Here is a 144,179-nt window from a genome sequence, read left to right on the forward strand (position 1 = left end):
CAGGAGTCCATTCAGTGATTCACTATCTGGATGACTTCTTTTGCGTGGGTCCGGCGGGCTCTTCGGTCTGCTCCTTGTTGTTGTTCACGTTAGAGCGGATCGCGCGGAGCCTAGGTATCCCGTTGGCAAAGGAAAAAACAGAAGGGCCGGCGACGGCCCTATGTTTCTTAGGGATCGAAATTGATACACTGGCAATGGAATGCCGATTGCCGGAGGGGAAGCTTCTGGATTTGAAGGCGTCGGTGCGGGTTTTGTATCAGGCCAAGAAGGTGCGGTTGCGGGATTTGCAGTCAGTGCTTGGAAAATTGAATTTCGCTTGTCGCATTATGCCAATGGGGCGGATCTTTAATAGGAGGCTGGCAAGTGCAACCGCGGGGGTGAAAGCTCCAAATCACTTTGTCAGAGTGACCAAAGTGATGAAAGGGGATTTGTTGGTTTGGGAGAGGTTCTTGGACCGGTACAACGGTCGGACCCTTTGGATGAGCGAGGCTTTGTCCAATAGCCAGTTGGAGTTGTACACGGATGCGGCTGGAGCGACCGGTTTTGGGGCAATTTTTCAGACGCACTGGTGTGTTGGAAAGTGGCCACGGCTTTGGGTGGAAGCAGGTCTGGTGAGGAATTTGGCTCTGCTGGAATTGTTTCCCATCATTGTAGCAGTGGAGTTATGGGGCCCTGTTTTTTCCGGAAGAAGGGTTTGCATGCATTGTGACAACATGGCGGTGGTGCATTCCATCAATGCGCTGTCAGCAAAATCCCCGCCGGTTGTGGGGTATTTGAGGCACTTGGTGTTGAGGTGTTTGGAGTTGAACATTTGTGTGGTGGCCCGGCACGTGCCAGGGATTCGAAATGAGGTGGCTGACGCGCTATCACGATTTCAGTTTTGCAGGTTCAGGAAGCTGGTGCCGGGAGCGGACGCGGATGGAGAACCTTGTCCGGAATGGCTGTGGGACCTGGCATCGGTGTAGCATTTGAGGGGATTAGGAGATCGGTGTCTGAGGCTACTTGGTGCCGATATCAGGCGGTGTGGAAGGAATGGGCGGAGTTGGAAAGAGGGGATTTTATGGAGTCGGGTTACAAGGGCCGAGTGTTGGGGGTCCTGGTGTTCATTAGTGGGGATTTTTCGGCAGGTCGGTCCGTTTCGGTGATTGGTTGCAAGTTGGCGGCATTGGCCTTCTTGTTTCAGATGCAAGGGGTTCGGGACGCGACTAAGGATTTTCTGGTGCGGCAGGCAATGAAGGGTTTTCGAAAAGGGGCCCAGTCGCGTGACATGAGGCGGCCGGTGTCATTGCCATTGTTGGGTCGGTTAGTGGGGTGTTTGGGGGAATTGTGTTCGTCTCCTTATGAGCGGGTGTTGTTTTCGGTAGCTTTTGTATTGGCGTTTTTTGGGGCCTTTCGCATTGGTGAATTGGTCAGCCCGACCAAGCAAGCGATGGGTGGGTTGCTGTTGGAGGATGTTATGCTGGGGGAGGATAGAGTGGAATGTCGCCTTCGCTTTTCGAAGACGGATCAGAGGGGCCGGGGGCGCTTAGTAGTGTTGTTTGCTTTACCGGGGCACCAGTTGTGCCCAGTGGTACAAGTGTCAGAGTTTTTAAAGGTGCGCGGCGCTTTCCCTGGCGTTTTTCTTAGACATGCGGATGGATTGGCTTTGTCGCGGTACCAATTCAATGCGGTGCTGAAGATGGCTTTAGTAAGGGTGGGGGAGGAGCCACGTGAGTACGGGTCTCACTCCTTCCGGATTGGGGCGGCGACGGAGGCCGCCAGGTGGGGTTTGAGTGAGGATTGTATCCGGCGGATTGGGAGGTGGGAGTCTTCCAGGTTTCGCTTGTACATTAGGCCTCACTTAGTCAGGTGATGGTCAGGGGTGGGGGATTCCTGGTTTGTGTTGATGCTGGTTTGTTGTGATTTTCTTGTTCTGTTGCTGTTTTTATTCGTGTTTTTTTGTATTTGTAGGTCCATGCCTTGTGTGGATCCTCGGGCACTCCTATGTGTATTGGGGAGCGTTGCGAGCGGATGTGCGTCGTGACGGTCGGCAGCTTGGAGTGTCGGTGTCGGAAGCCCGAGTAAAGTGGCTTGGAATTCGGGGCATGACCTGGGGTAGAGTGCGCCCAGAGGTGGCTTATTATAGCCGTATGGATCGTGACCCTGATGTGTTAATTTTGCACGTGGGTGGGAACGATCTGGGAGTAAGGTCGGCAAGGGAATTAAAAAGGGACATAAAGCTGGACCTGTTACATTTGTGGAGGGCGTTCCCGGGCATAGTTATCGTTTGGTCAGACATTATAGCTCGGACGCAGTGGCGTTTTGGTAGGTCGGTGGACCGGATTAATAGGGCTCGGAGCAAGCTGAACCGGGCGATTGGTAGGTTTGTGGCGAGGAATGGTGGGTTGGTGGTGCGGCATAGAGAATTGGAGGAGTCCACGGAGCAGTATCTAAGGAGAGATGGGGTTCACTTGACCGATGTGGGTCTGGATTTATGGATGTTGGGTTTGAGGGATGGCCTGGAGCAAGCACTAGGGGTGTGGGGGGCCCGGGCCAAGTAAGGGGTCACTTGGCCGGTCTGTGGCGGGGTGATAGGTCCGTCTGAGAGGTTGGGAGTACCGACAGTTGGTTGGTTGGTACGAAGTCGCTCAAGGGGAGTGGCTTCGGATTGGATGGGAACTTGTGGGCGGAGGTCCCGCAGGTTCTGGGAAGGGGTAATTAACGATGGAACGTTGTTACCCCTCACCTTTGGGCCGGGTGGTTACGGCCGAGGTGGTCCTCTGGGCCGGTTTGGAGGTTACGGCCGGGGGGTTATGAAGGATGGTTGGCCTCTTGGACGGATCTATCGGTGTGTATGGTTATACGGGTATATATGTATAAGGTTTAAGTAACAATTGAGTGGCATGTTGAGCCACGAGTTTTGGTATACATATATACGGTTTAAATAAAACTGTGGCCATTCCTGCAATAAAGTCGTGGTTCTAGTCTTTATTTTAGGTAGATATGGTTGGGTGCTTTGTATGGTAACCTGCTTATCCCTGATAGATGCGTCAAGGGTTTTAACTTGAACAAAGTTGATTTTAATCAATAGAACTTGGAATAATAATAAGTTCCACAATTAGATGTGATTAAAATGTTCCTGTGCTGAGATAATCTTATATATGTGTCCCTGCTGTGTACTGTGTAATGGCCGTGTCTGACCGTTCAGGGACATGGCCTGATCATACCACAGCACCTGGGCAGAGGAGGATGCAAGAGTATACAGACATTACAGCACGGGATCGAATTATTCTTTCTTGGAGGTAAAACATTTTCTCAAACAGGCAGGGAAATGTTCTACCTCACAAAGAATCATCTGTAAACCGGTGTTGTAATGGCTTTATACTCTTTTACATCCTCCCCGACCCAGGAGATGTGGTATGATCGGACCATGTACCTGCAAGGACAGACACAGCCATTACACAGTACATAGCAGGGGCACATATATAAAAGTATTTCAGCACAGGAAAATTTGTTTTAAACACATCCAATTGTCGAAATTTTTATTGTCACGGTTCCGATTTGCGCTGCATCTTTTGTGCCGTAACACGTGGTTATTCTTCTCCACGCAGAGACTTTTGCCTTGAGATGCTCGACTGTTTAACACTCCTGTGGGCGGGTTGCTTCTCTACACCAGGTCTGTCGCTCGTGCTGGGAAGAGCTTGCTCAAATGCTCCTCGTTCCAGGTAATTGATCTGCTTTATCAGTGAGCATGCTCGCCCGGAACGACGCCAGTCGTATTGCCTGGTTCTGCAGTAAGTGCTTTCAGATCCTGTGGTGTCTTGTTCTGATCTTGGCTACTCGACCCTGAACTGTTTCTGACTCTGATTTGCCCACCTCCTTGACCTTGTCGTTACCTCTTGGCTTCTGAACGCGGACCTCCTCTTGACATGGTCTTTGCCTGCTCCCTGTATCCCGTACCTACTCTCCTGGTATCCTGACCCTCGGTCTGAATCTTGATCTTGTCTCTGCCTGCTCCCTGTATCCCATGCACACTCTCCTGATATCCTAACCCTTGGCCTGTATCTTGACCTTGTCTCTGCCTGCTCCTTGTATCCCTTATGTACTCTCTTGGTATCCTGACCCTTGGCCTGTATCTTGATCTTGTCTCTGTCTGCTCCCTGTATCCCATACGCACTCTCCTGTATCCTAACCCTTGGCATGTATCTTGACCTTGTCTCTGCCTGCTCCCTGTATCCCGTACCTACTCTCCTGATATCATTACCCTCTGTCTGAATCTTGGTCTTGTCTCTGCCTGCTTCCAGTATCCTATGCGCACTCTCCTGATATCCTAACCCTTGGCCTGTATTTTGACCTTTTCTCTGCCTGCTCCTTGTATCCCTTACGTACTCTCCTGGTATCCTGACCCTTCGCCTGTATCTTGACCTTTTCTCTGCCTGCTCCTTGTATCCCTTACGTACTCTCCTGGTATCCTGACCCTTGGCCTGTATCTTGATCTTGTCTCTGTCTGCTCCCTGTATCCGATACGCACTCTCCTGGTATCCTGACCCTCGGTCTGAATCTTGATCTTGTCTCTGTCTACTCCCTTTATCCCATACGCACTCTCCTGGTATCCTGACCCTCGGTCTGAATCTGGATCTTGTCTCTGTCTGCTCCCTTTATCCCATACGCACTCTCCTGTATCCTAACCCTTGGCATGTATCTTGACCTTGTCTCTGCCTGCTCCTTATATCCCATACGTACTCCTCTGGTATCCGGAACCTCGGCCTGTATCTTGATCTTGTTTCTGCCTGCTCTCTGTGTATTGTCATGTGCTCTTGGTTTCTGATCCCGGCTTGTCTGACTTTCTCTCTGCTCACTCTGTACGCTAGTGATTCCAGCGCCATCTAGTGACAAACCTCATACTACACCACATAGTGTCCAGTATTCCATTCAGCACCACCTAGTGACTAGTATCACTACTCTGTGGTATAAAGCATCACATTTATTATTCCAAGATTAATTGATTAAAAGGAATATTAAAATTAACTTTGCACTTGGAAAAATCCCTTTAAATAGCACTTAAACTATGAGGCACTGGTTGGGATGCGATCTAACAGACCTAAGACCTGAATATGAAGCAGTACAAGCCTAAGGCCTCATTCGCACGTTGGTAATTTATCTTGCACACAAAAACAATGGTCCGAGTTTCATCAGTATATTGGATCAGATTTCCATCAGTGTTTGGTCCATTGTTACCGTCAGAGTTTCATCAGTTCTTATTGTAAGCAAAAAATAATATGGCGGTCTCTCCAGCTTCTCCAAGCAAAGAGACATTGAAAAATGGACAGCACACGGATGACATCTAAGGCCCCTTTCACACATCAGTTTTTTGCTATCAGTCATAATCCGTTTTGTGACGGATGCAACGGATCCATTGCAGATTGTGTAAAAATTGATGCGACAGATCCCTGTAAAAAACGGATCCATCTTATTTTTTTTCTTCAGGCCAAAGGTTTATTTGCTATGGAAAACCTATATCACGCTGTTTTGGACGAGGAGAGAGAGAGAAAGAGAGAGGAGAGTGGAGAGAGAGGGAGAGAGTGGAGAGGGAGAGAGTGGAGAGGAGAGAGAGTAGAGAGAGAAGAGAGAGAAAGAGTGAGGGAGAGAGTGGAGAGAGTGGAGAGGGAGAGAGTGGAGAGGGAGAGAGAGGAGAGAGAGAGAGGGGAGGGAGTAGAGAGAAGAGAGAGGGAGGGAGAGAGAGTAGAGAGAGAGGAGAGAGAGAGTGGAGAGAGAGGAGAGAGAGGAGAGAGAGACTGGAGAGAGAGGAGAGAGAGACTGGAGAGAGAGGAGAGAGAGACTGGAGAGAGGGAGAGAGTGAGAGAGACTGGAGAGAGTGAGAGGGAGGGAGAGAGAAGAGAGAGAGAGAGAGGGGAGAGAAAGAGGAGGGAGAGGAGAGAGAGGGAAAGAGAGAGAGAGGGGAGAAAGAGAGTGGAGAGAGAGAGTGGAGAGGGAGGGAGAGAGAGGGGAGAGAGAGAGGAGAGAGAGGAGGAGAGGAGAGAGAGGGAAAGAGAGAGAGAGAGGGGAGAGAGGGGAGAGAGAGAAAGAGATGGAGGGAGAGAAAGAGAGATGGAGGGAGAGAGTGGAGAGCGGGGAGAGAGAGAGGAGAGGGAGAGAGAGGAGAGAGAGGGGAGAGAGGAGAGAGGGGGAAGGAGGGAGAGGAGAGAGGAGAGGGGGGGGGAGAGAGAGACTTTTTCCTGACCAGCAGTGAATTTACAACACTTCTGGGCATGCTCGGTTACAAAAAAACGGAAGGAATCAGTCGACGGATCGGTCATTTGACGAATGACGATGGATCCTGTGCCCATAGGCCTCCATTACAAAAACGACGGACGTCGACGGATCTGTCGTACGACTGATGTAACGAGAGGTCATCCGTCGCAATCCGTCGCTAATAGAAGTCAATGAGAAACAAACTGATTCAGTGCTAGATCCATTTTTTTCACAATTTGACGGATTGTGACTGATGGCAAAAAACGGATGTGTGAAAGGGGCCTAAGTGCTGTCTGATTTTTTTTTCACAGGCTCAGACTTGTATAGGATGTAAATCAGACAAGTCTCCATGTTTTGGTGTGGACCACATGTGAATTACTTCATAGATCACAGTGCTCTCTGTGAAAAACAAGGAAATCTGACAAGGAAATCTGACCCCTGCACAAGGCTTGTGAAATCTACTGTACACAGCACTTCCTGATAAACCCATGTATTCATTTAGTGGTGTGAAGACATTTGTTGTCATTCCCCAAAAGCATACTTCTGTGACAAGACCCTCACCTAAAATGAACTTCAAAGAACGAAAAGTTCAGTCCCTCCCCCGGTCACCAATGAAAAAAATTGGAAATTACTTGTAACCTCCCCTCCTATACACAGCACAAGCCCTGCCTGGGTCATCTGGAGGCTCACAACACAACACATAACAATGGTGCTGCCGCAGTGAGAGTCAGGACTACAGCGACACCGGGGAGTCACCACAAAGGTTTGGGGAAAATGTTTTTGATATATTTCTATACCTACTCATTGCTGTGATGTGTAAAGCTAGATCCTAAAACAGTCCCCAACTTGTCCAGATAAATATACAAGTGCATCTCAATAAATTAGAATATCCTCAAAAAGTTAACTTATTTCAGTAATTCAATACAAAAAGGGAAAATGCATATATTATATAGCGTCAATACACACAGGGATCTATTCCTATATATATATATATATATATATATATATATATATATATATATAGAGTCAATACACACAGGGATCTATTCCTATATATTATATAGAGTCATTACACACAGAGGGATCTATTCCTATATATTATATAGAGTCATTACACAAAGAGGGATCTATTTCTATATATTATATAGAGGCACTACACAAAGAGGGAGGGATCTATTCCTATATATTATAATAGAGTCATTACACACAGAGGGATCTATTTCTATATATTATATAGAGTCATTACACAAAGAGGGGCGGATCTATTCCTATATATTATAATATAGTCATTACACACATTCCTATATATTATACAAAGTCATTGCACATAGAGGGATCTATTCCTATATATTATATAGAATCATTAAACACAGAGGGATCTATTCCTATATATTATATAGAGTTATTACACAAAGAGGGAAGGATCTATTCCTCTATATTATAATAGAGTCATTACACACAGAGGGATCTATTCCCATATATTATATAGAGTCATTACACACAGAGGGATCTATTTCTATATATTTTATAGTGATTACACACAGAGGAATATATTTCACGTAGTTATTATATATTATATAAAGAACAAAATATAGTACATATAAGGCACCAGGCTTTGTAATCTAATATATAAAGCTCAGTGTATGTGTGTATGTATGTGTGTGTGTGCGCGTGTGTGTGTGTGTGTGTGTGTGTGTGTGTGTGTGTGTGTGTGTGTGTGTGTGTGTGTGTGTGTGTGTGTGTATGTCTGCTAAAGGAATCTGCACCGTCACATTTACAATCACGAAATTTTGCACAGACACTCCATGTGACTCAGGGAACGTCATAGACTATGTTTGGGCCGGAAAATTTAGCCCCGTGCTTTCCAGTTACTCTACAAAAATCCTGCCTCCATTAAACTGAATGGAGCTGGGAGCTGCAGGCTATAAATAGCAACTGTCAGTGGTTGCTATAGGAACAAAATAAACTGTTAGTATACGAAGCTTATGTGTGAGGTAAAAAGATGGTTGTGTGACGGATAGAGAGAGACAGAGACACAGAGAGACAGACGGGGAAAGAGACAGACGGACAAAGAGACAGACCGGTCAAAGAGACAGCCCTGCAAAGAGACAGCCATGGAAAGAGACAGCCATGGAAAGAGACAGCCATGGAAAGAGACAGCCCGGGAAAGAGACAGCCCGGGAAAGAGACAAACCGGGAAAGAGGCACACCTAGAAACAGATAGCCGGGCAAAAAGACAGCCGGGCAAGACAGAGCGAGAGAGAGACAGACAGATACAGAGATTGAGACAGATAGACTGATGCAAATACAGACAGAGAGATGGAAACAGACAGACAAGGAAAGAGACAGACAGCGAGACAGACAGACAGCGACACACAGACAGAGACTGGGAGAGAGACAGAGAGACAGTTACTATCCCGGGCAACGCCTGGGTACTACAGCTAGTTAATTAATAAAGTACACGGCGAGCCTTGATTGTGCAAAATCAATTCTTAATTTTATTTATAGCAAAGTGGCAAAATAAACACATACATAGTTAAAATCACTTAAAATCACACATATACACAAAACACTTCCATCACAATAGATCAATCTGTGGAACACAATGGAATACTACATGGGGATAACAGTATAAACCGATATATGTATGTCACGACATAAGGTAAAATACGTATTTATAGATCCCCATGGGACACTTGACGGTATTCTCCTAATGAAGCCAGCTTGACTGGTGCAACGCGATGGGCTCTCACACTTCCATTCATGATCCTGTCCTAGGGCTCTGGTAACTATTTTTTGAGGCTTTGGCTATAGACATCCACTTTGGCTACTTAGCCTTTTCCAACCACTTTTTTTTTTTTCCTCAGGCCTCCAACACACATTCGTTAAAAACACGCACGTGCCGCGAGACACGTATTTTCCCTGCGTGTTGCGTCCGCGATAGCACACGGAGAACCGGTAATTGCATACTCACGTGGTCCGCGCTGCTGTCCAGGGTTCTGATCTTCGGCTCCAGCCCTGCCCACTCTCCGCTGACGCTGCTACCGGCCGAGCGGAGGGGCGGAGATTAGCGCCCGTGACATCACGCCCACCTCCTTTACAGGCTCATAACGAGCGGCGGCCGACAAACATTTTGCAGCGGAAGAATCTGGGGGGTCCATGGAGGTGAGTATGTGTTTTTTTATTTTTAAATTAATGACAAGTGTTCTCCGGCGCATGTCACACGAAACCGCATCCACACTACATCCGTGTGGTACGGGTGCGGGCCGTGTGACACCCGTGCTGCCGGAGAATACATGGACATGTAAGCGTGAGAAAATCACGAACGCACGTAAGTACGGAACGGACACACGTTCCATTCCAAAATACTTACGTATGTCCAAACAATAATGAAAACATAGGTCCACGTGTCTCCGTGCCGCTGGTACGTGAAAAAACTGCCAAACACGTACCGGCGGCACGGATGTGTGTCTTAGGCCTCATATAGACACCTTGACTTGCTACAGATTAGCCTTAAGTGGGGTTTACACGCAACAACATCGCTAACAAGATGCCGTTGGGGTCACGGAATTCGTGATGCACATCCGGCCTCGTTAGCGACGTTGTTGCGTGTGACACTGCAGGAACGACCGGTAACGATGAAAAATACTCACCATATCGTTGATCGCTGTCCAGTCGTTCCTATCCCGATTATCGTTGCTGTTGCAGGTCCGATGTTGTTTGTTGTTCCTGCGGCAGCACACATCGCTACGTGTGACACCGCAGGAACGAGGAGCAACCTCGTACCTGTGGCCGGCGGCAATGAGGAAGGAAGGAGGTGGGCGGGATGTTTGCCCGCTCATCTCCGCCCCTCCGCTTCTATTGGGCGGTCGCTTAGTGACGTCGCTGTGACGCCGAACGAACCGCCCCCTTAGAAAGGAGGCGGTTCGCCGGCCACAGCGACGTTGCTAGGCAGGTATGTGTGACGGGTGTTAGCGATGTTGTGCGCCATGGGCAGCGATTTGCCCGTGATGCACAACCGACGGGGGCGGGTGCTTTCACCAGCGACATCGCTAGAGATGTCGCTGTGTGTAAAGTGGCCTTTAGTTACAGGGCCACATGGCAATATAATTACATTTTATATGGGATACGTGATATAGGTTTATATTACCTTATGTGGTGACATACATATATCGGTTTATACTGTTATCCCCATGTAGTATTCCATTGTGTTCCACAGATTGATCTATTGTGATGGAAGTGTTTTGTGTATATGTGTGATTTTAAGTGATTTTAACTATGTATGTGTTTATTTTGCCACTTTGCTATAAATAAAATTAAGAATTGATTTTGCACAATCAAGGCTCGCCGTGTACTTTATTGATTAATTACAAAGCCTGGTGCCTTATATGTACTATATTTTGTTCTTGAAGTCCACTGATTGTTGGTACATGGCACATGACTTTGCTTATTTAAGGTGGTGCCTAGCCCTTTCTCTCTTGTTGTACGGTATATATCTAATATATAAAGCTGTGTGTGTCTGTGTGTGTGTGTGTCTGTGTGTGTGTGTCTGTGTGTGTGTGTCTGTGTGTGTGTGTGTATGTCTGGGAGCTACGTCGCAGCTACAGCCACAAAATTTTGCACACTCACACATCTGGACCCCGAGAGTGTCATAGGCTGTGTTGTGAGGCGAAATTTTAACCCCGCGCGTTCCAATTTACCAATCAATTTTGCCCCTATCTACATAATGGGGAAAAAGGGAAACGAAAAGTGTATCCGCACCGTCGCATTTACAATCACGAAATTTTGCTCAGACACCTCATGTGACCCAGGGAACGTCATAGACTATGTTTTGACAGGAGAATTTAACCCCGCGCTTTACAGTTACTCTTCAAAAGACATGGCTCCATAAAAGTAAATGGAGCCTGGAACTACAGGTTTATTAGTAGGAGCTGTGATTGGTTGCTATAGGAACAAAAGACATTCATAGTATAAGAAGCTTATATGTGAGGTAATAAGATGTCAGTGGGGAGAAGGATAGAGAGAGACAGACAGAGAGACAGAGAGACAGACAGAGAGATAGACAGAGAGACAGAAAGGGAAAGAGATAGAGAGATAGAGACAGACAGGGAAAGAGACAGACAGAGACAGATGGGGAAAGAGACAGAGAGACAGACCTGGAAAGAGACAGACCTGGAAAGAGACAGACCTGGAAAGAGACAGATGGGGAAAGAGACAGACGGGGAAAGAGACAGACGGGGAAAGAGACAGATGGGGAAAGAGACAGATGGAGAAAGACAGATGGGGAAAGAGACAGATGGGGAAAGAGACAGACAGACATGCAGACAGGGACAAAGACAGGCAGACAGGGAAGGCGGAGACAGCCAGAGAGACAGAGACAGATAGATGCGGAAAGACACAGACCTTGATAGAGACAGACGGGGAAAGAGACAGAGAAATAGAGACAGACAAGGAAAGAGACAGACAGAGACAGGCAGACAGGGAAAGAGACAGACAGGGAAAGAGACAGATGGGGAAAGAAACAGAGAGATAGAGATAGACAAAAAAAGAGACAGACAGAGACAGACACAAAGAGACAGACGGGGAAAGAGACAGACGGGGAAAGAGACAGACGGAGCATATTACTTGACCAATTTAGTTAAATCTGTGTGGAATATCTGGGGTATTGAAATATATGTTGTGAAATGCTTCTATTAGCTTAGTTTTTTGCCTTTTAATAATTACATTTCTATCTATTTGTTTTGTGGTTTTTGTGTGCAGAATACATTTTTGTTAATACATTCTATTTTGTTAACAACAGTTATTAACCTGGGCAAAGCCGGGTAGTACAGCTAGTATTTTATAAAGTCATTACACACAGAGTGATTTATTTCCAGTATTTATTTCTGTTAATGTCGATGATTATGGCTTACAGCCAATAAAAACCCAAAAGTCATTATCTCAGAAAATTAGAATAATTACCACAAAAAAGCTTCTTAATCGTGTAAAATGGTCCCTTAGTCTGGTTCAGTAGGCTACACAATCATGGGGAAGACTGCTGACTTGACAGATGTCCAGAAGGCAGTCAATGACACAATCCACAAGGAGGGTAAGCCACAAAAGGTCATTGCTAAAGAAGCTGGCTGTTCACAGAATGCTGTATCCAAGCATATTAATGGAAAGTTGAGTGGAAGGAAAAAGTGTGGTAGGAAAAGGTGCACAAGCAACTGGGATAACCACAGCCTTTATAGGATTGTAAAGAAAAGGCCATTCAGGAATTTGGGGTAGATTCTCAAGGAGTGGACTGCTGCTGGAGTCAGTGCTTCAAGAGCCACCACACACAGACGTATCCAGGATATGGGTTCCAACTGTTGCATTCCTTGTGTCAAGCCACTCATTACCAATAGTCAGGGTCAGAAAAGTCTTACCTGGGCCAAGGAGAAAAAGAACCAGACTGTTCTCAGTGTCCAAGGTGTTTTTTTCAGATGAAAGTAAATTTAATTTGGAAATCAAGGTCCCAGAGTCTGGCGGCCCCATCTGACGAAGGCTCTCTAGCCGAAACGGATGTTGGGGCAGATGCCATTCATGTCAGTATACCCTGTTTTGTCTTGCATAGGTGAGCTTTCAGTATATTTTGCTTCATTTTATGTAATTATTTCTAATTATTTTGCTGGTTTGTTCTCATCTCTTCCTATGTGAGTGTACTGCTGGTTTACACTTTGGGGTTGATCACACCATGTACGTTTCAAGCAAGCATTGTTGCTATTAACATATTGGGTTTGCCTTCTGGAATTGCGCCCCCTTCTTATTTGTCTGTGCTACTTGACATCATTGTCCACCTGTTTAATAAAGTTTATTACTTGGTAAAGTATATGAGTGTTCGATCGCATTTTTTTATCCTGGTTCATGTTTGTGCAGTGATTTTCCCATGTCGAAATGGTCTATATTTATATTGGATGATCACAATGCAATGGTTTTGGCTGCTCAGCGTTATTGACAAAGTACCAATACCAAAGTACCAATACCTGGTTTAATAACCACAGTATCACTGTGCTTGATTGGCCAGCAAAGTCGCCTGACCTAAACCCCATAGAGAATCTATAAGAAACACCAGAGCTAACAATGCAGATGAGCTGAAGGCGGCTATCAAAGCAACCTGGGCTTTAATAACACCTCAGCAGTGCCCCAGGCTGATCACCTCCATGCCACGCTGCATTAATGCAGTAATTCATGCAAAAGAGCCCCGACCAAGTATTGAGGCATTTACTGTACAGAATTTTCAGTAAGCGCCAACATTTCTGAGTTTAAAACCATTTTTTCAGTTGGTCTTATATAATATTCTAATTTTCTGAGATAATGACTTTTGGGTTTTCATTGGCTGTAAGCCATAATCATCAACATTAACAGAAATAAACACGTGAAATAGATCACTCTGTGTGTAATGACTCCATATAATATATAGGAATAGATCCCTCTGTGTGTAATGACTCTATATAATATGTAGGAATAGATCACTGTGTGTGTAATGACTATATAATATATAGGAATATATCCCTCTGTGTGTAATGACTCTATATAATATATAGGAATAGATCTCTCTGTGTGTAATGAGTCTATATTATATATAGGAATAGATCACTGTGTGTAATGACTCTATATAATGTATAGAAATAGGCCTTTTTCACACATCAGTCAAAAATACACAAGCTTTTCACTGATGTGTTAAAGATGCATTTGGCCCTCCATGTGCCGTAATTTTGGCACACGTGTTCTCCGTGTGCTATCCGTGATAGCACACGGAGATCAGGCACTCCTCTACTCACCTGTCCCCGGCGCTGCTCTCCGTGGTGCTGATGTCTCCGGCTCTCCTGTCTCCGGCCACTGCTGTCTTCCCTGTGCTGATATTTTCGGGTTGATTTGCAGTGAATATTCATGAGCATAATTTTCTGGCCTGGAAGTTGAAGATAACAGCGTCCGGAGACAGCATCGCTTGAGACAGGTAAGTATAAAAATAATTTTATTTCAAAGATACTTGTTTTCTCTTGTATGCATCACACGGATCACACCACTGTGTGGTCCATGCATCAGTGATGCCAGGGAAAAATGGACTTGTCTCCATGCGGAACACATGGACAAACGTGTGCGCTGCATGGAGACATGGTCAGTGAGAAATCACTGATGTGTGCGCAGACCCATTGCTTTTATAGGGTCTGCGTATGTCCATGGTTCTGGTACGTGTAAAAACAGCAAAATATGTCCAAGGATCACTGCTGTGTGAAGGAGGCCTTATATATGCATTTCCATTATTGTATTTACTTACTGAAATAAATTTTTTAAAGACATTCTTATTTATTGAGATGCACTTGTACTAGTGAATGGCAGCGTCCAAGCCATGAGGAGAATGTTCGGGTCACTTTTTAGTTGCTTAAAGGTTTTATAACTTGTAGCATATAAAAGAAGCCCAAAAACAATGAACATATGCAAAAGACATTTTTATATTCATTCTTTTTGGTATTTTTGGACACGTTTTCCGGCAGAATCTGCCAGAAAAAGACATTGGCCTCGATTCATCATTACCTTTGTGCCTGTTTTTTGTTTAGTTTTGCATCTTTTTTTCCAAGTCTGTTTTATATTGGCTCACCTGTTTGATTCCAGATGCTTTTCACTAATTCCTTATGTGCAAATTTTTAAAAAGTCACAAAATTTGTACAACTCCACTCCAGGGCATCACCCACCCAATGTGTTTTTGAGTGCTCTAGTTTTTTGGCAGAATTTTTGTGACTTTTTTTTTTTTTTTTTCAAACACGACGTTTTGCTACAAAGAGATGCAAAAAACCTGTCCTGAGAAAAAAAGATAATTAATGACTTTGCGAAAAATTCATATACCATGAGCGCCATTTTGAAGAATTTAGAGCAAAAACTGGCAATGAATACCACAAGACAAAAAAGTAAAGTGACCTAAAAAAAACCACGCAAATGAAGAAATTAGGGCCATTTTGTAAACAGGGCTGTGGGGTCGGTAAGCCAAACCTGTGACTCCGACTCAGACTCCTCAATTTCCCTTGCACCGACTCCGACTCAACGACTCCGACTCCCACATATATTGCTTATATTTAAGTGAAAAATGTATTGTAGTACAATGTGAACATCAGACATTTAATCATTTTTATGATAAAATAATCAAGATATTTAGATATATTTTATGTTCTATTTATTGGAATACAACTTTAGAATACAAAAAACTGTAATAAATTGTAAATATGTAATACAATATGTACTATAGATCTATAGATTACATACTGTATATATAACACTACACTATGTAATACACTATGTAAGTGGCAAAAAACAGTTTTCAACAAAAATATACTAAATAACCTTTGTGCAGCCTATGAATTTGTTATAAGAAATAGAATTGCTTCCATCAGATCCTCCTCGCAGATGACCTCAAATCTGACCTAATAATTTTAAGGCTAGAGAACAACCTCTCTACACTAACTTGGGTTGGAAGCAAAGCCATATTCACATGGGAACATCTCTAACAATTTCCGGGTATAAAAGGAATTGCCTCATGCACAGTCAGTTTTGATGAACGGTTGAATTTTTCTATTTCTTTGAAAGCAAGTGAACATTTTTTCTGAAATCTGATCTGCTGCTACATGGGACGGAGTGAAATAATTTTCCTTGTAGCAACGCTTTGCCTGCTCCATGTCATCCAAATACTTATCAAAGTTAAACTCCTCATCTAATGAGGATGAAGATATGGCAGCAGTAGCACTGTCAGGACTCAAGTCCTCTTCCACCTGGCAGTCCTGTATGCCGCTCATCCTAACTGCTACCTCAGTCAGAGCTTCTTTTCCTTTAGTAAGCTGTTGATCATCAAGCAGTATACGATGACTTGGCTCCACATAAACAGCTGCCAGAAGAATTTTATTTTCCAATAGCTGTGTCTCTCTCTGTTTCATTGAAGCAGAAATGCCATCTGCGATTAAACCTCCTCTTTGGGACAGGCAAAATAGCAAGTTCTTCCACTCCCTTATGAAAATGCCAGGAGTTAAATCCTCAGCTTGTAATTTTTTAGTCATGGTAAATGGGTGATTAGGCAATTCCTTCAATTCAGCCACCTGTGTCCATTGTTTATTCACAAGGAGATAATCTTATCATCAAACTAAGATTATAACGTGGTCTCTGATTGTATTCAATCAAGAACCCATATAAATCACTTCAAAGACAATTTCAAAATATATATATACAAAATCTTTATTAACATGATTAAAAAATCATAAATACAATGGACACAATAGACATGATTAAAAATTGAAGGGGTGTAAAAAAAAGGGGGAGGATCTGTCTCAATAATTAGTAAACATGATTATAAAATGGAAATATATAGTTACATGAAACTCAATCCATGGCTGTGAAAAGGTTACAAAAACACAGGCAAGGAAATGAGTATATATATATTCCTGAGATTGAAGAACTGCTATAACAGCCCCACTATATGGATGCATTCACATGATTACGCATTAAGGATGCCATTCCTATACCCAAAGACAAGGTCCATATGAAGAGTAATATGCAAACAGATTAAGGGTATACTGCATTCAAGAGATTGCACATAGGGGGCATCATTCATGTAGTAAAGGACAAAGTCCCAATAAAGAGCAGTATACAAACAGTTCAAGGATATATTACCTAAGGTAGACAGACCCTGACACCACTCCAACGATCGTTTCACGTAGCTTCGTCAGGGAGTGATGTGAGGGAATGTTAGGACACCTTATATAGCTCCCACACAGCTGTGACTAACAAAATATCAAGCGCTTTCTTACCGGACGCTGCTGTCATGAACGCGAAGCATCCCTCGCCCCACCACGAGGCACAGCCACATCAGCAGGGGCGACAACGTCACCCGTGATGATGCAGCCACATCATGAGGCAGGGAGGACGGAAGCTACGCATGTGCACAGCAGCGTCAGTGCTTGGTATGCTGTGCATACAGGGAGTCGGCGCCATCTTACTGTAGACCAGGGGTGGGCAAATAAATTTCTCATGGGGCCGCATGAGAATTTGGGATCCTTTTAGAGGGCCGGACTAATATAATTAACTCAATTCTACCCAATACTGTATATATATATATATATATATATATATATAGACACACTACATCACTATATGCTGAACCTGTAATAAATGACATCACTATATACTGCACCTGTAATAAATGACATCACTATATACTGCACCCGTAATACTAATACATTACATCACTATATACTGCACCTGTAATACATTACATCACTTTATACTGCACCTGTAAAACTACATCATTACATTCCCATATACTACATCACTACACCCAAATATTACACCAGTTACCCCCGCAATTGTCCCCCCCTCAGGTTATTAGTGACCACTCACCTCTCCCTCCTCATCCACTTCCGTACGGGTCCCCCGCTGAGCTGCTTCTTCCCTTGTATGGCCCCTGCCCCCGCCGCTGTGTCTCTCTGTACAGGCATCGGCTGGTGCTGCGTCTCTTGCCGGGTAGGAACTTTTCAAATGTTCAAATGACAGACACGCGCTGTACTGCCGACATCAGGGCGCGCGTGTGTCACAGAGAAAGGTGCCGGGCAGGGAACAGAGGACTGATCCTGAAGCTCCGCACAGTGTAGCAGTGGAACGCAGGAATCTGTCCTCTGTTCCCAGCCCGGCACCTTTCTCTGTGACACGCGCGCCCTGATGACGTCAGTACGGTGCGCGTGTGTCATTTGAAAAGTTCCTGCCCGGCAGGAGAAGCTGCACCACGTCTCCAACTCTGATCTAATGGGTGGGCCGGTCACAGAGAGTAGGCGGGCCGGATGTGGCCCGCGGGCCGCCCCTTGCCCAGGTCGGCTGTAGACCAAGGATTAATGATATCCTCTAAATGGCGATCATCATTATACTATCACAGAAAAAAATATATGTATTGGAAGAATTCACTACGATTGGCAAGAATCCTGATGATTATCACAAATATAATATATATATATATATATATATATATATACATATGTCAGAGAAGATATTCATAAGAAGGCAAATATTTAACCCATTAACCAATGCATGAAAATACATATATATCAGTAATTAGTAATCATATTACCACAAAAATGTATACTCATATAAATGCATCCCAGGATCAGTGTATCCAGCCAACACATAATTGTGAAATAGATTTTTTTTTATTATTATTATTAATTATTTATTTTTTATAAAAAATAAGGTATCCTGAATTCCCTCAATTAAAAGTAAAGATAAGGGGTAGCAACACGAGAGCACTTTAAATAGAGAAAATATATTTAGTATCACAGACATGTAGACCATTACATCATATATAAATATGGAATCTTATCCCAAAAACCACCATTGGCTATAAGATGGCATGATTGTAATGACATCAATTCTATTTTTTTTGAGAACAAAAGGACATTAATTATCAAAATTGCTCAAAAAGTCATATAGGGACTCTCCTATGAACGATGCAGCAGAGAGGGGCGGCACAGTACAGTGCCGCCCCCCTCAGTGCGTAGCATAGGTAATATAGATTGTAATGAAACTTATTACACAATTATCAAGGGAGATGATATAATCAACCGGAGGATCATTGGTACCAGAACCACTCTAAAAGGTCATGCAAAGACCCACCCATGACGATGCTACTGAGAGGGGCGGCACAACACAGTGTCATCCCCCTCTGTGCATAGCATGGGTAATTTAGAAAAAGATTTTTCCAATATTATAAGGAAAATTGGCGCGAAGGGCAAGGAAACATCATTATTAAGACTATCCAAAAGGTCATACGAAGAGCCACCAATGTAAACGCTACAGAGAGTGGCGGCACAAAGGTACCGCCACTCTTTGTGCATAATACAGATGAACAGAATTCCATAACACTTTTTCCACTAAAGGCCGCTTTACACGCTGCGATATCATGACCGATATCGCCAGCGTGCGTACCCGCCCCCATTGGTTGTGCGACACAGGCAAATCGCTGCCCGTGTCACACAACATCACCCGGACCCGTCACACTACTTACCTGCCCTGCGACGTCGCTGTGACCGGCGAACCGCCTCCTTTCTAAGGGGGTGGTTCGTTCAGCGTCACAGCGACGTCACAGCAGCATCACTGAACCGCCGCCCAATAGAAGCGGAGGGGCGGAGATGAGCGGGACGAACATCCCGCCCACCTCCTTCCTTCCGCATTATAGCCGGGAGGCAGGTAGGGGAGCTTCCTCGTTCCTGCGGTCTCACACGGAGCGATGTGTGCTGCCGCAGGAACGAGGAACAACTTTGTTACTGCTGCAGCAACGATATTTGAGAATGGATCCCCATGTCACCGATGAGCGATTTTGCACGTTTTTGCGACGATGCAAAATCGCTCATAGGTGTCACACGCAACGGCATTGCTAAAGCGACCGGATGTGCGTCACAAATTCTGTGACCCCAACGAGATCGCTTGAGCGATGTCGTAGCGTGTAAAGCCCGCTTAATTCTTAAGAAAGATTAAGAGGATTATCAGGGAAGGTTGAAATAGCATGATAGAGGATCATAAGTGTCAAAAATACCAAAAAGGTCATATGAAGAGTAGACCCCCCTATAAAAATGCAACAGAGAGGGGCGGCGCAAGAAGTGCCACCCATCTTTGTGCATGAAAAACAATAACCTTCATCAAAACTTTCAATCTCTACCACAGGAGGGAGAAACTTCAGAAGTATCAGTGTATAGTCTGGAATCTTAAAGGTAATTCAAAAATCCCCATTGGTCATTAAGGCCAATTGGTTTCATACTCTTCAATAAAGTGATCCACTTACTCTTCATATGGACCTTGTCTTTGGGTATAAGAATGGCATCCTTAATGCATAATCATGTGAATGCATCCATATAGTGGGGCTGTTATAGCAGTTCTTCAATCTCAGGAATATATATATACTCATTTCCTTGCCTGTGTTTTTGTAACCTTTTCACAGCCATGGATTGAGTTTCATGTAACTATATATTTCCATGTTATAATCATGTTTACTAATTATTGAGACAGACCCTCCCCCCCTTTTCATACACTCCCCCTTTTTTTTTTACACAACATCAATTTTTAATCATGTCTATTGTGTCCATTGTGTTTTATGTTTTTTTTAATCATGTTAATAAAGATTTTGTATATATATATTTTGAAATGGTCTTTGAAGTGATTTATATGGGTTCCTGTGTCCATTGACCTTCATTTAGAGTTACTTGAGGGTTCGCCATATCTATAAGGCCCCTTTCACACGTCAGTGATTCTGGGACGTTTGTGCTTTTTTTTAAACGTACCAGAATCACTGACATACGCAGACCCATTATAATGAATGGGTCTGCTCACACATCAGTGATTTGTCACTGCACGTGTCTCCGTGCGGCGTACCCGCGTGTGCGTGATTGCTGCACGGAGACATGTCAATTTTTTTCTGGCATCACTGATGTCCCACGGATCACGCAGTGGTGTGGTCCGTGAAACACGTGCCGGAAAAAAACGTGCTATTAAAATAAAAAACATTTTAACTCACCCGGCGTCCAGCGATGTCCTCTGCAGCCCGTGCAGCTTGCTGCTTCTGAGCCGGCTCATTATTGTCGCGCATATTCATTATGCGCGACACAGCCGACCCGGAAGCAGCTGCTGCGGGGGTCACCGCCGGCCGGATGCTGCACCGCGGGAGGATTCAGCACCAAGGACAGCGGGAGCGGGCGCAGGTGAGTTGATTTCTAAGTGCAATCACGGGCCACGGAGAACGGAGCCCGGATTGCACTTAGACAACCCACGTGTGCCGTGAATCACGGCACACGCAGGGACATGTGCGTGTTTTACACACCAGTGAAAAACGTCAGTGTTTTACACTGACGTGTGAAACGGGCCTAAGAAACGGTTTTAGTTCAAACAATCGCTCAATCATTGAATAAGTGCTGCCTCACCGAGTGACTTGATCGACAATTGCCCCTTTCTCTTCTAAATGGAATCAATTTTAGGGGTTCTGGCAGCAATAACCAATATCCTGACGTTTCCAATCAGATTTCCAGCATGTCCCTCTTGCAGACTATCTCTTATTGCCAGCTGCAGCGTGTGCACGACACAGAGCATGTGATGAATATGAAAGTGTTTTGAAGCAGCTTCAACAAGATCATATAATCCTAAAGTATAATTTTGCTGTTCTTCTGTTGTAATATCTGATTGTTCCTCAGTTACATGAACAGCACTGCAGCTCCATCTCACACATACTAAATCCTAAATGTTCTTCTAGCTGTTGTTCATTACTCTCATTCATCAGTTTAATTGTACTTATCATGTTTGAAGCATTGTTTTGTGAGGATCCGTTTTTGGGCTCAAAAACGGATCCTCACAAAGAATAAGCATGTCAGTTTGTGTGGCGTTTTTCTAATCTGCTTTTGCTATTGAAAACATTATCTATGGTTTGAAAATCATTCCCTAATATTCTAAATATGTTTGACAATTATTTTTTGGAGACTCCTGGTTATACGTTCTATGTTTTCACTATGACAGGACATCTCTTCCTATAGCTCTATTGTTTGAAAGAAGAACAGTTTTGTCCAGTTGCTTAGACTTATCTAGAGCGAGCCTTCTTGGGGTTAATCCCCTTGAGATCCCCTATTCAGAAATAACCATGTAATCAAATTTTAGTTGCCTATATTGACCAAAAGGTATATAGGGGTCATGCTCACAGGCTAATTTTACAGATCAGCCTTAAGACACGCCCGCGAGGATCCAGTGAACAATACCTTCTTGGTAAAGACTATAAAAATGTTCACAAAATAAAAAGGTGCATATCTCTGGAATGATATGGCGGATTTAACATAACACAAAAGTGGTAAATGCAGCTGGAATAAAAGAAGCGTGAAAACTAGACACTTTTAATGTGGTGTTCTTTAGGAATTCAGAGTATAGAAAATGATCCTATTCATGGCTTGATCTGGTAAAGCTGAAGCTAAAAGAATCAACATTTACTGAAACAGAATCAATCTGTTGGGGTCACTCTGTCACAATCAGTCATATTGCATCTTGCTACAATTGCTTCTGTCACCACATTGTATTCATTCTGTTAGCAGAGCGAGGGGAGACTTCAAGACCAGAAGCTTAAGCAACGCAGGCTCAATTCGGGACTAGGGTATCTGGGTCGTATAGTGCTGTCCACTCTGGCAGCATGGGTATGTGTGCTGTCCAGATGGAGTAATCAGCTTCTTTCCATGGCCAACTAGACAACACCACACCCTACTAATACTACCAGTTTACTGCTGCTAGTCTAGTTCAACTCTCCTGGTTTACATCTCTACTTTACATTTTTACTCTTGTGCTCTTTCCTGTTAAAGACCTTGGCCTGTTCCTTGATTATTCTTGAATTTACTGAGTTTGTACCTTGACAACACTCCTGGTTGTGTGCCGCCCCCGTGCCAACAGCCGGGCCGCTGCTCGGATCCAGATCCACGGTGGCTCGAGGGGTCTCCGGACCCGGGGGTCGCGCGACCACTCGAATGAAAGGGGGGCTATATACAGGGGGTTTGGAAAGTTCGTGACGCCAACCACGGTGCGTGGTAATGTGAGGGACCACCGCTGCGGTTGGGGGGTAGCCCGGTGACGATGTTGTGGCAGCCTGATGTTTAACCCCTCCGTGGGTAGGGAGTTTGTATCCCAGGGCCCGTTGACGGTGCTGGGATGGTAGTTGGGTGCTGTTGGGTGTAGGAACAGGGGTTTTCAATGTACTCAGCCAGTCCTGGAATAGATACAGCGACATCTTAGAAACCAGAATTCTGAGTGTCACTGTAGCTTGTAGGGAGCATGCTTGGGTCCGTGCCCTTGGTGTTGCTGTTAGCCTGTGGCCCTGTCCAGAAAGCCATGGAACCCATAGGGTGGAGGGGCGACATGACTAGAGGGAAGGGAAGGAGTGATGGGGTTAATGGAAACAGGAATGGTTTGTTTATAAGGCGGAATAAAGGGATTGGTGGGGTAGGTGGAGTTCTCTGGAGGAAGAGGTGGGACAGTTGAGGGGTGAAAGTAAAGGATCTTGACTTACCCCCTCTCTCTTGACTTCCGGATATGGAACGATCCGGACATGCGACGGGGCTGCTGTCCGGGACCGGCGGATTCACCATGGCAGTGCACGGGCCCCTGGCAGCGCGGTCCCACGTCTTGGCTGCCGGGGGTTAACCCGTCGGCACTTTCCCCTCGCTCCCCTGTCAGCAGCGGGCGGCGTCCCCCCCCCTCCTTCATTTCAGGTACTTGCCGTGTGCGGGGGGAGCGAGGAGGAGACGTGAGAGCCCCTTCGGGGACCCTCCGCGGCAGTGGCGTGGACGGCGGCGATGCTCTGCTGCTGCCCCGGCCGCGGGAGGAATCTCCGTCCGTCCGCGGCAGCCGGGAGGGGGGCGTGGCTAGTCTGCGGCCTACTTCCGGTTTCGAGCCGCGGCCTGGATTGCGGGATGCGGCGGCTCCCGGACGGGGAGAGCGCCCGGCTGTGGACGGAGGCCGGCTTTACCCCCCGCGGACGGTGGGGGGGGCCGCGGAGCTACAGTTAGTGGTGGGTCCGACACCAGAGCAGGCGAGCCTGGTGCGACGGGTGCCCAGGAGGCGGCGGTGAGTGGGGGTGACGGCAGGGGCCCTGCAGTTCCTGCCCGGTCACCCAGAGCAGGGTGCAGCTCCCGGCCACGGCGGTCTCCCCCAGAAGGGGGAGGACCCAGCAGACAGAGGCTTTCATGGGCCCAGGAGGGCTGGATGCAGCGGCTCCTGGCCAGGAGAGCGCCCGGTGAGGATGGAGGCCAGCGTCACCCCCCCCCCGCGGGTGGAGCCGGGGGGCTGCAGCCAGTAAGGGGTCCGGCACCAGGGCAGACGAGCCTGGTGCGACGGATGCCCGGGAGGCGTCGGTACGTGGGGGTGACGGCGGGGGCCCTGCGGTCCCTGCCTGGTCACCCAGAGCAGGCGTGCAGCTCCCGGCAGCGGCGGTCTCCCCCAGGGGGGGGAGGGCCCGGCGGACGGATGCCTTCTGGGCCCAGGAGGGCAGGAGGCTGGCAGCTCTGGATGGGAGTCTGCTGACAGCGGGTCGGGCCACAGGTACCCCCCGTCCTTGCAGGCAGCGGGGGGGGCGGTCGGGCCAGAAGATGAGGCCCGCGGTGGCAGCCCGTGGGACGGGACGGTTTCCGGGGTTGTCGCCGCGGGACAGAAGATGGAGCTTGGAGGATGGTGCCCACGCGGCGTACCAGGAGGACGGCCGTGGTGGTGGCAGCGCTTCGGCGGCGTCTGCGTTACATGAGCCAGAGGCGGTCGGCTCCAGCGAGGAGGAGGAGGAAGCAGCGACGGAAGAATCAGATGTCCGGATGGCGTGACTTTTATTCCAGGATACGCCGGGTCGCGGTCGTGTGAGACGGCCGTGGATTCGGCAGGGTTGGGGCGCAGTTGGTGGGGGGGGCGGCTGCGGACACGGCAGCGCCGAGTGGGTTTGTGTTTTGACCAGGTATGGGGTTTTACTGCAGTGGTGTATACGGTTGTGGAGAGTGCGCATGCACCGCCGGCGGCATGGACGGGATCGGTGGTTAGTAGGCGCAGGTGCAGCAGGCAGAGTGAGGGCGCAGGAGGCGGCAGGGGAGCATTTTCGGGCAGAGGCGGCAAGGGCTGTGACAGAGTGAGTGGTGAGGAAAGAAGAGGGGGATGAGGTGGTGCGTCTGGATGACAGTGGCCAAGTGTGAGAGATATGGGTGGTTCGAAGGCCCGCTGGGGGGGGCTCACCTGCTGGAGGATGTGAGGGATAAGATTTGAATGGGGAAAGTGTGAAATACTTTCGCTGCTCCTCCTGGAACAGTTTCACCTGGATTAGGTTAAGCCACGTGATTCCAGGAAGGATAAGTAGAGGGAGGGGAGCGCCGGTGGAGGCTCACCCCTCGTACATTTGCAACGTGGCTGCGGGCATTTGCGTTTTTTGGCAAGGGTATCGGGGGAAGGAATTGGGTAATTGGTTCGGCATGGTTTGGTTATATGGATCCATTTGGGGTGGCTTGTTAGGTCATATGGCGGTTTTAGTCTGGCTTCAGTACGCCGAGTAATTTCAGCAAGGGACGGTGTTGCGTGCCAGTATGCGGTAGGATCATACGGGCACATCCTTATGGCTGCAGTGGATGGCGGCTCCTAGTCAGCCCCTTTTGGGGGGCAGTTGGCTGTTCGGGGCTTAGAACCCCGGCGACACGGACGATGAGGGTTTTTTGGGGGGAATAGAATGATGGGTGGTGCAGATTTGGCGCGGACGGTTGTCTTAAGCATAAGTGTTGGGTTGTGGTAAGGAACATAGTAATTCTGCGTCTTTCTATTTGTATTGGTGGATCTTCGCCTCCTTATTAGAAGTTTGCGCTGGGCTAAGGGACACCTGGAGGTTGTCAGTGGAAAGAGGGGTCAGGAAGTGGCTTTGGGCAGGATGGGTGGGCCATTCGGGGCCCTCCTTGTCATGATTGGGTTTCTCTGTTGGGGGTAGTGCCGGAGGGAGCCATATATATATATATATATATTTCGGCTTGTTCAAAACGTATCTTATCTGGAGGAGTCATCGGGGTATGCCTGCTTGGCTCCAGAATTGTCGGCGGTTTATTATGTGTCGTTTGACAGAGGGTGGGACTTGGTAAAGGCGGTGAGCCGTGGAGCATTGATGGCAAAGGCGGATTTGGAGACGGCATTTAGTTTGTTACTGGTCCACCCTGCTAGCTAGCAGTTCTGGTGCTGCGGTGGGGAGGGGAGTTATTATTATGTTGATCGGTGGGTGCTAATGGGTTTTGTCCCATTTTATGTTCCTTTGGAGGCGGTTATTTCTTTGTGGAGTGGTTTGTGCGTGGTGTGTCCAAGCTTACACCTCTCATTCATTATGGGTTGATTCTCTTTACATCGGGTTGGCGGGTTGATGATTCGTTTGGGTTGATTGTTTCATTGCAGATGGTGGTGGATACTCTTTTGGGCCTGTTGGCGCAGGCGAAGACTGAGGGTCCAACGCCAGTGATACGGTTTGTGGGGGATAAAGTTTGATGTTATGGTCAAAGAGGTAGGCTTCGTGGGTAATGGTGTGGTCCTATGGGCTGCGATAGAGGCAGTTAGGTCAGCTAAGACGGTGCGGTTTCAGGCGGTGCAGTCTTTGCTGGGGCGGTCGAACCACGGGTGCAGAGTTACGCCGCTGGGGCGCGTGTCTGCTGGACGGCTGGCGATGGCTGCGCCAAGGGCGCAGCCATCGGATCATTTGTGTGGGGTCACGAGGGAGATCAATGATCTGATGGTGTAGGAGGTTTTTCTTACGGCGATTTAGTGGCCGCGGATTGTGGCTGGGTAAGGTGGTACCTGATGGAACGTAGCTGCGGTACTCGGATGCAGCGGGTCCAGTTGTTTTCTGGTTGGGCATTGTGGGTAGCGCTTCCAATCGGTGGTAGTGGTCGAGTTGTGGAGGTAGGCAGTTTTTTCCGAGAGGAAGGTGTGCGGTCATTCTGACTATCAGTTGGTGGAGAATTCGATTCATAGTTGGTTTACTAATCCTGGGGCCAAGGGTGGCGTACTTGCGGCAGTTGGTTTCTCAATTGTATGCGTTTAAAAAAAAAAAAAAAAAAATGTTATGCGTGGCGCAACCAGTACTGGGGGTTCGCCAAGGGAATAGCAGCAGCTTTGTTTCCTTCCAGTTCTACAGGTCTCGGGAGTTGAGGCCGGGTAGCAGGCGAGGTGAGCACGGTGTGTCCGGAGGGCTTGTGGAGTCTGGTGTGGCTGTGTTGGGGAGCGGCTCGGAGCTCAGTGACTGAGGTTATTTGGTGCTGATATCCAGAAGTGTGGGTGGCGCGGATAACGTTGTTTGGGGCCGTGTGTGAGGAGGGCCCGGTGGAGTATTTGGTGGTTGCGTTGGCAGTGGGGAGTAACGGTTTTCAGGTTGCTAGGTCGGCGTCAGCAGTGGAGCAGAGGGTGGCGGCTGTGGCTGTCTTGTTGAGGATTAGATGTGGAGAGATGTTTTTGCAGGATCTTAGTGCGCGGCAGGCCTTGAAGGGTTTTGTCGTAAGGGTGTGAGGGAGCGGGACACAAGGGTCCGTCTCCGTTGTTTTGTGGCAGCGTTTGGTGAGTGGTTTGTGGTTGCTATGTTCATCTGAGCACGAGCGGGTTTGGTTTCCTCTTGTCCAAAACGGTTTGTGTTAGCCTTTTGGGGGGCTTGGAGATTGTGGGGTTGGTCAGCCCATCTACGGTTAAGAGCGGAGGTTGGATGTTGGAGGATGTGTCCGCGGTGGGGCAGTGGGTTGAGCGCCGGCTTCGTCGCTCACCGAATCAGATTAGTCAGGTGGTGAAGGTTGGTGTTGTTATGCGCGGTCCCGGGTGCGGAATTATGTTGTGAGGACGCCCAGGCTCGTTATTGTCACGTTTGTTAAGGTACCATTTTGTGGCAGTGCTGCAGACTTGATTGCAAGTGGCGGGGGTGGGCGCCCGGAATACTACGGGTCGTATTCCTTCTGGATTGGGCTGCCACGGAGGCCCCTCGGTGGTCTCAGAAAAGGGGTTGTGAGAAGTATTGGGAGGTGGGAGTCCTCTTGTTTTTCGGCGTTACGTTTGGCCTCAGTTGTTATCGGGTTAAGGCCAATGGGGCGTTTGAGTCTTTTGGGAGTGGAATGGGTTGGCGTAACAGGTTGGTGTTATCTGGGGGTTTATAACCTCTGGGTTTTGTGGTGAGGGTGTGCCTCATTTGGATATTTGGGCATTCGTTGGTTCTCGGGGCCTCGACGGTCTGAGGCTCGCCCGAATTTTTGCCAGTTGGGTCTGGACGGGTCGATGGTACTGGTCCAGTAAGTGGGAGGCAGCGATTTGGTATCTGGAGAAGTTATTTATGAATGTTTAAAAAAAAAATAAAAAATTGTTGGTTTGTTGCATTGTGGAAGACAATGCTTAATCGTGGGGTAGTTTTTGATAGTGTGACCAGGTTGGAATGGCGTGGGGCTCGTGCGGTAGGCAGTATCAATCGAGCCTTATTGGGGGGCGGCGTCAAATGTTGGTGGCGCTGAACTGGCTCTGCTTCACCCAGACACACACTCGGCTTTGCTTCACCCAGACACACACTCGGCTCTGCTTCACCCAGACACACACTCGGCTCTGCTTCACCCAGACACACACTTACTGTTGTAGTTATCTCCTTTTAATGCAAGGGGTTTTAGATTATGATGGGACATGATCTGAGACATGTGCAAACGCGGCTCTGGGGGGCCCCACACACTCGGCTCTGGTGGGCCCCACACACTTGGCTCTGGGGGGCCCCACACACTCGGCTCTGGAGGACAGCACATAGTTGGGGGCCAGGACATACATCTCAGGGGGAAAAAAGCCCATGCAGCTCACTGGGGCCCATAAATCGGGGGGCGGGGAGGGTTGTAAAACATACCACTCAAATCACTGTGGAGAGGGGGTCCACACAGCGCTGGAGGGCAGCGTTGTGCTGGGGGTCGCTGGCTGGCACTGTTCCTTGTCTTCATCTCTGGGACAGTGACTGCAGCAGGACGCTGTGTGATAGCTCCGCCCACAGATGAAGTTCAGAAAAGGAGTTTACAGGGAACGCTGTGGACAGCGTGCCTTAAAGGGACAGCACCCGCAGTTTCCTGCAGAGGACTGTGGTTCCCAGAACTCGCGAATGGGCCCCCCCGGCTGTCCAGGGCCCCGGCATTTGCCCGGGTATGCCGGGTGGTGACGCCGGCCCTGCCCATCGGTGCGCTAGTACCCCGATTTTGGAGCAGGTTGGGGATGACACCTGAAGTCTTCACCCCCGTCGGGTAAATTACTGGAACGCGTGAAGCTACTTTCTGGCCTAGGGTCCACGTACCCAGTCGTGCCCTGGCCCCTTCCGGGGTGATAGCTCAAGGCCGCCGGCCGCCCTCCTCGGCAGTCCGTGCCCCTTGACGCTGTCCCCTGCGACCGGGGTTCCAGCTCCTATCAGGCCCAGACCAACGTCTGCCACCTAGTACACAGGAGCTCTCCTCCGTGACCTCTCCTCACGAGAGCCACCACTACCTCTTCTCCTTTCAACTTCTTAAGCTCAACTGTCACTTTCTTCACTTTTCCTCACAAATCCCCCCATGTGGGCGGCCCTATTCCCTTCAGGCCCCCCAATGGTGTGTCTGGTAGGTTAAAGTGGAAAGTGTTCCTAGGATTTTGATTGGCTAAGCTGTTAGCAACACCAAAGGACCAGGATCCCTAACCAAGGAGGGTGGATACTGTGCAGAAGGCCAGATTGCACAATACCCTGTGACGACCTGATAAGCCAGGGCGTCACATTCCCCCTTGGTTAAACATAGCTCGTCCGCGAGCTACAGGACGCCAGAGGTTTATTTTTGTTTTGCTTGAACTGGGAAAAAGAAAACATAAATGAACACACTTTTATTCAACGAGTCCATCCCGCACAGGGGAAGTAATGCACTTAACGTTACTAAAATTATTGAGAGTTCGTCGCCCAACTGTGGGACGCTACCAGTTTTTATGGTAACGGAGGCGCAACCTTTCCCATTGCAGCCCCTTCCTACAACAGTCCAGTACCAACGTCCTGGATCCCAGTAACCCACCACCCAAACAACCTGTTCCCCCTGGAAACCTAAGGTGGGTCCTTGACCGGGTTAAGGTCCCGGGTGTTGTATTTTAGACGACTCTGGTTGGCACAGGAGGTGCAACTATTTTACAAGACACAAGTTTGTGTTGGTCACGCCAGTCCTGTGACCGTGGTCCATTGTTAATATGCATATAAAAACTCTTAACGGAGTCCATGTACCGGTTTACACTTGTTGACAATCTGCTGGCAAATCTGGTAATTTTTACTCTTTATTAAAACTGGTTGATTAGGCACTAAAGGGGGCTTTACACGCTGCGACATCGCTAATGCGGAGTTGTTGGGGTCACGGAATTTGTGACGCACATCCGGCCGCATTAGCGATGTTGCTGCGTGTGACACCGATGAGCGATTTTGCATTGTTGCAAAAACGTGCAAAATCGCTCATCGGTGACGTGGGGGTCCATTCTCAATTATCGTTACTGCAGCAGTAACGATGTAGTTCGTCGCTCCTGCGGCAGCACACATTGCTATGTGTGACACCGCAGGAACGAGGAACCTCTCCTTACCTGCCTCCCGGCCGCTATGAGGAAGGAAGGAGGTGGGCGGGATGTTCCGGCCACTCATCTCCGCCCCTCCGCTTCTATTGGGCGGCCGCTCAGTGACGTCGCTGTGACGCCGCACGGACCGCCCCCTTAGAAAGGAGGCGGTTCGCTGGTCACAGCGACGTCGCCGGGTAGGTAAGTATGTGTGACGCGTCTGCGCGATGTTGTGCGGCACGGGCAGCGATTTGCCCGTGTTGCACAACAGATGGGGGCGGGTACCCACACTTGCGATATCGGGACCGATATCGCAGCGTGTAAAGTAGCCTTTATTCACTAACATTTTCTATATGAAAAATAATAAACTCTGAAAAATAATAAACGAAAACACCGATACCTAACATTCTATGGCATCGCAACTTCTGGTACTGTATCATTTTTCAACACTACTGTAATAATAGATTGTTGGGTCCCGTAGCCATGCTTCTTTGCGACTACGTTCTACCGATGCCGACATATACCCTTCCTCAAACATTACATGCTTGGTTACCTCCAGGGCATACCAGCCCCGCTTTCCGCAATGCCAGGTATAGGTAACCATCTCCTCAAGCTGAAGGTTACGCTCCGGGTGGCCCCACGGAAGGTGCTGCGCCACATCCCGTCGAGACACATGCACCCCCGCTACGAGGCCTGCTTCGCGGATGAACCCCCATCCCTGCTCGGGATCAAACCGCTTCACAAGGCCACTGCACCATGGCCCTTTAACTCAGGAAGCAGCGCTCTTTATCTGCTCCTTATCTTCTCGATCACGGACGGCAAGCTCTCGTCGTCGCCGGTCTCAGGTTGCAATTTCGGATTGTAGCTGGTACTGCTGTCATTCCCAGTAGAGGGCATCACCGTCCGGCCTCAGCTCCCTATCTGGCTTTCTGGTTTCACGTGAACTCTGGCGGCCCCAACACCCGTCGGGATGCCGCGCGGTAACGGAACAGGCAGACATCTTGGTTCCGCTCCCGCTGGTGTAGACTGATGAACCGACTGCTCTGCAGCCGGGGTTGCAGGACCCGGGTGCTCCGCCTCTGAGGACGGGTCCAGTGATGCAGCCGGGTCTGGTCTGGCCGGTGTCTGGGTGACCGCTGCCGTGGCTGGAATGAGGGCCTTGCTCTGGATCTCTGCAGCCAGAGATTCTGATAGACATACTGAAGGTTCCGCTGCCGGGGTTGGTGGGGGCAGCTCGACGTCTGCCAAGGACGGGGTAGTTGGTAGTGGAGCGCTCACCGCGAGCGGGGACGGTCCGGATCCCTCAGCCTCTTTGGCTGGATTTGTGCAATCAGCAGGGACTGGGTAACCGCTTACCCTCTCTTCACGTGGGATTTCAATTTCACGAGCTCGCACCGCCACCACCAGGCTCCTCATCTCTTCCCTCCAGTGGTTCAGAATAAAGAGGAATTGCGTCCGCATCCTCCGGCACAGCTGCTCTGTTTCTTCCTATATCCATGCCGCGGTCCCAGGGACAGCACGTCTGGGGACCAGTCTCGCTCCGCCATCTTGCCACTGCGTCTTCCAGGAACGTTGCGTCCCTGCTCCACTTCCGCTGGTAACACATTCTGGCCCACCCCCTCGGTCTTTTCGCAGCACTCTCTCGCTGACCGTGGTCCTCTGGGAACTTCCGGTTCCGGCCTCTTCAGGAAAGACGAGGGGCGGGGCTTAATCTTTGCGCGCTTTCTCAGAGAAGACTGAGTTTTGGCGAGAAAAAATGGCGGAAAGTGGCGGAATTGGCTGGAAACAGTATCTTGACTCGCGGTCTTCGGCATTCAAGGCATACGTCACCCAGATAAGTAGGTCCTGCTCGTATCCTGTTCGTGACGCCAGGTAATTCGAGGTGTGCCGCCCCCGTGCCAGCAGCCGGGCCGCTGCTCGGATCCAGATCCGCGGTGGCTCGAGGGGTCTCCGGACCCGGGGGTCGCACAGCCACTCGAATGAAAGGGGGGCTATATACAGGGCATTTGGAAAGTTCGTGACACTACCCACGGTGCGTGGTAATGTGAGGGACCACCGCTGCGGTTGGGGGTAGCCCAGTGACGATGTTGTGGTATCCTGATGTTTAACCCCTCCGTGGGTAGGGGATGTGTGTCCCGGGGTCCGTTGACGGTGCTTGGATGGTAGTTGGGTGCCGTTGGGGGTAGGATCAGGGGTTTTCAATGTACTCACTCAGTCCTGGAATAACTACACCGACAGCTTGTAAACCAGAATTCTGAGCGTCACTGTAGCTTGTAGGGAGCACGCTTGGGTCCGTGCCCTTGGTGTTGCTGTTAGCCTGTGGCCCTGTCCTTGGCACCTTTGCCTCTGTTTGACCCGTTAGTATAAAACTCTTCGGGTCCCGCTCACCCGTATGGCTAACGGAGTGAGCTTGCTCTCAGGGTTCACACGTAGGATTTCTTTGGACTGTAGTGGAAAAGTCCTATCCCATCAGTGCGCTAGTACCCCAATTTTGGAGCGTGTTGGGGATGACACTTGAAGTCTTCAGCCCCGTCGAATAAATTACCGGAACGCGTGAAGCTACTTTCCGGCCAAGGGTCCACGTACCCCGTCGTGCCCTGGCCCCTTCCCGGTGATAGCTCAAGGCTGCCGGCCGCCCTCCTCAGCAGTCCGTGGTCCTTGACACTGTCCCCTGCGACTGTAGTGGAAAAGTCCTATCCCATCAGTGCGCTAGTGTCGCGGGCGGAGGGGGTTGGGAACGCCGCTCGCCTGGGAATCGCTGGCGCTCGGGTCCGGTGCATCTGCTCCTCGGTGGCTCGAGCACGGGGCCGGACCCGGGGCTCGAGCAGCGCCTCCTCACCCAAAAGTGAATGGGGAGGGAAGGTTGGTTGGTGATGGGATGTCGGTTGTGACGCCACCCACGGGTTGTGTTGATGGTGGGCACCACCGCTACTGGTGACGGGGGATCCCGGGAGCAATGGCGGAGAGCAGCGAAGGTGTTGACCCCTCCGTGGGTAGGAGCTGTTGGTTCCGGGGCCCCGGTTGGGGAATACCGAGGAGGGATAGGTGCAGGTGCCGATGCGGGGAGGCAGTGTTACGGTGCAGCGCGGTGCCGGATGGCACTGGTGTACTCACTCAGGTAGACAAGAACAGAGTCACTGGTAAACCAAATGGCTGGATGGACGGGACCTGCAGTCGGCTGCGGTGTCTTCACTCCCCCCGGACGGGTTGATGGTGGCTGTCGTTCCCTGCACCTATGTGTAAGTGTTTGACCCCTATGGATTCCCACAGGTAGTCCGCTCCCCGGCTTGTATGTGTCAGGAGAGCCCGTTTTGCCCGCAGGCGCTGGCCCTTGGATCTCTGGCCATTGGCGGTGGCTCTTATCTGGACGGGTTGGGCTGTTGCCTTCAGACGGGACTTGGTTGAGAATGAACCCCTGAGGTCCAGACCGCAATCAGAGAATTTGACCGTTACGGCGGCTTTCTGAGCATTGTCGGGGTCTGAGTACCCCTGCCTTGGTGCTTGGCTTCAATCCACTCCCCGGTTCTGTAGCGGCGGGCCACCGCCAGACCCTGGTCCTACGGTTCCGCAGACCTCCATCAACTCCTGCAGATGGCCACCACAGTCTGCCGACCTTGCTGATAGTGCCTGGGCTCCAATCCAGACACTCACAGTTTCTGCTCCTCTCACTACCACCTCTCCACTTCAACTCCCAACTCTAACTAACTAGCTTTTCCCACCTCCAGGCCTGTGAACTCCTCGTTGGGTGGGGCCAACCGCCTAGTTCCGCCCCACCTGGTGTGGACATCAGACCCGGGAGGGATGCAACAAGGGTTTTGTTTGACTGGTGTTCCTGACCTGGGGGGGGGTTGTGTGTATGTGATGTTATTCTGTGACCCCTGGGGTCCAGGGCGTCACACTCTCCCTTGGTAAAACGCAGACCGTCCGCGGGCTGCCCGTCCACCACCGGTTTTATTTTTCTTCTGAAAAAGATAAATAACAGGAAAAACAATGAAATGCATTTTCAAATCTTCCCTGACGGGACGCATATTACTTAAACGTTGCAAACATTAATAAAAACACTTAATAACACGGACGGGTCCCATTTCTTCCGCTTCCCCACCCAAACAACCTAAACCTTGATGCTGCCCCTAAGAAGCGGGCAGCACCCCTTTTCCCCAGTCCGGAAAACAGAACCTGGTTCAGGTTGCCCAAGCGAGAATGGGTACGGTATCTCGCACCCGACTGTCATTCAGGGGGCCTCACGTCCAGGGGGACCCCTGACCCCGGAGGCGGTTAACGGAACTCCAGCCCAGAATTATTTACAAGCCCACAAGTTCGTGGGTGGCCTGCTAGTTCTCGGCCGTATTCATGAGCAGTTTCTCATGTGGGCATGGGCTTTTAAGAAAAACAACTTAGGGTCCCAATGGGGACAGGCTCTTCAGAGCCAACGGGCTACCACAAACAAAACTGTAGGGTCCCAACGGAGACTTGCTGTAGGGTCCCGACGGGGACTGTCAGCTAGGTCCCAGGGGCTATCCACAACACTTGACTCCGGTACAGCTTCCTCCTGCAGCTTTCCCACAGTCCACCACTGGACAGCACGAGCCCCCAATGCCACCCTCACTCAGGGGTGACACTATCCCACAGAACTCCATTTTCAGCTGCTGGCGGTGCGGGTACGACTGCTCCTCCGACCGGACTCTTTAGTCTTTAGGGCCAACTGGAACATCAACAGGGTCCCCACAGGGACTGACAGCAAGGTAGCCGGGAACCGCTACCCTTTTAACTTTTCTTTCCTAAGCAGCAATCTCGTGGCGCAGCTGCCGTTGCTGTTGCTCCCAGTGTAGAGCACCTTCTGCTTGCTCCGGGTCGGCTTGTGTGGGGACGGGCCCAGCCGGAGTCCCTCCATGCTGGCTACGACCGACGCCTTCAGTACTGAGGGACCCCGCTGTGACGTGGCCTTATCTGCCGCTTGGCAGCTACATCCCCTCCATGCCTCAGCCAGGTATCTGGGAGCGGTCAACGGGACTTGCGGTGCTGGCTTCTGGGCGATGATCGCCCCCGTTGCGGCCGGGCGTACTGCCGGGGCCGTCATCTCCGTCGCAGCCAGGATGGAAGCCAGGACGGGTGCCAGGGCGGTGACAAAGGTAAGGCCCGGGGGCCCCAGGTCTGGGCCCTCTCCCACAGACGCTGCTGGCTCCGCTACCGGTGACAGGGGTAACGGGTCGGTCGGGGCGGTGGCCGCGGGCATGGGCAGTGAGGAAGGTGGCGTGGTGGATGGCAGCAGCCGGGACCCCTCAGCCGCAGCGGCCGTTCCCTCGGGGACATAGGGGCGTGGGTCGCTTACCCTCTCCTCGGAGACCACCTCCACTTCATATGCTCACACGGTTGCAACCAGGCCCTTCATCTCCGACATCCACTCCGCCATCATGGAGTGGACTGTGGCCTGGAGCTCCTGGCACATCTTGCTGCTGGGTCCAGGAACGGGTTTCGGCAGAGTCCTGGCGTCCCTGCACTCTGCAGCGCTAGTTACATGCCGCCATTCTTCACCCGTCCCCCCTTGGTTCTCTCCGACACCTCCTTCTCTTGGGGGCGGGGCTTCACTTTCGCGCCTTCCCTATTCGGGGAAGACAACTTGAGCGGGAACTTTCGCACCCAAGATGGCGGACTTTCAAATTTTTCGGCCAGACACCGCCAGCGGGGACTGCAAGGCGCACTTCTACTGGTAAGTAGATGGGTAGGAAACTGTTCGTGACGCCAAGTTTTCGCGGGCGGAGGGGGTTGGGAACGCCGCTCGCCTGGGAATCACTGGCGTTCGGGTCCGGTGCTTCTGCTCCTCGGTGGCTCGAGCACGGGGCCGGACCCGGGGTTCGAGCAGCGCCTCCTCGCCCACGAATGAAAGGGGAGGGAAGGTTGGTTGGTGATGGGATGTCGGTTGTGACACCACCCACGGGTTGTGGTGATGGTGGGCACCACCGCTGCTGGTGACGGGGGATCCCAGGAGCGATGGCGGAGAGCAGCGAAGGTGTTAACCCATCCGTGGGTAGGGGCTGTTGGTCCCGGGGCCCCGGTTGGGGAGCAGCGAGGAGGGATAGGTGCAGGTGCCTATGCGGGGAGGCAGCGTGGACGCGGGGGCAGCGTTACGGTGCAGCGCGGTGCCGGATGGCACTGGTGTACTCACTCAGGTAGACAAGAACAGAGTCACTAGTAAACCAAACGGCTGGATGGACGGGGCCCGCAGTCGGCTGCGGTGTCTTCACTCCCCCCGGACAGGTTGATGGTGGCTGTCGTTCCCTGCACCTATGTGTAAGTGTTTGACTCCTATGGATTCCCACAGGTAGTCCGCTCCCCGGCTTGTATGTGTCGGGAGAGCCCGTTTTGCCCGCAGGCGCTGGCCCTTGGATCTCTGGCCGTTGGCGGTGGCTCTTATCTGGACGAGTTGGGCTGTTGCCTTCAGACGGGACTTGGTTGGGAATGAACCCCTGAGGTCCAGACCGCAATCAGAGAATTTGACCGTTACGGCGGCTTTCGAGCCTAGTCGGGGTCTGAGTACCCTGCCTTGGTGCTTGGCTTCAATCCGCTCCCCGGTTCGGTACCGGCGGGCCACCGCCCGACCTCGGTCCTACGGTTCCGCAGACCTCCACCAACTCCTGCAGATGGCCACCCCTGTCTGCCGACCTTGCTGATGGTGCCTGGGCTCCAACCCAGACACTCACAGTTTCTGCTACTCTCACTACCACCTCTCCACGTCAACTCCCAACTCTAACTAACTGGCTTTTCCCGCCTCCAGGCCTGTGAACTCCTCGATGGGTGGGGCCAACCGCCTGGCTCCGCCCCACCTGGTGTGGACATCAGACCCTGGAGGGAGGCAACAAGGGTTTTGTTTGACTGGTGTTCCTGACCGGGGGGGGGGGGTTTGTGTGTATGTGATGTTATTCTGTGACCCCTGGGGTCCAGGGCGTCACACTAGTACCCCAATTTTGGAGCGTGTTGGGGATGACACTTGAAGTCTTTACCCCCATCAAATAAATTACCGGAACGCGTGAAGCTACTTTCCGGCCTAGGGTCCACGTACCCCGTCGTGCCATGGCCCCTGCCCGGTGATAGCCCAAGGCCGCCGGCCGCCCTCCTCGGCAGTCCGTGTCCTTGACACTGTCCCCTGCGATCGGGGTTCCAGCTCCTACCAGGCCCAGACCATCGTCTGCCGCCTAGTACACAGGAGCTCTCCTCCGTGGCCTCTCCTCACGAGAGCCACCACTACCTCCTCTCCTTTTAACTTCTCAAGCTGAACTGTCACTTTCTTCACTTTTCCTCACCAACCCCCCATGTGGGCGGCCCTATTTCTTTCAGGCCCCCCAATGGTGTGTCTGGTAGGTTAAAGTGGGAAGTGTTCCTAGGATTTTGATTGGCTAAGCTGTTAGCAACACCAAAGGACCAGGATCCGTAACCAAGGAGGGTGGATTCTGTGCAGAAGGGCAAATTGCACAATACCCTGTGACGACCTGATAGGCCAGGGCGTCACAGTTGTGACCCGGGTACCTGCGTATACTTGATAACCTGCTCAAACCGGCCAGCAGCATGGCCCCAACTCAAGGACCTCTTTGTAAATCCAGATTCCTGTACAGAGGTTAAAGGGTGAAGGTTAGGTATTGTGCTGGCTTTTCTATTGCGCCGACGCTACGTGGCGTCCTACCACCATGTCCCTTCTTCCTCCTCTTTCCTGCATGACCATCCTCATGCTGCGCTATCCTCTGCTTACCTGCATGGTCATCCATGTGTCAAGTGCTGCTCCAGGTCCCTTCATTGTAGTGCGGTCCCCAGCTCCATCCTGCGGCTCCCCACGTGTGTCGGTCCTCAGCTCCTGCCTAGATCCCAGATTCTGCACAGGGTTTCCTGGTCTACAGCCTAGGGGGTGCACACATGTTTACTGTCCCTTTAAAAGGAAGCAAGCGCACCTAAGATGTCCCCAGCCCATCACTGGGAGGCACCAGGTATTTAGGTCTCCCTCCCCTGTGGAAGGCGCCAGAACAATGCATTAGGACAGTCATGGCGAACCTTTTACAGGCCGAGTGCCCAAACTGTAGCCCTAAACCCAATTTTTTTCTGAAGTGCCAACCAATCCTATTATATAAAGAATTGATTGTAATCTTACCTTTGCCGTCTTCTCCTCAGCAGGGGGTATCACGCTCATGCTTACCACACATGGAAGCTGAGCCCCTGCCCTTTCCAGACACAGCAGTTGGATTGATCTTTCTGGAAAAAAATTGCAGCATATTAGACAGAGATTTTAGCTGGAATGGATTCAGAGGTCACCCTTTAATCCACATCTACATTTCAAAGTCTGAACATCTCAAAATCCCATAAAGACGTACGAGTTGCTCCCCTCCCCATCATTGTGTAGTTCTGTCCCCCTTCCTGGCCACTTACTGGTAAACATGTCTCCCATCCTGATATAGATTTCCTATATTCTGGTATATTTGTCCCCATCATGGCCCCATCCTGGTAAATGTCCTCCATCCTGGTAAATGTTACCCATTCTTGCATGTTCCCCCATGCTTGTAAATGTACCCCATCCTGACATCTTGCCCATCCTTGTAAATGTTCCCCCATCCCCGGCATGTACCCCATTCCTGGTAAATGTTCCCAATCCTGGTTAATTTACCCCATCCAGGTAAATGTACCCCTTCCTGATACATGTACCCTATCGTGGCATGTTTCCTGCATCCTGGCAGGCATGTTTCCTCCATCCTGACATGCATGTTTCCTCCATCCTGGCAGGCATGTTTCCTCCATCCTGGCATGCATGTTTCCTCCATCCTGGCATGCATGTTTCCTCCATCCTCGCATGCATGTTTCCTCCATCCTCGCATGCATGTTTCCTCCATCCTGGCGTGCATGTTTCCTCCATCCTGGCAGGCATGTTTCCTCCATCCTGGCATGCATGTTTCCTCCATCCTGGCATGCATGTTTCCTCCATCCTGGCAGGCATGTTTCCTCCATCCTGGCATGCATGTTTCCTCCATCCTGGCGTGCATGTTTCCTCCATCCTGGCGTGCATGTTTCCTCCATCCTGGCGTGCATGTTTCCTCCATCCTGGCGTGCATGTTTCCTCCATCCTGGCGTGCATGTTTCCCCATCCTGGCATGCATGTTTCCTCCATCCTGACATGCATGTTTCCTCCATCCTGGCAGGCATGTTTCCTCCATCCTGGCATGCATGTTTCCTCCATCCTGGCATGCATGTTTCCTCCATCCTCGCATGCATGTTTCCTCCATCCTGGCGTGCATGTTTCCTCCATCCTGGCAGGCATGTTTCCTCCATCCTCGCATGCATGTTTCCTCCATCCTGGCATGCATGTTTCCTCCATCCTGGCATGCATGTTTCCTCCATCCTGGCAGGCATGTTTCCTCCATCCTGGCGTGCATGTTTCCTCCATCCTGGCGTGCATGTTTCCTCCATCCTGACGTGCATGTTTCCTCCATCCTGGCATGCATGTTTGCTCCATCCTGGCATGCATGTTTCCTCCATCCTGGCATGCATGTTTTCTCCATCCTGGCACGCATGTTCCCCTCCCATGCTGGCATGTGCGTTCCCCCTCTCCGACCCCACGCTGCCATGTGCGTTCCCCCTCTCCCACCCCCCCCCGCTGCCATGTGCGTTCCCCCTCTCCGACCCCCCCGCTGCCATGTGCGTTCCCCCTCTCCCACCCCCCCCGCTGCCATGTGCGTTCCCCCTCTCCCACCCCCCCCGCTGCCATGTGCGTTCCCCCTCTCCCACCCCCCCCGCTGCCATGTGCGTTCCCCCTCTCCCACCCCATGCTGCCATGTGCGTTCCCCCTCTCCCACCCCCCCGCTGCCATGTGCGTTCCCCCTCTCCCACCCCCCCCGCTGCCATGTGCGTTCCCCCTCTCCCACCCCCCCCCGCTGCCATGTGCGTTCCCCCTCTCCCACCCCCCCCCGCTGCCATGTGCGTTCCCCCTCTCCCACCCCCACCCCCCCCGCTGCCATGTGCGTTCCCCCTCTCCCATCCCCCACGCTGCCATGTGCGTCCCCCCTCTCCCACCCCCCACGCTGCCATGTGCGTTCCCCCCTCTCCCACCCCCCACGCTGCCATGTGCGTTCCCCCTCTCCCACCCCCCACGCTGCCATGTGCGTTCCCCCTCTCCCACCCCCCGCTGCCATGTGCGTTCCCCCTCTCCCACCCCCCCGCTGCCATGTGCGTTCCCCCTCTCCCACCCCCCCCGCTGCCATGTGCGTTCCCCCTCTCCCACCCACCCCCGCTGCCATGTGCGTTCCCCCTCTCCCACCCCCCCCCCCGCTGCCATGTGCGTTCCCCCTCTCCCACCCCCCCCCCCCGCTGCCATGTGCGTTCCCCCTCTCCCACCCCCCCCCCGCTGCCATGTGCGTTCCCCCTCTCCCACCCCATGCTGCCACGTGCGTTCCCCCTCTCCCACCCCCCCCCGCTGCCACGTCCGTTCCCCCTCTCCCCCCCCCCGCCACGTGCGTTCCCCCTCTCCCACCCCCCCCCCGCTGCCACGTGCGTACCCCCTCTCCCACCCCCCCCGCTGCCACGTGCGTTCCCCCTCTCCCACCCTCCCACCCCCCCCCCCCCCCCCGCTGCCATGTGCGTTCCCCCTCTCCCACCCCCCCCGCTGCCATGTGCGTTCCCCCTCTCCCACCCCCCCCGCTGCCATGTGCGTTCCCCCTCTCCCCCCCCCCCCGCTGCCATGTGCGTTCCCCCTCTCCCCCCCCCCCCGCTGCCATGTGCGTTCCCCCTCTCCCCCCCCCGCTGCCATGTGCGTTCCCCCTCTCCCCCCCCCCCGCTGCCATGTGCGTTCCCCCTCTCCCCCCCCCCCGCTGCCACGTGCGTTCCCCCTCTCCCACCCTCCCACCCCCCCCCCCCCGCTGCCATGTGCGTTCCCCCTCTCCCACCCCCCCCGCTGCCATGTGCGTTCCCCCTCTCCCACCCCCCCCGCTGCCATGTGCGTTCCCCCTCTCCCCCCCCCCGCTGCCATGTGCGTTCCCCCTCTCCCCCCCCCCGCTGCCATGTGCGTTCCCCCTCTCCCCCCCCCCCGCTGCCATGTGCGTTCCCCCTCTCCCCCCCCCCCCCCGCTGCCATGTGCGTTCCCCCCGCTCCCGCACCCGCTCCCGCACACGAGTTATAAAAAAAAAAAAAAAAAAAAGCAACACACAACTTACCTGCACACGCTCCCCCGCTGCGCGCTGCTGGGTCCTCAGTTCCCACGCGGCCAGCAGACGGCGCCGGCGCTGCTCTCTGACGCTCCTCCGTCTCCTAGGCAACACACTGCAGCCTAGGGCAGGAGGAGTGTCAGAGCGGAGGAGAAATGTCTCCTCCGCTCCAACACAGGTTTGATCTGCCGGCGCGACTGCACTAGCAGATCAAAACTGCAGGGTCGGGCGACAGCACACGTGCCACCAGAATGGGCTCAGCGTGCCCCTGGTGGCACGCGTGCCATAGGTTCGCCATCACTGCATTAGGATATGATCTTAGCTGTGTGTTGGTCTTGTCTGTCTGCTCTGGTCTCCAGCACCAGTCCTGCATGCAACCAGTTCTGCTCTGCTGTGCCTGTCCTGTCTGTTCCCTGGTACTTGCCTGTATCCTACATCTGTGTCCGTACCCACCAGCACCTGTTGTCCTTTCTGCCTCGGCTGCACTTGCGTCTGATGTCCTGCTCCTGATGTCCCATGCCTGGTGACCTGTGCATGATAATCTGGACTCTGACAACCAGCATTCCGTTTCTTCATAACCTGGACCCTGATGACCGGAGTTCCTCCTGAGGTACTGTCCTGGCTGCACCTGTGTCCGATGTGTTGCTCCTGATGTCCCATGCTTGGATGCTTGGTGGTCCGTGCCTGATAATCTGGACCATGTCAACCAGTATTCCGTGTCTGATGACCTAGACCCGGAGTTGCTCCTGAGGTACTGTCCTGGCTGCACCTGTGTCCGATGTCCTGTGCCTGATGTCCCTCGCCTGGTGACCTGAGCCTGATGACCCATGTTGGAAGTTCTGTACCTGGCTGTACCCATCCTTCCTGTTCCACACTCATATTGTACTACCTGTTTCTGCCCTGTTTGTCCTGTCAGTGTCTGTCCTGTTTCTGCCCTGCCAGCCCCATTTGTCCTGCCTGTCCTGTCCGTTACCGTACCCCAGTCCTGCTATCACCCTGCTATGCTCAGCTGCCATAGGTCCAGTTACTGCCCTGAGAGTGGCACCTGGTGTTCTGCCTCGCGTCAGGGGCTTATTTTAACCCTTCCCACAAAAAGGTAAGCCGGGGCCCCCTTTGGTCCACTGTGTCCACTCCCGGTCGCAGCCTTCACCAGCGATGAGGGTTGCACTAGGGCAGTGATGGCGAACCTATGGCACGCGTGCCAGACTGGGCACGCAGAGCCCTTTGTGCTGGCACGCACGCTATCGCCACACTGCGCCACTTTGATCTGCCGGTGTGATCGCTCCAGCAGCTCAAAGTGGTGTTTAGCAGAGGAGACATTTCTCCTCACTCTGACACGCCTCCTCTCCTGGGCCGCAGGCCTGTTGCCTAGGAGACGGAGGAGCATCAGTAGGCGGCGCCGGCATCTTGTTTCCGCGAGGAAACAGAAGTGACTGAGGACCCAGCGGCGCGCAGAGGAGGAGTGGGGGCTGCAAGGTGAGGTTTTTTTTTTTTTTTTATTATTTTTAAGCTCTGTGCGGCTGTGCTAAGGTGTGGGGAACAGAGCCAGCATGGGGCAAACACGGAAGCACGGGGGACAGAGCCAGTACGGGGCAAACATGGAGCGCACGGCGCAAACATGGAAGCACGGGGGACAGAGCCAGCACGGGGGAAACATGGAGCGCATGGGGCAAACATGGAAGCACGGGGGACAGAGCCAGCATGGGGCAAACTGGGGAAATATGGAAGCACGGGGGACAGAGCCAGCACGGGGCAAACATGGAGCAAACCGGGGAAACATGGAAGCACGGGGGACAGAGCCAGCACAAGGCACACATAGAAGCACGGGGGACAGAGCCAGCACAAGGCACACATAGAAGCACGGGGGACAGAGCCAGCACGGGGCAAACATGGAAGCACGGGGGACAGAGCCAGCACGGGGCAAACATGGAGCGCACGGGGGACAGAGCCAGCACGGGGCAAACATGGAGCGCACGGGGGAAACATGGAAGCACGGGGGACAGAGCCAGCACGGGGCAAACATGGAAGCACGGGGGACAGAGCCAGCACGGGGCAAACATGGAGCGCACGGGGGAAACATGGAAGCACGGGGGACACATGGAAGCACGGGGGACAGAGCTAGCACGGGGCAAACATGGAGCAAACTGGGGAAACATGGAAGCTCGGGGGACAGAGCCAACACGGGGCAAACATGGAGCGCACTGGGGAAACATGGAAGCACGGGGGACAGAGCCAGCACAGGGCAAACATGGAGCGCACGGGGCAAACATAGAAGCACGGGGGACAGAGCCTGCACGGGGCAAACATGGAGAGCACGGGGCAAACATGGAAGCACGGGGGACAGAGCCAGCACGAGGCAAACATGGGAGCACGGGGGACAGAGCCAGCACGGGGCAAACATGGGAGCACGGGGCAAACATGGAGAGCACGGGGCAAACATGGAGAGCACGGGGCAAACATGGAGAGCACGGGGCAAACATGGAGAGCACGGGGCAAACATGGAGAGCACGGGGCAAACATGGAGAGCACGGGGCAAACATGGAGAGCACGGGGCAAACATGGAGAGCACGGGGCAAACATGGAGAGCACGGGGCAAACATGGAGAGCACGGGGCAAACATGGAGAGCACGGGGCAAACATGGAGAGCACGGGGCAAACATGGAGAGCACGGGGCAAACATGAAGAGCACGGGGCAAACATGGAGAGCACAGGGCAAACATGGAGAGCACAGGGCAAACATGGAGAGCACAGGGCAAACAGAGCACGGGGAAAACATGGCTACAAGGATGGGGGAAACGTGCAAAGATGGAGAGAAACGTGCAAAGATGGGGAAACGTGCAAAGAGGGAGAGAAACTTGCAAAGATGGGGGAAACATGGCTGCAAAGAGGGAGGGAAACATGCAAAGATGGGGGAAACATGGCTGCAAAGAGGGAGAGAAACATGCAAAGATGGGGGAAACATGGCTGGACCGATGGGGGAAACATGCAAGGATGGGGTAAACATGGCTGCAAGGATGGGGGAAACGCAAGGATGGGGGTAAACATGACTGTAAGGATAGGGGAAACATGCCAGGATGGGGTACATTTACCAGTATGGGGGATACATTTACCAGGATGGGGGATACATTTACCAGGATGGGGGGATACAGTTACCAGAATGGGGGGGTAACATGACAGGAAGGGGGAAAACATGCCAGGATGGGGGTACATGAACATGAACATGCCAGGATGAGGAAAAATGCCAGGAAGGATGACATTTACCAGGAAAGGGGACATTTACCAGGATAAAGGAACATGCCTGGATGAGGTACATTTACCAGGATGGGGTCATTTAACAGCATGGGGGAACATGCCAGGATGGGATACATTTACAATGATGGGGTACATTTACCAGGATGGGGTACACTTACCAGGAAAGGGGTACATTTACCAGGATAGGGCCATGATGTGGACAAATATACCAGAATGTAGGAAATATATATCAGGATGGGGCATGTTTACCAGAAAGTGGCCCAGGAAGGGGGATATAACTACATAATGAAGGGGGAGGGGAGCAACTCGTACGTCTTTATGGGATTTCAAGATGTTCTGACTTTGAAATGTAGATGTGGATTACAGGGTGAAATCTCTGTCTAATATGCTGCAATTTTTTCCAGAAAGATCAATCCAACTGCTGTGTCTGGAAAGGGCAGGGGCTCAGCTTCAATGTGTGGTAAGTATGCATGAGCGTGATGCCCCCTGCTGAAGAGAAGAGAAGACGGCAAAGGTAAGGTTACAATCAATTATTTACATAATAGGATTGGCTGGCACTTCGGAAAAAAAAATGGGTTTAGGGCTACAGTTTGGGCACTCGGGCTGTAAAAGGTTCGCCATGACTGCACTAGGGCAATCCCTGAGATCTGGTAAACGCAGTGACTTGTGCTAAGCTTGTCCATGGTTGCCACTGTTAGAGCTGCCTGGTGAGCACTGACAGACCAATTTTCAGAAGCATTACCCAGCATGGCTCATCTACCGAGGTTCGGTTCTTTAGTGGTGTTTTATATTATTTTGATTTTCTTAATATTTTTCTTGCTGCATAATTATGGGTCCTCACATGCGAACTATATAGCGCCGGACGTTACTTCTATTGTTCAGGCCTCCTACACTGAAGTCTAGGCGGAGATACTATAGCAGAATCGTACACTATAATGAAGTGAGACTGTATGTACGTGACCTCCTATGTGTTGCAAATAGGACACTAAGGGATGGTAAAAATCATAATATTTCTTTTCCAGGCTCGGAATAAGTCTCCAGCCTCCGGCACTGACATACAAGCCACCACAGGTGATGGGAAGTTACAGTAGCGTCCCGTTCTGTGGGATACCCCCAGGGAAAGGACCCCATACTGTAGGCTGCACTGATCTGATGACCGACCACACCATTCAGGTACAACATATAACCTTTTTCATTAATGGTAAGGAAATATATATAATCAACTATTACAACCAACCTGCTAAGTATCATCCACATGGAAGATATCTATATAATGTTATCAACAGTGTTTTAGGAGGTCACGAATGTTGTTTGGAGGGTGAAAATGTGACAAATCAGAAAGAGTGAAGGCATATTTTAACTGAAAAGAGCACGCACGTGACTAGCAGGGTTACCTGGTACCTGGTAAACCCCCAGAAGATGTTACAATGGAGGCCTCTGCTGCTAGGGAGAATGGTGAGGGTTCATGTCCTGAACTCACCTCAAGCGGACTCCTGAGCTCCCTAGCGTCCCCATGCAGGTTCTTGCAACCTGTCACCGAGCTGGATACCTTAGGACCTCAGCAGGCCCTCCACTCACCCTGTATAATGCGTAGGCCAACGAGATCATTGGACTCACCACTACAATACAGAATCACAAGGGAAGGAATACAAACAGGGGAAATAGATTCGCAATGGAAAAGACACTCCAGGCAGCTTCAGTGCAGCGAACACCACTGCTGCACACAGCATGATAGACTTTTTCCACAGCTCGCTCCTTCCAAAGTAGTGATGTGTCGGTCGCGAACGATCCGACACAAAGATCCGGCTCCATGCTGTGAACGACAGGAGCCGGATCACTAGTGTTAGCCACTAAAATAGCTAAACGGCTCTTTTCGCCATCGGGGCCCCGCCCACCCGCGTCTAGGCTCTGCCTACTCGGCAATCTAATTTTGTGAGTGGGCGGGTCTTGTTCGCGGGTGGGCGTGGCTTTGTCGGCGTTACTATAATCTTAAATATGTGTTCACCCCAGGTGAACATATATTTAATAAGGAGCCGAGAACGAGCTGAAAGATCCGGCTCTTTTTGGTGAACGGAGCCATGGGAGCCGGATCACCAAAAAGAGCCGGACTGCCCATCACTATTCCAAAGTGCACCACATAGAAATAGGATTCAGTTTCTATCTCAGGCATCATGTGATCAGATCTCATGACTTAAATAGGGAAGGGGAGTGATCCCAAAGAGCCACATCTGAGATTGACAGCTACAGCCAGCAGACAGGCAGGAAAAGGTGCTTTACCCACACAGCTCCACAACCAAGGAGATGCTATTAAACAACAGTAGTGGACCTGGCAAAGCGATGCGACCTTCTGACACCAGACTCACTCGGGGTTTCCCCTGAGAGAGATATACTCATGACAGAGGCTCTTTTCACATCTGCATCCTTATTTCTGGATCAGAAATATGAAAATAACTGATGTTCTGGAATCCAGGAAAAGCAGAAGATCCCCAGAACCCCATTACCTATGGTGGGCTTTGTTTAGTTTTCTTTTTTATGCCGTGATATCCAGCATTTTACTAGATAGAATAGCATGCATGCTATTTTATCTGATACTATTTACTAGTTATGCAATAGAGGCTACAAACTAAACCCCGAAGGCAGATCTGAACGGAGCCATAAAAGAACCTTTGTACCTTCACTTCAAACATTGGGAATTTCTTTTCAGATTTCAGAAACATAGCCCACAGACTCTCCCCCATTCGTAAATATCCCCATAAGTCTTCAAAAATAAGATTGTTATGGATGTGAAAGCACTACCACGCTGGGGTGTTCTATACTCATAATGAGCAATTGGTGCTCGCATGGGTGCGAGTACCCAAGTATAATAGAAATCAATGGGGCACATGAAAATTTCCCCATTGATTGACCCCAGAGTGTGAGTCATGTGCACTATGAAGCCGGGTGTACGCGTCCTGGCTTCAAACTGAAGTAGTGCACATGACCGGAACTCCAGGGTCATGCGCACTGAGCCGAAATCCAGTGTTGGGTGGAGATGGCGGCGGAGAGTTGAGTGAGATCATCCTCTGACGCTGCGCATTCATAAGCATGTTAGCACGCCCTCAGGTGCATACTAATATGCTAATGAGGCCGACTATACAAGGGCAGTAACGCCCTTGAGACTAGACCCAAGCTCATTAGCATATAATATACGATCATTAGAAATACTTTTTCTAAAGTTCTCTTTATCTATGCTAGTGTATACAGGGACGGTTAGGCAGGAATTTACTGCTCGTGGTTCTGGGTGCAAATTGTACCTGACAGGTTCCCTTTAACCCCTTCAGCCCCCAGCCTGTTTTCACCTTAAAGACCTGGCCATTTTTTGCAATTTTGACCAGTGTCACTTTGACAGGTTATAACTCTGGAACACTTCAACGGATCCTGGCGATTCTGAGATTGTTTTTTCGTGACATATTGTACTTCATGTCAGTGGTAAATTTAGGCCAATATGTTTTGCGTTTATTTGTGAACATTTCGGAAATTTGGCAAAAATTTTGAAAATTTCGCAATTTTCAAAATTTGAAATGTTATGCCCATAAATCTGAGAGATATGTCACACAAAATAGTTACTAAATAACATTTCCCACTTGTCTACTTTACACCAGCGCAATTTTTGAAAAAAAAAAAAAAATTTCCGTTAGGAAGTTAGAAGGGTTCAAAGTTCATCAGCAATTTCTCATTTTTCCAACAAAATTTACATAAAAAAATTTTTTTAGGTACCACATCACATTTGGAGTGATTTGAGAAACGTAGGCGACAGAAAATACCCAAAAGTGACCCCATTCTAAAATCTGCACCCCTCACTCTGCTCAAAACCATATCCAAGAAGTGTATTAACCCTTTAGGAGCTTCACAGCAACCAAAGCAATGTAGATGAAAAAATGAAAATTTTACTTTTTTAACACAAAAATGTTACTTTAGCCATAAAAATTAGTATTTTCACAAGGATATCAGGAAAAATGCATCATAAAATGTATTGTGCATTTTCTCCTGAGTACGCAGATACCTCATATGTGGTGGAAATCAAATGTTTGGGCACACGGCAGGACTCGGAAGGCAAGGAGCGCCATTTGAATTTTTGAGTGCAAAATTAGCTGCACTCATTAGCGGACGCCATGTCGGGTTTGAAGACTCCCTGAGGTGCCTAAACAATGGAGCTCCCCCATAAGTGACCCCATTTTGGAAACTAGAGCCCTCAAATGTTTTTTCTAGATGTTTGATGTGCACTTTGTACCCCTGGGGGCTTCACAGAAGTTTATAACGTTGAGCCGTGAAAAGAAAATTTTTTTTTTTTACCACAAAACTGTTGCTTCAACCAGGTAGCTTTTTTTATCACAAGGGTATCAGGAAAAAATGCACCATAAAATGTATTGTGCATTTTCTCCTGAGTACGCAGATACCTCATATGTGGTGGAAATCAAATGTTTGGGCACACAGCAGGACTCGGAAGGCAAGGAGTGCCATTTCACAGCAAAATTGGTTGGAATTATTAGCGGACGCTATGTTGCGTTTGGAGACCCCCCTGAAGTGCCTAAACAATGGAGCTCCCCCACATGTGATCCCATTTTGGAAACTAGACCCCTCATGGAATTTATCTAGCTGTTTAGTGAGCACTTTGAACCCCTGGAGGCTTCACAAACGTTTGTAATGTTCAGCCGTGAAAATATTTTATTTTTTTTTACCACAAAATTGTTTTTTCAAACAGGTAGCTTTTTTTTCACAAGGGTATCAGGAAAAAATGCACCATAAAATGTATTGTGCAATTTCTCCTGAGTACACAGGTACCTCATATGTGGTGGAAATCAATTGTTTGGGCGTACGGCGGGGTTCAGAAGAGAAGGAGCGCCATTTCACAGTAAAATTGATTGGAATTATTAGCAGACGCCATGTTGCATTTGGAGACCCCCTGAGGTGCCTAAACAATGGAGCTCCCCCACATGTGATCCCATTTTGGAATCTAGACCCCCCCGCCCATACAAAAAAATTAGTTTGGCGAAATAAAAAATACAGACATCAGTAAAAAAAAAAAAATGAATAAAAAAAAAAAAATATGAGCGCCTGCCACTAAGACCAGTGCCAAACGTGAGAGCGATGCACGAGTCTCGCATCGCATCATCCACTGCAGTCTGGAAGCGAGCAACTGCGCTGGATAATGCGATGCGAGAGGGCGGGGCGGCAGATGAGAAAGGGCGCAGCGGATGGAAGATGGGAAATGGCGCAGCGGATGGAGGAGCGGCAGAGGATTGGAAAGGGCGCAGCGGATGGATGATGGGAAATGGCGCAGCAGATGGAGGAGCGGCAGAGGATGGGAAAGGGCGCAGCGGATGAATGATGGGAAATGGCGCAGCGGATGGAGGAGCGGCAGAGGATGGGAAAGGGCGCAGCGGATGGATGATGGGAAATGGCGCAGCGGGTGGAGGAGCGGCAGAGGATGGGGGGGGGGAGGTGAGATGGGGATACCTACCTTACAGGATGGATCTAGGCAGCAGGATCACAGCAGACAGAAGAGGCAGCAGATGAAGGAGGCAACAGATTGAGGAGGGTGAGAGGGGGCAGTAGATGAAGAGGATGGGAGAGAGCAGGCAGCAGATCGGGGAGGGGGGCAGAGTCTGATGGGAGAGACAGATGGCACATGGAGGAGGGGGGGCCCCCGGGGGGAGGGTGGCCCCCAGAACATGGAGGGGGGAGGGTGGCTTGCAGCACATGTGGGGGGAGGGTGGCTTGCAGCACATGGAGGGATAGGAGGTGTAGTGGCGATGGAGAAGGGGCAGCCGATGAAGGAGGCGGCGGCCGCCGATCGGGAACAGTGGGGGCCGATTCGGGGGCAGCAGTGGCTGAAAAAGGTGGGTGCGATGGCGGCGGGGACAGTGGCGAGCGTGGCAGCGGGGACAGCGGTGGATCGGGAGCAGCGGCGGGTACAGTGGCGAGCGTGGCGGCGGGGACAGCGGTGGATCAGGAGCGGCGGCGGGGACAGTGGCGAGCGTGGCGGCAGGGACAGCGGTGGATCGAGCGTGGCGGCGGGGACAGCGGTGGATCAGGAGCGGCGGCGGGGACAGTGGCGAGCGTGGCGGCGGGGACAGCGGTGGATCGAGCGTGGCGGTGGGGACAGCGGTGGATCAGGAGCGGCGGCGGGGACAGTGGCGAGCGTGGCGGCGGGGACAGCGGTGGATCGAGCGTGGCGGCGGGGACAGCGGTGGATCAGGAGTGGCGGCGGGGACAGCGGTGGATCAGGAGCGGCGGCGGGGACAGCAGTGGATCAGGAGCGGCGGGGACAGCGGTGGATCGAGCGTGGCGGCGGGGACAGCGGTGGATCGGGAGCAGCGGCGGGGCGATCGGAGACAGCGGCGGGGCTGGCGGTGGCGATCGGACCCGCGGCGGGGCTGGCGGTGGCGGGCGGGGCGATCGGAGACAGCGGCGGTGGCGGGCGGGGCGATCGGAGACAGCGGCGGGGCTGACAGGGCGATCGGGGACAGGGGCGAGCGGCGGGGCTGGCAGGGCGATCGGGGACAGGGGCGAGCGGCGGGGCTGGCAGGGCGATCGGGGACAGGGGCGAGCAGCGGGGGCAGCAACTTACCGATGGGCACCCGCAGAACTTCGGCTTCGGCTTCCAGGGACGGTCACAGGCCCCAGATCCACATGGATTGGAGAGACCGGTCACAAGACCGGTCTCTCCTATCAGAGCTGGGGGCGGGTGAAGCACCGATCACCCAGCTCCAGCCAATAGCCAGTGCTACAGCAGCACTGATCAGGGCTGGATTTCAATGTTCCAGCCATTTTCAATGGCTGGAACATTACAGTGACTGTAATTGGCTGAGCGGCGTTTGTCAGCCAATCACAGCCTCTGTAGGTTCGGGGAGGAGGCACCACCCCTCCTGAGGTCAGGCAGAGGTCCCCTCCTTCCCGAATCTACCGTTTAATCAAAGAAAATGGACTCCCCGGGGCTCCGGGACCGCGATTTCGCCATGACGTACTGGGTACGTCATGGGTCGTTTAGCACCATGTCACCGTGACGTACCCAGTACGTCAAAGGTCGTTAAGGGGTTAACCCCTTCACGACCTTGGACGGATCTATCCGTCCAGGATCGTGTCCCGTTAAGCCCCGCCCCCTGCGTGGATCGGCACACATATCAGCTGTTTTCGCCAGCTGACATGTGTGCCTGCTAGCCGCGGGTGGAATCGCTTCCACCCGCGGCCATTAACCCCTTAAATCTTGCTGCCAAAGTCTGGCAGCAAGATTTAAATGCGCGCGGCCATGTTTTTTACTTACCGCCGCCCCCACCGGAAGTCATGTGTGTTATCACGTGACTATCGGTGGTTGCCATCGTAGCACAGGGTCATGTGATGATGCCTGCTGCTATGATGTTTCACTTTCGTTTTCCCTCGGCCGAGAGCAGAGGGAAAACCAAAGTGACTGAATCTGCTGTTTACAGCTGTATAGCTGTGATCAGCAGATAGCGATCAGCAATCGGATTGCTGATCGCTATAGCCCCCTAGGGGGACTAGTAAAATAAAAAAAAGTACAAAAAAAGTTTTAAAAAAATAAAAAAAAAACAAAAAACCTAAACGTTCAAATCAACCCCCTTTCCCCCCATTGAAAATTAAAGGGTTAATAAATAAATAAATATACACATATTTGGTATCGCCGCGTTCAGAAATGCCCGATCTATCAAAATATAAAATCAATTAATCTGATTGGTAAACGGTGTAGTGGCAAAAAAATTCCAAACGCCAAAATTACGTTTTTTGATTGCCGCAAGTTTTACGCAAAATGCAATAACAGGCGATCAAAACGTAGTATCTGCGCAAAAATTGTACCATTATAAACGTCAGCTCGAGACGCAAAAAATAAGCCATCACTGAGCCATAGATCCCAAAAAATAAGAACGCTACGTGTTTCGGAAAATGGCGCAAAACGTGCGCCACTTTTATTGGACAAACTTGTGAATTTTTTTAACCCCTTAGATACAAGTAAACCTATACATGTTTGGTGTCTACAAACTCGCACCGACCTGAGGCATCACATAGACACATCAGTTTTATCATATAGTGAACACGGTGAATAAAACATCCCAAAAACTATTGTGCGATCACACTTTTTTTGCAGTTTTTCCACACTTGGAATTTTTTTGCTGTTTTCCAGTACAATATATGGTAAAACCTATGGTTTCATTTAAAAGTACAACTCGTCCCGCAAAAAACAAGCCCTCATATGGCAAGATTGACGGAATAGTAAAAAAGTTACGGCTCTCGGAAGGAGGGGAGCAAAAAACAAAAACGCAAAAACGGAAAGTGCCTGGGGGCTGAAGGGGTTAAGTGGTGTGCACTGTGCCTTCTGTTTCCTGACACGACACATGGCGGCTGCGCACTGAGGAGTTTAGTAAACCACCAAGACACGATTACATTAAGAAAGAGAAGGAAATCACTGATGCAACATAGTAACTTGTCATGTACGATGGTAACATTCTTAGTTTTGCATCTACTTCTTTATTTGCATTTTTCTGTTTCATTATCGGAGCATAAAAAAAAAAAAAATAATGGCAGAGCTGCACACAACAAGGTCTTTTTGCTGAATGAAATTGCCTCTGCTTTAAGGGACTGTCAGCACAGAATGACTGTTCAAACCAAGCACAGGCGCTTGGTGCATCATTGTGGATGTGGAGCTGAACATTTAAGTGCACCTTCCCACCTGCTTATTTTCCCTCTATATCTACCCTCTTCTTTGATTCACAGCTCTGGCTTGAGAGCCAAAGAAGTGCGGAACTAGAGGGAAAACAAGCAGGTGGGAAGGTGCAATTAAAGGGAACCTGTCACCAGATTTTGGCTTTCTAAACTAAAACTAGCACCTTAAGTAGCGCCTGTGCTACATTCTATAAAGGTGAACGTTACCCCTGCCCCCCCTTAGGCTATGTGTCCATGCTGCGGAAAATGCGCGGATTTTGCCGCGGATTTTCCGAAAATCTGCAGCAGCGGCACTTCCCAGCCATTTCTATGGCATTTTGGAAATGCTGTGCCCATGCTGCGGATTTTTCCGCGGCGGATTTGCCGCGGATTTTGATCCGGAAAAATCTGCAACATGTCAATTATTGTTGCGGATTTTGATCACGATTTTGGCTATAGAATTGGGAAAAAAAAAAATCCGCACCAAAATCCGCGGCAATTCCGCGGTAAATCTGAGGTAAATTCGCGGCAAATCCGCACCTTTAAAAAGGTGCGGATTTTGCGGGAAAGCCGCGGATTTTGGTGCAGAAAAATCCGCAGCAACATTCTACCGTAGACACATAGCCTTATAGACCGCACAAGTACCTTTATAAAATCTCCTGCCCTGTATGTAAATTGTCCGGTCCAATGGGCGTCCTAATCTGGCGCCTCCTGTCCCTCCTTTCGCCCTTCTCCTGTGCTGATTTATGTGGATGACGCCTCGGACGTCATCCGCGTAGGCGGGCAAAATATCCATATTCCCGTCTTCCATAATCCCTGCTGCCCTGTTGAGGGTAGAGCCGAAAACATAGGTGCGCCTGCGCGAACAGGCAAGTTCTCAGCACAGGCGCGAGAGTTAGCCTGGCAATGTGTATGACGTCACCCGTCATACCAACGACTGCCATGTTAATCCATTGGCCTGCTGGAAATCTAGTTGCCAGTCTACAGGTTGTGTTGTAGCTTATGACAAATCACCTAAATGGAGCTACAAGAACAGACACATTCTGTGGACAGGCACTTTTTTTTCTGCAAGAAAGTATCTTGTCTGATTGTGCTATGACCATTTATGTCAACCATTAAATTATTGTTATCCGCAGAACATTGCCTTGTAGTAAAGAGGTTATGTGCTGCTGGCTGACGGCATGCAAGCTGTATGAGTGGAGAGTCATAGTAAAGCAAATCTGACATGAGAATTCACATTACAAACTACATGTATTAATAAACAGATCTCCTAGACCTGATGAAGCTGGTGTACTAGCCTTGATAATCCATTTCTGAATGGCTGTATAATTATTTTTTTACGTTTTCCTGCCCGATATAAAAATGTAATTTTCTTGACTCCAGCGCTAGCTGTGTATGGTACTTGCTCAAGTCATGAATTTTGCATTTTAGTATCAGGCAGGAAAATAAAATAAAAAACGATAATACAGCCATTCAGACAAGGATTTTAACAGTAAGTACAACAACATCATCAATTATAAGAAATCTATTTAATAATACATAACGTTGGAATTATAATACACTGAAGAGCAAAAGTATAACACTGATTTGATCTCTTGAATTTCAGGTTCCATATCTCACCATCCACTATATCTTTGACCTTCAGACTACCTTCATATTATAGACAATCATCTTGGCTATCTCATAGATAAATGTGACTTGCAACTATTCAGCATATCATTAGTTATGCAGATTCTTGTTATGTAACTGCATTGTTACTGTTTAGCTCCTAAAAATCTCAATTAATTTTTGTTTTCTTAGTATTTTGTAAATCCACTTTTAGCTGTCAACACTATCTGAATCCTTCTGGGAATGCACTCAGATTCAAGCATGTGTGTCACGATGTGACTGCAGGATAGTGAGGGACAGGGGGCTCCTATGCTGTCCCTCTTTCTAGGTGATCTTTGAATTACCCCTGAAGATGGAGACGCCAGAGTCTCATGCCTTACTATTCTTCTGACCAGATCTAGTCTGTTACCCCCCCACCACCACCAGGAAAGGAAGGGGAAAACAAAAACTTAGACACTGAAAACTCATAGGAACAAACAGTAAGAGACTAAGAAAAAAAGCAAGAGCAGGAAGGCAGCAACGATTAACACCACATCCACTCACAGCAATAATGCACAACAACCACCAGTAAGTCTGAATTACAACACCTCACCAGACCAGCATAGGGAAACTATAGCTGGTATTAATGGAAAAGTACAGCCAGCTTATACAAGAGGGGAGCGAATGTGACTGACTCCCCCATAGTATAAGTTTGAAGAGACTAACAAGCAGCCCAGCAAAAATTAACACTTACTAGCTGGCCTAAGGGGTACTTTGCGCACTACGACATCTCAAGCCGATGGTAGCGATGCCGAGCGCGATAGTCCCTGCCCCCGTCGCAGCTGCGATATATTGTGATAGCTGCCGTAGCGAAAATTATCGCTATGGCAGCTTCACATGCACTTACCTGCCCTGCGACGTCGCTCTGCCCGGCGAACCACCTCCTTCCTAAGGGGGCGGGTCGTGCGGCGTCACAGCGGCAGGCGGCCAATAGAAGCAGGGGGGCGGAGATGAGCGGGACGTAAACATCCCGCCCACCTCCTTCCTTCCTCATTGCAGCTGGGACGCAGGTAAGGAGATGTTCCTCGCTCCTGCGGTTTCACACACAGCGATGTGTGCTGCCGCAGGAATGAGGAACAACATCGTAACATCGGTCCTTCCGAAATTATGGAAATGACCGACGCTACACCGATCATACGATTTCGACGCTTTTGCGCTCGTTAATTGTAGTAAAAAGGATTCACATACTCCGATGTCGACAGCAATGCCGGATGTGCGTCACTTTCGATTTGACCCCACCGACATCGCACTTGCGATGACGTAGTGTGCAAAATACCCCTAAGTCTGTGGACTCCCTGCGCTAAGTAAAGACACCAGAAGTTAGCAGGCAGAGAACCAGAATATGTAAATGTGACGCCCTGGACTATGCGTGTCGTCACATGATTCTGCACAATCTGCCCTTCCCGTGCAGGACTCAAACCCCCATGGTTCTGGCAACCTAACCTGCAGTACTGCCTCCACCAGCATTCACAAATCCTAGATACATCTTGCACCATACCTGTCAGGCACACCAGTGGCTTCTTAAGCAGGAATAGGGCCCCCATCTAGGGGTCAGACAGGGAGGTGGGAGGTGTCAAGTGGAGTTGAGTAGGAACCCTCGAGCTGTGAGGAGCTCTGAGGAAGCTGGGAGTTGTAGCTCCCAGGGGAGAAGCAGACTAGGTCGCAGATGGTGGTCTGGACTTAGAGGAGTCGGACCCCCGGTCACAGGGGATTGAGGCTAGGTGCCTGGAACCCATCAAGGAGGATGGTCAGCAGCCTGGTCCTATCACCGGTCTGGGACCGAAGGGTCGGACGTCGGAAATCCTAAAGTATGGAAACCATGAATGTGTGAACATGGACCTGCACCACTGCAGGTACCCAGTTACGAGATATGCCGTAAAGGGGCAACTGGGCAGATATAAAAATGGCCATTTATATATGCTAAATATCTAATTTTTCTTAGATTTTCCTTGGCAGTGGTTCACCTGCATTACTGCTACACACATTCATAGTTTCCATACTTTAGCATTATCAGAGTGCAAACTGTCTTTTCTTGTATTTTATGTCATGTTCAGTTATGCACCTGTTCACACCTCAGGTTGGTGAGTGCCGTCAGTCTTTTTGTCTATATTAAGAGGGTCATACCTTCTGACCGTGCACCCCTCCCCCAGTTACCACAGGTAATCTTATCCTATATAGCAGGTTCCTACTTGCCCATACACAGGAGGTTTTTATCTCAGAGAGAGGCTTCAGCATACAGTAGTGTAGGTACCCAGTTACGAGATATGCCGTGAAGGGGCAACTGGGCAGATATACAAATGGTCATTTATATATGCTAAATATTTATTTTTTCTTAGATTTTACTTGGCAGTGGTTCACACATTCATGGTTTCCATACTTTAGCATTATCAGAATGGTGAGGATTATGGCATACAGCCAATGAAAACTCAAAGTCGTTATCTCAAAAAATTAGAATGTTATATAAGACCAACTGAAAAAATGATTTTAAACTCATAAATGTTGGCATCTACTGAAAAGTCTGTACAGTAAATGCCTCAATACTTAGTCAGGGCTCCTTTTTCATTAATTACTGCATCAATGTGGTGTGGCATGGAGGCGATCAGCCTGTAGCACTGCTGAGGTGTTATGGAAGTCCAGGTGGCTTTGATAGCCGCCTTCAGCTCGTCTGCATTGTTGGGTCTAGTGTCTCTCATCTTCTTCTTGACAATACCCCATAGATTCTTTATGGGGTTTAGTTCAGGCGAGTTTGCTGGCCAATCAAGGACAGTGATACTGTGTGTGATGGTGGGATATGGGGGAGGTGTATCATGCTGTGCAGATTCATATTTTATGCTTGGTTCACTGTCCATTATTTGTTCTGCTTGTGTGTACATTGTATTGTTTGTAAGTAATCATCCCCTATAGTGCAAGATTATAGCCTCTTGAGGGGCTTCCGTCCCTGGGTGTGGGGGGAGGTGAGCCCAGAGTCCACCTACTTTAAACTCTTTGCTTACCTGGGAGATCCAGGCAGTCTGTTTGAGAACTTCAAGAGTGAAGCAGGAAGATTGAGCCTCTGGGAGAAACTGGCTTCTCAGAGAGACCTGGATATTTATCGCTTACCGGACTATATTTGTGTTACTGGACTAATTGTACCCTCTGTTTTGTGGATTATGTTATGGACCATTTGATTTGCTTGGAATAAATGCTCTTTGGATTGTACAGCAATCTCTCGCTCTGTTGATTGTGTGATATGGGAGAAAGACCCCATCACAACTGGTGGCAGTGGTCAGATGAACAGAGCGCAGCAGCTTAATGGAGATCAATCCACAGAGTACAGAAACTGGACTGCATCCAGTCTACTGGAGAGAGCCAGAGATCTGGGCCTGAGCTACCAGGGACTGAGTAAAGAAGCCCTAATTGATCTACTGGTGGGTGCCAGCCAGCCCATCTCCCAGATGTCTGACGGAGAAGCACTGGGGACGGGGATCCCTGCCCCAAAAAGCCAGTGGTTGGTGTGGTTTGAAGAAGAGATGGCAGCTCTTGGCCTTGGTGTATCTAAGCAGTATAAGGAGCAGGCTGCTCGCCAAGAACAGAGGAGATAAGAAGCAATGGAGTCCGACAGAGGGAATAATGTGAGTGTAAACCCAGCAATCCAGGAGCCTGTATGGATTACCCGGGCGAACTTCAAGCCATTTGATGAGGCTTCCGGAGATGTGGATGGGTTCTTCAAGGACTTTGAGCAGCAGTATGTCATGATAGAGGTTCCCCAATCTGGCTGAGTGCGTTTGTTAGTGGGACTCCTGAAAGGAAGCCTGGCAGTGGCTTATTGCACCATTGACTCACAGCAGAACCAGGATTACACCTTTGTAAAGCGGACTATCCTGGATTACCATGCCATCACCCCAGACTCACATACACCATTCACTGGCACCACGGGGGGATCATTTAGGATGTATGCCCATAAGATGTCCCAGGCATGTCGGAGATGGCTGGAAGCGGAAGACGCCTTCACTGTGGAAGACGTTATGCAGGTTTTTCTCATAGAACAATTTCTTTATAAGTGTCCTTCAGAAATACGGGAGTGGGTCAGAGAGCACACACCGTGCACCTTGGATAGAGCTGCTGCCCTGTCTGATGAGGCCCTTACTATCCGACCGCAATGGAAGGGGCTTCTGGACAATAAGACACAGCCTGCTCGTGCTCCCCGGCCCTCTCCAGTTATATCTGCCCCTCCAACCAGCCACAGGCCGATGACAACCACGGCTCACGATCCTGGGCCCCAACAGTTCCGACCATGCCTTGGGGGAATCACAAAGAGGAGATATTATGGGTGTGGGCAACCTGGGCACCTGCAATCCAGTTGTCCCGCAAGGACTCGGAGGGACCCCCCACGCACCTCCATGTCGTCCGGTGCATTTTTTGCATTCCATTCCGCCTGAGGAAGAGTTACCACCACCTCCACCAGAGTGTACCGCTGACCCCTGCACCATAGATGCCCCTGTTGGAGTGTATGGACTTCGGCCTTTGTCACCAGGTTCTCCTACTGCCTTCTCCAGAATGCACATTAGATGGAGTCCGACGCAGAGGAGATGTTATCAATGTCGGCAGCCTGGGCAATTGCAAAACACTTGCCCTGCTGGTCGATTGAGGAATGACTTTGCACCAAATCGACCTGTTGGTTCTCTACTGCTGAATACAAAGTGGGAAGAGTTCTCACCCCTTCAAGTTGACTTGCCTAATGACTCAGACACTCGTGGTCGGCCACTAGGGGTTATGGGGTGCGAGCCGCAGCCCCAAGTTCCTCTCACCATCAAAGTAAGCACTTACAGGAGGTTATGCTGGATGGACAGAGAGTTGTTGGATTTTTTGACTCCGGGGCATTTCTCACAATAGTTGATCCTCAGGTGGTTCGGCGAGAGGCGATACATCATGGACCAGGGATTGTTATTGAATTGGCTGGAGAACAAAGGAGGAATATCCCAAAGGCGACTGTAGATCTGGACTTTGGCTTTGGGATCAAGCAATGTGTGGTTGCGGTGATGAGCAGCCTGCCTGCAGATATTTTCCTAGGAAATGATGTGGTAGATCTACAATGCCGATTTGTAGGTGCAGGAAACATTGTTTGAGTGAAGGAGGACACAAAGGGAAGCTTGTTCTTCCAACCCTACCGCTGTACAAGGGACTGCCTACAGCTTCTCCATCCAATACAAGCGTGGAAGCCAACACCAGAATGCTGATGGACTGTCCCGGCAAGAAGAACCATAGACTATCCACAGCTGAGCAACATGGACTTAAATGAGATGGCCAGAGGTCTGTGTAGCCCTTATGGCATACTCACTTATTCAGAAGGAGGGAGAGGTTGTGATGGTGGGATATGGGGGAGGTGTATCATGCTGTGCAGATTCGTATTTTATGCTTGGTTCACTGTCCATTATTTGTACTGCTTGTGTGTACATTGTATTGTGTGTAAGTAATCACCCCCTATAGTGCAAGGTTATAGCCTCTTGAGGTGCTTCTGTCCCTGGGTGTGGGGGGAGGTGGGCCTAGAGTCCACCTACTGTAAACTCTTTGCTTACCTGGGAGATTCAGGCAGTCTGTTTGAGAACTTAAAGAGTGAAGCAGGAAGATTGAACCTGTGGGAGAAACTGGCGTCTCAGACAGACCTGGATATTTATCGCTTACTGGACTATATTTGTGTTACTGGACTAAATGTACCCTCTGTTTTGTGGATTATGTTATGGACCATTTGATTTTCTTGGAATAAATGCTCTTTGGATTGTACAGCCATCTCTCGCTCTGATGATTGTGTGATATGGGAGAAGGACCCTGTCACACCGTGGTTATTAAACCAGATATTGGTACTTTTGGCAGTGTGGACAGGTGCCAAGTCCTGCTGGAAAATGAAATTTCCTTCTCCAAAAAGCTTGTTTGCAGAGGGAAGCATGAAGTGCTCTACAATTACCTCGTAGATGGCTGTGCTGACTTTGGTCTTGGTAAAACACAGTGAACCTACACCAGCAGATGACGTGGCTCCCCAAACCATCACTGATTGTAGAAACTTCACACTTTTTCTCCTTGGCCCAGGAGTAAAGACAAAATCCCTTTCGGCGCTTCCGGAGGATAAATGGAATATCAGTGCAAGTTTGCAAAAACTTCAAGAACAAGGGTTTATTAAGGGTTCAATATAAAACGGACAATTACGGACAACGCGTTTCAGCTAACAAAAGCCTTCATCAGGTGTAGTCTACACACATCTACACTTAGATTTGGCGCCCCGTTGTCCTCTTCTTTTTTTCTTTCCTTTATTCTGTGTCTCCTTGGCCCAGGTAAGACACTTCTGGCGTTGTCTAGTGGTCATCAGTGGCTTGACACAAGGAATGCGACAGTTGTAGCCCATGTCCTGGATATGTCTGTGTGTGGTGGCCCTTGAAGCACTGACTCCAGCAGCAGTCTGCTCCTTGTGAATCTCCCCCAAGTTTATGAATGTTTTTTTCTTAACCCTCCTATCAAGGTTGTGGTTATCCCAGTTGCTCGTGCACCTTTTCCTACCACACTTTTTCCTTCCACTAAACTTTCCATTAATATGCTTGAAAACAGCACTCTGTGAACATCCAGTTTCTTTAGCAATAACCTTTTGTGTTTTACCCTCCTTGTGGAATGTGTTACTGACAGCCTTCTGGACATCTGTAAAGTCAGCAGTCTTCCCCATAATTGTGTAGCCTATTGAACCGGACTAAGGGAACACTTTTTAACGTTTAGGAAGCCTTTGCAGGTGTTTTGTGGTATTCTAATTTTCTTAGATAATGACTTTTGGGTTTCCATTGACTGTAAGCCATAATCATCAATATTAAAAGAAATAAACACTTGAAATAGATCCCTCTGTGTGTAATGATATAATATGTGTTTCCCTTTTTGTATTAAATTACTAAAATAAATCAACTTTTTGATGATATTCTAATTTATTGAGATGCACCTGTATAGCTATAAGATGAAGGCAGTCTCACAATCTGAGCTGTAGTGGATGATAAGATATGGAGACAGAAAGCCAAAGGTTCAAAACATTGTTACCCTTTTGCTCGTTAATGAATCTGGTGACCGACGGACTATAACCATCGTTCTGTCTGCATACTCTTTTCTTGACCAATTTGAGTAAGGCCATAAATGAGCGCCAATACATTAGATTTGTATGTACCGTAATCAATCAGAGCTCATTTATGAGCTGAAATTGGCCCATCTAAAAATTGTGACTTAAAGAGGGCCTGTTAACAGGTACAAAGTGGCCAGATGTTGCTCTTATTTTATTTTCATTGCTCCTCCAAGCTTTCCTTTTTTTTTCTCTCTAAATCCACCTTACAGGTCAAAAGATGTTCTTATATTCATTTTCATATTTTTATTAAGTTCTTATTTCTATGGTGTTTACTGAGGAGGCGTTGCTCACAGGGTAATTATGTAAAGTAGCCTTAAGACATGCCCCTAGAGAATCTTGTGAGTAGCCCCCTTGTAAAGACCATAAAAATTTTCACTAAATACAAATTACCAGATCTCTGGAACTGCATTGATTAAAATAAAACAAAAAAAAAATTTAATACTTGGGAGAAGCTGGAAAAAAAAGAGCAATAGATTTCATCTTCTAACCTAGTGACAGGTTCTCTTTACAAAAAGTTGGGATAGGTTTATTAATAAGATAAACTGTAGCTGTGGTGGTGGCACTGATTGTTGGTGCATCTGCCTCTTCATCCGTAGGGAAGCTTTCTCCGGTTATTTTACCCGTGTGTGGACAATGACGAGTATGAAGAGGCTGTGTGGATCCCGAGAAGAGAGTATTACCTGGGACTGGCGGACACGCTGAACCTCAACCGCATGATGGTGGACATTCTCTTCAGTTTCTACTTTGGTAGGTTTTACTAGACAGCATTTATATGAGCTGTCACTTCTTGTCTGAAGACAGGACATTCTTCAGTTTCAAGACAAAGAAGTAAAAGGTTTTTGTAAAGGCATAGTAGATGGAACTGGGACTACCAGACTGACCCTAAGTCTAAGAGCCCTGCGCTGTCCCTTATTCCGACGGTAGACTTAGAGGCAGTCAGGGTCGAGCCATCAGCGTAGCCCTGTCTTCTGTCCAGGACCTAACATCTAAGTCCCTGCTACCCAGGGCATTGCCGTGGACGGAGCCCAACAACCCTCCAACACAGAAACAAACGAGGGTAACAGAAACCTATACCAACCAATAACGTGCACCTGGGAATGACCTGGGAGTAATGCCGGCGTCACACGGTACGATATGTCGGATGATATGTCGTCGAGGTGACGTCGTTAGTGACGCACATCCGGCATCGTCAGAGATATCGTACCGTGTGACACCTCCGAACAACTGTGAACAAGCAAAAATACTCACCTTATCGTTGCTCGCTAACACGTCCTTCATTTTCAAAATGTCGGGCCTCCTTCTGTGCTCCGGTTGTTCATCGTTCCCGTGGCAGCACACGTCGCTTTGTGTGACACCTCGGGAACGACAAACACAGCTTACATGCGTCCCGCTGGCAATGCGGAAGGAAGGAGGTGGGCGGGATGTTACGTCCCGCTCATCTCCGCCCCTCCACTTCTATTGGCCGGCTGCCGTGTGACGTCACTGTGACGCCGAACGTCCCTCCCCCTTCAGGAAGAGGATGTTCGCCGCCCACAGCGAGGTCGTCCGGCAGGTAAGTACGTGTGACAGGGGTTAACGACTTTGTGCGCCACAGGCAACAAATTGCCCGTGACACACAAACGACGGGGGCGGGTGCGATCGCTTATGCGATCGCACGATTTATCGTCCCGTGTGACGCCGGCATAAGGGTAAGGGTAGGGTATAACAAAAGGCGGTAGAAGAAACACTTAACTTACACTAATAGCAGCAGTCAGCACAGCAGCAACCACCACATACTCTCTGCTCCAGGTTAGCTCCCAAAATGAATTGAATAACTGGCAAGATCTCCAGGAAGCAGAGGGATTAAATACAGCCCTTAAGTGCTCAACTGAAGGCAACTAAGCAAGTCTGCTGCTGAACCAGGGAAGGGATTAACCCTTAATTGCCCAAAGGAAAAAAGAAGGTAATGTTAAATTGTGCATGGTCTCTTATGGTAATTGAGAACTCAGATACTGAGACCGTTCTAATACACGTGACAGTTTTACAGTGCGATTTTGAGGTTCTGTTCATCACCTAACACATTGTATAGCAGTTCCTAATAAAGAACCTCCTACAACTGATTATTCCAGATTTCATTCCTGAGACCCCAACATATGGCATTAATCCAGATGACATTGGTCCTAATACTTCTCTCCATATATTGTAATCCTAATACTTTTCTCCATATACAGTATTGTAACTGCTGATACACTATATAAGTTTTCAAGCAATCACTCAAAGGCAGAAATGCTAATTTGTGCATTTTAGAGTTTAGTACAACCATTGTCTAGAGGGGCGTTTGGTAATCAAGGACGGATTATTTCTGTATCGTCACAGAACACCATTGGGCTGTCAGTCCTGCAGCTCGATCCTGCAGATAACACTGCCTGCAAAGACAGAGCGACCATGTCATTAGCGTGCAGGAATGTGTAAAAATCCACTCATAATATTAGTTGACTGATTTTTGTAGACCCGCACATTAGCGGGGTTGTCTTATGAGAAGAATCAACCACATCAAAAATCAACTGATTTCTGCCGGTCCAGATTCTGTTCCTGGTAGCTGCTTCTTGCCCAACTTTGGCAGCCACTGGACCTGAAAACACTACACATAATGTGTGGACTGACCGGGAACAACAAGGTGGTAAGAGCATCCTTTCTGGCTTATAGAGGTGTTCCTGACCACCAGTAATTATGTTCGTATCCCCTAACAGAGCATATGAGCAGGGGTCGCCCTCATTAACGCTCTTGGGTTCTGCACTCACCGTTCTACACATGGAGATCATTACAATAAAGGCTAGCACACACGGCGAGAAATACGGAGCGAGTGGAATGCGATAAAAAAAAATCGCATTCCACTCGGACCAATATGACTCTATGGGGCAGCTCCCATGAGACATTTTTTTTCAGCCCTAATCAGACCGAGAAAATAATTGCAGTATACTGCGAGTGTAATGCAGTCCTGTTTCACTCGCACCCATTCAAGTCTAAGGGGGTGAGAGAAACATCGCACTGCAATCGCGTTACAGTGAAGTGCAATGCGATTCTCGCATCAGCCGGCAACGGAGGAGATAGGGAGATAAATCCCTCCCCTCCGCAGCTATGGTCCGATCGTAGGACCAGACCCCAGTCGCATGACACTCTGCTCCCGCTGTGCTGCGAGCGTGAGCCGACAGTCATGCGAGCACTCGCACTTAATCCCCCTATGGCCCCAGCCTAACATCCTACATATAATCTGTCCTTCTCTCTTACATAGGATCCGTAAAGTGTCCTGCAAAGATGAACGCACCTTTCAAGCCCGGAGAGAAATATCCTTTGGTTATATTCTCCCATGGCCTTGGAGCTTTCAGGTAATACATCACTTTTCTACTGGTGTATCGTGTAGGACATACTCAGATTTTGATGTGATGGCATGTGTACTGTCCTCACACACATTAGTGCAGTGTATAGTGAGGAATGTAGCTAACCCCTCTGTTTTCTACTTTAGGCTCTGTGCGCACTGGGAAGTGGAATTTTCTTGAGAAAATTCCGCATGCCCTCAAAGATTACCGCACCCGCAGTAAAAAACCGCGGGAAACCGCACCCGAAAACCGCATGCGGTTTGCCGCGGTTTGCTGCGGTTTTACCGCGGTATTATTCGCGGTATTGCCGCGGTTTTGCCGCGTGCGGGTTGGGATGTGCTTTATTGCATTCAATGCAATAAAGCACATTGAAGAAAAAAAGAAAAAAAAAAAAAAAAAAGTCATTTAATTCTGAGAGTAGATAGACAGAAGAATAGATAGAGGGATAGATAGACAGACAGAGGGATAGATAGATAGAGGGATAGATAGACAGACAGAGGGATAGATAGATAGAGAGATAGATGACAGATCGCTGCATTTCCCACGGTCGGCAGTGAGTTCACATTACCGGCCGTGGGAAATGACCGGTAATTACCTCTGCTGCATTCAGCCTGTGTCTGTGACAGTCGCGGCTGGATGGAAGCAGCGCTGGACGTCGGACCTGGATTACGCCGGAGCTTTGGTGCGGGAGGGGTTAATAAAATGGTGAACGAGGCTTGTTTGTTTTATTTAAAATAAAGGATTTTTCGGTGTGTGTGTTTTTTTTCACTTTACTTACGGGTTGATCATGTCAGCTGTCACATAGACGCTGCCATGGTCAAGCCTGGGGTTAATGGCGGTGGTCCCCCACCATCATTAACCCCTTGTATTACCTTGCCACCACTGCTACACGGTGGCAAGAAGAGCCGAGGACACGCCGGTATTGTCGCATATTGCATGCGACAGTGCCGGGGCAGCTGCGGCTGATATTCTCGGCTGCGGGAGGGGGAGTGAGGCGGGGGACATTACCCCTGCCCCTCTCCCTACCCAGCCTGAGAATACCGGGCCGCCGCTGTGTGCTTACCTCGGCTGGAAGGTAAATATGCAGCGGAGCCCACGTTCTTTTTTTCCTATATTTCCGTTTTCTTTCTATGTGTGTTCTATGTGTTCTGTGTCTATGTGATCTATGTGTCTGTGATGTCTGTGTGTGTGTGATCTGTGTGTGTGTTTACTCTGCACGGCTTCCTCTTCCTGTAATGACATCACTTCCCTGCAAAACCGCAAGCAAGTGATGCACATTACCGGAGGTAAACCGCAAAATACCGCAGGGAATAACGCAGGAAAACGCAGTGAACCGCACAGAATTTGCTGCCTGCGTTATTCCCTGCGGGATTTCTTGATTAACATTGAGTCAATGGAGAGAAATCCCGCAGCGCTGTGCGGAAAAGAAGTGACATGCACTTGTTTTTGCTGCGGGAATCCCGCAGCAAAACATGCAGCTGTCAAATTCCGCCCAGTGCGCACAGGATTTTTTTTCTCCATAGGATTTGCTGGTGATTCACTGCAGAGATGTTATGAACATTTTCTGCAGCGAAACATGCAGCAAATCCGCGGCAAAATCCGCGAAAAATCCGGTAAGTGCGCACATAGCCTAAGAATAAGGCTGTTGAACTGTAAATGTTTTCTTTATTCATGGTCGATGAACGAATATCGCAATTGTGATGCCCTGGCTTATCAGGTTGTCACAGGGTATTGTGCAATCTGCCCTTTTGCACAGTATCCACATCCTCCTTGGTTATGGGTCCCTCACCTTTGGTGTTGCCAAGAACAAGCTAATCAAAATCCTAGGAACACTCTGCACCACACCCACCAGACACACCAGTGGACGGCCTGAGTGGAATAGGGTCGCCCACTTGGGGGGTTGGTTAAGGGGGGGTCAGGAGTGTCAGGAGCAGTGCAGTGCAGTGTTGGAGGTGAAAGTGAGAGGAGGTTAGGAGCTGGGCTCCTTGTAACTACTAGGTGGCAGACATTGGTCTGGACCTGATAGGAGCTGGACCCCGGTCGCAGGGGATCGTGACAAGAGGCAAGGACTGTCGAGGAGGACAGCCGGCGGCCTTGTGCCATCACCGGGCAGGGGCCAGGCACGACGGGGTACATGGACCCTAGGTCAGGAAGAAGCTTCAGGCGTCCTGACAATTTACCCGACGAGGACGGAGTCTCAAAGATCCGTTCTCCACCAGCTCCAAAATCGGGGTACTAGCGCAATGAGGGGGATAGGACTATCCCACTACACGGTCCAGAAAATCCCAAACGTGAACCCTGACAGCAACCTCACCCAGTTAGCCATACTGATGAGCGGGACCCGACCAGTTTTATACTCAAGGGACCAACCAGAGAAACTAGGTGCCAAGGTAAAGGTCACAGACTACCAGGCAACACCAACGGGCATGGGATCCAGACGTGCTCCCTCCCAGCGGCAGCGGTGTCAAGAACTTTGGTTTACCACAGTTGTCGGTGTGAGCGATATTGGACTGAGTGAGTACACATGCGACCCTTACTGTCCCAACGGCACCTCCCCGTCACCTTCATCGAGTCTCGGGGCATCCCCCTTACCCGTGGAGGGGTTAAATACCTGGCTGCCCACACCATCGCCACCGGGTACTCCCAACTGCAGCGGTGGTACTCCACCTTACCACACACCACGGGTGGCGTCACGAACTTCAAACATAACACCCCGTGTAAATATCCCCCCTTTATTCCGAGTGGCCGCGCGACCCCGACCCCCGGGTCCGGAGATCCCTCGAGCCACCACGGATCCGGATCCGAGCAGCCCGACTGCTGACGTGGGGGCGGCACACAACTACCTTAATATTTGTGTGAGTAACGAATAGTGCTTGGCATATTTGCTCATCACTACTTGTCTCCATCGGCTTCTATAATGATCTTGTGACGCCCTGGGCAAGCCAGGGGTCACAGGTCACAACACCACATGCACCCCACATTCCCTGCAGGTACACGAAGCTAACCAGAAATCCTTGTTGCCTTCCTCCAGGGGCTGATGTCCACACCAGGGGGTGGAGCCAGGCGGTTAGTGTCCGCCCACCAAGGAGTTCACAGTCCTGGAGGCGGGAGGAACCAGGCAGATAGAGCTTGGAAGTGAAAGTGAGAGGAAGCAAGATGAGTTAGAGTGAAGAGTTTAGGAAGTGAAGTAAAGTGGTAAAGGAGGAAAGTAAGCTGAAGTAACAGAAAAGGAACAGTTAAGAAAGCCTGAAGTTGGTCCGGGTGTGTGCCCCGGACTGTGACAGCAAGGACAGCAGACGGCGGTGATAGTCTGCAGGGGGACTGCTTGGAGGTTGCTGGAAGGACCGCGGACGGGTGGTGACCCGGCGGTACCGGAGCAGTATACGAAGAACAGTCAGCACCAGGGCAGGGGGCCTTTCGGATCCCGGCAAGGCTAGGAGTCGCCATAATTTGCCAAATCCGTCAGTGAAGGGGACCTCTGTCTCCTAACAACCAAGTCCCGATTGAAGGCAACAGTCCGACCGTGAAGGGGAGACACCGCCACCGCCAAGGCACCAGTTTCCCAGGGCCAGCGCCTGCTGGCAAGAGAGAGGCTCCTCCGGCCCAGATTGAAGCCGGGGAGCGGGTAACCGGTGGGAACCCATCGCTACCAACACAGGAACATAGGTGCAGGGAAGAGACAGTCACCGCTAACTGCAGGGAACCGCAGCACCGCAACCGCCCGAGGGACCCGTCCAACCAGCCGTTTGTTTACCGAGAACTGTGTCGTGTTTACTGGCTGAGTGAGTACCTCCGTGCCGTGCGGCACAGCGCTGCCCCTGCGCCCCTGCACCTCCACAGGCCCCATACCCGCCTGTTCACCATCCCAACCCCATCACTGGGCCCCGGGAGCACCAACCCCTACCCACGGAGGGACACATTAACAACTGGCTGCTCCATACCATCCCTCCCGGGCACCCCATACAAAGCAGCGGTGGTGTTCACAAATCACCACAACCGTGGGTGGCGTCACGGACAATAAACCATCCCAAAAACCAACCCCCTTTTCACTCACGGGCGAGGAGCGCCGCTCGAGTCCCCGGGATCCGGCCCATCGCTCGAGCCACCGAGCAGCAGAGGCCGCAGCGGCAGCCGGACCCGAGCAGTAGGGAGAGCGCGGCGTCCCCTCCTCCGCCCGCGACAACTTGGCGTCACGAACAGGATCTTACCGCTCTGCCGTTGGGTAGAGGTGCGCCTTGTGACCGCCGGAGGTATCCGGCCGGAAAATTTTAGAAGCCGCCATCTTTGGCGCGAAAAGTCCCCGCTCGAGCGTCTTCTCGAATAGCAGAGGCGCGAAGGCCAAAACCCCGCCCCGATAGAGGAGGGGCCGGAAAGAAGCTAAGGGGGACGAAATGGCGACTGGTCGCATGTAGCCGCGGCTATAGAAGCAGGGACGCCAGGACTCTGCGGCCATTTATTGGTTCCTGGAAGAAAGCCGCTGCTAAAGATGCTGAGTCCGACCAACAACACCGTGGTCCCCGCGCCTGGCATCGCGGCGCGGGTGGAAGTCCGGACCGTCCAGCTAAGCAGCCGTCTGCAGGTCCGCATGCAGCTCCTCCTGGAGGAGTGGGAGGCCGACATGGTGGAAGTGGTGGCGGCCATACGGAAACGCGAGGTGGAGGGAGTCTTGGAAGGGAGGTTAAGTGACCCACGCCCCTGTACCCCTAGTGGGTCGGTCATCGCGGCTGAGGGACCCGGTCCATACCCGCTCGCCCTGCTACCTCCACTGCTACCCGTGTTAGCTGCTGCTGCCCCGCCACTAGGCCCGCTACCACCACCACCGGTAGCGGTACCCTGCCAATCCGCCCCGGCGGACCGACCTGCAGCAGAAGCTCGTGACCACTCTGATACGCTCCCCTGGGAGAAGCCGAAGGCTGAGCCTGTCAGCAAAGATGCACCGGAGGCACGGCGGGGATGCAGCTGCCAGGAGGCAGAGCAGGCCATGTCACAGCGGGGTCCCTCATTGCTGAAGGTGCCGGTTGTAGCTGACACGGGGGGACTCCAGCTGGGCCCGTCCCCCACACAGGCTGACCCAGAGCAGGCCACTGATTGGTGGGGCCCACGGCAGTATGAGAGGCCGGTCGTAGCCGGCGCCGAGGGCACCCAGGTGGGCCTGGCTCCTGAGCGGGAGTTGCGGACGTGCCTGCCCGCATTTATGTGAGAAAGAGTGGCAGCGGAGCACCATTGCACCGTCCCCGTTGGGACCACCAGACTGTGTGTGTTTAAAAGGTGTTTGAAAGTTTGAAAATGATGATAAGAAAAATGATTACCGAACAGTAACCAGATTGTCTGCAGCGTGATTAAACCGGTCGTTACCGACACCGTTGTCCCCGTGGGGACTGCTTGAAAAGTGTTGCATGAGGAACTGCTCATGGACAAGCCCGTGAACTTGCAGGGCAACCACAAACGTTAAGTGGCTTGTAAATAAGTTGAGTTACCATTACCGTTTCTGCATTTACCGCCTCCGGAGAGGCAGGTTGGAGGGAGGGCCCGCAGCAGAGCAGGCTGGGGCCCAGCCACCACAGGAACCAGTGGCCACCCTCTGGAAGGGAAGGACAGATCCCGCTCGGGTAACTTGTGCTGGACTGGGGGTCAAGGGGTGCTGCCTGGGTCTTAGGGGCAGCATCAGGGCCAGGCTACTTGGGTGGGAGAGAGCGGAGACCGTAACCGTTAACCGTTTTAAAGTTTGCAACGTTTAAGCAATGAGCCTCCCGCTGTGGGATGATGCCATAAATTGTATATATGTTACCGTTTTTCTATATATCTTTTCAGAAAACAAAAGGAAAATAAAACCGGTGTTGGATGGGCAGCCCGAGGACGGTCTGCGTTTTGCTAAGGGGGAATGTGACGCCCTGGGCAAGCCAGGGGTCACAGGTCACAACACCACATGCACCCCACATTCCCTGCAGGTACACTAAGCTAACCAGAAATCCTTGTTGCCTTCCTCCAGGGGCTGATGTCCACACCAGGGGGTGGAGCCAGGCGGTTGGTGTCCGCCCACCAAGGAGTTCACAGCCCTGGAGGCGGGAGGAACCAGGCAGATAGAGCTTGGAAGTGAAAGTGAGAGGAAGCAAGATGAGTTAGAGTGAAGAGTTTAGGAAGTGAAGTAAAGTGGTAAAGGAGGAAAGTAAGCTGAAGTAACAGAAAAGGAACAGTTAAGAAAGCCTGAAGTTGGTCCGGGTGTGTGCACCGGACTGTGACAGCAAGGTCAGCAGACGGCGGTGATAGTCTGCAGGGGGACTGCTTGGAGGTTGCTGGAAGGACCGCGGACGGGTGGTGACCCGGCGGTACCGGAGCAGTATACGAAGAACAGTCAGCACCAGGCCAGGGGGCCTTTCGGATCCCGGCAAGGCTAGGAATTGCCATAATTTGCCAAATCCGTCAGTGAAGGGGACCTCTGTCTCCTAACAACCAAGTCCCGATTGAAGGCAACAGTCCGACCGTGAAGGGGAGACACCGCCACCGCCAAGGCACCAGTTTCCCAGGGCCAGCGCCTGCGGGCAAGAGAGAGGCTCCTCCGGCCCAGATTGAAGCCGGGGAGTGGGTAACCGGTGGGAACCCATCGTTACCAACACAGGAACATAGGTGCAGGGAAGAGACCGTCACCGCTAATTGCAGGGAACCGCAGCACCGCAACCGCCCGAGGGACCTGTCCAACCAGCCATTTGTTTACCGAGAACTGTGTCGTGTTTACTGGCTGAGTGAGTACCTCCGTGCCGTGCGGCACAGCGCTGCCCCTGCGCCCCTGCACCTCCACAGGCCCCATACCCGCCTGTTCACCATCCCAACCCCATCACCGGGCCCCGGGAGCACCAACCCCTACCCACAGAGGGACACATTAACAACTGGCTGCTCCATACCATCCCTCCCGGGCTCCCCATACAAAGCAGCGGTGGTGTTCACAAATCACCACAACCGTGGGTGGCGTCACGGACAATAAACCATCCCAAAAACCAACCCCCTTTTCACTCACGGGCGAGGAGCGCCGCTCGAGTCCCCGGGATCCGGCCCATCGCTCGAGCCACCGAGCAGCAGAGGCCGCAGCAGCAGCGGCAGCCGGACCCGAGCAGTAGGGAGAGTGCGGCGTCCCCTCCTCCGCCCGCTTCCCGGGTGTAGAACGAATAGTATTGGTCTTTTGTGTAAGCAGCATTACTGGAAATTAGAGCTCATGGTCTAGTTTTTATGATAGCCAACACTTCTGCCATAAAGGTGGTCAAGGTTTCATGCGTTAACCTTGTAGATCTTTCTTGTAAGAAGATTGAGTCTAGGATTCTTCTGAAAACACCTATCATTCTCTCCCAGATACCTCCCATGTGTGAAGAATGCTGTGGGCTAAAAGTCCAAGTACATCCTTGTAAACTTATATATTTTTCCACGTTGTTAACATCCAAGTTGAAAGAGAGCTGACAAAGCTCGTACTTCAGTCAGAACGAATGCGCTGGACGGGTCCTCTGATGGCAATGAAACGCTGGAGAGCATTTATGGTGTCTATCATCTTAAAATAAGCTACAGGAGCAATCACCTTGACTGAAGGATTTGTGTCTCAGTCTCGGCAGTTGATTTGGTTTCATATGCGTGTGCAATGTGAAAACTTGATAACGCTATGAGGGAATTTCTCCAGGCAATCCACTTGGCTTTATTTTTCATAGTCCACTTTTTTCTCCAGTACAAGACTTCTCTGGTGAAGTCTCTCAACATAGCTTTGCCTTTCATGATTAAAGAGCTGCAAATCTTAGTGGGTCATATAAACTGCTTATGGTTGACAGTACTCCTCTGGAAGGGAAGGGTTTTTATTCTCCGCTGACATGGAAGGTGATGGTATCAGCTTTTATGCCCCAGATTAGGCCAAGTCTCCACTGCATTGGTGGGGAGCCTATGCCAAGATCTAAATTCTTCAAGTCATTTGAGTGGTCTTCAGGAGGAAAAGCTTCCATCAGATTCTTGAGGTTAGAAATAATCTTGTATAACCTCAGGTTAGATAAGAGCAAGCATTTCTTGGACTCTTAAGGAGACTAATAGTGGCCTCATCTATGGGCGTTGATGTCAGTCATTCACATAGAAATCCTTCTCTACAAAGAATCTGACATCTGTTCCATACTTTGCTTCAACCTCTTGAGCTGCGCATCTCAGCCCCTAGGTGGCTTTTGCAGTAAAAGGACTATTACAGAAGATATGTCTCTACGGAATTGACACATGTTTTTGGAGAATAAGGGGCACTGGATCATGTGATGTTGAAGCTATCAAAGTAGTCAGACTTGGCTAGCGACTTGTTACTCTGGTCATCCAATATAGTGTGTACTTTGATGGCTTTGTTCTTTTCATCTGCTAAGTAAACTTTCAATAGGGAGATTTTAGAGCAGGACTTGCCTCCTCTAGGGTCTCTAGAAATTTCCGTACATGTAAAAGCAATTGGTGGAGTGTCAGTATTTGTGTCCTCCAGTTCCCCGCTATGCTTAAAGGCCCTGTCACACACAGAGATAAATCTGCGGCAGATCTGTGGTTGCAGTGAAATTGTGGACAATCAGTGCTAGGTTTGTGGCTGTGTACAAATGGAACAATATGTCCATGATTTCACTGCAACCACAGATCTGCCAAAGATTTATCAGTGAGCGACAGGGCCCTTTAGACTTTTGTAATCCTAATTGACCTAAAACAGGAAAGGTTTATTCTGATTTCATGTCAGATAGTCAGAAATAAAGATGTGTCTTTATAGAGTGCGGAGGGAAAAACATGCAGATATGTCTTTTTAGATAGTATATGAAAACTGCTGCTTTCAACTGTAAAGGCCCCGTCACACTAAGCAACATCGCTAGCAACATCGCTGCTAACAAACAACTTTTGTGACGTTGCTAGCGATGTTGCTGTGTGTGACATCCAGCAACAACCTGGCCCCTGCTGTGAGGTCGTTGGTTGTTGCTGAATGTCCTGGGCCATTGTTTAGTTGTTGCTGTCCCGCTGTGAAGCACAGATCGCTGTGTGTGACAGCGACAGAGCAACAACTGAATGTGCAGGCAGCAGGAGCCGGCTTCTGCGGAGGCTGGTAACCACAGTAAACATCGGGTAACCAAGAAGCCCTTTCCCTTGGTTACCCGATATTTACCTTCGTTACCAGCCTCCGCCGCTCTCACTGTCAGTGCCGGCTCCTGCTCCTTGCACGTGTAGCAGAGTACACATCGGGTAATTAACCCGATGTGTACTGTAGCTAGGAGAGCAGGGAGCCAGCGCTAAGCAATGTGCGCGGCTCCCTGCTCTCTGCACATGTAGCTACAGCACACATCGGGTAATTAACCCAATGTGTGCTGTAACTAGGAGAGCAGGGAGCCAGCGCTAAGCAGTGTGCGCGGCTCCCTGCTCTCTGCACATGTAGCTACAGCACACATCGGGTAATTAACCCGATGTGTGCTGTAACTAGGAGAGCAGGGAGCCAGCGCTAAGCGGTGTACGCTGCTCCCTGCTCTCTGCACGTGTAGCTGTGTGCGCTGGTAACCAAGGTAAATATCGGGTTGGTTACCCGATATTTACCTTAGTTACCAAGCGCATCATCTTCCACGCGGCGCTGGGGGCTGGTCACTGGTTGCTGGTGAGCTCACCAGCAACTCGTGTAGCGACGCTCCAGCGATCCCTGCCAGGTCAGGTTGCTGGTGGGATAGCTGGAGCGTCGCAGTGTGACATCTCACCAGCAACCTCCTAGCAACTTACCAGCAATCCCTATCGTTGTTGGGATCGCTGGTAAGTTGTTTAGTGTGACTGGACCTTAAGTGCAGAAGTTTCAGGGAAAAGTTTCTAGAAAAACGTAAAGACTTCCTAAAAGAGACACCCAACTGCTACAAATCTTCAAAACCACACTTTGCCAGGGACTGTGAGGTTAGTGCAAAATGTGCCGAATTTGACAGCAGTGAAAACAACACATCTCTACACCCCGGACCACCATTTAAAAAGACACATATGAAGGTTTTTCTCACTATCTTGCATAAAATCAAAATAATCCTTTCTCGTTTTACATCAATTAGGAACCAAAATTATTAATATTTGCCAAATGCCAGAAAGACGGGCAGTGAGCCCCATAGGGGTGAACAGGCCCATGACGATCGGGAGGGTTAGGGTAGGAAAGAGTTAAGTGCTAAGGTTGGAGGTACATAGGGGCTGCCTGATTGGTGGGAGAGTCGGGAAAAGGGATTGGGTGAGGGACAAGATATGGGAGGGTTGGTGTGATGGGTAGAAAGGGGGTTGTGCAGAGGTCACTGCCCCTTTTGACCTACAGACAGCATGTCCCCCCCTGCGCTGCTGCATCCGTGACTGAAGAATGGCGGGCTTAGCAGCGGTGCTGGAGCTGTGCGGGGGGCATCTGAGGCCATCAGCGTGGACGCGCTGCGGGAGCAGCTGGAGGCGGTCTGCGGGGCTGGAGCGGCTATCTCTGCTCCTGCGCCCGGACCTGCGCTGCGCGCTCGGCGGGCGCGACCGCCGGAGCGCTACTCCCCCGGCGGGGGGGAGTAAACAGATTTAGGAGCCCCTTCGGGGACCCTCCGGGGCAGCGGAGCTCACCTCACTTTTCAGACGTGTCTCCAGCCGCCGGGAGGAATCCTCGCCGGAGATCCCACGGGCCGGGGGTGGGCGGAGCTTCTGTGAGGCTACTTCCGGTCCGCGGCCTGCACGGCCACTGACCAGAGCAGCGGCAGCCCCCAGTGAGGTGCGGGCTGGGGGTGGCGCCCGGCACCACGGAGCGGACGGGGAGACTCCCTGCAGTCGGCAGAGGAGAGAGCATGGATGGAGGGGCGGCGCAGATCGGAGCGGTAGTCGGAGGGGGCTGGTGGCAGGGTCCTGCAGTCCGCAGGGCCCTTGCTGCGGTCCATTGTCACAATACCTCCCAGCAGGGATCAGGCTGGGGGGTGTTCCCGGCATCCGGACGGAGAGCCACGGCCTTCCTGCAGTCGGCAGGGAGGGGGACCACCGGGAGCTACGGAGCTTACAGCGGTGCAGCAAGAGGGGGCAGCAAAGAAGGACGGCGGCAGGACGCCGCGTCGCGGCAGGAGAAAGAGGACAAGCAGGAGGCGCACGGAGGTAGCAGGGTGCGGTGACCGTGGGGGTTGACGGCCGCCAGGTGCGGGCTGTCCCCTCGCTGGTCCCCCCAGCGGACTCCAGCAGCTCTTCTTATTCGGGCGAGGAAGAAGGACCGGAGGAGGCGGCAGGACGGATGGAACGGCAGCAGGATGTTCGCGGTACGGCTGCTCCGGATTCGGTTCAGAGGCAGCCCGGTGAGAGGACAACCAATATGTTTAATGTTGTGGGTAGTGTTAGCGGGGGTGGGGGTTCCACCACGGGGAGTGGTTCGCCGGGGGTTAGTGCGGTCGGTCAGTCGGGGTTACCCGGGGCGGAGTTTTGGGGGCAGCTGCTAGGGGTGTTGCAGGGGTTGTCGGCTGAGCAGTCAGGTCGAAGCGGGCCTGGGTCCCTGGCGGGGGCGTGGGTGGGTCCCACGGTCGGGGTGCTGCCGGTAGTACCGGTGCGCGAGGTAGAGGCTTAGGAGGTTGTGCCGGTGGTCATTGCGGGTCAGGCGGACGGCGCGGCGGCCGTGGCGTTGGTTAGCGAGGACGTGGAAAAGGATGATGAGGTTTTGCGTTTGGATGATAGGGCACGGAGTGAAGTTACGGGTGCTTTGAGAGTCCGTTAGGGGTGCATTTGAAAAAGGAGGTGAGGGAGAAGATAAGGAGAGGGGAGTATGGGGACATTTTTTTTCCCTGCTTCCCTTGGAAAAGTTTAACTTGGATATAGTGAAGCCAAGTGACTCTAAAAGAAAAGGAGGATGAGGAAAAAAGTAGGTGTAGGTTGATCCCGAGGACGTTTACTAACTGGCAACGGAAGGCTATGCGGCCTGGCATCCGGTGGGACCACAAAAGATATTTCTCTGTGGATGCGTTTGATGACGGCTCCGGCGCAGCCCTTTCGAGGGGGTGCCAGGGGCCCGGGTGCGAGTGGCGGGTCTTCGGCTGGAAAAAGAAAGGGGCGTGTTGGCAATTTAGTGAGGGGCAATGTAAGTTTGGGGCAGCGTGTCAGTTCAAACACGAGTGTTCCGGTTGTGGAGGTTTCCCCACTCTTTGGCCAGGTGTTTCAAAAGGGGAAAGAAAAGTCGGGGGAAGGTTTTGGAAACAGGGAGGACGCCGGTGAGGGTCGAGGCGATGCTTCCCTATTTAAATAGATATCCGGATGATCGGGCGGCGGAGCTGTTTGCGACGGGTTTTACAAAAGGTTTCCGGATTCCGTTTGAATTTGGGGCGCCGGTGTTTCGCCCGGGTAATTCGAGGTCCGCAAAAGAACATCCGGAGGTGGTGACGGAAAAGCTGCAGAAGGAGGTGGAGTGGGGAGGATGGCGGGTCCGGTCCAGGACCCGCCACTCCCCAACTTGAGGTTTTCGCCACTGGGAGTGGTACCCAAGAAGGAGCCGAACAAGTTTCGGCTCCTTCATCATCTCTCTTACCCGGCTGGGTTGTTGGTGAACGGCGGGATTTCACCCGAGTTGCCGGCGGTCTGTTATGTATCGTTTGACAAGGCGTTGGAGTTAGTGCGGGTAGCCGGGCAAGGGGCCCTGATGACCAAGGCGGACGTGGAAGCAGCTTTCCGGTTACTTCCGGTGCACCCGGAGAGTTTTCACCTTTTGGGGTGCATGTGGGATGGGGAATACTATGTAGATCGGTGCCTGCCCATGGGTTGTTCTATTTCGTGCGCTTATTTTGAAGCGTTTAGTTCGTTTGTGGAATGGGTATTCAGGGATGTGGCGGGTGCCCACTCAGTAATACACTATTTGGATGATTTCTTTTGCGTGGGCCAAGCGGGCTCCTCGGTTTGTTCCTTGCTGCTATTTACATTAGAACGCATTGCGGGAAGCCTGGGCATTCCGTTGGCACAGGAGGAAACAGAAGGGCCAGTGACGTCCCTATGTTTCCCGGGCATTGGAATTGACACGGTGGCTATGGAATGCCGATTGCCGGAGGACGAGCTGCGTGATTTGAAGGCGTCGGTGCAGTTGTTGCACCGGGCTAAGCAGGTGCGGTTACGGGATTTCATCGGTCCTTGGGAAGTTGAATTTTGCCTGTCGCATTAGGCCGATGGGGCGAATATTTAACAGGCGTCTGGCGAGCGCGACGGCAGGGGTGATTGCTACAAATCATTTTGTCAGAGTGACAATGATGATGAAAGGAGATTTGCTGGTGTGGGGCTGCATTCCTTGAACGATACAACGGACGGACGTTATGGATGAGCAAGGCAGTATCAAATAGCCAGCTGGAACTGTTTATTGATGCGGCGGGGGGCTTCAGGTTTTGGGGCAATTTTAGGACGCATTGGTGTGTTGGCAAATGGCCACGGCTTTGGGTGAAAAAGGGGTTGGTGACGAATTTGGCGCTGCTGGGAACTGTTCCCCATCATAGTGGCGGTGGAGTTGTGGGGGCCCAGAATTTGCGGGCAAGAAGCTTTGCGTGCATTGTGATGACATGGCAGTGGTGCATTCGATCAATTCATTGTCGGCAAAATCGCCCCCGGTAGTGTGGTACTTGAGACATCTGGTGTTGCGTGCTTAGAACTCAACATGTGCGTGGTGGCGCAGCATGTGCCCAGAGTGCAAAATGACGTGGCTGATGCGCTCTCTCAGTTTCAGTTCCACAGGTTCAGGCGACTGGTGCCAGGAGCGGACAAGGATGGAGAACTATGCCCAGCATGGCTGTGGGACCTGGCGTCGGTGTAGCATTTGAGGGAATCAGGAGACCGGTGGCTGAGGCTACTTGGTGCCGATACCAGGCTGTGTGGCAGGAATGGGAGGAATTGGAGAAGGCGGATTTTGGAGCTTGGTTACACAGGCCGAGTGCTGGGGGTTTTGTCATTGCTTAGCTGGGATTTTTCAGCAGGCCGGTCTGTTTCGGTGATGATTACAAGTTGGCGGTGTTGGCCTTCCTGTTTAAAATGCAAGGGGTTCGGAACGTGACAAAGGATTTTCTGGTGAGGCAGGTGATGAAGGGTTTTCGAAACGGCGCGCGGTCGCGAGACAGGAGATGGCCAATATTGTTTCCGTTGTTGGTTCGTTTGGTGAGATGTTTGGGGGATATATGCTCGTCCGATTAGGAACGAGCCTTGTTTACGGTTGCCTTCGTATTGGCATTTTTTGGGGCTTTCTGCATCAGAGAATTGGGTAGCCCTGCCAGGCATGCAGTAGGCGGGCTGTTGTTGGAGGATGTTACGCTTGGAAGGGATGGAGCGAGTGCCGGCTACGGTTTTCAAAGACAGATCCAATAGGTCGGGGACGTCTGGTGACATTGTTTGAATTGCCAGGGACCACCTATTCCCAGTGGTTCAGGTGACAGAGGTCTTGCAGGTGTGGGGTGGCTACCCCGGTGTTTTCATTAGACATGTGGATGGATCTGCCTTATCGCGATTCCATTTTATGGCAGTGCTGAAGACGGCTTTAGTACGGGCGGGGGGAGGAGCCAAGGGATTATGGGTCCCACTCCTTTCGGATTGGGGCAGCGACCGAAGCGGCTAGGTGGGGGGCTGAGTGAGGATTGGATCCGGCGGATTGGGAGCTGGGAATCCTCCTGGTTTCGTTTGTATATTAGACCACATCTGATTAGGTGATGTTTGGTGACAGGGGAGTACTTTATTGAGTATGGTTTGGTGGGCAGTTTCTTCGTGGACAATGGTTGTTGTATTCAGGGTCTTTATATTTTGTAGGACCATGCCTCGTGTGGATTCTCGGGCATTCCTTTGTGTTTTGGGGTGTTTTGCGGGCGGATGTTCGCCGGGACAGTCGGCAGCTCGGAGCGGCGATGTAGGAAGCCCGTGTGAAATGGCTCGGAATTCGGGGCATGACTTGGAGTAGAGTTCGCCCTGAATTGGCGTATTATAGCCGGATTGACAGGGAACCTGATGTTTTAATGCTGCTTGTGGGGGGGAATGACCTTGGAGTGAGGACGGCGAAAGAGTTAAAAAGGGATATCAAGTTGGACTTACTTCATTTGTGGAGGGCGTTCCCTGGCATCGTGATTGTGTGGTCCGATATCGTAGCCCGGATGCAGTGGCGTTTTGGGAGGGCGGTGGATCGGATTAACAGGGCCCGGGAAAAAATTGAACCGGGCGATTGGCAGGTTTGTAGCGGGGAACGGAGGTTTGGTGGTTCAACTTGAGGAGTTGGAGGAGTCCACCGAGCAGTATTTGAGGCGTGATGGGGTCCATCTCACGGATGTCGATTTGGATTTGTGGATGTTGGGTTTGAGGGATGGATTGGAACGAGCATTGGGGGTGTGGAGGGCCCGGGCCAAGTAAGGTGTCACTTGGCCGGTCTGTGGCGGGGTGATAGGTCCGTTCAGAGAGGTTTGGTGTACCGACAGTAGGTTTGTTGGTATGAAGCCACTCAGGGGGAGTGGCTTCGAGTTGGATGGGAACTTGTAGGCGGAGGTCCTGCAGGTTCTGGGGAGGGGTAATTAACGATGGAACGTTAATTACCCTACACCTCGGGTCGGTTGGTCACGGCCGAGGTGGTCCCCTGGGCCGGTTGGAGGTTACGGCCGGGGGATAGGAATGATGGTTGCCCTCTCGGATGGACCTATCAGGTGTCATTTTGTGGAGAATATGTATATATGTACAGGTTCAGGTGTTTATGGGGTGGCATGTTGAGCCACAAGTTTGGTACATATATACTGCTTAATAAAGCTGTGGCCATTCGGCAATAAAGTCGTAGTCTGTGTCGTTACTACTATATGTAAATTAAGGGGAAGTTTGTTACTGGAGACCCGCTTATCCCTATAGATACGTCATGAGAGAGAATGTTTTAAGGCATTTTTATTACTTTCTGCAAAGTCAGAAGTTTCCATACACTAAAGCAGGGGTCTCAAACACGCGGCCCCCGGGCCTGCATGCGGCCCGCCAGTCTGATTTATGCGGCCCGCAGACACACAGTGCAGAACACTTGATATTTGCCCTCCACTGCCTCCAGTCATTTAGCGGTCGCCAGCCGCACTTTCACATTGCAGCCGCGGCCGGCCGCACTTCCGCATTGGAGAAGCCGCCAGGGAGAAGCAATCAAAGGCGGAGTTCAATCAGATGTCAGGGTGAAGCAATCGACGGCGGCGTTCAACTCGAGCTCAGCAGCGGGACCCGAGCAGCGCTGACGTCAGCTGCTTTGCCGGCGGGTGCAGCAGAAGGAACAAGAGCATAGGGCACGTTAGAACGTTTGTGGTGTGTGTGTGTGTGTGTGTGTATGATGATGATGATGGCTCTGTGTGTGATGATAATGGCTGTGTGTGTGTGTGATGATGATGGCTGTGTGTGTGTGTGTGATGATGATAATGGCTGTGTGTGTGTGTGTGTGATGATGATGATGGGTGTGTGTGTGTGATGATGATGGCTGTGTGTGTGTGTATGTGTGTGTGTGATGATGATAATGGCAGTGTGTGTGTGTGTGTGATGATGATAGCTGTGTGTGTGTGTGTGATGATGATGGCTGTGTGTGTGTGTGTATGTGTGTGTGTGTGATGATGGCTGTGTGTGTGTGTGTGTGTGTGCGCGTGTGTGATGATGATGGCTGTGTGTGTGTGTGTGTGTGTGTGTGATGATGATGGCTGTGTGTGTTGATGGTGATGATGGCTGTATGTGTGTGTGAATGATGATGATGGCTGTGTGTGTGTGGATGATGATGATGATGGCTGTATGTGTGTGTGGATGATGATGATGATGGCTGTGTGTTGATGATGATGAGGATGATGATAGCGGTGGTGGCTGTGTGTGACTGATCATGATGATGGCGGTGGTGGCTGTGTGGGACTGATGATGATGATGACGGTGGTGGCTGTGTGGGACTGATGATGATGACGGCGGTGGTGGCTGTGTGCGACTGATGATGCTGATGGCGGTGGTGGCTGTGTGTGACTGATGATGATGGCGGTGGTGGCTGTGTGGGAGTGATGATGACGGCGGTGGTGGCTGTGTGCGACTGATGATGCTGATGGCGGTGGTGGCTGTGTGTGACTGATGATGATGATGGCCGTGGTGGCTGTGTGGGACTGATGATGACGGCGGTGGTGGCTGTGTGCGACTGATGATGCTGATGGCGGTGGTGGCTGTGTGTGACTGATGATGATGATGGCCGTGGTGGCTGTGTGGGACTGATGATGATGGCGGTGGTGGCTGTGTGTGACTGATGATGATGATGGCGGTGGTGGCTGTGTGTGACTGATGATGATATGGCGGTAGTGGCTGTTTGTGACTGATGATGATGGTGATGGTGGCTGTGTGCTACTGATGATGATGATGGCGGTGGTGGCTGTGTGCGACTGATGATGATGATGGCAGTGGTGGCTGTGTGTGACTGATGATGATGATGATGGCGGTGGTGGCTGTGTGTGACTGATGATGATGATGGTGATGGTGGCTGTGTGTGACTGATGATGATGGTGGTAGTGGCTGTTTGTGACTGATGATGATGATGATGGTGATGGTGGCTGTGTGTGACTGATGATGATGATGGCGGTAGTGGCTGTGTGTGACTGATGATGATGATGGTGATGGTGGCTGTGTGTGACTGATGATGATGATGGCGGTAGTGGCTGTTTGTGACTGATGAGGCTGTTTGTGACTGATGATGATGGTGATGGTGGCTGTGTGCGACTGATGATGATGATGGTGGCTGTGTGCGACTGATGATGATGGCGGTGATGGCTGTGTGTGACTGATGATGATGATGGCGGTGGTGGCTGTGTGTAACTGATGATGATGATGGCGGTGGTGGCTGTGTGTAACTGATGATGATGATGGCAGTGGTGGCTGTGTGTGACTGATGATGATGATGGCAGTGGTGGCTGTGAGCGACTGATGATGATGACGGTGGTGACTGTGTGTGACTGATGATGATGATGGTGATGGTGGCTGTGTGTGACTGATGATGATGATGGTGATGGTGACTGTGTGTGACTGATGATGATGATGGCGGTGGTGGCTGTGTGTGACTGATGATGATGATGGCGGTGGTGGCTGTGTGTGACTGATGATGATGATGGCGGTGGTGGCTGTGTGTGACTGATGATGGCGGTGGTGGCTGTGTGTGACTGATGTTGATGATGGCGGTGGTGGCTGTGTGTGACTGATGATGATGATGATGATGGCGGTAGTGGCTGTGTGTGACTGATGATGGTGGTGGTGACTGTGTGCAACTGATGATAATGGCGGTGGTGGCTGTTTGTGACTGATGATGATTGTGGTGGTGGCTGTTTGTGAGTGACGATGATGATGATGACGATGGCTGTGTATGATGATGATGTTGGCTGTGTGTGTGTATAATGATGATGATGATTGCCGTGTGTGTGTGTATGATGATGATGCAAATGATTCTGATGATGATGGTGACTGGAAGACCGGAAAATGTTACTTTCAGTCTCAGCCTTCTTGTCGGTCTGGACAGACGCTCATCTGTTCAGAGCGATGAAGCTGAGCTGACATTGACTTTGGACTACGTCAGAGGGAAGCTTTTTTTTTTTAAAAAAAAGATGGAGTCCCTAAATGTGTTTTTTGTTTAATTTCTAATAAAAATATTTTTCTCTGTGTTGTGTTTTTTTTACTGTTTACTAAAAATTCATGGTGGTCACATCTAATTTGACATGACACCATGAATTTCGGGTTTACTACCAGCTGAGAATACAAAGCTGGTATTAACCCCATTATTACCCAGCGTGCCACTGCCACCAGCGACGCTGGTGGAGCCAGGTAAAGCACCTGGAAATGGCGCTGTGATGAATGCACCATTTCCAGGAGCGGTTGTGGGCTGCGGGGGGCCCAAAATGCTTGGGCCTTACCACGCTGAGAATCCCAGCCCTCAGCCGTCTGGTTTTACCTGGCTGGTGATCAAAATATGGCGGGAGCCCACGCATTTTTTTTTTCATTATTTAATTAAAAAAACATTTGGGCTTCCCTGTATTTTGATTGCTAGCTAAGGTAAAGCCAGGCAGCTGGTGGTGGCAGCCCGTAGCTGTCCGCTTTATCTGCTCTGAGAATCAAAAATACTGTGGAGCGCTATGTAATTTTTTTAATGCTGTGACAGAGAATGAGTGTCTGTGCTTGGCTGTTGGAATAACCTGGAATCTGCTTATACATTTTGATGCTGGTGCCAATCACAGATGCCCACTCTCTTTAACAAATAAATAATATAAAAAAATGACGTTTCGCTTCACGGTATTTTGATTCTCAGCGCATACTAATGTAGCATTGTTATAATAGTTGAAATAATTGATTAACAATTATATTGTATTGTATTAAATTTGAAAGGAATGCGGCCCTCTGCCTTAAATTTTTTTTATGTGCGGCCCACTTACTCTGACGAGTTTGAGACCCCTGCACTAAGGGGTACTTTGCAGATTGCGACATCGCACCTGTGATATCGTTGGGGTCAAATCGAAAGTGACGCACATCCGGCGCCAGTAACGATGTCGCAACGTGTAAAGCCTAGGAGAGAAGATGAACGAGTGTGAAACAGTCAAAAATCGGTGATCTGTGTCACGTCGTTCATTTTCATAATGTCGTGCGTCCGCAGGAACAATGTTGTTTATTGTTCCTGCAGCTCCACACATCGATGTGTGTGAAGCCGCAGGAGCGAGGAATATCTCCTTACCTGCGCCCGGCGTCCACCGGCAATGCGGAAGGAAGGAGGTGGGCGGGATGTTTACATCCCGCTCATCTCCGCCCCTACGCTTCTATTGGCCGCCTGCCATGTAACGTCGCTATGACGCCGCACGACCCGCCCCCTTAGGAAGGAGGCGGGTTGCCGGCCAGAGCGACATCGCAGGACAGGTAAGTGCATGTGAAGCTGCCGTAGCAATAATGTTCGCTGTGGCAGCTATCACCAGATATCGCATGTGCGACGGGGGCGGGTACTATCGCGCTCGGCATTGCTAGCATGAGCTAGCGATGTCGCAGCGTACAAAGTACCCCTAAGAGTACTATGCTTTAAAATAATATGGGACCGCCCATATGATAATGTCATGTCTTTGGAAGCTTCTGATAGGTTTATTGGCAACATCTGAGTTAATTAGAGACACACCTGTGGATGTATTTTAATGCACACCTGAAACACACTGCTTCTTTGTGTAGCATCATGGGAAAGTCAAAAGAAATCAGCCAAGATCTCAGGTAGAGAATTGTGGACTTGCACAATTCTGGTTCATCCTTGGGTACAATTACCTAAAGGTGCCTTGTTCATCTGTACAAACAATTATATGCAAGTACAAACAAGATGGGAATGTCCAGCCATCATACCACTCAGGAAGGAGACGGGTTCTGTGTACCAGAGATGAACATGCTTTGGTCAGACATGTGCATATCAACTCAAGAACAAAAGCAAAACACCTTGTGAAGATGCTGGCGGAAGCTGGTAAGATTGTGTCATTATCCACAGTGAAACGAAAACTGTATCAACTTGGGCTGAAAGGCCACTCTGCCAGGAAGAAGCCATTACTCTAAAAGAAACAAAAAAATTAGCCAGATTAAGGTTTGCAAATGCACACAGGAACAAAGACTTTTATTTTTGGAGACATGTCCTGTGGTCTGACAAAATTAGAATTGAACTGTTTGGCCATAATGACCATCGTTACGTTTGGAGGAAAAAGGAAGAAGCTTTGAAGCATAAGAACAGTATATCCACTGTGAAACACGGGTATGGCAGTATGATGTAGTGAGGTTGTTTTGCTGCAGGAGGGACTGGTGCACTTCACAAAATAGACGGCATCATGAGGAAAGAAGATTATGTGGCAATACTGAAGAACATCTAAAGAGTCAAGACACCAGCCAGGAATTTAAAGCTTGAACATAAATGAGTCTTCCAAATGGACAATGACCTGAAGCTACTGCCAAACTGGTTACAAAGTGCCTTAAGGATAACAAAGTCAATGTTTTGGAGTGGCCATCACAAAGTCCTGATCTCAATCCTATTGAAAATTTATGGGCAAAGCTGAAAATGCCAGTGCGAGCAAGACGACCTACAAACATGGCTCAGTTACACCAGTTCTGTGAGGAGGAATGGGCCCAAATTCCTACCAACTATTGTGAGAAGCTTGTGGAAGGAGATCCAAAATATTTCACCCAAGTCATGCAGTTTAAGGACAATGGTGCCAAATGCTAATGAAATGTATGTAAACTTTTGACTATGTAGAAAGTAATAAAAATGCCTTTAAATATTCGCTCTCTCATTATTCTGGTATTTGGCAAATATAAATAATTTTGGTTCCTAATTGACCTAAACAGGAAAGGTTTCTTCTGATTTTCATGAAAAACCTGCAGATGTGTCTTTATTGAGAGTGGAGGGAAAAACCTGCAGATGTGTCTTTATAGAGAGCGAAGGGAAAAACCTGCAGATGTGTCTTTATAGAGAGCGGAGGGAAAAACCTGCAGATGTGTCTTTATAGAGAGCGGAGGGAAAAACCTGCAGATGTGTCTTTATTCAGAACTGTATCCTATTGGTGTTCACCTTGGCTGAGAGTTACTTTCTTCATTGTATGTTCTTTATCTCCGCAGGACATTGTACTCTGCCATCTGCATTGGGCTGGCCTCACAGGGATTTGTAGTTGCCGCAGTGGAGCACAGGTAATTATGGCGCCACACAGTTCATTATATTCCTGGCTGGCACTCTACAGGCAGATCTGCTGTTTGCTGTTAGCTCCTATCCTCTTCTCATCTGCTTGTTCCCCAGGACACACATTTTTACTTGTGAACTTTACAAACTATTCCCAAAGGAAAAGTTCGAAGGTTTTTTACTGGGTATTACAGAGAGGTTTTGGCTCTCTAGTGGTCACTGTGGGAACATCTTTCTTGAATGTTCTCCAGTAAATTAGAAGTTGTAGCACCTTCACCATGTGTTACAGAAGCATGGCCGTGTGAACTAGGGAGGTCACCTTCACAATACAGCAGCTTTACCATGTGTTACAGAAGCATGGCCGTGTGAACTGGGGAGGTCACCTTCACAATACAGCAGCTTTACCATGTGTTACAGAAGCATGGCCGTGTGAACTGGGGAGGTCACCTTCACAATACAGCAGCTTTACCATGTGTTACAGGAGCATGGCCGTGTGAACTGGGGAGGTCACCTTCACAATACAGCAGCTTTACCATGTGTTACAGAAGCATGGCCGTGTGAACTGGGGAGGTCACCTTCACAATACAGCAGCTTTACCATGTGTTACAGAAGCATGGCCGTGTGAACTAGGGAGGTCACCTTCACAATACAGCAGCTTTACCATGTGTTACAGAAGCATGGCCGTGTGAACTAGGGAGGTCACCTTCACAATACAGCAGCTTTACCATGTGTTACAGAAGCATGGCCGTGTGAACTGGGGAGGTCACCTTCACAATACAGCAGCTTTACCATGTGTTACAGAAGCATGGCCGTGTGAACTAGGGAGGTCACCTTCACAATACAGCAGCTTTACCATGTGTTACAGAAGCATGGCCGTGTGAACTGGGGAGGTCACCTTCACAATACAGCAGCTTTACCATGTGTTACAGAACCATGGCCGTGTGAACTGGGGAGGTCACCTTCACAATACAGCAGCTTTACCATGTGTTACAGAAGCATGGCCGTGTGAACTAGGGAGGTCACCTTCACAATACAGCAGCTTTACCATGTGTTACAGAAGCATGGCCGTGTGAACTAGGGAGGTCACCTTCACAATACAGCAGCTTTACCATGTGTTACAGAAGCATGGCCGTGTGAACTGGGGAGGTCACCTTCACAATACAGCAGCTTTACCATGTGTTACAGAAGCATGGCCGTGTGAACTAGGGAGGTCACCTTCACAATACAGCAGCTTTACCATGTGTTACAGAAGCATGGCCGTGTGAACTGGGGAGGTCACCTTCACAATACAGCAGCTTTACCATGTGTTACAGAACCATGGCCGTGTGAACTGGGGAGGTCACCTTCACAATACAGCAGCTTTACCATGTGTTACAGAAGCATGGCCGTGTGAACTAGGGAGGTCACCTTCACAATACAGCAGCTTTACCATGTGTTACAGAAGCATGGCCGTGTGAACTAGGGAGGTCACCTTCACAATACAGCAGCTTTACCATGTGTTACAGAAGCATGGCCGTGTGAACTGGGGAGGTCACCTTCACAATACAGCAGCTTTACCATGTGTTACAGAAGCATGGCCGTGTGAACTGGGGAGGTCACCTTCACAATACAGCAGCTTTACCATGTGTTACAGAAGCATGGCCGTGTGAACTAGGGAGGTCACCTTCACAATACAGCAGCTTTACCATGTGTTACAGAAGCATGGCCGTGTGAACTGGGGAGGTCACCTTCACAATACAGCAGCTTTACCATGTGTTACAGAAGCATGGCCGTGTGAACTGGGGAGGTCACCTTCACAATACAGCAGCTCGCAGATCAGGAACGAGAGCAGACAATGTTGGGGATATACAATGTTGATATACAGTATTGTGCAAAAGTTTAAGGCAGATATGGGAAAAAATGCAAAGTAAGAACACTTTCAAAAACAGAAGTGCTAATACTTTATTTTTAATTAGGAAAATGGAAAGTGAATATGAAAGAACGAAAAATCTAAATCAAATGATTGTTTTATGTGAAGTCCTTCGCTTTTCAAGAGCATCATTTCTTTTTGGTCACCTGCAGACGGTTTTTGAAGGAACTCAGCAGGGAGGTTGTTCCAAACATCATGGAGAACTAACCACAGATCCTTTTTGCACAAATCTTGCTGAATCTTCATGTAATCCAAGACTATAGTGTCCTCACACACGTTAGTACGGTGTGCGGTGAGACAGGAAAGGTAAAACTATGGGATAACACAACAGTATATCAGAATATACTTACTTGGTCTGCAGGGTTGACATGTGTAGGTACGTATTGCCATTGTTCTGATGAGGTAGACTTTCTGATTCTGAGCACCCTGTTATTGACGTAGATTTAGAAGAATCTTGCTCGTTATAGATGTAACTAAGTATATGTTGTGGAGACATGAGGGTCAGAGGGTGCTCTTGTCCGCTGGCCTGGCTGTCTTTATAAAGACTACACAGACCAGGGCTCATCCCACTGAATGCTCACAGTCTTTCCCTGTGGGCAAAGCACTACTCAGACAACACAGGCTGAGACACATTGGTAAGACTTTATTGGTTCACCAACAAGCAAACACATATAGAAAATTCCTAGGAAAAGCATAAGATAGTGCAAGCAACAGAGTCCCATGCCTCCGCTGACCCGCCAGGGATTAGAGTCTTTGTGACTTCGGGGCTTCCAGGGCCAACTATCCCAGTCTAGCAGCACTCCACTTTTGGCGGGCATACACTAAGAAGAGATAGTGGCAAGCTTAGGAAGCAGTTCTGTGTTTTCTGAGTCGGAACCAAAGCTACTCAGCTGAGATTATGGAGAATCCTTCTCTTGGTGCAGTTCTGTGATTCCCCAGTTGGAGCCGAAGTTCCTTGGCTGTGGTCATGTAGAATAAGTGACAGGAGCAAGGCCCTTTTATACCTCTCAGTTTACAATTCAGGGTATTGTGTCTTACAGGATTGGTTTGGAGATGGCTGCTCTCTCATTGGTCACAAGATCAATTCGACTGCATAATTTTCCTCTGAACTATGTAGTCAGAAGGGCTGAGGCAATACACGTTTACAGACAAGGAGGTGCCAATTAGTCTGTGAAGAGACAATGGTTAATTTCTCTTGAATTAACAAATAGGACCCATATATCTGGATTAATTAAGAACCGTTCACCTTCACACAGGTGGCCTAACTCTGGCTCGTCACATAAATCTTTGCTGTCAGTGTAAACCGTGATGTAATTGATCTTTATGTTCATTACCATAGTGACTAGTTTACTGTCAAAATAAAATCAATAGCGCAATCTAAGGAGCACCCGAGATACTTTGTTAAAATTGTGTAGTTAGAAGCTGCTCACCTGGTTTTGTTGTGCGCCCTCGCACAACCCGGTGATAAGCGTGTAGTTCCTCTGGAATTGAGGGGCTGTGGTAACTGATGTTACCCGATCCTTTTTGGCTGGATGGAGCCGGAGGTTTACCGCTGATAGCTCCTGGTTCACCGACTCCTTTGATCCTGAAGCTTCAGGTCGGCTCTCCATCCTCCCGCTGGATTAATCAAGGTGAACTGATAGATTCTATGATCCTCAGCAGCTCTTTGCCGGATTCCCCTTCGGGAGTAGACAATGTGGATAATAGTGATGAAAACCGGTCTTTGAGCGCTAGTGATGGGTCAGAATCTAGATGTTCTTTTGAAGATAAGGCTTTATTGTTAAAAGGATAAAGCTCTTGTTATCAATTCACAACGCGTTTCAGCAAGATCCCCTTGCTTTCCTCAGGTCATAGTGACTAGTTTGGCTTCCTCGACTGCTATCACAGTAGCACACAGTTCCAGGTGTGGTATGGTGAGTTTACAAAGCTGTGTTAATTTTGCTTTGCTCATGATGAACCCTACACGGCATTGTCTGCTGGTGTCTATCATCTTCAATTAAGCTACAATAGCAATCGCCTTGATTGAAGTGTAGGAGAAAACACAGAGGATTTGTGTCTTGATCTTGGTAGTTGGTACGGATCCATACGAGTATGCTATGTGAAGACTTGATGAGGCTGTGAGGAAATTTCTCCAGGCAATCCACTTAGTTTTTTCTTTCATGGAAAGAGGAGTATTCCAGTTCTACACTTCTCTGGTGAAGTCTCTCAACGTAGCTTTGACTTTGATAATTACAGTAGCTGCAAATCCCAGTGGGTCATATAAATTGCTTACGGTTGACAGTACTACTCTACAACTGAAGAGTTTTTCTTCTCCAATGACTTGGAAGGTGAAGGTATCAGCTTTTATGTCAGAGAGTAAAGCAAGGCTCGGCTGCTTTGGTGGGGAGTCTATGGCAAGATGTAAATTCTTCAAGTCATTTGAGCGGTTCTTCTTTAATGAGAAAGCAATGGAACATCGGTTGGATATCAGCTGTGAATGGAATAAAGTATCTACGAAAATGGAGAAGCACTCCTAAGAGCTCATTGTTCAGATCCAGGCCTGATAACAGAGAATCATTCAATGAAACGCCTTCATACTTGGCACTTGAGTCTAATACTACCCTGATCTGACCAGGCTTCTTTGGGTAATAGAGAGAGGTACCAGCGCTCTTCTCCATGAAAGTAAAGAAATGATCTCTCATCTTGAGTTTACTGCATAGGCTGTGCCTGAGAAACTTGCAGAAGACCATGGAGGAGGTGCAACCCAGCCCTTGGTCTTGTCCTCCACCTTTCCTTGCTCCATTATCTCTAGGAAGAGTCAAATAACATCACTGTACAATTCTTTTGTCTTCTGGAAAACTGTGCATCGAAGGTCAACTTGGTCACTGTCTCAGATGCAGTCACCGTAGGCATGATTTACAGCGATACCTGGTGCTGTTTGGCAGCCCCTTCATGACGTAGTGATTTACACAAGGTTGGAGGAGAGATGGACATCCATTCTTCAGCGTACTGGTAAGCATGCTACTAACGGTTATTGACTTGTGTGCACATCCTAAACAGACCTCTTATATGATGACCCATTCTAGGTCAAGTATATGGGCATATGGAGCCTTGTAATGGCAATTGATCTGCTATCTAACCTTGTGGACTATCCAAAGAAGCCAAGACTATCTGAGCCTCTGGATCAAGGTTCGGGATCAGGCTGGCTTTACACTTCAGATGAGAATGATATGATGTTGCTTCAGGCGTAGGTATGTCAGACTTATTGTTGGGAATCTGGTTGCATTCCAATATAGTTGGCAAAGGCAGACACAATTGCCATCTTTATGCTCGACTATGAGCCTCTTCAACCTATCAGCTGTCTCTACCGACACAAATTTTTGGACACTGGATCCCCATATGTCAAAGCTATCAAAGATGGCAGACTTTGCTAACAACTTGTTACTTTGGTTGTCCAATATTATGTATACTTTGATGATTTGTCCCTTTCATCTGCTGGATAAACTTTCACTAGGAAGATTTTAAAGCTGATTTGCCTCCTCTAAGTTCTCCACAAACTTTCATTCATTTAGAAGTAAATGCTGGAGTGTCAGTATTTGTGTCCTGCATCTCCCTGCTATGCTCTTGGAATTGGGGCAGAATCTCCGATGGTGGTCCAGGGTGTAGAGTTGTGTTGTGTTCAGAGCTGTCACATTTAGCACATTTTGCACTAACCTCACAGTCCCTAGCGAAGTGCGATGTTGAATAGTAGCATTTGTAGCAGACGTGGTTCTCTTTAAGGAAAGTTTTGCGATTTTCTAGTGACTTTTTCTCAGGAGTGTGGCTTCTTGTGTAACGGACACTGCTCGGATCTTTAGATTTGTCTCCTCCTTCATGGAAACGACTCTTAGGGGTGCTTTGCATGCTGCGACATCGCTAGCCGATGCTAGTGATGCCGAGCGTGATTGTACCCGCCCCTGTCGCAGTTGCGATATCTTGTGATAGCTGCCGAAGCGAACATTATCGCTACGGCAGCTTCACACGCACTTACCTGCCCTGCAACGTCGCTCTGGCCGGCGACCCGCCTCCTTCCTAAGGGGGCGGGTCATGCGGCGTCACAGCGACGTCACACGGCAGGCGGCCAATAGAAACAGAGGGGCGGAGATGAGCGGGACGTAAACATCGGGCCCACCTCCTTTCTTTCGCATTGCCGGTGGAGGCAGGTAAGGAGATGTTCCTCGCTCCTGCGGCTTCACACACAGCGATGTGTGCTGCCACAGGAACGAGGAACAACATCGTATCTCCTATCGGTGCGTCATTATGGAAATGACCGACACTACACAGATCACCGATTTACGACGTTTTTGCGATCGTTTATCGGCGCATCTAGGCTTTACACGTTGCGACGTCGTTACTGGCGCCGGATGTGCGTCACTTTCGATTTGACCCCTACGATATAGCAGTAGCGATGTCGCAACGTGCAAAGTACCCCTTAGTTTTGTGGACCTCATCCATTGCTCTGTGAGGCATTCTGACAGAGGTTTTGTAATGTAATGTAAAATCAAAGCTAGGGTCATTTCTAATTCTTGCTTGCTCAGATACAAAATCTATAAATACATTAAATGGGGGAATTAGTACATTGTAAGTCTGCTTATACCTAGAACCATGTGTAACCCACTTTTCTTGTAAGTTATACAGGAGCTTTTGAACTATGGAGTCCACACCTCTCGAGGTGTCAAAGAATGTCAATTCCACTAGATTTCCATCTGCCTTTGACACACATAACTCCTCTAATAAATCCGTTAACTCTCTAAGCTTTAGATAGTCTTTGTTGCTATCTTAGGAAAGTCCTGTCTTCTCTGCTGCTTATATGTGTATATCTGACTACAGACGGACGTCATCAGAGTGGAGTCCGATGTTTCACACACCCTTAAGGTACCGTCACACTAAGCGACGCTCCAGCGATCCCACCAGCAACCTGACCTGGCAGAGATCGCTGGAGCGTCGCTACACGGGTTGCTGGTGAGCTGTCAAACAGGCAGATCTCACCAGCAACCAGTGACCAGCCAACCAGCCAGCAGCGACGCGTGGAAGCGATGCTGCGCTTGGTACCTAAGGTAAATATCGGGTAACCAAGCAAAATGCTTCACTTGGTTACCCGATATTTACCTTGGTTACCAGCGCACACCGCTTAGCGCTGGCTCCCTGCACTCGTAGCCAGAGTACACATCGGGTTAATAAGCAAACCGCTTTGCTTATAGTTACCCGATGTGAACTCTGGCTACGCGTGCAGGGAGCCGGCACTGGCAGCCTGAGAGCGGCGGACGCTAGTAACCAAGGTAAATATCGGGTAACCAAGCAAAGCACTTCGCTTGGTTACCCGATGTTTACCGTGGTTACCAGCGTCCGCAGCTGTCAGAAGCCGGCTCCCTGCACATTCAGATCGTTGCTCTCTCGCTGTCAAACACAGCGATGTGTGCTTCACAGCGGGAGAGCAACAACCAAAAAATGGTCCAGGACATTCAGCAACGACCGGCGACCTCACAGCAGGGGCCAGGTCGTTGCTGGATGTCACACACAGCAACATCGCTAGCAAGATCGCTGTTGCATCACAAAAACTATGACTCAGCAGCGATGTCGCTAGTGATGTCGCTTAGTGAGACATGGCCTTTAGACTTGTGAGTGTGCGTCTGATCTGATATACACAGCTAAACTTCCAAATTGTTTAACATTGGTGCAAATGCAATCCGATGTTTTATCAGATTGCACTCGCACGTATTAATTACAAGTGGGAGCGAGGCCTAAAATGAGCGATGGCCTAACAGTTGAATATACAACCCATGGCAAAAATTATGGACTCACCTGGCTTTGAGGATGTTCATTCAGTTGTTTACTTTTGGTTAAAAAAAGCAGATCACAGACATGGCACAAAACTAAAGTAATTTGTAATATCAACTTTCTGGCTTTAAGAAACACTAAAAAAAATATCATGAAAATATAATGTGCTTGCCGGTAACGATTACTTTTCAAGACCAAAAAGAGGGAATAATTATGGAATCACTTAATTCTGAGGTAAAAATTATAGAATCATGAAAAACAAACAAAGAAAAAAACACTCTAATACATCACCAGTTTTTGTTGCACCACCTCTGGCTTTTATAACAGCTTGCAGTCTCTGAGGTATGGACTTAATGAGTGACGAACAGTGCTCTTCATAAATCTGGCTCCAACTTTCTCTGATTGCTGTTGCCAGATCAGCTTTGCAGGTTGGAGCCTTGTCATGGACTATTTTCTTCAACTTCCACTAAAGATTTGCAATTGGATTGAGATCCGGACTATTTGCAGGCCATGCTATTGACCGTATTGACCGTATGTGTCTTCTTTCAAGGAATGTTTTCACATTTTTTGCTCTATGGCAGGATGCATTATCATCTTGACAAATGATTTCATCACCCCCAAACATCCTTTCAATTGATGGGATAAGAAAAGTGTCCAAAATGTCAATGTAAACTTAGGCATTTATTGAAGATGTAATGATAGCCATTTTCCCAGTGCCTTTACCTGACATGCAGCCCCATATCATGAATGACTGTGGAAATTTACATGTTCTCTTCAGGCAGTCATCTTTATATTGTTTACCTCTTCTGTATGTAAATCCCATTTCCTTTAGGTGGTTTCTTACAGTTCGGTCACAGACATTGACTCCAGTTTCCTCTCATTTGTTTCTCATTTGTCTTGTTGTGCATTTCCTGTTTTGGAGAGATATTGCTTTAAGTTCCTGTCTTGAAGCTTTAATGTCTCCTTGGTCTACCAGTATGTTTGCCTTTAACAACCTTCCCATGTTGTTTGTATTTGGTCCAGATTTTTACACATTATTTTTTAGCTGTTAACAACCAACATCTTTTGCAACATTGCATGATGATTTACACTCTTTTAATAAAAGTTTGATACTGTAATCCTCTCCTTTGTTTCAATTGACATCTCTCGTGTTGGAGCCATGATTCATGTCAGTCTACTTGGTGCAACAGCTCTCCAAGGTGTGATCACTCCTTTTTAGATGCAGACTAAAGAGCAGATCTTATTTGATGCAGGTGTTAGTTATGGGAATGAAAATTTAGAGGGTGATTCCATAATTTTTACTTCAAAATTGAGTGATTCCATAATTTTTCTCTCTGTTTGTTCTTGAAAAGTAACCGTTACTGGCTAGCACATTATGTTTTCATGATATTTTTTAGTTTTTCTTAAAGCCAGAAAGTTGACATTTGAAATTACTGTAGTTTGGTGCCATGTCTGTGATCTGCTTTTTTTTTTTAAACAAAAGTAAACAACTGAATAAACATCCTCAGAGCGAGGTGAGTCCATCATTTTGGCCAGGGGTTGTAATCTGCCAAGTACTGCTTGTATAGTTGAGAAAATACCATTTTTCTGTATAAAAATTGATTATAATCTTATGGTCTTTGTAAAATGTGCAGTGATTTCCTAGGAGATTTCTGAGGTTGAAATCTGCTGCAATTCAACATAGAAATCTGAATGCAAAAACTTTTTTTGAGCGGATATGTCAGGGGTGTGACATTTCAGCCCCTATGAGTCCTCGCTAAGATCTCTTTTATGTTGTTTGCGTCTGACAGAGATGAATCTGCGTCTGCCACATTTTATTTCCGAGAGCGTTCCTCCGCTGATGGCTGTCAGGAGGACGAGGTGCGAGAACCCTTGGAGGAGGTCTGGCTGTACGGAAAGTCTCCAAAACCAGGCGCAGACAAGTTTTCTTTTCGATTTGAACAGGTACTGGGGCCTCCTGTATCAGTCAAATAACCATTTTGGTCTGTTCAAATTTTGTGCACATCTGCGGTGGACGTTCATTCAGAACCTCCATTGGTGATTTTACCAAAGAATCGCCAAAGGTAACTGATGAATACAATGATGGAAATCTAACAAACGTCATTACTCAGTGGATCTCTGCTAGTTTCCTCCATGGGTGGGCTTCCAGCATATAATTTCTCTTTTCTTTTCCTGTAGGTCCAAAAGAGAGCAGATGAATGTTTACGAGCCTTAGACCTGATGCTTGACATCAATAATGGGAAACCAGTCTCTAATGTATTACCGTCCAACTTTAACTGGACGTTATTAAAGGTGAGCACAGAAAGAGCACATTCTGGAAGGACGATTTTTCCTACTATTTCCTGATACTTACTTAAATCTATCCTGTCCTCCACACACTGCAGATTTCCATTGCCAAAGGTAGCAAAGCAGCCAAAAAGCATAACCGAGCTACACATTTAACTGTAAGCATTACTGAGCCACCGCCATGCTTCACTGTAGACATCAAATCACTGAGCTGCCAGTATTCTTCGCTGTAGGCATCACTGAGCTACCATCATTCTTCACTGTAGACATCATATCACTGAGCTACCACTATTCTTCACTGTAGGCATCACTGAGCTACCATCATTCTTCACTGTAGACATCACATCACTGAGCTACCACTATTCTTCACTGTAGGCATCACTGAGCTACCATCATTCTTCACTGTAGACATCACATCACTGAACCACCACTATACTTAACTATAGGCATCACTGAGCCACCACCATACTTCACTGTGTAGACATCACATCACTGAGCCACCACTATACTTGACTGTAGGCATCACTGAGTCACTACCATGCTGCACTGTAGACATCAAATCACTGAGCCACCGCCATGCTTCACTGTTATCATCTCACTGAGCCACCATCATGCTTCACTGTAAGCATCACTGAGCCACCGTCATGCTTCCCTGTAGATATAACATTAGTAAGCCATCACTATACTTGACTGTAGGCATCAGCAAGCCACCACCATGCTTCACTGTAGACATCAAAGCACTGAGACACAGCTATACATCTCAGTAGACATCACTGAGCCACCGCTATATTTGACTGTAGGCATCACTGAACCACCGCCATGCTTCACTGTAAGCATCACATCACTGAGCCACCTCTATCCTTCAAAATATTTTGGTTGGATTTGAAGAAGGTTGCAGCAGCAAATCCAAGAATATTAGTGACCTAGAGACGCTGTGAGGAGCCAGTGTCTGGCCATGCATCATGTTTGCCGCAGGTCATAACAGGCAGAGGGGCTCAACTAAGCACTAAAGACGCTTATGAATGGGTGAATAATTCTGAGACTACAGTAATCAGTAACATCGGCACTTTGTGGTGAGTTTGGAGAAAGCACCTGTTATATTAATTCTGTTGAGCGAGTTACTTTCTTCTTGTTTTATTGTTTAATTGTGAAGGGCAGAAAGTTTGTAAATTCTCATAGAAACATACCGTAATTTCCAATGGTGGGTGATTAATTTTGATTGTAATTGCATTTCTTGGAGATAGAACAATTCACAGTGTGAAGCAATACATTCCCATTCACTCATATAACTGTTGGGGGGAGAGTGTGGCGCCCCCCCAAACATAACAGGTAACCACTCACATGGAAATTGACACTGAAATAACATGAATTATTGGTTTTAATGCAACATGTATTTATGCTCTCTATTTCATGAGGATGTTATATCTGGTGAGGGGTAGTGACACATCATAACCGGAGGCACTTATCTTGGTGGAAAGAGGTTTCATTTGACAATTTTAGTTTTCAGCATCATGATCTACTTGAATTTTTCTATAGGTCTGTTCTCTCCCATATTTTCCTCTGTGTATATTTTATGTTCTCTTACCCGTCTATCTTATTTTAGGATTCTATTGATGTTCAAAAAGTGGCAGCTGCCGGACATTCGTTTGGGGGAGCGACTGCAATCAAGGCTCTCGGTAGAGATACACGGTTTAGGTAAGGATTTATGTAAAGAGGAAAAATCATGTATAATTCACCAAAATTAATTAAATCTCACATATACAATCATAGTTAAACTCTTCTACCTGGGAGGGAGGCTTGTACCTAGGAGCAGTATTATAGTAGTTATATTCTTGTACATAGGGGGCAGTATTATAGTAGTTATATTCTTGTACATAGGGGGCAGTATTATAGTAGTTATATTTTTATACATAGAGGCAGTATTATAGTAATTATATGTTTGTACATAGGAGCCATATTATAGTAGTTATATTCTTGTACATAGAGGCAGTATTATAGTAGTTATATTCTTGTACATATGAGAAGTATTATAGTAGTTATATTCTTGTACATATGAGAAGTATTATAGTAGTTATATTCTTGTACATAGGGGGCAGTATTATTGTAGTTATATTCTTCTACATAGGGGGCAGTATTATAGTAGTTATATTCTTGTACATAGGGGCAGTATTATAGTAGTTATATTCTTGTATATAGGGGCAGTATTATAGTAGTTATATTCTTGTACATAGGAGCAGTATTATAGTAGTGATATTCTTGTACATAGGGGCAGTATTATAGTAGCTATATTCTTGTATATAAGGGCAGTATTATAGTAATTATATTCTTGTATATAGGGGCAGTATTATAGTAGTTATATTCTTGTATATAGGGGCAGTATTATAGTAGTTATATTCTTGTACATATGAGAAGTATTATAGTAGTTATATTCTTGTACATAGGGGGCAGTATTATTGTAGTTATATTCTTCTACATAGGGGGCAGTATTATAGTAGTTATATTCTTGTACATAGGGGCAGTATTATTGTAGTTATATTCTACATAAGGGGCAGTATTATAGTAGTTATATTCTTGTACATAGGGGGCAGTATTATAGTAGTTATATTCTTGTACATAGGGGGCAGTATTATAGTAGTTATATTTTTATACATAGAGGCAGTATTATAGTAATTATATGTTTGTACATAGGAGCCATATTATAGTAGTTATATTCTTGTACATAGAGGCAGTATTATAGTAGTTATATTCTTGTACATATGAGAAGTATTATAGTAGTTATATTCTTGTACATAGGGGGCAGTATTATTGTAGTTATATTCTTCTACATAGGGGGCAGTATTATAGTAGTTATATTCTTGTACATAGGGGCAGTATTATTGTAGTTATATTCTACATAAGGGGCAGTATTATAGTAGTTATATTCTTGTACATATGGGCAGTATTATAGTAGTTATATTCTTGCATATAAGGGCAGTATTATAGTAGTTATTTTCTTGTACATAGGAGCAGTATTATAGTAGTTATATTCTTGTACATAGGGGGCGGTATTATAGTAGTTATATTCTTGTACATATGGGGCAGTATTATAGTAGTTATATTCTTGTACATAGGAGCAGTATTATAGTAGTTATATTCTTGTATATAGGGGCAGTATTATAGTAGTGATATTCTTGTACACAGGAGCAGTATTATAGTAGTTATATTCTTGTATATAGGGGCAGTATTATAGTAGTTATATTCTTGTACATAGGAGCAGTATTATAGTAGTGATATTCTTGTACATAGGGGCAGTATTATAGTAGCTATATTCTTGTATATAAGGGCAGTATTATAGTAATTATATTCTTGTATATAGGGGCAGTATTATAGTAGTTATATTCTTGTATATAGGGGCAGTATTATAGTAGTTATATTCTTGTACATAGGAGCAGTATTATTGTAGTTATATTCTTGTACATAGGAGGCAGTATTATAGTAGTTATATTCTAGTACATAGGAGCAGTATTATTGTAGTTATATTCTTGTACATAGGAGCAGTATTATAGTAGTGATATTCTTGTACACAGGAGCAGTATTATAGTAGTTATATTCTTGTACATAGGAGGCAGTATTATAGTAGTTATATTCTTGTACATAGGAGCAGTATTATAGTAGTTATATTCTAGTACATAGGAGCAGTATTATTGAAGTTATATTCTTGTACATAGGAGCAGTATTATAGTAGTGATATTCTTGTACACAGGAGCAGTATTATAGTAGTTATATTCTTGTATATAGGGGCAGTATTATAGTAGTTATATTCTTGTATATAGGGGCAGTATTATAGTAGTTATATTCTTGTACATAGGAGCAGTATTATTGTACTTATATTCTTGTAATAGGAACAGTATTATAGTAGTTATATTCTTGTACATAGGAGCAGTATTATAGTAGTTATATTCTTGTACATAGGAGGCAGTATTATAGTAGTTATATTCTAGTACATAGGAGCAGTATTATAGTAGATATATTCTTGTACATAGGAGGCAGTATTATAGTAGTTATATTCTAGTACATAGGAGCAGTATTATAGTAGTTATATTCTTGCACATAGGAGGCAGTATTATAGTAGTTATATTCTAGTACATAGGAGCAGTATTATAGTAGTTATATTCTAGTACATAGGAGCAGTATTATAGTAGATATATTCTTGTACATAGGAGGCAGTATTATAGTAGTTATATTCTAGTACATAGGAGCAGTATTATAGTAGTTATATTCTTGCACATAGGAGGCAGTATTATAGTAGTTATATTCTAGTACATAGGAGCAGTATTATAGTAGTTATATTCTTGTATGTAGGAGCAGTGATATAGTAGTTATATTCTTGTACATATGAGCAGTATTGTAGTAGCTATATTCTTGTACATAAGGGCAGTATTATAGTAGGTATATTCTTGTACATAGGGGGGCAGTATTATAGTAGTTATATGCTTGGATATAGGAACAGTATTATAGTAGTTATATTCTTGTACATAGAGGGCAGTATTATAGTAGTTATATTCTTTTATATAGGGGCAGTATTATAGTAGTTATATTCTTGTACATAGGGGGCAGTATTATAGTTGTTATATTCTTGTATATAGGGGCAGTATTATAGTAGCTATATTATTGTACATGGGGGGCAGTATTATAGTAGTTATATGCTTGTATATAGGGACAGTATTATAGTAGTTATATTCCTGTACATAGGGGGAAGTATTATAGTAGTTATACTCTTGTACATAGGAGGCAGTATTGTAGTTAAACAGAGGAGTATTTGTACTTTTATTCTTGTACAGTACTGATCAAATCTTCGGTCACACCTGTTCATGCAGAGGTTTTTCTTGTTCTTTTTTGAATGTGCACTTAATATATTTGTTATATTCTTGTACATAGGAGCAGTATTATAGCAATTATATTCTTGTATGTAGGAGCAGTGATATAGTAGTTATATTCTTGTACATAGGGGGCAGTATTATAGTAGTTATATTCTTGAACATAGGGGCAGTATTATAGTAGTTATATTCTTGTACATAGGGGCAGTATTATAGTAGTTATATGCTTGTATATAGGAGCAGTAGTATAGTAGTTATATTCTTGTATATAGGGGCAGTATTATAGTAGTTATATTCTTGTACATAGGGGACAGTATTATAGTAGTGATATTCTTGTACATAGGGGCAGTATTATAGTAGTTATATTTTTGTACATAGGAGCAGTATTATAGTAGATATATTCTTGTACATAGGGGGCAGTATTATAGTAGCTATATTCTTGTACATAGGGGCAGTATTATAGTAGTTATATGCTTGTACATAGGAGGTAGTATTATAGTAGTTACGTATATTCTTGTACATAGGGGCAGTATTATAGTAGTTATATTCTTGTACAAAGGGGCAGTATTATAGTAGTTATATTCTTGTACATAGGAGCAGTATTATAGTGGTTATATTCTTGTACATAGCAGTATTATAGTAGTTATATTCTTGTACAAAGGGGCAGTATTATAGTAGTTATATGCTTGTACATAGGAGGTAGTATTATAGTAGTTATATTCTTGTACATAGGAGGCAGTATTGTAGTTAAACAGTGGAGTATTTGTAGTTATATTCTTAGATAGTACTGATCAATTCTTTGGTCACACCTATTCATACAGAGGTTTTTCTTGTTCTTTTTGGAATGTGCACTTTGTAGATTCCGAATGAAGGCAAAAATACTACAAAGAAATATATGTATGAAACTAAACTGAAATACGAGTTTAACCTTAGATTACTTAATATACCCCCCTTTTACTGTGATGACAGCTTTACACCTCTTTGGCATTCTTTCAAGCAGCTTCATCAAGCCATCATCTTGAATGGCTTCCTTTAAGGCAGGGGTGGGGAACCTCGGGCCTGCGGGACAAAGACTTTTTTTCTGCGGCCACCTGGCATAGCCCGGAGAACTGCAGTGGTCAGGTGACAACCGTGCTTTTGCCGGCTACCGGCCCATTAAATCTCAATGAGTGATGCGATCATGCGCACGCTCTCTGCGTATGCATACTGTAACTTCTCCACGCTGGTTTGTACCAACGTGCTCAGGGCTTACCTTGTGGGCCGAGTATGTAGCACGAGATGCGCTGCGCTCCTGTCACAGAAGATTAGCAGCAGTTTTACCCGTGTCCCTGATGTACATGCCTCCTGGCCCTGTGATTCCTCTTCCCCAGTACTGTAAGTCCACAACCCATTGCTGTCTCCCCCAGCCCCCAATTATGTGTACCCCCTAGAACTGTGTGTACCCCCTAGTACTTTGTGCCACCCTCCAGTTCTGTGTTTACCCAATTTCTGTGTACCCCTTCAGTGCTGTGTAACCCCCACTGCTGTTCGTGCCCCCCTGGGGCTGCCTTTGTCCCACTGGTGATGTTTATGCTCCTCCAGCACTGCCATGCTTCATGGTGGACACCACATAAGTAGAAACAGTAGAAAACATTAACTCACATTTTCAAGACATGGCAGTTGGTAAAAAAAAATCTAATATTTTAATTTATTAGACCACAGTACAGGTTTTCACTTATCTAATGTCCATTCCTTGTGATGCTTGGCCAAAATTTCTCTTTTTATGGTCTTCAGTAGTGGCTATTTTTTCAGCAAACTGACCATAAAGTTCTGCTTCTCGTGGTGTCCTCTAGAAAGTTGAGCAATTTTTTTTTGAGGCAGGATACTCTGATGAACTTATCCTCTGCAGCAATTCTTGGTCTTTCTCTCCTGTAGTCCTCATAAGAGCCTGTTTCATCATAACGATTGATGTTTTTACTGAGTGCAGTTGAACATACAGCCAACATGCTATAAATTTTTCGGTATTTACTAATCTTCATTTCTTAATGTTATAGTAGACTATCATCTCTCTTTACTTAGTTGAGTAATTTTTGCCCTATTTTGGCTTAGAACACTTATGGAATCTGCATCCGCCCTCTATGGACTTGTGTACCAACACTCTCTGTAAAACACACTTGATGGTCGCAAACATTTTCTAACGGCCAGTAATACCACAAATGAACTCTTGATGAGTCTTACCTTTTCACTGAAAGCCATTCCAGGTGACAACCTGATTTAGTTGCCAAGGGTGTGTAATATTTCCATCAGAGTAGTAGAGGGGTACAGTGCAGAATCTAAGGTTTAGAACGCATTCTGGTTTCTTTCATGTGTTTCTCTGTGTTCTGGGTTTTGCTGTCTTCAGTCTGAATCTACAATGTAAACATTTCCAAAACAAACTAGGAAAGCATTTGGATAAATAGGTATGTTCAAACTTTTGTTTGGAACTGTATATAGGGGCAGTATTGTATGAGGTACATTCCTCATAGGGGGCAGAATACCTGCGCTGAATGAGGAATCTGATATGATATCCCCCTGTACATTGTGTTGGTGTTAGGTGTGCTGTGGCACTGGATGCCTGGATGTTCTCTTTGAGAGATGAGATATTTTCCACCATCCATCAACCTATTTTATTCATCAACTCTGAGAAGTTCCAGTGGGTGAATAATATTATACTCATGAAGAAGTTGGATTCCACCAGCGTAGAAAGGAAGATGATCACAATCAAGTAAGTGCTCAGCCGTCCTAGTCTAGGGTCTGTCTGTAATATGTGCATTTTGGGTATACAAGAAATGGACTCTTCATTATGAATGACATCTTGACATGTATTTTAGCAGTACATTCATAGAAGGCCCCCTGCACACGTCCATGCAAAAAACAAACGTTTTGCACGGTTCGTGGTGTATGTACGTATGTCCGTCCATGTGTTAGTGTGTGCTATCCATGTGACATCCGGATAGCACACATACAGCACGAACTTGTATACTTACCTGTCTCCGGCGCTACTGTCTCACTTACTTCCAGGTCTGCAGTCAATGCCGTTAATATTCATGAGCATAATGAGTGGGCCCGGAAGCAAATGTAACAGCAGCGAAGGAGATAGCACCACCAGATACAGGTACGTATAAAAACATATTTATTTTTCAGTCATGTGTTTCCTTTGGTGCATGTCACACTGATGTCACATCAGTGTGAAATCCATGCTGGCGGCAGGAAACTAACATATCGCCGTATGGAGCACATGGACACACGGATCGTGTCAAAACATGGACATGCACACAAGCCCATTGATTTTAATAGGTCTACTTGTGCCAGTGTCTACGGCAGGGGTCTCAAACTCAGCTGGGTGAAAGGGCCGCATATAGAAAAAAAAATTGAGGGGGGCCGCATTTCCTTGCAGGACAAAATCACATTATTGATTCCATGCTTTTTTTCTATATACTTTTGGATCACTATTTTGAACATTCTTGCTTGATTATAACAAACCTGCACTTTTTTGTATATATATATATATATATATATATATATATATATATATATATATATATATATATATATATATATATATATATATATATATATATATATATATATATATAAAGAAGGGAATTTTGTTTACTTACCGTAAATTCCTTTTCTTCTAGCTCCAATTGGGAGACCCAGACAATTGGGTGTATAGCTACTGCCTCCGGAGGCCACACAAAGTACTACACTTAAAAGTGTAAGGCCCCTCCCCTTCTGGCTATACACCCCCCCGTGGGATCACGGGCTCCTCAGTTTTAGTGCAAAAGCAAGAAGGAGGAAAGCCAATAACTGTTTTAAATACAAATTCAACCCGAGAAACAACCTCGGAGAACTGAACTGTTCAACATGAACAACATGTGCACCCGAAAAAAACAAATTTCCTAAGAAAAACAGGGCGGGTGCTGGGTCTCCCAATTGGAGCTAGAAGAAAAGGAATTTACGGTAAGTAAACAAAATTCCCTTCTTTGTCGCTCCTAATTGGGAGACCCAGACAATTGGGACGTCCAAAAGCAGTCCCTGGGTGGGTAAAAGAATACCTCGTGATAGGGCCGTCAAACAGCCCTTTCCTACAGGTGAGCCACCGCCGCCTGAAGGACTTGTCTACCTAGGCCGGCATCCGCCGAAGCGTAGGTATGCACCTGATAATGCTTGGTAAAAGTGTGCAGACTCGACCAGGTAGCCGCCTGGCACACCTGCTGAGCCGTAGCCTGGTGCCGTAATGCCCAGGACGCACCCACGGCTCTGGTAGAATGGGCTTTTAGTCCTGATGGAATCGGAAGCCCAGCAGAACGGTAGGTGTGAAGAATTGGTTCCTTGATCCAACGCGCAAGGGTGGATTTGGAAGCTTGCGACCCTTTACGCTGACCAGCGACAAGGACAAAGAGTGCATCCGAGCGGCGCAGAGGCGCCGTGCGGGAAATGTAGATCCTGAGTGCTCTCACCAGATCCAATAAATGCAAACCTTTTTCAAATTGGTGAACTGGATGCGGACACAAAGACGGTAAAGTGATATCTTGATTGAGATGAAAGGAAGATACCACCTTGGGAAGAAATTCTGGAATTGGACGCAGAACTACCTTGTCCTGGTGAAACACCAGGAATGGAGATCTGCATGATAACGCCGCCAGCTCGGACACTCTCCGAAGAGACGTGACCGCCACTAGAAAGGCCACTTTCTGTGAAAGACGAGAAAGGGAAACCTCCTTCATAGGCTCGAAAGGCGGCTTTTGGAGAGCAATTAGAACCTTGTTCAGGTCCCAGGGCTCCAATGGCCGCTTGTAAGGGGGGACGATATGACAAACCCCTTGCAGGAACGTGCGTACCTGAGGAAGTCGCGCCAGGCGTTTCTGAAAAAATACGGATAGCGCGGAGACTTGACCCTTAAGTGAGCCAAGCGACAAACCTTTTTCCAACCCAGACTGCAGGAAGGAAAGAAAAGTAGGCAATGCAAAAGGCCAGGGAGAAACTCCCTGAGCCGAGCACCAAGATAGGAATATCCTCCACGTCCTGTGGTAGATCTTGGCGGAGGATGGTTTCCTAGCCTGTCTCATGGTGGCAACCACTTCATGAGATAAACCTGAGGCCGCTAGGATCCAGGACTCAATGGCCACACAGTCAGGTTCAGGGCCGCAGAATTCAGATGGAAAAACGGCCCTTGAGACAGCAAGTCTGGACGGTCTGGTAGTGCCCACGGATGGCCTACCGTGAGGTGCCACAGATCCGGGTACCACGACCTCCTTGGCCAGTCTGGAGCGACGAGAATGGCGCGGCGGCAGTCGGACCTGATTTTGCGGAGCACTCTGGGCAACAATGCCAGAGGTGGGAACACATACGGTAGTCGGAACTGCGACCAATCTTGAACTAAGGCGTCTGCCGCCAGAGCTCGGTGATCGTGAGACCGTGCCATGAAAACCGGGACCTTGTTGTTGTGCCGTGACGCCATCAGGTCGACGTCCGGCATCCCCCAGCGGCGACAGATCTCCTGAAACACGTCCGGGTGAAGGGACCATTCCCCTGCGTCCATGCCCTGGCGACTGAGAAAGTCTGCTTCCCAGTTTTCTACGCCTGGGATGTGAACGGCGGATATGGTGGATGCCGTGTCTTCCACCCACGTCAGAATCCGCCGGACTTCCTGGAAGGCTTGCCGACTGCGTGTTCCCCCTTGGTGGTTGATGTATGCCACCGCTGTGGAGTTGTCCGACTGAATTCGGATCTGCTTGCCTTCCAGCCACTGTTGGAAGGCTTGTAGGGCCAGATAGACTGCTCTGATCTCCAGAACATTGATCTGAAGGGTGGACTCTTTCCGAGTCCACGTACCCTGAGCCCTGTGGTGGAGAAACACTGCTCCCCACCCTGATAGACTCGCATCTGTCGTGACCACCGCCCAGGATGGGGGTAGGAACGACTTTCCTTTTGACAATGAGGTGGGAAGAAGCCACCACCGGAGAGATTCCTTGGCTGCCTGAGAGAGGGAGACCTCCCTGTCGAGGGACGTCGACTTCCCGTCCCATTGGCGGAGAATGTCCCATTGTAGTGGACGCAGATGAAACTGCGCAAAAGGAACTGCTTCCATTGCTGCTACCATCTTCCCTAGGAAGTGCATGAGGCGCCTCAAGGGGTGCGACTGGCCCTGAAGGAGAGATTGCACCCCTATCTGTAGCGAGCACTGTTTGTCCAGTGGAAGTTTCACTATCGCTGAGAGAGTATGAAACTCCATGCCAAGATATGTTAGTGATTGGGTCGGGGTTAGATTTGACTTTGAAAAGTTGATAATCCACCCGAAACTCTGGAGAGTCTTCAGTGCCACGTTCAGGCTGTGTTGGCATGCCTCTTGAGAGGGTGCCTTGATAAGTAGATCGTCCAAATACGGGATCACGGAGTGACCTTGTGAGTGCAGGACTGCTACTACTGCTGCCATGACCTTGGTGAAGACCCGAGGGGCTGTCGCCAGCCCGAAAGGTAGAGCTACGAACTGCAGGTGTTCGCTTCCTATAACGAAGCGTAGAAAACGCTGATGCTCTGGCGCAATTGGCACGTGGAGATAAGCATCCTTGATGTCTATTGGTGCTAGGAAATCTCCTTGAGACATTGAGGCGATAACGGAGCGGAGAGATTCCATCCTGAACCTCCTGGTTTTTACGTGTTTGTTGAGCAGCTTTAGATCCAGGACGGGACGGAACGACCCGTCTTTCTTTGGCACCACAAACAAATTGGAGTAAAAACCGTGACCTTGTTTCTGAAGAGGAACAGAAGTCACCACTCCTTCCGCCTTTAGAGCGGACACCGCTTGCAGCAGAGCATCGGCTCGGTCGGGCGGTGGGGAAGTTCTGAAGAAGCGAGTTGGAGGACGAGAGCAGAACTCTATCCTGTACCCGTGAGACAGAATGTCTCTCACCCAACGGTCTTTGATCTGTGACAACCAAATGTCGCCAAAGCGGGAGAGCCTGCCACCGACCGAGGATGCGGAGAGAGGAGGCTGAGAGTCATGAGGAAGCCGTCTTGGTAACGGTTCTTCTGGCTGGCTTTTTTGGGCGTGATTGAGTCCGCCAAGAATCTGAGCCCCTCTGATCCTTCTGAGTCCTTTTGGACGAGTAGAATTGGGACCTGCCTGAGCCTCGAAAGGACCGAAAACCAGACTGTCCCCTCCTCTGTTGAGGTTTGTTTTGTCTGGGCTGAGGTAAGGATGAATCCTTACCCTTGGAGTGTTTAATGATTTCATCCAAACGCTCACCAAACAATCGGTCACGAGAAAAAGGCAAACTGGTTAAGCACTTCTTGGAAGAAGAATCTGCCTTCCATTCGCTCAACCACAGGGCTCTGCGTAAAACCACAGAGTTGGCTGACGCCACCGCCGTACGGCTCGTAGAGTCTAGGACAGCATTAATCGCGTAAGACGCGAATGCAGACATTTGAGAGGTCAAGGGTGCCACCTGCGGAGCAGATGTACGTGTGACCGTGTCGACCTGTGTAAGCCCAGCTGAAATAGCTTGGAGTGCCCATACGGCTGCGAATGCTGGCGCCAACGACGCTCCAATAGCTTCATAGATGGATTTTAACCAGAGCTCCATCTGTCTGTCAGTGGCATCTTTAAGTGCCGCCCCATCTTCCACTGCAACTAGAGATCTGGCTGCAAGCCTGGAGATTGGAGGGTCCACCTTGGGACACTGTGTCCAGCCCTTGACCACGTCAGGGGGAAAAGGATAGCGTGTATCTTTAAGCCGTTTGGAAAAACGCTTATCTGGATAAGCGTGGTGTTTCTGGATTGCGTCTCTAAAGTCAGAGTGGTCCAGAAACGTGCTTAATTTACGCTTGGGATACCTGAAATGGAATTTCTCCTGCTGTGAAGCTGCCTCCTCCGCAAGAGGAGCTGGTGGAGAAATGTCTAACATCCTATTGATGGACGCTATAAGATCATTCACTATGGCGTCACCATCCGGGGTATCTAGATTGAGAGCGGCCCCAGCATCAGACTCCTGATCAGTTACATCCGCCTCATCACACAGAGAGTCGTCCCGCTGGGACCCTGACCAGTGTGATGAAGTTGAGGGTCGCTCATAGCAAGCCCACTTAGGTTGTCTGGGACTGTCGTCCGAGTCAGAGCCGTCACCCTGGGGTGCATATGACACCCCCGGAGCTAGGAAGTGGTCCAGCTGAGGGGGACCAGGGGGCAATGGATCAACAGTGCCCATGGTCTGAGTTACTGGTCTAGACTGCAATGTTTCAAGAATTTTAGACATAGTCATAGACAATTTGTCAGCAAAAGCTGCAAACTCCATCCCTGTCACCTGGACAGCATTTACAGGTGGTTCTCCCTGGGTCACCTCTAGCAGCGGCCCCGGCTGAGCAATTGCCACAGGGGCCGAGCACTGCACACAATGGGGGTCAGTGGAACCTGCCGGTAGAGTAGCCCCACATGCGGTACAAGCAGCATATAAAGTCCGTGCCTTGGCACTTTTGCTTTTTGCGGACGACATGCTGTTATCTCCTTGAGAAATCTAAGGAGGGTATATAGCAGAAAACCACCAGCGACTGTACAGTGCAAAGTATTGCCAGCACAAAATACAAAAGTACACTATGGCACAAGTGGGGGAGAGCCCTTGAGGGCTGCTTACCGCCCGCTGAAAAGCGGGTGTGAGATCGTAGAATCCCTTGTCTGGGTCTCCCAGCCTCCCCTCTGCAGCTCAGCGTGCAGGCAGGAATGGCTGCCGGCGTCCTGTGAAGAGGGGCGGACCGTGGGCGTCCCAAACAAAAGAGCGGGAAGCTGCGTCCCCCTGTGCCTAGTGTGAGGGCTGGAGTATGTAAAACAGACTCCAGCTCTTAACGCTGCTGGACTGTACAGCGTCCCGCCCTCCTCCTGACTGGCAGGTCCGGGGACGGGAACGATACGAACTAGGCCGCAAAAGCCGGGGACTGTAGTAATCTAGCGCGGCCGTCATATATGCACGGCCAGCGCGGAAGTCCCCGGCGCACCACAAATCCCAGCCGCGACCAGTAAACACTGACCCCAGCGGCCGGATCGGCCGATCGTACAAAGTCACCTCACTCAGCAGAGCTGTAGTGAGTAACGGCACCAGCGCAGCAGCGCTGTTTACCCCGGCGCACTAACACACCCAGCAATGCTGCAGTGTGCGTGCGATAAGCACGGGGACACGGAGTACCTTGATGGAGCAGGGTCCTGTCCCTGAGAAAACTCCGCTCCGTATCCAGCAGATCCTCCAGGGGCTGTGGATGGAGCACGGCCTCAGTGCCCGGAGACCGGTAAAGTCCCACTTCACCCAGAGCCCTAATGGGGATGGGGAAGGAATCAGCATGTGGGCTCCAGCCTCCGTACCCGCAATGGGTACCTCAACCTTAACAAACACCGCCGACAGCAAGTGGGGTGAGAAGGGAGCATGCTGGGGGCCCCCGTATGGGCCCTCTTTTCTTCCATCCGACATAGTCAGCAGCTGCTGCTGACTAAACAGTGGAGCTATGCGTGGATGTCTGGCCTCCTTCGCACAAAGCATAAAACTGAGGAGCCCGTGATCCCACGGGGGGGTGTATAGCCAGAAGGGGAGGGGCCTTACACTTTTAAGTGTAGTACTTTGTGTGGCCTCCGGAGGCAGTAGCTATACACCCAATTGTCTGGGTCTCCCAATTAGGAGCGACAAAGAAAATCATTTTAATTGCAAAAAAGTCACTTTATTTTGAATATTTTTTTTTTACATTTTATTCCCTTCTTCAAATATTGTTTTACAATTCGCTGCATCATACAGTCACCTTAGCCAACATCTTGTGGTAATGTCCCCCTTGTGTCCTATATAATATGCACATCCTTGTGTCCTGTAGTTTGTCCCCCATACTGTAGCAATGTCGACATCCTTGTGCCCTGTAGTAACGTCCCCTATCCTTGTCCTCTGTAGTAATGTCCCTATCTCGTCCCCTGTAGTAATGTCTCCCATCCTTTGTGCCTTATAGTAATGTGCCCCTTCATTGTACCCTGAGTAATATGCCCATCCTTGTGCCCTGTAGTAATGTCTTCCATCCTTGTGCCCTGTAGTATTGTGCCCATCCTTGTAGTATTGTACCCATTTTTCTTTTAGTATTGTGCTTATCCTTGTAGTATTCTGCCCAGTGGTATTGTGCCCATCCTTGTAGTATTGTGTCCATCATTGTAGTATTCTTCCAATCTTTGTAGTATTGTGCCCTTCTTTGCCCATCATTGTAGTATTCTTCCAATCTTTGTAGTATTGTGCCCTTCCTTGCCCATCATTGTAGTATTGTGCCCATCCTTGTCCCCTATTATGCCGCTCTTGACAAAAGCAATAAAAAAAAAAAAAATCTTCTCACTTTTCCTCCGTTCCCTCAGGGCTGTGGCTGATCAGTGTTTGCAGCGTTTTGGAGGCAGCATGTTTCAGCTGCGTCCAGAGCGCTGGGTTGTACAGTACAAGCAGAGTGGATGGGATTTCTAGAAATCCCATCCACTGTGCGTGTGCGGACCGCAGCAAACACTGACCTGCAGTGCGGCTTTCAGGGTCGCAAGTGTCCTCTGTACTAAGAATACAGCGAGGAGACTGCAGCAGCCCGAACCCTGATAGTGGGTATGAGCAGCTGTGGTCTCCTGTGGAGGAGACTCGCGGCCCCGCAGTCAGGACCTGTCACGTCCAGGACACAGCGGGTCCTGATCATGGACACATATACCTGCTGTTTGCGGCTGATGATCGCAGCACTATGCCGGGAGGCGGCGCTGGCAGGCAGGGTTTTAAGAGTATAGTTGAATCATTTGCGGTGCCGCGCAGAGGAGCTCTGAGCACTATACTAATGGCTGCCGCCGGCCAATCAGATGCAAGGAGGTGACATCATACAACGACATCACCTCCTTGCATCTGATTGGGAGCGTCATCCATTGGTGTAGTGCAGAGAGATCCTCTGCGCGGCACCGCAAATGATTCAACTATACAATAAAACCCTGCCTGCTGGAGTCGGCTCCCGGCATAGAGCTCCGATCGTCACAGGGTCTGCGGACCGCAAAAAGCAGCCTCAAGGGCCACATGCGGCCCGTGGGCTGCGTGTTTGAGACCTCTGGTCTACGGTATGTGTGAAAACGGACGTCACATGTACTGGAGACACAAATGTGTGACGGAGGCCTAACACATACGGAATCTACTGTACAGAAATGTATACATGTCCTCACAATGCCAATTATATAGATATACAATATATGCTGAATTTGGTAATCAATAAAAAAATTTAAAAACTTTGAGTACTTGTCTCTGCAGGGGCAGCGTCCACCTGAGTTTCCCAGACTTCACCTTACTGACCGGATACCTTATTGGGAAAATATTTAATTTAAAAGGAGAAATTGATCCGTACGTTGGGATGGACATCAGCATTAACGTCACATTAGCCTTCTTACAGCGGCATCTGGGTGAGTATCCAAAGAAGCATGAGATTATAGACCAGCCATGGCTGTCCTTAATCGAGCTCAACAGCCTCATACAGCGGCATGCAAAAGTTTGGGCACCCCTGGTCAGAATTACTGTCATTATGAACAGTTAAGCAAGTTGAAGATCAAATGATCTCTGAAAGGCATAATGTTAAAGATTACACATTTCCTTTGGATTTTAGGCTACCCAAAAAATATTATTATCTTTTATATTTTAAAAATTACAAAAAGGAAAATTGGCCAATGCAAAAGTTTACACACCCTTGGAGATTTGCGTGCTAAGATAAGTTTGACCAAATGTTTCAGACATTAATTAGCTCGTTAGGATTATGGTTTGTTCATTATCATTTTTGGGAAAGGCCAAGTGATGCAAATTTCCCAGCTTTATAAAAACCCACACTCCTCTAACCTTGTGCCAAAAAAAAAAAGCAGCAGCCATACAGTCATGGCCAAAAGTTTTGAGAATGACACCAAAATTATATTTTCACATGATCTGTTGCCCTCTGGTTTTTTTTTTGTGTTTGTCTGATGTTTACATCACATACAGAAATATAATTGCAATCATATTATGAGTAACAAAAGGTTCTATTGACAGTTAGAATGAGTTAATGCAGCAAGTGAATATTTGCAGTGTTGACCCTTCTTCTTCAGGACCTCTGCAATTCTCCCTGGCTGCTCTCAATCAACTTCTGGAGCAAATCCTGACTGATAGCTGTCCATTCTTGCATAAGCAATGCTTGCATTTTGCCAGAATTTGTTGGTTTTTGTTTGTCCACCCGTCTCTTGATGATTGCCCACAAGTTCTCAATGGGATTAAGATCTGGGGAGTTTCAAGGCCATGGACCCAAAATCTCTATGTTTTGTTCCATGAGCCATTTAGTGATCACCATTGCTTTATGGCAAGGTGCTCCATCATGCTGGAAAAGGCATTGTTGGGCGCCAAACTGCTCTTGGACGGTTGGGAGAAGTTGCTCTTGGAGGACATTCTGGTACCATTTTTTTTTCATGGCTGTGTTTTTAGGCAAGACTGTGAGTGAGCCGATTCCCTTGGCTGAGAAGCAACCCCCCACATAAATCGTTTCAGGAAGCTTAACAGTTGGCATGAGACAAGACTGGTGGTAGCGCTCACCTCTTCTCCTAATAAGCTGTTTTCCAGATGTCCCATTGATTCATTCAGTCGCTCCTCTTGTGCATGGCAGAGTGAGACAAATCAATAGACAACCCTGGCACAACAGCCTCACTAAAAAGCTTCGGCAAGTGTCTAGGGCTGCAGAGCGGCGCTGGAAGAAAACGCACTCCCAGGAAGACTTCACCACATTCAAAAATGCAATTCACACATTTCGCTTGGCCCTTACCTCGGCTAAACAGGAATACTTCAGAAACCTCATATCCTCTTTAACACACAACCCCAAACAGTTATTCAATACTTTCAACTCCCTCCTTCGCCCACCACTGCCCCCCTCCAACCTCCCTCATTTCCGCAGAAGAATTTGCCACATATTTCAAAGAAAAGATCGACCAAACCAGACAAGTCTTTTCTGCTCAACCACCACAACCCCTTCATATAACAGACCACTGCTCCTCCCCCATAAACGTCCTCTCTACTATCACCGAAGAAGAGCTTGCACATCTTCTCTCAAAAGCGCACCTCACCACCTGCGCACGTGATCCCATCCCAACCCACCTCCTCCCCAACCTCACCACTATCCTAATTCCAGCCTTATCCCATCTCTTCAACCTATCTTTAACGACTGGTACCTTCCCTTCTGCCTTTAAACATGCAACAGTCACACCCATCCTAAAGAAACCTTCCCTCGACCCAACCTCTGCTGCCAGCTATCGCCCCATATCGCTACTCCCATTCGCCTCAAAACTCCTGGAACAGCACGTCCATGCTGAACTCTCCTCCCACCTCTCCTCTAACTCTCTCTTTGACAACCTACAGTCCGGCTTCCGTCCACATCACTCCACTGAAACTGCCCTGACAAAAATCACAAATGACTTACTTACTGCCAAAGCTAACAACCACTTCTCTATACTCCTACTTCTAGACCTATCCTCAGCTTTTGACACTGTTGACCACTCCCTCCTACTACAGATCCTCTCTTCCCTTGGTGTCAGAGACCTCGCCCTCTCTTGGATCTCTTCATACCTCTCCAACCGCACTTTTAGTGTCTCCCACTCCCACACAACCTCTTCATCCCGTCCTCTCTCTGTTGGTGTCCCTCAAGGCTCTGTCCTGGGACCATTACTTTTTTCTATCTATACATTTGGCCTGGGACAACTCATAAAGTCCCATGGCTTCCAGTACCACCTATATGCCGATGACACTCAGATCTACCTCTCTGGTCCAGATGTCATATCTCTGCTGTCCAGAATCCCAGAGTGCCTATCTGCTATATCTTCCTTCTTCTCCTCTCGCTTCCTAAAGCTCAATGTGGCCAAAACTGAGCTGATCATCTTTCCTCCATCTCACCTACACTCTCTACCTGATCTATCTATTACAATAAATAGCATCACGCTCTCCCCAGCACCCAAAGTTCGGTGCCTCGGAGTGACCTTTGACTCTGCCTTGTCCTTCATACCTCACATTCAATCCCTCACCACCTCCTGTCGTCTTCAACTCAAAAATATTTCCAGAATCCGTCCCTTCATCAATTCTCAATCTACAAAAATGCTAGTGCATGCTCTCAATCTCCCGCCTCGACTACTGCAACATCCTCCTATGTGGTCTCCCTGCTAACACGCTCGCCCCTCTTCAGTCCATCCTTAATGCTGCTGCTCGACTGATCCACCTCTCGCCTCACTACCACCCCGCTTCTCCTCTCTGCATGTCCCTTCACTGGCTCCCAATCTTCCATCGTATCCAATTCAAACTACTAATACTGACTTACAAAGCCGTCCACAAATTGTCTCCTCCATATATCTCTGAACTAATATCTCGCTACACTCCAAAACGTAATCTCCGGTCCTCCCAAGATCTCCTTCTCTCCTCCTCTCTCATTCGCTCCTCATGCAATCGCCTCCAAGACTTCTCCCGAACATCCCCAGTCTCCTGGAACTCGCTGCCTCAACACGTCAGACTATCTACTACACTTGCAAACTTCAAACGGAACCTAAAGACTCATCTGCTCAGAAATGCCTATAACCTTCAATGACCTCACTGCTTCACCACCGTGCGGAGCTGCCGCCCCACCACCGTGCGGAGTTGCCGCCCCACCACCGTGCGGAGTTGCCGCCCCACCACCGTGCGGAGCTGCCGCCCCACCACCGTGCGGAGCTGCCGCCCCACCACCGTGCGGAGCTGCCGCCCCATCTACACCCCACCTACTGTCTCCTCCCCATAATCCTATAGAATGTAAGCCCGCAAGGGCAGGGCCCTCTTCCCTCTGTACTAGTCTGTCTACTGTAACTTGTAAATGTATTTTGTATGTAACCCCCTTCTCATGTACAGCACCATGGAACTAATGGTGCTTTATAAATAAATAATAATAATAATAATAATGTCCCAAACAATCGAAAAGGGGATTCATCTGAGAAAATGACTTTACCCCAGTCCTCAGCGGTCCACTCCCTGTACCTTTTGCAGAATATCAGTCGGTCCCTGATGTTTTTTCTGGAGAGAAGTGGCTTCTTTGCTGCCCTCCTTGAAACCAGGCCTTGCTCAAAGAGTCTCCGCCTCACAGTGCGTGCAGAAGCACTCACACCAGCCTTCTGCCATTGCTGAGCTAGCTCGGCACTGCTGGTAGTCTGATCCCGCAGCTGAAACAGTTTTAAGATACGGTCCTGGCGTTTGCTGGTCCTTCTTGGGCGCCCTGGAGCCTTTTTGGCAACAATGGAAGCTCTCTCCTTGAAACTCTTGATGATGCGATAGATTGTTGACTGAGGTGCAATCTTTGTAGCTGCGATACTCTTCCCTGTTAGGCCATTCTTGTGCAGAGCAATGATGGCTGCACGTGTTTCTTTCGAGATAACCAAGGTTAACTGAATAGAAACAATGATACCAAGCACCAGCCTCCTTTTAAAGTGTCCAGTGGTGTCATTCTTACTTAATCATGACTGATTGATCGCCAGCCCTGTCCTCATCAACACCCACACATGTGTTAATGGAACAATCACTAAAACAATGTTAGCTGCTCCTTTTAAGGCAGGAATGCAATGATGTTGAAATGTGTTTTGGGGGTTAAAGTTCATTTTCTTAGCCAATATTGACTTTGCAAGTAATTGCTGTTAAGCTCATCACTCTTTATGTCATTCTGGAGTATATGCAAATTGCCATTAGAAAACTCAAGCAGTAGACTTTGTAAAAATTAATATTTGTAGCATTCTCAAAACTTTTGGCCATGACTGTAGGTTCTTCTAAGCAGCTGCCTAGCACTCAGAAAATGAAAATGGTGGAGGCCCACAAAGCAGGAGAAGGCTATAAGAAGATAGCAAAGCGTTTTCACGCGCTCTTTCCTTACTTTGAAGTGTAATTAAGAAATTGCAATGACTGGGAAAAGTGGAGGTCAAGCTAATTTTTTATGAGAACTGCTTGTAGGAGTTCGCCGGCCACAGCGTCGTCGCATGGAAGGTAAGTATGTGTGACAGGGTCTAACGATATTGTGCGCCACGGGCAGCGATTTGCCAATGACGCACAAACGACGTTCAAACGTTTTCACACACTGGAAAAAATCACCACAAATTATCTGCAAACGTGTCCAGTATTGTTCCATATTATGTACAGAAAACAGCGGATTAGCACCACTAAATGACAATGGGGCTAATGCATGTTCATTCCTGTAGAAGATAACAGGAATATCAGTGTCATTTCTGCTGTGAATCTTCTACCATACTAAAATATGGGTTGTCCGGGGGGGAAAAAAAAAAGGTTCCCAGACACTTGGATCTCTAATTCCAACTATCAGATCCTTCTAATGTTGTAGGAGAGGCTCCCATATATTCAGCGGATGGTTGCCGTTCCCACCGCTTTGACAGGTTCAGCTGACATTCTAATGTGTGTAGGACGATCACACGCAATATCATCACCGACTCTCAACTCTTAATATCAGTGAGTGGCGCTGTTAACCCTCTAATGTGGCTGAAGTATTTCTTTTAGGCAAGAAGGTGCCTTAATGAGATTTTCCCCTACGCTGACAACCCCTTTTTTTTAACTTTTTAAAATAAAATTTCTTTATGCTCATCTCCATGAGACATGTATGATTGTTAGGTAATATGCCACTGTTGTAATAAATACGAGAAGTAAAGGACACCAGCTGATCGGAGGGGCATACGGTCAAGGATATGCAGAGTAGGTTTCATCAGGAGAACTCACCTGTCAAAGTGAATGTAAATGGGGCCACCTTCTAAATTTTGTTTCATTTTTTCTGTTAGGACTCCAGAGAGATTTTAACCAGTGGGACCCTCTCATCGATGGAGTAGGAGAATTTGTCATTCCTGGGACCAACCTTAATCTATCTCCGGGACACGCCAAGGCCTCCAAGTGACCTTCTCAAGTACTCCTGACCACCAGTATTGTTTCGTATCTGCCATCAGAGGCACGAAGCCTCAACCTCATACATGGATAAGACGATGTTAGACTACGTTATTCATCGTACAAGACAATATAGCCTGAAGCTTTCATTTACAACATTTGAACCTCCTGGATGTTTGACTGCGATGTCTAAACATTTAAATTTTGTTATCTGTATTATCTCATTGGCTACACACTGGTCACAAGACATCATCAAAGGTCCTGCTAACTGAACTTTCATTGTCACTGTGCGAGTGTCGCATCGCATCTCGGCGCACAATCTCCTGACGGGAGCGGGTCATCTGCATTTGTTTCCATGTAGCTGATGCGCTCCTGTCCTGAGAGCATCAGGTGTGGAGTGATGCAATGCGAGATGCAAGTGTAATCATCCCCTCACTGTCAGCCTTCTTCTTGCTCTGTACAGAGCGATGTAGCAGAGCTGACAATACTCTGCTTCTCACTTTGTATAGAATGTCTGTGCAGTGATGAAGCAAAGTTGACATTGCTTTCCCTGTGGATTACGTGGGACTAATCAATGTTTTTATAATAAAGATGGAGTATCTACATTTTTTTTAGTTTTATTCCTAATAAAAAAAAATTGTTTTTTTTACTATTTACTAGAAAATTCAGGGTGGCCATGTCTAATTTGGCGTGACACCATGAATTTGGGGTTTAGTACCATCTGAAAATACAAAGCTGGTATTAACCCCATTATTACCCAGCGTGCAACCCGGCACAAATACTGCGGAGCGCTACGTCATTTTTATATTTATATACCGTATTTTTCGCTTTATAAGACGCACTTTTGGGGAAAAGTAGGGGGTGCGTCTTATAAGCCGAATATACCGGGGGGGGGTATCTAACACAGGGGGACTTGTGCGATCTATATAGGGGCCATGGGCAGTACTATGGGGGCGATATCGAACACAGGGGGACTTGTGCGGTCTATAGGGGCCATGGGCAGCAGCATGGGGGCGCTATCTAACACAGGGGAACGTGTGCAATCCATAGGGGGCCATAGGCAGCACAGGGGAACATATGCAATCCATAGGGGACCATAGGCAACACAGGGGAACGTGTGCAATCCATAGGGGACCATAGGCAGCACAGGGGAATGTATGCAATCCATAGGGGGCCATAGGCAGCACAAGGGAACATGTGCAATCCATAGGGGACCATAGGCAGCACAGGGGAATGTATGCAATCCATAAGGGGCCATAGCAGCGCAGGGGAATGTATGCAATCCATAGGGGGCCATAGGCAGCACAGGGGAACGTGTGCCATCACAAGGGGGCTATATTCAATATAAGGGGGCCATATCCAGATTAAGGGGGCTAATTTTAGGATGGGGGCTATGAGGGACATATACCCCATATAATTTGTTAGAGGGACACTGGCATTATAAGATGGACCCCATTTAACATTAAAAAAAAATTCACTTTTCCTTCACCAAATTTCGGGGTGCGTCTTATAATCAGGTGCGTCTTATAGAGCGAAAAATACGGTGTGTATATATATATATGTATACACACACACATACACACACCGCTTTTTGCAAAAATTGCAACATTTTCAGTTTTTCAGATTTTTCTCTTTAAGGGTATATTTTTAAGTAAAATGTAAATTGCTCCTTTATTCTATAAACCAATATATTCAGAAAATAAATACAAAATTTATTGCTTGGAAATTCAGAGGCATGTTGTCAGTAGTTTACATTGTACTCAAAAATATAAAGAGAAAAATCAGAAAAACTGAAAATTTTGCAGTGGTCTCTTAATATTTTCCAGACTGAAACCTGGGATTCCCAGCCAGTCTCTCATGTCGATGCTTGCCTGACTTCAAACTGGACTGGCGGCAGCACCAGTCAATAGGTGTGAATTTGTTCATGATGCAAAATATATATAAAAGATAAAAAACAGTTGCACACTGTACGAGCACAAAAATACACTTCCTAATAAAGAAATTGGAGGCATTTTGAATATTAGAATGGCCATTATAATACTAGCCCAGAGCCCCTTCACAGCACCCTCCTTTGCTGGGTCCTACTCTACACTGCATCTTTTTGGGCTTCTCAAATATTCAAAATACCTCCAATTTCTTTATTAGGTAGTTTATTTTTGTGCTATTGCAGAGTGTGACTTTTTTATATATATTTTGCATCATGAACAGATACCCACCTATTCACATTGAGAGTTGCTGCCACCAGTCCAGCTTGAAATCAGGCAAGTACCGCATGGGAGATCGGCTGGGAATCCCTGGTTTCATTCTTATTTCATTATATTGAATATGAAGTGATGTTCTGTCTGACTGGCTCTGCACTCCAACCTCCGCCATGTTCATTAGCCTCTTGTGGTCACCTGCTGATCTTGTGAAGGTTTTTAAGAAGCCTAAAAAGATTCAGTGTAGAGTAGGACCCAGCAAAGAAGGGTGCTGTGAAGTGGCGCTGGGCTAGTATTATAATGGCCATTCTAGTATTCAAAAAGCCTCCAATTGGATTTTAAAGACGGCCGTGGATTTGTGATCATGTTGCAGAATTTTTTCCTTCTTCCAATATTGGTGGTAAGCTCCAACGCTTTCCCTGCATATCCAAAGAACTGCAGTATATTACTCCATGGAGACTGAAGTATGGTGAGCAGGCTTGATTCTTTATTTTTTTTTACATATTATATATATATGTGTATATATATATATATATATATATTTATATATAGTACACAATATATAGTTGCGTAAAAATATAAATAATGTAAAAAAAAAAATGACGTAGCGCTACACGGTATTTTTGATTCTCAGAAGCACAAAGTAGATGGCTAGGGGCTGCCACCCCGATCTGCCTGGCTTTACCTTGGCTGGCAATCAAAATACAGGAAAGCTTTTTCTTTTTTTCCAGTTATTTAAACAAATACCGTATTTTTCGCATTATAAGACACACCCCAAACTTAGACGTTAAAAAGGGGTAAAAAAAAGAAAAATGGGATCCGTCTTATAATCCGGTGTTCTCTTACCGGAGGGGGGCAGCAGTGGTGGTGAAGCGGGGTCACAGGAGGCAGAGGTTGTGCTGGTAGGCACGGCGAGTCAGTGGCAGCGGGGTCCGTGCTGGCAGGTGGCAGGAGCCGGGGGATCCGTGGTGGCAGAAGCCGCGGGGCCCTTGGTGGTGGCGGCAGCAGCAGCGTCGGCGACGGCAGGTGAGTCATGCAGCAGGCCGGTGCAGTGAGTGTCCGCGGTCCCGGTTCAAATAATGGCGCCTGCGCAGATGGAGCTCTCATCCAAGGGCTCCATCTGCGTACGCGCTGACTCCCGGGGGAGCGTGTGCGCAGATGGAGCTCTCATTCAAGAGCTCCATCTGCGTACGCGCCCGCTGCCATCATTTGAAACTGGGACCGCTGACAAACTGGGTAACTTGCTGCACAGCCGCCCGCCCCGCACGCACAGAGTGGCAGCCAGCCTGCGTGCAAGCGGCCAGGTACCTGTGCTTGCGTGCGAGCGGCAGCCATCTGCCGCCCGCACAGGCACCCGACCGCCGCCCGCACACAGCACCCAGCCGCCGCCCGCTGCCCGCACACAGCACCCGGCCGCCGCCCGCACACAGCACTCGACTGCCGCCCGCATGAAGCCACGGGTACCCGGCTGCCACCACATGCAAGCACAGGTACCCGGCCGCTTGCATGCAGCCACAGGCACCCAGCCGCCCGATCACCGCACAGACAGGACCCCCAGGTACCGCTATATTCGCTTTATAAGACGCACCCCCCATTTTCCTCTCAAATTTTTGGGAGGAAAAGTGCGTCTTATAAAGCGAAAAATACGGTAATTAAGAAAAAAAAATGCGTGGGCTCCTGCTGCATTTTCTATTGCTAGCTAAAGGTAATCCAAGCAGCTACTGGCTGCTAACCCACCAACTGCCTGGTGTTACTTTTACTGGCAATGGAAAATCCATGAAAGCCTTTTTTATTTTTTTTGCCAAAAACCAAAAAATTACATGGGCTTTGCCATATTATTTTGTATGCTAGCCAGGTACAGCAGGCAGGTACGGGCTGCCCCCAACCCCCAGCTGCCTATTTGTACCCGGCTGGGATCAAAAAATTAAGGGAAGCCCTTTTTTTAATTATTTCATGAATTAAAAAACAAAAAAAAAACGACGTGGGCTTCACTCAATTTTTGTGTCCAGCCAGGTACAACTAGGCAGCTGGGAATTGAAATCCGCAATGCAGGGTGGCCCAAGCTTTCTGCCCCCGCCTCCCCGCTGCGAATTGCAGTCCGCATCCGCCCCAGAAAATGGCGCTTTCATAAAAGTGGCATCTTCTGGCGCTGTACCAACTCTTCTAGTGGCCCTGGTGCCGGGTGGCATGCTGGGTAACAAGGGGTTAATACCAGCTTTATTTTACCAGCTGGTATTAAGCCCGAGATTCTTAATGTCAGGCCAAGTTTGGACATTAGGTATCTCCAATAAAGGGTTAAAAAAAACACCACACAGAGGAAAAAATACTTGATTAGAAATAAATACACAGACACATTTAGGGACTCCATCTTTATTACTCACTCTCATCCCTCCACGATCCTGGTATTCTGTCTTCTTTCTTCTGTTACCGATCTAGCTCTGCTATATCAGAAAGCACAGGAGGGGGGGGGGAGAACGCTTCTGCTCCCTGTGCTGTCTAATCACTTAATGAGTGAGCAGAGACTGCGGGTTGGTAAGCTGCCTAACGAGCGGTTACTATAGCAACGTTGATCTCCGATCACCTGATTCCCGCCGCCGCTATTCAAAGGTTGTGGCATTACAGTGTGTGGCAGCCAATCCCTGTATGTGGGCTGACTCTGTAAAGAGCGCCGACATATAGGGGAGGGAGAGCTGAGCATGTGCCTGAGCATCTCACCGGTACTCGGCGCTCGCCAAGTATATAGAGTACTGAGATGCTTGGGCGAGCACTGAGTCCCGGCAAGCATGCTCGCCCATCCCTATCCACTGACACTACGGGACCTTGCATGACGTCATAGCCATGTGACCAGTCTATAACCGAGGTAATATAAAATTCACACCTGACTGGTCACATGGCTATGACGTCATGGAAGGTCCTTTAGTCAGCGGTGGTTACCGGGAGGGCACAGCGATGATCGGACTCTGAAGCAGAAGCGGTGGGAAACAGAGTCTGCAGGACGAGTCACGGGACCTGTAAGTATAATGACAATGTTTATTATTAACTGTATTCTTTATTTTACAGCCTCCCCCCGCCCCATCCCATAACTGTAAAGTCCAAGATCGGTGATCAGATGCAAGATCATGTTATCTCAATCCCGATCTTTACAAAACTATCGTGTAAGTCTCCCCGATCCAGACCATCAGGGGTTCGCCCACCACTATCTCTAACCAGAGTAGAAAGAGAAGTGGGAGGCCGCGCTGCACAACTGAGCAACAAGACAAGTACATTAGAGTCTGTAGTTTGAGAAATCGACCTCTCGAGGTCCTCAACTGGCAGCTTCATTACATAGTACCTGCAAAACACCAGTGTCAACGTCTACAGTGAAGAGGTGACTTCGGGATGCTGGTCTTCAGGGCAGAGTGGCAAAGAAAAAGCCATATCTGAGACTGGCTAATAAAAGGAAAAGATTAATATGGGCAAAAGAACACAGACATTGGACAGAGGAAGATTGGGAAAAAAGTGTTATGGACAGATGAATCGAAGTTTGAGGTGTTTGGATTACACAGAAGAACATTTGTGAGACGCAGAACTACTGAAAAGATGCTGGAAGAGTGCCTAACGCCATCTGCCAAGCATGGTGGAGGTAATGTGCTGGTCTCGGGTTGCTTTGGTGCTGGTAAAGTGGGAGATTTGTACAATGTAAAAGGGATTTTGAATAAGGAAGGCTATCACTCCATTTTGCAACACCATGCCATACCCTGTGGACAGCGCTTGATTGGAGTCAATTTCATCCTACAAAAGGACAATGACCCAAAGCACACCTCCAAATTATGCATGAACTATTTAGGGAAGAAGCCGGCAGCTGGTATTCTATCTGTAATGGAGTGGCCCAGTCACCAGATCTCAACCCTATTGAGCTGTTGTGGGAGCAGCTTGACCGTATGGTACCAAAAAGTGCCCATCAAGCCAATCCAACTTGTGGAGGGGGGAAGCATGGGGTGAAATATCTCCAGATTACCTCCGCAAACTAACAGCTAGAATGCCAGAGGTCTGCAAAGCTGGAATTGCTGCAAAGGAACATTCTGTGCCGAATGCAAAGTGTGAAGGAGAACATTATTATTTCAAGTAAAAATCATTATTTCTAACCTCGTCAATGACTGGACTATATTTTTTTTTATTCATTATGCAACTCATTTGATAAATAAAAGTATGAGTTTTCATGGAAAAGACAAAATTGTCTGGGGGACCCCAAACTTTTGAACTGTAGTGTGTATATAAAATCATTACCTTTTTACAAAAAAGATTGTGCAAGAAATTAAAAACTCTAGAGTTGCTGGTGACAAACAAATATGCCTTCTTTGACAGACTGACTTCAGATTTTATTTTCTTCTGTATTGTTTTGATTTTCTACAGCTTTCTAGTGCAATAGAAAAAGCAAAAAATGTGGAATTCAAATACAGCAGGACAAATGCAAGTAAACCATATTTCTGTTCAATAACATTCAGACTGACACCTGTCCTATCTCCCTCTATCAATTGAATCAATCTCTGTATTGCTCGCAGACTACTACACACTCAGTCAGTGCTGCAGTTGTACAATACAGTGTATCTGGAGTAGTCACCCAATGTTTTAAGACATTCTTCATCTTACCTCTATTGCTTAATTGTGAGCTCCAAACTGAAATCACCCTAAAAGGCTTCTGCATTCACTGCCTTGGCTCTTTGATAGTCCCTCCTGATTGTCTGCACTATACCATGCGATAGCCAAGCTGCAGAAAAAATGGAAAGCGCAATAGGGTCTTAACTAGAGTTGAGCGGATTGCTAATAATCCGGGTCCGGCGGATCAGTGGTGGGTTGACAAGGAAGTCCGGATCCGATCCGGAATCCGGCCCAATATATGTGAATGAGGAGCGGAATCCGGGACACGAAAGAGAGAGCGCGAGAGTGAGCGAGCGTGCGAGAGAGAGCGAGTGAGTGAGCGCGCGCGTGCGAGAGAGAGCGAGAAAAAAAAAACGAATCCGGATCATGCACCCGGATTCCCGCGTCCGGGCCGGACCCGGATCTATCGCTGAAACCGCGCGGATCCGGATTTTTCAAGTCCGGGTCCGCTCAACACTAGTCTTAACCGATAAAAACACTTAAGCAGTAAAAGAAATAAACTCACCTATAGAGGTTGTGCCAGTCACAACCCCTATAACAGCCCAAAGGTGCTCAGCTGCAGCTCCCCGAGGTAGATAATTCAGTGTATAGGAGAGAAAAGGGGATCTTTGCTGCGCTCACACCACAATGCTCGTATAGATTAAATTTGTCTTTTTTTTATTCCATGCAGGTACAGGTCAACGCGTTTCAAGGGACTCAGCCTTCTTCATCAGGACAGCCTGCTGTCCTGATGAAGAGGGGTGAGTCCCTTGAGATGCGTTGACCTGTACCTTCATGGAATAAAAAAAGATCTATACCATGTGATGTGATATCTGAAAGGCATTATGGGGGAGGTGGCACCTAAGGTCATACAGTACATGTTCTCCAAAGATCCATTGATGAAATCTACAATACAACTTTACTGAACAAACATGTTTTTAATTACATTCAAAAGAAAACAAAAGCCTCAAATGTCTATTTTCTTTAAGGCCCTTCAGTAACAAAAGTTAGGCAGTCTTATCGAGGATCAGAGGTTCATCTCCATGCTGGTAATCCCTTTGGGGTTCAGCAGCTGCAACAAAAACAGTTGTGATTAGTAACACAGGTTTAGACAAATTTGTAAACAATATTTGAGAGAAAAAAAGATTCTTGTGGACATTGAAAAAGTTGTCTACCTTTGACTTCAGCTCCTGAATTATGGGATCAATAACAAGTGTTGCATTTATATTTTTGTTCAGTGTATAAGCAAAATTGACACTTGTCTCGCCTGTCTCCAGACAAACAGCTTAGGCAACATTTTGGGAATGCCAGGTTTATTAAAGTGAACCGGTCAGCAGATTTGGGGCCTATAAGCTGCGGCCACCACCAGTGGGCTCCTATATACAGCATTCTAACATGCTGTGTATAAGAGCGCAGGCCGCTGTGTAGTACATAAACACTTTATAATATCCTAAACGGTCGCTGCGGTGGATTTGGGCCATATGAGTGTCTCCATTGTCTGGTGCCGGCGCCGCCTCTTTCAGCCATCTTTGTCCTCCTTCTGAAGCCTGTGTGCACGACGCATCCTACACACTCGCCGGTCCAGCGCAGGCGCACTACAATACTTTGATCTGCCCTGCTCAGGGCAGATCAAAGAGCGCCTGCGCAGGACCTCAATGCCGCCGAGTGTGGATGACGTAGGACATGTCATGCACCCCGGCTTCAGGAGAAATACGACAAAGATGGCCGAAAGAGGAGGCGCCGGCACCGGAGAACGGACACGCCTATATGACCCAACTCCACCGCAGCGAGTATTATAAAGTGATTTTTACGTTCTACACAGCGGCCTGGGCTCTTATATACAGCATGTTAGAATGCTGTATATAAGAGCCCACTGGTGGTGGCCGCAGCTTATAGGCTCCAAATCTGGTGACAGGTTACCTTTAAGCTTTAAAGATCGAAGTACACAGCTAGTGTTTGCCGCTTCCGCCAAATTAATCTCTGAATTTGGCAGTTAAAAACCCAGCATCCAATTGCTTAATGTATTTAGCTGGCCTCCGATGTAAAAAAAAAAAAATCTGGCTTAGCTGTACACCCAGAATTTGGGGGTTTTAAAGGGTAGATCACTTTGGGCTGAGAACTACCCCACACAAATGAAGACATTAGAAAGTTAAAGGGGTATTCCCATCTACCCCAACATGATCCGAACCTCAATGGCAGTCAGTAGTTTGGCATGTCGTGTCTCCACCCAGGGAGGTTGTGTGTGGTTTTTCAATTTATTTATTTTTGTGTTTGTGTGTGCACACTGCATCTAACCACATTGACTTTACCCCAAATGCGAGCCATTCAAACACTGCAAGCAGCTCGCACAGGGTTGAGCATCACTCATACTCAAGCACAGCGCTGCTCACTTGAGTGGCTTGCACTCTTAACTCACTCGAACTTAGAACCCAAACTTTGTTGTTTTGGAAGTCTGTTATCACTGGTGAATGTGAGCGGTTCAGGAGAGTGTGTGGACAGGGGGGCCTTGTGCTTACCCTCAAGCTAGGGAGGTACCCTAGGCTGACCCTCAACCAAGAACTACGTTTAAGGGTAGCAACGTCTGAGCTCCTAGCCTCTCCTTATTTCCTATCCTGGCTTGGATGGTAATGTTCCCTCCTCACGCACCACCCAAGGGAACAGACCGAGATGGAGATTCCCAAAAAAACCCCACCAACAATAACAACAGACAGGAGGATAATAACACTCAAGCTCCAACAAGCAACAGGGGAAACACATGGAGGTGAACAGGTACCGAGAAGGGTAAAGGGAAATTTCCAACACCAGGGAAAACTTCCACACAACCAAACACCAAACAACCATAGCAGTAAGGAATACGTGCATCCGTCCACCTCCGGGCCAAGCTCCAGAATGATCTGAATAACCAGCACCCCCTGCTGGAGGCAGAGGGTTTTATCCAGGCCGGAAGTGGACATCAGAAAGAACAGCTGAGCTGCATTCAGGAGTCTGCTGCAACAGCAGAACTGACATTAACCCCTCGTGTGCACAAAGAAATAAACATGTTTAATGTGTGTATGGTCTAGGATAGTATGAGAGGAAAACCAAACCTGAGCCTGTCACAAACACTCAAAATGAGAAAACAGTGACATCGGTTTCTGAACCCGAATCCGAACTGTTCTGCTGCAGACTTTATTAGGAGTACAGAGAACCTAAAGGCACCAAATATGGGATGGGCAACCTAGGGGAAGGACCAAATTAAGGGCCAGGCCACCACCGAAAGTGCTGGATGTCCAGTTGCTGACTGAATCAGAAATAGAAGCATCTGTGGGAAGAACCAATCTTTCAGAGCAGTGTTGTATTTGGGGGGGGATATATAATTGGTGCAGCCTGTGTTACCACACAGACGTCAGAGTACCCATTTCCACCTCCAAATCAAATGGAATTATATATTATGACTAGCTGTAATACCCGGCTTAGCCCGGGTTAATAACTGCTGTTAACAAAAAAGAGAATTTTGTTTACTTACCGTAAATTCTTTTTCTTATAGTTCCGACATGGGAGACCCAAACCATGGGTGTAAAGCTTCTGCCTCCGGAGGACACACAAAGTACTACACTCAAACGTGTAGCTCCTCCCTCCGGGCTATATACACCCCCTGGATGACAATCTAACCAGTTCAGTGCAAAAGCTGAAGGAGGACATCCACCCATAAGTATAGATAGAGTAAAACTCGGAATAGCCGGAACTCTGTCTACTAACAACAGCCGGTGAAACACACGGAACAAAAAACTGCCAACAGGCAACAGGGAGGGTGCTGGGTCTCCCATGTCGGAACTATAAGAAAAAGAATTTACGGTAAGTAAACAAAATTCTCTTTTTCTTTATCGTTCCTTATGGGAGACCCAAACCATGGGACGTTCCAAAGCAGTCCATGGGTGGGAAATAAACCAACTAAGAAGTAGGCAAAACCTAACTTCACAAATGGGCGACAGCCGCCTGAAGAATGCGTCTGCCCAAGCTCGCATCTGCCGAAGCATGAGCATGCACTTGGTAGTGCTTCGAAAAAGTGTGCAGACTGGACCACGTGGCAGCCTGACAAACCTGCTGAGCCGTAGCCTGGTGCCTGAAAGCCCAGGAGGCACCGACAGCTCTGGTCGAGTGCGCCTTAATCCCTGGCGGGGGAGGCACCTGAGAACACTGGTAGGCATCGGTGATAGCCGACCTGATCCAACGAGCTAGGGTCGGTTTAGAAGCAGCGAGACCCTTGCGCTGACCAGTGGTTAGCACAAAAAGTGAGGTGCACCGCCTAAAAACGGCGGTGCGTGACACATGGATTCGGAGCGCTCGCACCAAATCCAAAGTATGCAACGCCTTCTCAAAGCGATGTACAGGGGCCGGACAAAGAGAAGGCAATGAAATGTCCTGGTTAAGGTGGAAAGGAGACACCACCTTAGGGAGAAAGTCCGGAGTCGGACGAAGAACCACCTTGTCTTGGTGAAACACCAAAAAGGGGGATTCCGAAGAGAGCGCAGCCAAATCAGAAACTCTCCTGAGAGAAGTTATGGCTACTAGAAAAACAACTTTCTGTGAAAGTCTAAACAAGGGAACCTCCCTGAGAGGCTCAAAGGGGGGTTTCTGTAAGGCCGTGAGGACCAGATTAAGGTCCCAGGGATCCAAGGGCCGCCGGTAAGGAGGAATGATGTGAGATGCGCCCTGCATGAAGGTGCGCACCTGGGCCAGTCGGGCGATACGCCGCTGGAACAATACCGACAGAGCAGACACCTGTCCCTTGAGGGAATTGAGGGACAGTCCTAGCTGTAGACCAGACTGTAGAAAAGACAGGATGGTCGGCAAGGAGAACGGCCAAGGGGCATGGTCGGAAGAGCGACACCAGGACAGGAAAATCCTCCAAGTCCTGTGGTATATCTTGGCCGAAGAAGACTTCCGAGCCTGAGTCATGGTGGAGATGACCTCAGAGGGAATGCCTGAAGCCGTCAGGATCCAGGACTCAAGAGCCACGCCGTCAATCTGAGAGCCGCAGAATTCTGGCGGAAGAACGGACCTTGAGAGAGAAGGTCTGGGCGGTCCGGGAGATGCCACGGCACCTCTACGGACAGACGGAGCAGGTCTGGGTACCAAGCTCGCCTGGGCCAGTCCGGAGCAATGAGTATGACTCGACGGCCCTCCATTCTGATCTTGCGCAGAACTCTGGGCAAGAGCGCCAGAGGGGGAAACACATAGGCCAGACGGAACTGAGACCAATCTTGAACCAGTGCGTCTGCTGCGAAGGCTTGAGGATCGTGGGAGCGAGCCATGTAAACCGGAACCTTGTTGTTGTGCCGGGATGCCATTAGATCCACTTCCGGAGTGCCCCACTTGCGGCAGATTGATCTGAACACTGACGGATGCAGGGCCCACTCGCCGCTGTCCACGGTTTGACGGCTGAGGTAATCGGCCTCCCAGTTTTCCACGCCTGGGATGTGGACTGCAGATATGGTGGACTTGGAGTCCTCCGTCCACTGGAGAATTCGTTGAACCTCCAACATCGCCAGACGGCTGTGAGTCCCGCCCTGGTGATTGATGTAGGCAACCGCTGTCGCGTTGTCCGACTGAACTCGAATGTGCCTGCCCGCCAACAGGTGGTGAAAGGCTAGGAGAGCTAGAAACACAGCTCTGATCTCCAGCACATTGATCGAGAGGGCTGATTCGGACGGAGTCCAAGTGCCCTGTGCTCGGTGATGGAGAAATACTGCTCCCCAACCGGAGAGGCTGGCATCCGTGGTGAGGATCACCCAGGACGGAGTCAGGAAGGAGCGTCCCTGTGACAGAGAGAGGGGCCGAAGCCACCACTGAAGAGAGCTCCTGGTCTGTGGCGACAGAGCCACTAGCCTGTGCAAGGAAGAGATCCGCTTGTCCCAACAGTGGAGAATGTCCAGCTGCAGGGGACGCAGATGGAACTGGGCAAAGGGAACCGCTTCCATTGACGCCACCATCTGACCCAGCACCTGCATGAGGTGTCTGATGGAATGACGGCGGTGCCTCAGCAGAGAGCGCACCGCCAGCCGAAGGGACTGTTGTTTGACTAAGGGCAACTTGACAAGTGCCGGCAGAGTCTCGAATTGCATCCCTAGGTACAAAAGCACCTGGGTCGGGGTCAGAGTGGACTTGGGCAGGTTGACAAGCCACCCGAACTGAACTAGCGTGGCGAGAGTGAGAGAGACACTCCGCTGGCAGTCTGCACTGGATGAGGCCTTGACTAGAAGGTCGTCCAGGTAAGGAATCACTGCCAACCCCTGAAGGTGCAGGACCGCAACCACTGCTGCCATGACATTGGTGAATACTCGAGGAGCCGTGGCTAAGCCGAAGGGGAGAGCCATGAATTGGAAATGTTCCTCTCCGATTGCAAAGCGTAGCCAACGCTGGTGTGAAACCGCAATAGGCACATGCAGATAGGCATCTCTGATGTCGATGGCTGCCAGAAAATCTCCTTGGGTCATTGAGGCAATGACCGATCTCAGAGATTCCATGCGAAAGTGCCGCACCTGAACATGCTTGTTGAGAAGCTTGAGATCCAGGATGGGCCAGAAGGAACCGTCCTTTTTGGGGACTAGAAAGAGGTTTGAGTAGAAACCGCTGAACCGTTCCCGGCCGGGAACTGGAACAATTACACCGTTGGCCTGCAGGGATGCCACGGCCTGAGAGAAGGCGGCGGCTTTGGAGCGGGGGGGGTGGACAGAAAAAATCTGTTTGGCGGGCTGGAAGAAAATTCTATCCTGTAGCCGTGGGAGATGATATCCCGCACCCACTGATCGGAGACGTGTTGAAACCACACGTCGCCAAAGTGGGAGAGCCTGCCACCGACCAAGGGCGTTGCTGGCGCAGCCAGATAGTCAAGAGGAGGCTGCCTTAGTGGCAGCGGCTCCTCCGGTCTTTTGAGGACGCGGCTTTGCGCGCCAGTTGGGTTTACGATCCTTGGCTGCGGTAGTGGACGAGGTCGAGGGCTTAGAGGATGACCAGTTAGAGGATCGAAAGGAACGAAACCTCGATTGGTTCCTGCCCTGGACAGGTTTCTTGGCTTTAGTTTGTGGCAAGGAAGTACTCTTCCCGCCAGTAGCTTCCTTAATTATGTCATCCAGCTGTTCCCCAAACAGCCGGGACCCAGCAAAAGGGAGACTCGCAAGGAACTTCTTAGAGGAAGCGTCTGCTTTCCACTCTCGAAGCCACAAGATCCTGCGGATCGCGAGGGAGTTAGCGGAGGCCACCGCCGTGCGGTGAGAAGCCTCCAGGATGGCAGACATGGCGTAGGATGCAAAAGCCGAAGCTTGAGAAGTTAAGGCATCCGTCTCAGGAATAGAGTCCCTGGTGAGGGAATGCATTTCCGTCAGAGAGGCAGAGACTGCCTTAAGAGCCCACACTGCCGCAAAAGACGGGGAGAACGAGGCTCCTGCCGCCTCATATACAGACTTGGCCAGAAGGTCAACCTGGCGGTCAGTGGGATCCTTAAGAGAAGTGCCATCAGCCACAGCTACGACTGTGCGGGCTGAGATTCTGGACACCGGAGGGTCTACCTTTGGGGACTGTGCCCATTCCTTAACCACCTCTGGTGGAAAAGGAAAACGGTCATCTGAACTACGCTTCGGAAAACGTTTGTCAGGACAGGCCCTGGGCTTGGTAACAGTGGTGTGAAAGCTGGAGTGGTTAAAAAACATACTCCTAGGTTTCTTAGGAGAGGTAAACTGGTGTACCTCCAGCAGAGAGGGTTGTTCCTCTGACTCTTGTGGGTTGAGGTTCAGTACGGAGTTAATGGACGTAATCAAGTCACTGACATCCGCATCACCCTCAGACAAGTCAATGGGGTACATAGAAGTAGCGTCTGAGCCCACAGTAAACGAGTCCTCCTCGCCCTGCACCTCGGCTCGTGAATCAGAGCCGTGGGACGAGGAAGGAGAAGGAGAAGGGTCCCTGCGTCTCCGTTTAGGGGGACAGGGTCCTGGGACATGCTCTGAGAGCTCTGCAGAGCTCGGAGCAGCAGAAGCCCCCTGAGAAGGGGGCTGATGCATGGACAGCAGTGTCCGGGACAACTGCCCCATGGAATCGGCAAAAGACTGGGAAATAGCTTGTGAAAAGGAAGCTACCCAAGCCGGGGGTTCAGCCACCGGGGCCGGAGCAGCCAGAGGGACCCCTGAGGAGGCTCCAGGCTGAGACACAACCATATTAGCACAGGCATCACAATGTGGGTATGTGCTTGGCTCTGGCAGAATGAGCTTACAAGCAGTGCATATAGCGTACATGTTTGCAGCCTTGCTTCGGGTGACAGACATGCTGCTGAGGTGGCAGCTCTGCAGCAAGAATACACTCCTGTAGAATGCCCTGAGAGTGTATAATAAAAAGCCCACAACCAGAGGTTGTGGCTTACCAGCCCGCTCTCTGTGTGCCCTCCGGATTCTACAGCTCCAAGCCCCAGTGAAGCGTCAGCCTTCCTAAACAGCAGCAGCTGCAGCATCCAGCGCCGTCAGTGTAGAACGCTGAGAAAATGGCGCTGGGAGGAGGAGGGGGGGCGTGTATTAGCCCAGGAGCGGGAAAACGGAGGGCCAGGGAGAGATACAGGGGAGGAAACATCTCCCCAGAGAGGAGTGTCCTCCCCTGCTGGCCGAGCGGTGGGCGGCGCCACGCTATGAATACTGTATGCATGACATGCAGAGGAGCCGAAACCGAAACTAGGCCCAAACTGAAGCCGGGGCCTAGATTTAAAAGTGCGGCCGACGAGCAGGCACCTTCGGCGCGGTTCTCAGGGGAAACCCCCAGAACCGGCCGGAATTTACAGTAATGATACAACACATACTGTCCCCCTAATAAAAACACCCGGGACCCCTGAAAAAAACGTCTCAATACTTAGCTTTGAGACGCAGGGCCATGTCCTTGGAGAGGGGGGTAAATGCTCCTTCCAGCAGGGACCAGACAGGGCTGCGGATGGAGACCGGTCTTCTGCAAGCAGAGAGGACCGTGACGGCTCCCACTTCAACCCAGAGCCTCGACAGAGGATGTGAAGGAGCACGGCATGTGAAGGCTCCAGCCTTATAAAGTCCACCTTAACAGCACCCCGCAGAGTGGGGTGTGAAGGGACATGCCGGGAGTCCAGACTGGACCCCGCTTTTCTTCCAAATCTTTAAAAATAAAAATGAAAAATCAGAGAATGCAAGTGTGTGTGGGCCTCCTGAAACACAAAGCATTGAACTGGTTAGATTGTCATCCAGGGGGTGTATATAGCCCGGAGGGAGGAGCTACACGTTTGAGTGTAGTACTTTGTGTGTCCTCCGGAGGCAGAAGCTATACACCCATGGTTTGGGTCTCCCATAAGGAACGATAAAGAAATAGAATGTATTAACAAAACTGTATTCTGCACACAAACACCACAAAACAAATAGGTGTGTTTTAGGGCGATTATGTGGCGAGGTTGGTGTATGTGTGGTGAGATGTGTGCTGAGGGTGGTATATGTGTTCAAGCACGTGGTAGTGTGTGGCGCATTTTGTGTGTGTGTTCATATCCCCGAGTGTGGTGAGTATCCCATGTCGGGGCCCCACATTAGCAACTGTACGGTATAAACTGGCAGCTGTCAATTTGCCCCCAACACTTTTCGTTTCACTTTTTCCCCATTATGTAGATAGGGGCAAAATTGATTGGTAAATTGGAACGCGCGGGCTTAAAATTTCGCCTCACAACATAGCACCCGGCGCTGCCCGGGATAGTAACTGTCTCTCTGTTTCTCTCCCATTCTCTGTCTGTCTCCCCCTCTGTATATATCTCTCTGTCTCTCTCTCTTTGTCTATCTCTTTCCCTGTCTGTCTCTTTCTCCGTCTGTCTCAATCTCTTTCCCTGTCTGTCTATCTATCGCTTTCCCTGTCTGTCTATCTATCTCTGTCATTTTCCCTGTCTGTCTCTTTCCCTCTCTTTCCCTGTCTGTCTCTGTCTGTCTCTTTACCTGTCTATGTCTGTCTCTTAACCTGTCTCTCTCTTTCCCTCTCTTTCCCTGTCAGTCTGTCTCTTTGTCTGTGTCTCTCTTTGTGTCTGTCTCTTACCCTGTCTATGTCTGTTTCTTAGCCTGTCTGTGTCTGCCTCTTTCCCTGTCTGTGTCTGTCTCTTTCCCTGGTTGCATTGTGACACGCCAACATTCCATATAAGGGCGTGGCTGAGCATTCTTCTGAAGTTCTGGCTGCACTGTGGCTCCCAGCTCCATTCGCTTTAATGGAGGCAGGTTTTTTGGTGAATAACTGTAAAGCGCGGGGCTAAAATTTCCCCTCAAAACAGCCTATGACGCTCTCGGGGTCCAGAAGTGTGAGTGTGCAAAATTTTGTGGCTGTAGCTGCCAATCCCGGACATACATACACACATACAGCTTTATATATTAGACTAGCTGTACTACCCGGCTTCGCCCGGGTTAATAACTGCTGTTAACAAAATAGAATGTATTAACAAAAATGTATTCTGCACACAAAAACCACAAAACAGATAGAAATGTAATTATTAAATTGTTGCCTATATTAACCAATCAGAGCTGAGATTAATTAACTGTAGCAAAATAGAAGCTGTGATTGGTTGCTATTGGCAGCCTGATAAATCTCCAGGCAACAGAAAGCCCCCCCCCCCCCAACAGTATATATTAGCTCACACATACACATAATAGACAGGTCATGTGACTGACAGCTGCCGTATTTCCTATATGGTACATTTGTTGTTCTTGTAGTTTGGCTGCTTATTAATCAGATTTTTATTTTTGAAGGATAATAGCAGACTTGTGTGTGTTTTAGGGCGATTATGTGGCGAGGTTGGTGTATGTGTGGTGAGATGTGTGCTGAGGGTGGTATATGTGTTCAAGCACGTGGTAGTGTGCGGCGCATTGTGTGTGTGGTGAGTATCCCATGTCGGGGCCCCACCTTAGCAACTGTACGGTATATACTCTTTGGCGCCATCACTCTCATTCTTTAAGTCCCCCTTGTTCACATCTGGCAGCTGTCAATTTGCCCCCAACACTTTTCATTTCACTTTTTCCCCATTATGTAGATAGGGGCAAAATTGATTGGTAAATTGGAACGCGCAGGGTTAAAATTTCGCCTCACAACATAGCACCCGGCGCTGCCGGGGATAGTAACTGTCTCTCTGTTTCTCTCCCATTTTCTGTCTGTCTCCCCCTCTGTATATATCTCTCTGTATCTGTCACTTTCCCTGTCTGTCACTTTCCCTGTCTGTCACTTTCCCTGTCTGTCACTTTCCCTCTCTTTCCCTGTCAGTCTGTCTCTTTGTATGTCTCTTTGTGTCTGTCTCTTACTCTGTCTATGTCTGTTTCTTACCCTGTCTGTGTCTGCCTCTTTCCCTGTCTGTGTCTGTCTCTTTCCCTGGCTGCATTGTGACACGCCAACATTCCATATAAGGGCGTGGCTGCGCATTCTTCTGAAGTTCTGGCTGCACTGTGGCTCCCAGCTCCATTCGCTTTAATGGAGGCAGGTTTTTTTGGCGAACAACTGTAAAGCGCGGGGTTAAAATTTCCCCTCGAAACATAGCCTATGACGCTCTCGGGGTCCATACATGCGAGTGTGCAAAAATTTGTGGCTGTAGCTGCAACGGTGCGGATGCCAATCCCGGACATACACACACACATACACACACACACATTCAGCTTTATATATTAGATAAACTATTGGATTGCAAAGAAGGGAATTTTGTTACTTACCGTAAATTCCTTTTCTTCTAGCTCCTATTGGGAGACCCAGACGATTGGTGTATAGCACTGCCTCCGGAGGCCACACAAAGCAATTACACTAAAAAGTGTAAGGCCCCTCCCCTTCTGGCTATACACCCCCAGTGGGATCACTGGCTCACCAGTTTTAGTGCAAAAGCAAGAAGGAGGAAAGCCAATAACTGGTTTAAACAAATTCACTCCGAAGTAACGTCGGAGAACTGAAAACCGTTCAACATGAACAACATGTGTACCCGAAAAACAACCAAAAATCCCGAAGGACAACAGGGCGGGTGCTGGGTCTCCCAATAGGAGCTAGAAGAAAAGGAATTTACGGTAAGTAACAAATTTCCCTTCTTCTTCGGCGCTCCATTGGGAGACCCAGACGATTGGGACGTCCAAAAGCTGTCCCTGGGTGGGTAAAGAATACCTCATGTTAGAGCTGCAAGACAGCCCTCCCCTATAGGGAGGCAACTGCCGCCTGCAGGACTCTTCTACCTAGGCTGGCGTCCGCCGAAGCATAGGTATGCACCTGATAATGTTTGGTGAAAGTGTGCAGACTCGACCAGGTAGCTGCCTGGCACACCTGTTGAGCCGTAGCCTGGTGTCGCAATGCCCAGGACGCACCCACGGCTCTGGTAGAATGGGCCTTCAGCCCTGATGGAACCGGAAGCCCAGCAGAACGGTAGGCTTCAAGAATTGGTTCTTTGATCCATCGAGCCAGGGTGGCCTTAGAAGCCTGCGACCCTTTGCGCTTACCAGCGACAAGGACAAAGAGTGCATCCGAACGGCGCAAGGGCGCCGTGCGGGAAATGTAGATTCTGAGTGCTCTCACCAGATCTAACAAATGTAAATCCTTCTCATACCGATGAACTGCATGAAGACAAAAAGAAGGCAAAAAGATATCCTGATTAAGATGAAAAGAGGATACCACCTTCGGGAGAAACTCCTGAATGGGGTGCAGCACTACCTTGTCCTGGTGGAAGACCAGGAAGGGAGCCTTGGATGATAGCGCTGCCAGCTCAGACACTCTCCGAAGAGATGTGATCGCTACCAGAAAAGCCACTTTCTGTGATAGTCTAGAAAGTGAAACCTCCCTCAGAGGCTCGAAGGGCGGCTTCTGGAGGGCAACTAGTACCCTGTTCAGATCCCATGGATCTAACGGCCGCTTGTACGGGGGTACGATATGGCAAACCCCCTGTAGGAACGTGCGCACCTTAGGAAGGCGTGCCAAACGCCTCTGAAAAAAGACGGATAGCGCCGAGACCTGACCTTTAAGGGAGCCGAGCGACAAACCTTTTTCTAACCCAGATTGCAGGAAAGAAAGAAAGGTAGGCAATGCAAATGGCCAGGGAGACACTCCCTGAGCAGAGCACCAGGATAAGAATATCCTCCACGTTCTGTGGTAGATCTTAGCGGACGTGGGCTTCCTAGCCTGTCTCATGGTGGCAACGACCCCTTGGGATAATCCTGAAGACGCTAGGATCCAGGACTCAATGGCCACACAGTCAGGTTCAGGGCCGCAGAATTCCGATGGAAAAACGGCCCTTGGGACAGTAAGTCTGGTCGGTCTGGTAGTGCCCACGGTTGGCCGACCGTGAGCTGCCACAGATCCGGATACCACGCCCTCCTCGGCCAGTCTGGGGCGACGAGTATGACGCGGCTGCAATCGGATCTGATCTTGCGTAGCACTCTGGGCAAGAGTGCCAGAGGTGGAAACACATAAGGGAGCCGGAACTGCGACCAATCTTGCACCAGGGCGTCTGCCGCCAGCGCTCTTTGATCGCGAGACCGTGCCATGAAGGTTGGGACCTTGTTGTTGTGCCGGGACGCCATGAGGTTGACGTCCGGCCTTCCCCATCGGCGACAGATTTCCTGAAACACGTCTGGGTGAAGGGACCATTCCCCTGCGTCCATGCCCTGGCGACTGAGGAAGTCTGCTTCCCAGTTTTCTACGCCGGGGATGTGAACTGCGGATATGGTGGAGGCCGTGGCTTCCACCCACATCAGAATCCGCCGGACTTCCTGGAAGGCTTGCCGACTGCGTGTCCCCCCTTGGTGGTTGATGTATGCCACCGCTGTGGAGTTGTCCGACTGAATTCGGATCTGCCTTCCTTCCAGCCACCGCTGGAAGGCTAGTAGGGCAAGATACACTGCTCTGATTTCCAGAACATTGATCTGAAGGGTGGACTCCTGCTGAGTCCACGTACCCTGAGCCCTGTGGTGGAGAAAAACAGCTCCCCACCCTGACAGACTCGCGTCTGTCGTGACCACCGCCCAAGACGGTGGTAGGAAGGATCTTCCCTGTGATAATGAGGTGGGAAGAAGCCACCACTGCAGAGAGTCCTTGGCCGTCTGGGAAAGGGAGACTTTCCTGTCCAGGGATTTTGACTTCCCGTCCCATTGGCGGAGAATGTCCCATTGAAGTGGGCGCAGATGAAACTGCGCAAACGGAACCGCCTCCATTGCCGCCACCATCTTCCCGAGGAAGTGCATGAGGCGTCTTAAGGAGTGCGACTGACTTTGAAGGAGAGCCTGCACCCCAGTCTGTAGAGACCGCTGCTTGTCCAGCGGAAGCTTCACTATCGCTGAGAGAGTATGAAACTCCATGCCAAGATACGTTAGTGATTGGGTCGGTGACAGATTTGACTTTGAGAAGTTGATGATCCACCCGAACGTCTGGAGAGTCTCCAGTGCAACAGTCAAGCTGAGTTGGCATGCCTCTTGAGAGGGTGCCTTGACCAGTAGATCGTCCAAGTAAGGGATCACAGAGTGTCCCTGAGAGTGCAAGACTGCTACCACTGCCGCCATGATCTTGGTGAACACCCGTGGGGCTGTCGCCAGACCAAATGGCAGAGCTACGAACTGAAGATGGTCGTCTCCTATCACGAAGCGTAGAAAGCGTTGGTGCTCTGTAGCAATCGGCACGTGGAGATAAGCATCCTTGATGTCTATTGATGCTAGGAAATCTCCTTGAGACATTGAGGCAATGACTGAGCGGAGGGATTCCATCCGGAACCGCCTGGCGTTCACATGCTTGTTGAGCAGTTTTAGGTCCAGAACAGGACGGAATGAGCCGTCCTTTTTTGGCACCACAAAGAGATTGGAGTAAAAACCTTGACCTCGTTCCTGAAGAGGAACAGGGACCACCACTCCTTCTGCTCTTAGAGAATTCACCGCCTGCAGAAGGGCATCTGCTCGGTCGGGATGTGGGGAAGTTCTGAAGAACCGAGGCGGAGGACGAGAACTGAACTCTATCCTGTACCCGTGAGACAAAATGTCTGTTACCCACCGGTCTTTGACCTGTGGCAGCCAAATGTCGCAAAAGCGGGAGAGCCTGCCACCGACCGAGGATGCGGAGGGAGGCGGCCGAAAGTCATGAGGCAGCCGCCTTGGAAGCGGTACCTCCGGTTGCTTTCTTGGGGCGTGAGTGAGCCCGCCAGGAATCAGAGCTCCTTTGCTCTTTCTGAGTCCCTTTGGACGAGGAGAATTGGGGCTTGCCCGAGCCTCGAAAGGACCGAAACTTTGACTGCCACTTCCTCTGTGGAGGTTTGCTTGATCTGGGCTGGGGTAAGGAGGAGTCCTTACCTTTGGACTGTTTAATGATTTCCGCCAATTGCTCACCAAACAGTCTGTCTCCAGATAATGGCAAGCTGGTTAAACATTTTTTAGAAGCAGAATCTGCTTTCCATTCCTTTAACCACAAGGCTCTGCGCAAAACTACAGAGTTGGCGGATGCCATTGAGGTACGGCTCGTAGAGTCCAGTACCGCATTGATAGCGTAGGTCGCAAACGCAGACATTTGCGTAGTTAGGGACGCCACTTGCGGCACTGCTGGACGTATGAGAGAGTCCACCTGTGCCAGACCAGCTGAAATAGCTTGGAGCGCCCACACGGCCGCGAATGCTGGAGCAAACGACGCGCCGATAGCTTCATAGACAGATTTCAACCAAAGGTCCATCTGTCTGTCATTGGCATCTTTAAGTGAAGCCCCATCCTCCACTGCAACTATGGATCTAGCTGCAAGCCTGGATATTGGAGGGTCCACTTTTGGACACTGGGTCCAGCGTTTGACCACGTCAGGGGGAAAAGGATAACGTGTATCCTTAAGGCGTTTAGAAAAACGCTTGTCCGGATAAGTATTGTGTTTCTGGATGGATTCTCTGAAGTCAGAGTGGTCCAGAAAAGTACTCAATTTACGCTTGGGATACAGGAAATGGAATTTCTCCTGCTGTGCAGCTGCCTCCTCTGCAGAAGGGGCTGGGGGAGAAATATCCAACAGCCTATTGATGGCCGCTATAAGGTCATTTACCATGGCGTCACCATCTGGCGTATCCAAATTGAGTGCGGCGTCAGGACAAGACTCCTGATCACCCACCTCTGAGCCATCATATAGAGACCCTTCTCGCTGAGACCCTGATCCGCGTGATGACGTGGAGGGTCTCTCCCAGCGAGCTCGCTTAGGCGGACTGGGACTGTCGTCGGAGTCAGAGCCCTCAGCCTGTGATGCCTGGGACCCCCTTGAATTACGGATTAATTCCAGCTGAGGGGGGCCGGGGAACATAGACACAGCGGTGTCCATGGTCTGAGCAACTGGCCTGGACTGCAAGGTCTCCAGGATTTTTGTCATAGTCACAGACATTTTATCAGCAAAGACTGCAAATTCTGTCCCCGTCACCGGGGTAGGGTTCACAGGCGTCTCTGCCTGGGCTACCACCACAATAGGCTCTGGCTGACGAAGTGCCAATGGGACTGAACATTGCACACAATGAGAGTCGTTGGAGCCTGCTGGTAGATTAGCCCCACATGCTGTACAAGCAGTGTATACAGCCCGTGCCTTGGCACCCTTGCGTTTTGCGGATGACATGCTGTTGTCTCCTCAAAGCAATATAGGGTGTACAGCCAAGAAGCGACCTTACAGTGCAGTACACAAATATAACACTGTGGCACTAGTGGGGCCGTACGTATGTGCTGCTTACCGCCCGCTTAGCGCGGGTGTGTGGTCGCCAGAAACCCCTAGCCTGGGTCCCTCAGAGCCTGCGTCCGTTCTCCAGCCAGACTGCATGTGTATAATGGCTGCCGGCGTCCTGGGGAGCTGCAAGCCTGGGGGCGGGCCTAGGGCGTGCACAGAGAAAAAGCGCGAAGCCTGTGTCCTACTGTGCTCAGTGAGAGGGCTGGAGCATGTAAATCGTGCTCCAGCCCTCGGCGCTGCCGATTGAACAACGTCTCTCCCCCTACCCTGATTGACAGGGTGGGGGGCGTTAACGAAGCGGAGCTAGGCCGCAGAAAACCGGGGACTAAAGTTAGAAGCGCCGCCGCCGTAAAAGCGCGGTCGGCGCGTCCCCGGCGCACTACAAGTCGCAGCTGCGCCGCCGCTCCAGGGGCGGTCGGCGCGGCGATCCACACACATAAAGTCCCCCAGTAATCTGCGGGGACTATAAGCCCAGCGCACAGCGCTACAGTCCCCGGCGCACTAGCACACCCAGCAAGCCTGGGGTGTGCGTGGCCTGCCATACGGGGACACAGAGTACCTGAAAGTTGCAGGGCCTTGTCCCTGAACGGCACTCCCGCTCCACATCCAGCAGGTTCTATGGGTCTGTGGATGGAGCCCGGCCTCAGGGCTTGGTGGCCGGTAAGATCCCACTTCCTCAGAGCCCCTCAGGGGGATGGGGAAGGAAAACAGCATGTGGGCTCCAGCCTCCGTACCCGCAATGGGTACCTCAACCTTACAAACCACAAGTGGGGTAAGAAGGGAGCATGCTGGGGGCCCCATATGGGCCCTCTTTTCTTCCATCCGATATAGTCAGCAGCTACTGCTGACTAAACAGTGGAGCTATGCGTGGATGTCTGACCTCCTTCGCACAAAGCAGAAAACTGGTGAGCCAGTGATCCCACTGGGGGTGTATAGCCAGAAGGGGAGGGGCCTTACACTTTTTAGTGTAATTGCTTTGTGTGGCCTCTGGAGGCAGTGCTATACACCAATCGTCTGGGTCTCCCAATGGAGCGCCGAAGAAAGGTCCATATATTGTACTTGCACAGGGGCCCTGGTCTGTCTGTGTCCACCAGTGGTTGTGCTGCACGTACAGGATGCCCGGAAGTGTGAAGTAAGTTGTGGATTCAATGCATCTTATCTCTGCAGTCAGTAGTAGGCAAATTAAACTGTACTGAAGAGCCGACAGCAGGAGCCAAGTAGAAAAGTGACTACAGCAGGAGCCAAGGAGAAGAGAGGCAATGGAATGGAAGGGGCCAAGGAGAAGAGAGGCTACGGAAGGGGCCAAAGAGAAGAGAGGCTACGGAAGGGGCCAAAGAGAAGAGAGGCTACGGAAGGGGCCAAAGAGAAGAGAGGCTACGGAAGGGGCCAAAGAGAAGAGAGGCTACGGAAGGGGCCAAAGAGAAGAGAAGCTACGGAAGGGGGCCAAAGAGAAGAGAGGTTACGGAAGGGGCCAAGGAGAAGAGAGGCTACGGAAGGAGCCAAGGATAAGAGAGGCTACGGAAGGGGCCAAGGAGAAGAGAGGCTAAGGAAGGGGCCAAGGAGAAGAGAGGCTAAGGAAGGGGCCAAGGAGAAGAGAGGCTAAGGAAGGGGACAAGGAGAAGAGAGGCTACGGAAGGGGCCAAGGAGAAGAGAGGCTACGGAAGGGGCCAAGGAGAAG

The 144,179-nt window shown here is 49.1% G+C and overlaps 2 protein-coding genes across 2 annotated transcripts in view; one reads left to right on the forward strand and one right to left on the reverse strand.

Annotated features, from left to right (window-relative positions):
* Positions 1-6,942: 6,942 nt before the first annotated feature.
* On the forward strand, positions 6,943-119,439 carry LOC142295724 (platelet-activating factor acetylhydrolase-like). Its single transcript, XM_075338816.1, has 11 exons — positions 6,943-6,994; positions 45,788-45,938; positions 62,829-62,979; positions 65,504-65,597; positions 87,162-87,230; positions 96,715-96,868; positions 97,103-97,216; positions 98,814-98,905; positions 104,639-104,809; positions 113,364-113,512; positions 118,904-119,439. Exons 2-11 carry the CDS (start codon positions 45,840-45,842, stop codon positions 119,014-119,016), a joined length of 1,206 nt encoding a protein of 401 aa, XP_075194931.1. The 5' UTR covers positions 6,943-6,994; positions 45,788-45,839; the 3' UTR covers positions 119,017-119,439.
* Positions 119,440-126,825: 7,386 nt separating this feature from the next.
* The window catches only part of TDRD6 (tudor domain containing 6), a 277,890-nt gene continuing 260,536 nt past the window's right edge, over positions 126,826-144,179 (reverse strand). Inside the window, exon 11 of the mRNA XM_075341613.1 lies at positions 126,826-126,890. Coding sequence (XP_075197728.1) covers positions 126,826-126,890 — 65 coding nt within the window. The remainder of the gene's footprint in view (positions 126,891-144,179) is intronic.

Source organism: Anomaloglossus baeobatrachus, chromosome 3, assembly GCF_048569485.1.
Source record: "Anomaloglossus baeobatrachus isolate aAnoBae1 chromosome 3, aAnoBae1.hap1, whole genome shotgun sequence".
Classification (NCBI taxonomy): domain Eukaryota; kingdom Metazoa; phylum Chordata; class Amphibia; order Anura; family Aromobatidae; genus Anomaloglossus; species Anomaloglossus baeobatrachus.

What these genes read in the sequence shown, in the direction of transcription:
- LOC142295724 (XM_075338816.1), top strand. Translation starts at nt 45,840, where the DNA reads ATGGGAAGTTACAGTAGCGTCCCGTTCTGTGGGATACCCCCAGGGAAA. An exon ending in AGGAAGATGATCACAATCAA is followed by an intron (nt 104,810 to 113,363) that starts GTAAGTGCTCAG and finishes TTGTCTCTGCAG; the next exon opens with GGGCAGCGTCCACCTGAGTT. An exon ending in CTTCTTACAGCGGCATCTGG is followed by an intron (nt 113,513 to 118,903) that starts GTGAGTATCCAA and finishes TTTTTCTGTTAG; the next exon opens with GACTCCAGAGAGATTTTAAC.